Source organism: Salvia splendens, chromosome 3 (assembly GCF_004379255.2).
Source record: "Salvia splendens isolate huo1 chromosome 3, SspV2, whole genome shotgun sequence".
Lineage (NCBI taxonomy): Eukaryota > Viridiplantae > Streptophyta > Magnoliopsida > Lamiales > Lamiaceae > Salvia > Salvia splendens.
The window spans coordinates 40251699-40389363 of NC_056034.1; the positions used below are offsets into that span (position 1 = coordinate 40251699).

At 40.0% G+C, this 137665-nt stretch overlaps 15 protein-coding genes and 1 long non-coding RNA gene across 24 annotated transcripts; 6 read left to right on the forward strand and 10 right to left on the reverse strand.

Annotated features, from left to right (window-relative positions):
- Window positions 1-8486: 8486 nt before the first annotated feature.
- LOC121797458 (pyruvate dehydrogenase (acetyl-transferring) kinase, mitochondrial-like) lies at window positions 8487-11671 on the reverse strand. Its single transcript, XM_042196220.1, has 6 exons — window positions 11243-11671; window positions 9825-10083; window positions 9504-9684; window positions 9187-9334; window positions 8886-9093; window positions 8487-8807 (listed from the first exon to the last, which is right to left on the reverse strand). The coding sequence occupies exons 1-6, from the start codon at window positions 11483-11485 to the stop codon at window positions 8749-8751; spliced, it is 1098 nt and encodes a 365-aa protein (XP_042052154.1). The 5' UTR covers window positions 11486-11671; the 3' UTR covers window positions 8487-8748.
- Window positions 11672-14846: 3175 nt separating this feature from the next.
- Window positions 14847-19660, forward strand: LOC121796040 (novel plant SNARE 13-like). Its single transcript, XM_042194736.1, has 10 exons — window positions 14847-15306; window positions 15781-15873; window positions 16740-16833; window positions 17341-17378; window positions 18035-18129; window positions 18385-18464; window positions 18542-18598; window positions 18679-18771; window positions 18967-19041; window positions 19258-19660. The coding sequence occupies exons 1-10, from the start codon at window positions 15227-15229 to the stop codon at window positions 19363-19365; spliced, it is 813 nt and encodes a 270-aa protein (XP_042050670.1). The 5' UTR covers window positions 14847-15226; the 3' UTR covers window positions 19366-19660.
- A 2013-nt stretch (window positions 19661-21673) lies between these two features.
- On the forward strand, window positions 21674-27110 carry LOC121796039 (squamosa promoter-binding-like protein 1). The gene is made up of 11 exons (XM_042194735.1): window positions 21674-22721; window positions 22800-22981; window positions 23766-23926; window positions 23991-24374; window positions 24706-24780; window positions 24859-24966; window positions 25133-25250; window positions 25343-25484; window positions 25590-25740; window positions 25842-26441; window positions 26539-27110. The coding sequence occupies exons 1-11, from the start codon at window positions 22228-22230 to the stop codon at window positions 26950-26952; spliced, it is 2829 nt and encodes a 942-aa protein (XP_042050669.1). The 5' UTR covers window positions 21674-22227; the 3' UTR covers window positions 26953-27110.
- A 541-nt stretch (window positions 27111-27651) lies between these two features.
- LOC121796422 lies at window positions 27652-28494 on the reverse strand. Its single transcript, XR_006049746.1, has 2 exons — window positions 28379-28494; window positions 27652-28218 (listed from the first exon to the last, which is right to left on the reverse strand). It is a non-coding gene; the product is annotated as an uncharacterized LOC121796422 (long non-coding RNA).
- LOC121793440 (MATH domain and coiled-coil domain-containing protein At2g42460) lies at window positions 27752-29096 on the forward strand. Its single transcript, XM_042191443.1, is given in 6 exon segments — window positions 27752-27789; window positions 27866-27995; window positions 28066-28235; window positions 28313-28607; window positions 28685-28851; window positions 28938-29096. Coding segments are annotated over 6 exon segments (948 nt in total). The 5' UTR covers window positions 27752-27758; the 3' UTR covers window positions 29093-29096.
- Window positions 29097-29104: 8 nt separating this feature from the next.
- Window positions 29105-30347, reverse strand: LOC121793442 (proteasome assembly chaperone 4-like). Its single transcript, XM_042191444.1, has 5 exons — window positions 30154-30347; window positions 29839-29907; window positions 29664-29739; window positions 29525-29589; window positions 29105-29373 (listed from the first exon to the last, which is right to left on the reverse strand). Exons 1-5 carry the CDS (start codon window positions 30274-30276, stop codon window positions 29308-29310), a joined length of 399 nt encoding a protein of 132 aa, XP_042047378.1. The 5' UTR covers window positions 30277-30347; the 3' UTR covers window positions 29105-29307.
- Window positions 30348-35556: 5209 nt separating this feature from the next.
- Window positions 35557-38096, forward strand: LOC121797459 (DNA-directed RNA polymerases II and V subunit 8A-like). Of its 2 annotated transcripts, none has more exons than XM_042196222.1 (5): window positions 35557-35882; window positions 36047-36159; window positions 36820-36977; window positions 37352-37446; window positions 37780-38096. In XM_042196222.1, exons 2-5 carry the CDS (start codon window positions 36087-36089, stop codon window positions 37889-37891), a joined length of 438 nt encoding a protein of 145 aa, XP_042052156.1. In that variant the 5' UTR covers window positions 35557-35882; window positions 36047-36086; the 3' UTR covers window positions 37892-38096. The 2 variants fall into 2 exon arrangements, with proteins under 2 accessions (XP_042052156.1, XP_042052155.1); XM_042196221.1 differs by having other exon boundaries at window positions 35562-35882; window positions 36086-36159.
- A 505-nt stretch (window positions 38097-38601) lies between these two features.
- LOC121796417 (probable serine/threonine-protein kinase PBL3) lies at window positions 38602-39478 on the reverse strand. The gene is made up of 2 exons (XM_042195284.1): window positions 39252-39478; window positions 38602-39161 (listed from the first exon to the last, which is right to left on the reverse strand). The coding sequence occupies exons 1-2, from the start codon at window positions 39400-39402 to the stop codon at window positions 38893-38895; spliced, it is 420 nt and encodes a 139-aa protein (XP_042051218.1). The 5' UTR covers window positions 39403-39478; the 3' UTR covers window positions 38602-38892.
- An 8779-nt stretch (window positions 39479-48257) lies between these two features.
- Window positions 48258-50077, forward strand: LOC121793600 (probable E3 ubiquitin-protein ligase RHA4A). Its single transcript, XM_042191633.1, has 3 exons — window positions 48258-48623; window positions 48699-48775; window positions 49669-50077. The coding sequence occupies exons 1-3, from the start codon at window positions 48402-48404 to the stop codon at window positions 49913-49915; spliced, it is 546 nt and encodes a 181-aa protein (XP_042047567.1). The 5' UTR covers window positions 48258-48401; the 3' UTR covers window positions 49916-50077.
- Window positions 50078-51273: 1196 nt separating this feature from the next.
- On the forward strand, window positions 51274-54182 carry LOC121796042 (EEF1A lysine methyltransferase 4-like). The gene is made up of 9 exons (XM_042194742.1): window positions 51274-51638; window positions 51795-51908; window positions 52102-52170; window positions 52261-52280; window positions 52369-52421; window positions 52526-52556; window positions 52688-52763; window positions 53654-53787; window positions 53934-54182. The coding sequence occupies exons 1-9, from the start codon at window positions 51434-51436 to the stop codon at window positions 53958-53960; spliced, it is 729 nt and encodes a 242-aa protein (XP_042050676.1). The 5' UTR covers window positions 51274-51433; the 3' UTR covers window positions 53961-54182.
- A 332-nt stretch (window positions 54183-54514) lies between these two features.
- LOC121796041 (kinesin-like protein KIN-12E) lies at window positions 54515-66121 on the reverse strand. 4 transcript variants are annotated; one of them, XM_042194741.1, is made up of 32 exons: window positions 65484-66121; window positions 65235-65390; window positions 64933-65016; window positions 64726-64845; window positions 64529-64642; window positions 64317-64409; window positions 64076-64236; window positions 63932-64006; window positions 63243-63330; window positions 63058-63116; window positions 62906-62969; window positions 62774-62839; window positions 62515-62682; window positions 62313-62417; window positions 62002-62237; window positions 61849-61918; window positions 61702-61770; window positions 61555-61613; window positions 60398-60464; window positions 59017-60177; window positions 57583-58875; window positions 57401-57508; window positions 57146-57309; window positions 56977-57064; window positions 56820-56894; window positions 56141-56377; window positions 55829-55927; window positions 55673-55747; window positions 55544-55602; window positions 55277-55388; window positions 54914-55175; window positions 54515-54824 (listed from the first exon to the last, which is right to left on the reverse strand). In XM_042194741.1, the coding sequence occupies exons 1-32, from the start codon at window positions 65970-65972 to the stop codon at window positions 54793-54795; spliced, it is 6108 nt and encodes a 2035-aa protein (XP_042050675.1). In that variant the 5' UTR covers window positions 65973-66121; the 3' UTR covers window positions 54515-54792. The 4 variants fall into 4 exon arrangements, with proteins under 4 accessions (XP_042050675.1, XP_042050674.1, XP_042050673.1 ...); XM_042194740.1 differs by having other exon boundaries at window positions 56977-57085; XM_042194739.1 differs by having other exon boundaries at window positions 60365-60464.
- A 12892-nt stretch (window positions 66122-79013) lies between these two features.
- LOC121794952 (1-Cys peroxiredoxin) lies at window positions 79014-79845 on the reverse strand. Its single transcript, XM_042193367.1, has 2 exons — window positions 79693-79845; window positions 79014-79633 (listed from the first exon to the last, which is right to left on the reverse strand). Exons 1-2 carry the CDS (start codon window positions 79808-79810, stop codon window positions 79089-79091), a joined length of 663 nt encoding a protein of 220 aa, XP_042049301.1. The 5' UTR covers window positions 79811-79845; the 3' UTR covers window positions 79014-79088.
- An 892-nt stretch (window positions 79846-80737) lies between these two features.
- LOC121796043 (probable inactive DNA (cytosine-5)-methyltransferase DRM3) lies at window positions 80738-86477 on the reverse strand. Of its 2 annotated transcripts, none has more exons than XM_042194744.1 (12): window positions 86338-86477; window positions 85949-86011; window positions 85219-85338; window positions 84958-85054; window positions 84700-84746; window positions 84227-84316; window positions 83618-83716; window positions 83162-83261; window positions 82710-82819; window positions 82490-82592; window positions 82293-82363; window positions 80738-82200 (listed from the first exon to the last, which is right to left on the reverse strand). In XM_042194744.1, the coding sequence occupies exons 2-12, from the start codon at window positions 85949-85951 to the stop codon at window positions 80866-80868; spliced, it is 2175 nt and encodes a 724-aa protein (XP_042050678.1). In that variant the 5' UTR covers window positions 85952-86011; window positions 86338-86477; the 3' UTR covers window positions 80738-80865. The 2 variants fall into 2 exon arrangements, with proteins under 2 accessions (XP_042050678.1, XP_042050677.1); XM_042194743.1 differs by having other exon boundaries at window positions 80738-82203.
- A 2179-nt stretch (window positions 86478-88656) lies between these two features.
- LOC121796044 (YTH domain-containing protein ECT4-like) lies at window positions 88657-93309 on the reverse strand. Of its 3 annotated transcripts, XM_042194747.1 has the most exons (8): window positions 93002-93306; window positions 92155-92218; window positions 91854-91992; window positions 91645-91718; window positions 91094-91567; window positions 90455-90985; window positions 90104-90316; window positions 88657-89738 (listed from the first exon to the last, which is right to left on the reverse strand). In XM_042194747.1, exons 2-8 carry the CDS (start codon window positions 92200-92202, stop codon window positions 89112-89114), a joined length of 2106 nt encoding a protein of 701 aa, XP_042050681.1. In that variant the 5' UTR covers window positions 92203-92218; window positions 93002-93306; the 3' UTR covers window positions 88657-89111. The 3 variants fall into 3 exon arrangements, with proteins under 3 accessions (XP_042050681.1, XP_042050679.1, XP_042050680.1); XM_042194745.1 differs by having other exon boundaries at window positions 90104-90985; window positions 93002-93309; XM_042194746.1 differs by lacking the exon at window positions 92155-92218 and having other exon boundaries at window positions 90104-90985; window positions 93002-93308.
- Window positions 93310-95352: 2043 nt separating this feature from the next.
- On the reverse strand, window positions 95353-101520 carry LOC121796046 (DEAD-box ATP-dependent RNA helicase 40-like). Of its 2 annotated transcripts, none has more exons than XM_042194748.1 (8): window positions 101364-101520; window positions 99543-100822; window positions 99123-99350; window positions 98741-98809; window positions 97946-98215; window positions 97508-97858; window positions 96798-97075; window positions 95353-96624 (listed from the first exon to the last, which is right to left on the reverse strand). In XM_042194748.1, exons 2-8 carry the CDS (start codon window positions 100806-100808, stop codon window positions 95589-95591), a joined length of 3498 nt encoding a protein of 1165 aa, XP_042050682.1. In that variant the 5' UTR covers window positions 100809-100822; window positions 101364-101520; the 3' UTR covers window positions 95353-95588. The 2 variants fall into 2 exon arrangements, with proteins under 2 accessions (XP_042050682.1, XP_042050683.1); XM_042194749.1 differs by having other exon boundaries at window positions 99543-100818; window positions 101364-101517.
- Window positions 101521-114958: 13438 nt separating this feature from the next.
- On the reverse strand, window positions 114959-117777 carry LOC121793400 (polygalacturonase At1g48100-like). The gene is made up of 6 exons (XM_042191402.1): window positions 117290-117777; window positions 117047-117214; window positions 116525-116569; window positions 116234-116441; window positions 116073-116154; window positions 114959-115657 (listed from the first exon to the last, which is right to left on the reverse strand). Exons 1-6 carry the CDS (start codon window positions 117689-117691, stop codon window positions 115156-115158), a joined length of 1407 nt encoding a protein of 468 aa, XP_042047336.1. The 5' UTR covers window positions 117692-117777; the 3' UTR covers window positions 114959-115155.
- Between the last annotated feature and the right edge of the window lie 19888 nt (window positions 117778-137665).

Below are 137665 nucleotides of genomic sequence, written 5' to 3' on the forward strand. Positions count from 1 at the left end.
TCGTCATCCGCTTTGGTTTTTCGAACATATCGGAATGTAGTTCGAAAATTTCCGTTCTTGACTTGTTTAATGGTACGAACTGAGCGGGCGGCTTCCCAGGATTGAGCCGTGGCCCCAATCTGCCTTGTACCGGTGCCCTTTGAATTCTTTCAAAAGGAGTTCGGCGAGGAAGCACCTGGCCGCTTTGATCGGGCTTCTTTTTCTCTTCTTGGGATGAGCTGTCTAAAGACCGTTTTCGACGGTCTGCCTCATCCGCACGGGAAAACTGGTCCGCAATGTCCCACATTTCTTGAGCTGTTTGCGGGCCGCACTCCACGAGCTTTCTGTAGAGAGCTCCGGGCAGGATTCCATTTTGGAATGCCGAAATGACAAGTAGATCGTTAAGATCATTTACTTGTAGGCATTCCTTGTGGAATCTCGTCAGGAAGTCGCTGATCTTTTCGTCGCGACCTTGACGTATAGAAAGCAGCTGAGCCGAAGTAATTCGGGCTTCCGCTTTCTGAAAGAACCTCCTGTGGAAAGCATCCATTAGATCTCGGTAGGATCTAATGCTGCCTTGAGGAAGGCTGTCGAACCACCTTCTGGCGTTCCCGATGAGCAGCTCGGGGAACAGCTTGCACATGTGGACCTCATTGAGACCCTGGTTCGCCATATTATACTGATAGCGTCCCAAGAAGTCATGAGGATCCACGAGTCCGTCATAGGTTATCGACGGAGTTCGGTAGTTCCGCGGCAAAGGAGTTCGGATGATATCGTCCGAGAACGGAGTCTTTAACGCTCCGTACATGGCGAACCCGACATCTCTTCGGTACGGAGGAGAAGGGGTTCTCCTGTGATTCCGGTGCCGAGGAGAAACAGGAACATGTCGGGGTTGAGGATTCTCTCTCCTGGAAGACACGTCACTACTGCGGTAGTGACTTTCATGCTTAGACGAGGAGGGAGAATCCGTCGTTGTCTTCTCCGGCTGTTGGCTCTTCTGCAGGAAGGTTAAGAACTCCTCCTGCTTCTCAGCCAAGAACAGCTTGACAGCCTCATTCAAATCAGGCTGCTGGGAAGACTCGGTGTGTGGACCTTTTGAGCGGCTTGTTCCTTCACCGTGAGAACTGGATACAGACTTCTCACGAGGCTGCTTTCCAGGCCTATGGGCTGCTGGGTTAGTTTCCTCATGGTCATCACGGATGGAGGCACGGGAGTTGTGCGGTCTGGCATGCATTTTTTTTTTTTGTTTTTGTAGTGGAAAAAGGGTCAAAAATTCGCTTTATCACAGATTTGGTTCTCTGTTTCCCACAGACGGCGCCAGTGATGATTCCGCGAATTTTTGATGATGATAAATGCTCGTAAAAATAAATTACGACACAGAGAATTTTACGTGGTTCGATTTACTGAGGTAAATCTACGTCCACGGGGAGAAATGGGGGCAGGTTTGTATTGCTTGATCTGCGAATTACAGCTTACAACACAGACTTGCTATATGATTATTTCTCTAGAGAGATTCTCCCCCTTTTCTATCAGATCTAAGTTCTATTTATACATTGAACTAAGATCGTGGCTTACATCATCACTCTAGGTCGTGGAGGTCGTGTAGGTCATGGCCTAAGATCGTGGCCTGAGTTGACGCCACGTGGTAGTGGGTGTGTTGGAAGTTGTGGAAATCCTGCATGGGTCCACTAACTCCTTGTTCGGTCGAATACTGAGACCGAACTGCTTTGGTTGCCGATCTGAGAGTAGAGCTTGATGCCGACCTGAGAGCAGAGCTTGATTGGTTGGCTTTTACCGAGCTGTAGGCTGAGGCCGAACTCTTTGGTAATGCCGAACTCATACTCTTCCTTGGGCTTTGGGCTGATGGGCCGTCACTGCTGTTGGGCTTGTTTAGTTCGTACCCCATCAGTCCCAAAGATTGCTATCCCCTTCCGAACATAGATAAAAAAGTAGAAGCTTTGATAGGCTTTGAAATTTTTTGTTTTCTTGATCTGTACAAAGGATACCATCAAGTTTTAATGGATGAGATTGACGCTTCAAAAACGGCCTTCATTACTGATTTCGGCATTTTCGCTTATAAAAAGATGCCATTCGGTTTAAAGAATGCCGGAGCCACTTATCAAAGGATGGTAGACAAGCTTTTTCGGCACCTGATTGGAAAGGAGGTCGAAGTGTATGTTGACGATATAGTCGTCAAAAGCAAAAGCACTTCGGAGTACGAGCACAACCTCAAGTCCACTCTCAACGTGCTCAAGAAAGCCAACCTCAAACTTAATCCCCAAAAGTGTACCTTTTTGGTAGATTCGGGAAAGTTTCTGGGTTGTTGGGTTTCAAAGGACGGACTCAAGGCAAACCCCTCAAAAGTTCAAGTCGTTCAAAACATGGCAATGCCGAAGTCCATACATGACGTGCAAAGGCTAACCGGATGCCTAGCCGCACTGAATCGATTCCTTTCTCAAGCAGCCGAAAAGCAACTGCCGTTCTTCACGGTGTTGAAAAAGGCACCAAAGTTCGAGTGGGGAGCCGAGCAGAAAAAGGCCTTTGACGAGCTCAAAAGTTATCTAGCCGAGCTTCCTATGCTCTCTGCTCCAACCGAAGCCGAAGTAATATTCTTATACTTAGCGGCATCGGATCAAACCATCAGCGCGGTGCTTGTACGAGAAGAAGGCCTAAAGCAGCTTCCCATCTACTTTACAAGCCGAGCATTAAGAGGTCCAGAAACAAGGTATCAACCACTGGAAAAGATTGCTCTGGCATTAGTAAATGCAGCAAGGAGACTGCGGCCATACTTCTATGCTCACAAGGTATGCGTCTTAACTGATCTGCCACTTCGGCAAGTGTTGACCAAACCGGAAGCATCAGGCAGAATCGCCAAGTGGGCTATAGAGTTGGGAGAGCACACAATTGAATATCTACCTCGGAAAGCCATCAAGGGACAAGCCTTGGCAGATTTTCTTGCAGAAGCAAAGTTCGATCAAGCAAGTCCTGTTATTGCCGAACAGAAGAATTCTGCCAATGCCGAACTAGCACAGCCCTTGGAATCCGAAGTAGAACCGCCGGACTGCTGGAGCGGATTCGTAGATGGAGCTTCAAACAAGATGGGAAGTGGAGCTGGTATTCTACTTGTCGCTCCCGACGGACACGAGGTAACCTACTCACTTCGGTTCCTATTCCCCACTACTAATAATGAAGCCGAGTACGAAGCCCTCCTGGCCGGACTCCAGTTAGCGCAAAGTCTGCTCGTCAAATCTCTCAAAGTCCATTGTGATTCACAAGTCATAGTAAATCACATGTTGGGTACAAGTGAAGCCCGTGACGAGAGAATGAAGAAGTATTTGGACAAAGCGCAAAGCATCAGCCGAAGTTTCTCCTATTTTCGGATAATCCGTATTCCCAGAGCGGAAAATAGCCGAGCAGATATCTTAAGTAAGTTGGCCTCAGATCCGAGCTCAAAGGCGGAAGAATTAATGCATCGAAGCATTGATGAAGCCGAGGTACATTCAGTATCCAGCTCGCCGAACTGGATGACGCCGATCTTGCAGTATCTGGATCAAGGACAATTGCCCGAGGATAAGAGAGAAGCTCGGAAGATCACGTGCCGAGCTCTTCGGTACGAACTTCATGAAGGAGTCCTCTTTAGAAAGTCTTACCTCCAGCCGTTATTGCGGTGCGTAGGACCAGAAGAGACGGACTACATCCTCAGAGAAGTTCATGAAGGATCGTGCGGTAGCCACATCGGAGCCAGAGCTTTAGCTAAAAAAGTTCTGAGATGGGGATATTATTGGCCAACCATGGTACAAGAGGCAGTGCAGCTCGTCAAGAAGTGTACGAAGTGCCAAATTCATGCAAATGTCCCAAGGATGCCGCAGACCGATCTGTACACTATGCAAAGCCCTTGGCCTTTCATGCAATGGGGCATAGACATAGTGGGACCACTTCCTCAAGCTCCTCGGCAAATGAAATTCCTTATCGTTGCCGTGGACTACTTCACGAAGTGGGTGGAGGCTGAACCATTAGCTACGATAACGAGCTCAAAGGCATTGGACTTCGTCTGGAAGAACATAGTGTGCCGATTTGGCATACCCCACATCCTCATCTCGGATAATGGGACTCAGTTCACCGACAAGACGTTCAAGAATTGGTGCCAAGAGCTAAACATTCAACAGCGGTTCACTTCGGTCTCCCATCCCCAAGCAAACGGACAAACGGAAGTAACGAACCGGATTCTGGTGAAAGGGTTAAAAGCTCGGTTAGAACAAGCCAAAGGACAATGGGTAGAAAATCTCCCTCAAGTCCTATGGTCCTACCGAACTACACCCAAAACCTCCAACGGTGAAACTCCGTATAGTCTGGTGTACGGCACTGAAGCCGTAATCCCGGTGGAGATCGGCGTACCCAGTCCCCGAACTCTAAATTTCTCCTCAGAAATGAATGACGACGGACTGAGAGCAGAACTAGATCTCGCCGAAGAAAGAAGAGAATTGGCGTGCATAAAAGCAGCCAAGTATAAGGAGCAAGTAGCCCGGTACTATAACCAAAGGGTGAAAAAGCTTCAATTTCAAGTGGGAGATCTCGTCTTGAGAAACAACGAAGTAAGCCGAGCAGAAAAGCTGGGCAAACTCGAGCCCACATGGGAGGGTCCATATCGGGTGTCAGAAGTCCTCGGCAAAGGGTCTTATAAATTGACTCACATGTCAGGAGAACAAGTACCCCGAACATGGCACGTCTCCAACCTCAAGAAGTTCCACTTGTAAGAGACAAAGTCCGGTCAGTCTGTCTTGTGTCTAGTTCGGTCATAGGGGTACATGTTTTTATTTGTTTGTTTTTTTTACTTGTATCTTTTACTTGTCGTTTTATAAAAGTTTAAAGTTTTTTTTTTTTCTTTCGTCTTTTTCTTTTTTTCTCTATGTGTTTTGTCTCTATGTGCTTGTCGTCTCTTACAAATGGTACCAAGGTATATCGTTCTTTAAAGACTGATCCCCTTTTTAGATCGATTATTAAAGACTATTGTGAGTCCAAGCTTCTAAGGAGGATATAAGACCACAATTCAGCTTAACAAGCAGTCCGTCTGAAACGAACTGCAATAAGCCAACGATTGTGCGTCCAAGCTTCCAAGGAGGATACAAGACCGCAATTCAGCTTAATAAGCACTTCGTCTGAAACGAACTGCAATAAGGGAAAGTCCGATCCACGCGATAAACCTCGCCGAATTAGGACGACTGAGTTCGGTCAAAGAAGTTTACCTCATAAGACCGAGGACGACCATGTCTAGTCAAAGAGGTTTACTGCATAAGACCACTTCGGTTAACTGGGAAAGTCCGATCCACGCGATAAAACTCGCCGAATTAGGACAAGGGAAAGTTCGATCCCGGCGACAAAAATCGCCAAATTAGAACACAAACCAAGTCCGGTCAAAGATGTTTATTTCATCAGACCAAAGACGAGTCCGGTCAAAGATGTTTATTTCATCAGACCAAAGACGAGTCCGGTCAAAGATGTTTATTTCATCAGACCAATGACGAGTCCGGTCAAAGAAGTTTATTTCATAAGACCAAGGACCAAGTCCGATCAAAGAAGTATACTTCATAAGACCGAGGACAAGTACGATGAAATTTTTTCGCTAAGCTGTAAATACAGTGTTAGAGGTGGAAACAAAATTTCATTTTTCAAATCTTGTTCAGCATACAACTCCGCTACCCTACTATTACAAAGGACTATTCTACTGTCCGGGGTTGCTAAAGTTGAGCCACCTATTCACAAAATCCTCTGGAAGCCGAGTTCGGTCGTTCCGAGCAGATGAAGAATAAGCAGGTCGACGAGATGCTATCCTCGACCCAACGCCTCTTCCCCGAGCCCGAGAAGTCCTAACACCTCGGCGATGAAGAGTCTCTGCAATAAGCATCTGCTGATCTTGCTCGCTCATAGTCACAACTCCTCGGCGAATTTCAGTCCGTCCCTGTCTTGACGATTCCGGTTGCTCCTGAGCCCGTTCTCGTCTAGACGTTTCCGGCTGTTCCGGAGTTCGTTGTTGACTTGGAGTAGGATTTTGAACAAGGGAACCAGAGGTTTGATCTGGAGTGCGAGCATCTGTTGGCACGATATGCCGAAGGAATCTTTCTATGGAGGGGCGCCGAGAAAGAACAATGTTGTACCGAGAAGCCCAACGCCGTAGTGATTTCACAACTTGTTGGCAAGCCGAGCTCTCCAGCGCATTGTTCCTCCGGAGTACAAGATATTCCTCCCACAGTTCGTCAACTCGACTCTGAACATCTGATATGGTCAATCCCCCGCGCACACGGATGTAATCCTCGTACGCAGTCCTCTCAGCAATGGTCGTATTCAGCTCGGCCTCCAGATCTTTCTTATCGGACTCTAAGTCCTTGATATCGGCCTCCAGCTTCACTAAACGAGCCAGAAGCTCGTCATTCTTCGTCTGATCGGCTATAGCTCTTCTCTCAGGGGGCTTCTCGCAAAGAAAGAGAGTATAGAAGACGCAACAGCAAAAGTGCTTCAATGATGAAGAAAGAGCGTATTTATCAGATACGGGAAAGATTTCGAAATCGTTGCGCCGTTTCGAATCCCACCTTTTCAGGAATCAACGGCCGGATTTTACTGTCGCATTTAATGCAGGCATGCGCTAGGCACGTCCCCTGACGTCAGCCTCCCCCTTACCGTTATCCAGAATGCCGAAGTGACTCACCTCGCCGAAGTGATCCACTTCGCTTTTCGGGGGGGGTAGTGATGGGGTACGAACTAAACCCTAATGGCAAGCCCAATAACAGTGACGGCCCATCAGCCCAGAGCCCAAGAAAGAGTATCTGTTCGGCACCAAAGAGTTCGGCACGACCAAAGAGTTCGGCACGACCAAAGAGTTCGGACTCAGCCTACAGCTCGGTAAAAGCCGACCAGTCAAGCTCTCCTCTCAGATCGGCAAGAGCTGATCGGTAAAGTCCAGCAGTTCGGTCTCAGCATTCGACCGAACTAGGAGTTGGTGGACTCACGAAAGGCCTCCACGACCTCCACTATACCCACGATCTATTTAGTGGTATGAAGCAGTTATTGAGCAGTTATTGCTCACCCACGATCTTGTTAGTGGGGCTGCAAACCACGATCCTAGTTCAATGTATAAATAGAACTTAGATCTGATAGAAAAGGGTTAAGCTCTCTAGAGATAAAATAGCATATAGCAAGTCTGTGTTGTAAGCTGTATTTTCGCAGATCAAGCAATACAAACCTGCCCTCATTTCTCCCCGTGGACGTAGATTTACCTCAGTAAATCGAACCACGTAAATTCATTGTGTCATAATTCTCTACCAGCATTTACTAACATCAATAATTCGCGGACTCATCAATAGTGGAAGCCATAGTGGTTGCCACGTCATGTCCCTTCTTTATGCAATGGTTTGGCTCTAGTCGGAGCCCTAGTGGGTGCCCTATCAATTAAACTCAATTTGATTTTAATTTTTAATATTATTATTTTTTATTTTTGTTTTTAATTACTAAAATACCAAAATATATTATATGAAACACCACAAATTTTAAAAAAGCAACTACATTACTTAATTAAAAAAACTACATTACTAAATTAAAAAAAACCTAAATTACTAAATGAAAAGCATGCATTACTTAATTTTAAAAAATGAATTTATAAATTTTATATTTAATTTTAATCAAATAAAAAATAGCAAAATATAAATACACTATTATAGAACACAATAAATTTAAATAAAACACTTACATTAATCGAATAAAATGAGAAAAGTATATAATAAAGGTCAAAATAAAAAAAATATGTTGAGTTTGGGGCTTGAAACCACAATCTCTATAATTTTTCAAGATACATTTACCATTAGGCTAAACATAGATTGTGTATTGAACTCAAACAAACTTTTACATAAAGCAACAAAAGACTCTCTTTTGAGTGTAAAACTAATTGTCCCACATCGAAATCACAAAGAAACTTGGAGTTGAAAACCTATTACTTTAGTATGGATCATTGTAAAATTATAGTTTTTAATTTCAAGTTAAAAAATAATTTTTAGATTTAAAAATCAATTTTTTAGAATTAAAAATCGGTTTTATAATTAAAATTTATTTTTTTGTATTATTTTTTTTTTCGAGATCGGGCTTTGGTCGTGTCTCTCGGGCGCCCCATCCGTCGGGTGCTTGCAATGGATGCCCGAGGACGACCGAGCCTGATCCATTGCGGATGCTCTAACCAATGAAAAGTTAGCAAGGTACTGATCCTCAAATACACTTTACAATTAATGATTGAAATGGACATGTATATATCGAAAGGTTAGCAAGGTACTGATCCTCAAATACACTTTACAATTAATTATTGAAATGGACATGTATATATCCTTTATAAATTAACCAATGAAAATTAGCAAGGTAATGATTGAATTGGAATATGTATTCTTTTTAACCAAAGAAAAATTAGCAGCTCTTGACATTCATTTGGAGTACTAATCATTTGCAAACTTATTTACAAGTCATTTGCAAACTTAAGCAAGTAGCAGTAAATTTTATTCTGGTGCAGATATTTACACACATACATATATCTCCATTCTATTTAGAGGAGCCAACCAAAGATTTGGCCATGAATTAGGCTTTTTGTTGAGAGCATAGAGGCTACAGTTTCTTCAAAGCCCCAACCCACATGCGTTTTATTACACTAAAAAATAACAACAAATACCACATACAAGAAGAATACTCAACTTGTGTATCTACATATCATTCTCAAGAATGGTTTTAAGCCACATCAACTCATGGAAGGGGTTCTTGAGAATCTCCCAACCGCGACAGATGGAGGTAAGCATCGGTCCCTGTAAAACCGGAGCATACAATTTCTGATCAAATCCAATACAAATTGACATTGGGACGCATAAGTGGAGAATGTTTACCATATCCTTCCATGGAGATAATTTGCAGATCCCCTCCAAAGTACCTGGCATACAAACGGCTTATAGGAAGACCGTAACCATAACCTGCCATAGTTGCTGTGTCAGGGTCAACGTCTGACTCATCGAGAGGATTTTTGGCAGTACTATATAGATATGTGAAAATCTTTGAGAGACCGCTTCTGGCTATACCACCTCCTTCATCCGATACCTATAGGCATAAGATGATCAAACAGAATATAAGCATAGTGAATGGTATGTATGTCTCAACCCTGTAACAGGAAGGTATCGAGACTGAGCCTGCCTTAATTGTTACGTCCTCCAATCCATCAGCAACTATTATTCTTACAGGAGGTGCAACCTTGTCTGAGTCCATATATTGTTCTTGAACAGCACGCAAGGAATTCTTTACCAACTCAAACACCATCAGATGCAAGTGAGTGGGAACATAACTGCCACAGAAACAGATTTTGAAACAGTAAATAAAGGGTCGAAATCCAAGAGCAGACATCTAAAAGTTCAGGCACTGCACATCCCATAAGAACGAAACACAGATGATGAAAGAATGCAATGCAGCCTTTGGTGTTAAACATACAGACAGTGGAAAAGTAAAATACTGACGGAAATGTGAACTTAGGGTCTCCATAAATGTTAATATCTGGGGCACTGCCATATTCTCGCAAGCAAATGGCACGGGCATCCTCACTAGCATTTCTTGCAACCTCAACCGGAGACATTTTTGTATGTATATATCCAACACAATCAGGAGGTGGATCCGGATCATGCAAGGCGACATGCTGCCCTGATTTACCCATAATATTTTTAATGGAATAAGAAAATGGTTTAGCTCAGTTTTCTTCCAATGCCAAAAATCAGTATCATGATCATAAGGGTGGATGACCAATAAAAACAAAACAAGCCAACAGAGGGAGTGGGGCTAACCAATAAGCATGCGGATTCCAATTCTAGACATATAAAACCGATCCAGAAATTGATGGATTTCATCCAGACCCTCATCACCAATTTTACGATTCAGATCTTTTTTCAACTGTTGCACTCCCAAAGCCATCATAGGGACCACATTGTTGTGTCTGACTTTAACCATCTTAATCATTTGTGTGAAATCCAACTCATAGCTGTTATCCTTTATTTCCGGAATGGATCTAACATCACGGAAGGACTCCAAATACCAATCTCTTACCTAAAATAGGAAGTTGGGATAAATAAACATTCATATATCATAATGGAACTTTTTTAAAAAGTGCAACTAGGAAATCGATATTCTCCAAATGAACTAGGAATTTTCCAACCTTATAACATACACAAATAATGCAATCTCACATAAAACAACAAACTCAGACTCAGGCTTATAGGAAACTTGGACAGAGTCACCAGTGACAAAGATAGACGACCTAGGAACAACACTGCCTGCGTCCGTAGCTAGAAAGGGCACATGTAACATTAATGCTGATAATATACACCAGCAAATGACTAAAAACACAATTATTAACCACACACACCAAGACTAAAAACTATAGGACATATCGCACTCTCAATATCAGTTTTTAGTAACATGAATCATAGTAGTCGCTTTCTCGACATTTTCTATATTAGCCAGATAATTTTTTTCGGATTAACTAGGCCGGCCGGTGGTATGTTGAAGATTAAATGTCGTAGAAGTCTATGGATTAAAGTCAACTTACAATGCGTTGATCTCATTAAACTAACAACCAACATTACTACACCAGGTCAAAACTTTCAAACGGTAGTTGATAAAGAAAGCACTAGCTGAAGGCTGTCTTCTCTAGCAAAAAGAATGGGATATATAGCAAACGTAATACAGATAATAAAGTATTGATGTCGAGAATCGCACTGACACCTTCTGATCAGGGGCGGAGCCAGGATTTTATTGGAGAAGGGGCAAAAATATAATACATAGGAAAATTTTATGTATTTGAGAAGGGGCATTTAGTGTAGTTAAAGTACATAATTAAAAATTTATGTATAAATATATAAGAGTGGCTACGCCCCTGCTTCTGATCGAAGATTGTCGTCTAAGTTTTCCACTAATAGCAATTAAAAAAAAGGTCAGCACCCCTTTTCCTTTTTTCTTTAGAAAGTAAAGAAAAAAACAATTTTTTAGTCAAAGCCGCTGAGGATTGGGGCAATACAGCTATATAATTAGTATTCCTCCATCCACAGATACTAACGCAACAAAACAGCAGACTCCAATTAGCCTCACAATTACTTCAGATTCAAACATACCAAAACAAATTGTGCCATGCCAGGTCAAAATTTATCATTATCAAAAAGGTATGAGAAGAATGATCAAAATTCCGATTGAATTTAGGGAAAGTAACCTTCAAAACGGCGGGTTTGAGGGAGAGGCCGTAGGGGAGGGACTCGAGCTCGACGGCGCGGCGGGAGATGCGAATTGGGAGCTCCTTGTGGAGGAATTGAGCAGAAATGAGGAGATTGCGGGGCGTGGGGCGGGAGCCGAATTCCGTCATGTAACGGAGGCTGACGCCATTCTGTTTCTTGGCAGCCCATCTCCGAGCCTCCTCGATGAGATCCTTCGACGCTTTCTTGATCATCGCCGCCATCAAATCTACCCACTCGCACTCCTCTTTCTTCTTCTTCTTCTGCTGCTGTTTTATCGTTTCTTCTATTTTTTCATTTTTTCTGGAAATAATAATACAACTTGTTTTTCATTCCTTTTGCCTTTTCACGAACATGTGATGCATTTAAAAGCTTCTTTCGGTAGTTGAGATGTGTAATTGTGTATCAAACTCTACTACTAATATTTGATGATTTATATAAATTTGGATGGATAATTATCATAATAGCAGCTAGTATCAATTATTGGTTTCTACTAAAACCACGTTAAACAAATTTCCATTTATTTATTCATATTCTATTACATTATTCAATTTTCTATTTTACTTGATTGTCATCAATAAAGTGTTACTCGATTAATAATGCTAATTGTTGAGACTAGCGGATTATTATATTAATAAAAAATACTCCCTCCGTCGCATGTTACTTGCACTATTGTTTTTCGGCTCGTCACAAACTCCTTACACTATTTATAATTTAAGTTAGAATTAATGCATTTAATTAATATGTTAGTTTAAGTTAAGAGATCATTTATTAAGTGATGTCTCATTACACTTAAAATTCTAATTTAATTACACTAAAAAATCAATCCTAAATTTACGGTTTAAAATGAAAAGGGTTAAATAACATGGGACGGAAGGAGTATAAACATAGAAGAATGATTTAGCCACTACCATATAATTTATTAATAAAAAATGGAAACCATGAGCCAACTCATTACTATATGCAACTCTCATTTTGGCCTTTGAGGCAATATTAAGCTAAATATTGGAGTTTGGACAATGAATTCGGAATGCATAATACAAAGACAAACAAATATTGGCACAACTCATAAGCGATAAACCTAAAACTCCGCTTGGATAAAAAAATGTTAGAATTGGATTAAATGCATTTCATAGTAGTGGAGTAGTGGTATTTAAGATTACATTGGTATAAAATATCTCATACAATCCGAAAATTCAATTTGTTGTGAAAATTCAAATCGAATTTTAAATTTCCATTTGATTTGAATTGAATTTTTTAGATTTCAAAAGTTTGTTAATCAAATAAAATTTTCAGATTTCAAAATTTTAGTTCACTTCTAAAAAAACTCCTAGTATTGTCTAACAACTAAGTGGAGCTTGAATTAGAAAAAATATGGCTACATTCTATTATTAGTATGTTGTTCATTTATAAGTAATTTGTAAGCATGAGACCATCCACAACGGGACTCGCCGGCGTCTCGCGAGACCCCGGCGAGACGCGTTGCAGCCTCCATCTCGTCCCGTCTCGTCCTGCGTCTCGTCGCGCGTCTCGACTCGCCGAGCCAGGAGACGAGCTGTCTCGCCACGCGCCTAGGCGACGTGGCGCAGCCCGGCGTCGTGCGTGACGCCCACTCGCCGGCCCGCGAGTGGGCGTCGTCACGTGCTGACGCAATAAATATTTTTTTTTTTTAATTCGAATTTAAATAATAAAAAAAAATTTGTAACGGTATTATTACCGTTTTTTTGTTTTTTTTTTTATATTTTTTTTGTTTTTTATTAAATTTTTTACTCTATAAATACTCCTAAACCCATCCTCATTTACACACAACTACACATCTATTCTTCATATCATCTAAATTTTCTCTCAAATTTTCGCTGAAATTTTCATAACCCAACTCAAGATGTCCGGCGACGGCGAGGGCAACTATGGCGGCTCCGGCTCCGGCGGGTGGGATCTCAACTCATTCGGCGATTGGGAGAACATGATCAACACATTGGGCGGTGGAGGTTCGTCAACGCCGGGGACCCAGGGTTCGGCGACGCCGGGGGGGTACCAACCACCCAATTTTGACCTTGATGCATATGTTCGTCCCAACGTCCCGCGGTTTTCGCAGGGATTATCCCAGATCCGGGAGGATTTTCCAGTTGATCCCACGCCGGGAGTAGGCCGAGGCGGTGGAGGTGGGCGAGGCGGTGGAGGTGGCCGAGGCAGTGTACAACCCCAGACGGGCGAGGACGAGGAGGAAGAAGAGGAAGAGGAAGAGGATCTTGGGCTTGGCCGACATCCGTACAACAACCTCGAAACGATGGCGGTGTACAACGCCTGGATCACGGTCTCGTACGATCCCATCGTCGGGAATCAACAAACCCGGAAGTGTTTCTGGGAAAAGGTTGTCGAGGTCTACCACCAAATAAAGCCGAACCGCTCCCGCAAGCGCACAGTTAAAATGATCCGCTGTCACTTTGACCGAGTCGACCGACAGGTCAAAAAATTCTGCGGCATCTACTCGGCGGAAGAGGCGCGCTACCAAAGCGGCGCCACGGCCACCGACATTTTGACGTCCGCTTTGCGCGCCTACTACCAGGACGAGAGACATCAATTCAGATTTGTTGATGTTTGGCGCGCCGTCAAGGACGAGGAACGATGGGCCGGCGGTTTCCGCTCCAGCTCGGGCTCAAACTCGAAGCGCACGAAGCATACGGCGAGTGGCCAATACTCGTCTAGTGCTGGTGCGTCTGGTGGTGACACTGCTGAAGGCATCAGCCAACATGATGCTGAATCCCAGGAGTTTGCGGGTACGGTCGGCGATGCAGGAGGATCCGCGAGTAGGCGCCGTCGGCCGCAAGGGACGAAGGCGGCGAAAGCGGCTAGAGCAAGGAAGGGCCGAGGCGAATCAAGCCAGCCGGCCTCAGGATCGGGCTCGCGAGGAGGCTCGGACACACTTATGGTGGCGTACATGACCGCCACAATGGCGGACACTTCCCGCTTCTCGCACTCCCAATACGCGGCCTGGTGGAACGGAATTGTGCATATGGCAGCACAACTTGGCCTTCCGACTCCCCCTCAACCTCGACCGCCTCCGGAGGATGATTAGCCCTTCCGATTAATTTTTTTTTATTTTGTGTGTTTTTTTATTTTGTGTGTTTTTTTTATTTTGTGTGTTTTTTTATTTTGTGTGTTTTTTTATTTTGTGTGTTTTTTTATTTTGTTTTAATTTTAATAAAGTGTGTTTGTTTAAATTGAATTGGGTTTTAAAAAAATTATAAATTAAATTGAATGAATAGTAATTAAGAGACGGTATAGAGACGGTTAAGAGACGGAGCGTTGCAGGTTCCGTCTCTTAGTTAAGAGATGGAGGAAAAAAGGACAGTGGGGCCCTCAAATAGTGCTCAAATAGTAGTTAAGAGACGGTTTAAGAGACGGTATAGAGACAGCGTTGTGGATGGCCTGAGTCCATGCAAGAATCTAGTCGTTAAAGAAAGTATAATATAAATAAAAGTTGTTTGGTGAATTACCTAGATTTTGTAGTTAATTGTTGAATGGGTCAGTTGAAAAGAGAAGAAAAAGAATAATTGTTCATTAAAATAATACAGTAAGTAAGTTTGGTAGAGTTAATCGAGGATTGCGCTAATCTTCTCTCCTTCGGAATTCTCTTCCACTTTCTCTTTCCTCTTTCCCACCGCAACTTTCACCTCAGCCCTAAACCAAAATCTCCATTTCAATTTAGGTTTCCTCTCTGTCCACTTCAATTCAACCCCTCTCTCTCCGAATTCTGAATTCTATTCTCGTCTTCTGCTACTGTAATTCAAATCCTCTCACTCACGCCCCTTTCTTCCTATATTTGTTTCTTTTTTCATGGTGATGGGCTGAATTTTGTGGTAAAGCCTTCAGCTTTATCTGTTTAAGGGAAATTACTACCCGCCCCAGCTCCTCAATTTGTTTAATTTCAACTACGGGATAGTGAAACGGGAACTAGGGCACAAATGGCTAACCCGGAGTTAAGTATGAACCCTCAAATGGAGCAGATCCATGGCGAAATTCGCGACATCTTGCGAGCGCTCGCGTAATATCTCTCTCTCTCTCTCCTATTTACAATATATATCACGACGAGAGCAACGTTTCTTTATTTTCTCTTCTATTTTTATGTTTTATGTAACTTCTGCTGAGTTATTAGAGCCATTTGAAGTAGGATGTCCTATATTCCTTCGCATGATTAAAGATGGATAACAGACTAAATGCAGTTTCCCTAGCAAGACGTTTCCTTTTTGGTTCAAAATGGAGGATTTATGTTTGGTAAAGTAGTCTCATTACGTGATACAGAATGTCTTCTGCCAGTTTGCTTGCACTTTTTCCGCTTCTGCAATCTAATTAATGCTCTTCAACTTCTTTAAAGCTTTTAGCGTTTAGCTTTTGTTTCCCAACATGCAACTAACAGATGAATTGTTGTCAACTTGTCATATGGGGATTTCTTTTGTTTCTACTGTCAGTGATATCAGTTAATAAAGATACTCATAGACACTTCTTGATTACTAACCAGAAATGGCTTCCAAAAGCTGGATAAGATCAAAGACTCAACTAGACAGAGTAAACAGCTGGAGGAGCTTGCTGGGAAGATGAGGGAGTGCAAAAGGTGAATGCACATTCTGTGATGTCATTTCTCTTTATGACTTTCATTGATATGGAGTGAGTTATAAATGATACTCCGTCCATTCCATAGTAGTGGGGAGACATTTCTTTCCGGCACTGAGATTAAGAAAAAGGTGTGTAATGTACTCCCTCCGTTCCGCTGTTGTGGAGACGTTTCTTTTCGGCACGCAATTTAAGAAAAATGAGTTAAGTGAGTTAAGTAAAGGAAGAAAGGTGTGTAATGTACTCCCTCCGTTCCGCTGTTGTGGAGACGTTTCTTTTCGGCACGCAATTTAAGAAAAATGAGTTAAGTGAGTTAAGTAAAGGAAGAATAAAGTAGGAAATGAAAAAGGGAGAGATGAAGAGAGAAAAAACTAAGAGAAAGTAAAGTAAGTGAGAAGAAATGTGTTGACTTTTACTAGAAAGGGAAATGACCCTACTACTATGGAACATACCAAAATGGCAAATGACTCCATTACTATGGAACAGAATGAGTATTAAGAAAAAGACCATAAAGTAGAAGAGAGAAAAAAGTAAGAGTGAGAAAATGTGTTAACTAAAAAAGGAAATGACTTTATTACTATGGAACGCTCAAAATGGAAAAATGACTCCACTACTATGGAACGGAATGAGTACTTAGTATGTTAATAAACATCATGCGAGGTGTGTGTGGGGGGGGGGGTTGCATTCAATAACTATTATGAGCTGTAATTCAGCCTCAGGATGATGACTGTAACTTCTAATATCAGTGATTAAAATATAATTACTCATTTTTCCTTTTTTGGGGTTAGTGCCTTTAATTTATATTCTGACTTCTTAGATATGCTTCTTTTGAACATCCTCCACTTGTTGACCTCATATTTATTCTAGATTGGTTAAAGAATTTGATCGGGAAATCAAAGATGAGGAAAGCAGAAATCCTCCAGAGATTACCAAGCAGCTCAATGACGAGAAGCAATCCATGGTAATTACAGTGCATTTTAGTTGTCCAGTTGCCCTCTTGTCCTTATAGTTTTAACATTGTGTTCTTGAACCATTCATGTTTTATTTCCTCCATATCATTGTGGTTCACTAAGATTGTCTAGAATTACTAGAGGACGTGAATAATAAATATTGACTCAGGGAGCATTTACTTGTTTTCGTGCAAGAATTTAATGTCTTAATATACTTAATATCAAATCTAGTGTTAACTGCTAAGTATAAAGAGGATGTATAGTAACTGGATGGGTGCTACATTGCCAGTGGGTAATGTCATTGAGTATGGTGGTGTTCGTGGTTCGCTATAGTGTTCTTTTATGTTCTGGATGCGGCTGCAGTTCATATTTAAAGTGTGGTTTTGTAGGTTTCTTTGAACACTTAGAAGTTGACGCCCAATGCAATACCTGTGCGGAATGACTTATTTTGTTTAAATAGTATTTGGTTTTGGGTGTAATTAATGATTTATGTATTCTTTTATTTATTTTGCTTGCAGATCAAAGAGTTGAATTCATATGTAGCCTTGAGGAAGACGTAAGTACTCTATCTTGGTTCAATATTTTGAGTTCATATGTAGCCTTGTCTGAACAAGAAGATCTTAAAACATATATTAACATCTTGTCGCACAATATGTGAATGACGCTTTAACCATGGTCACCTTTATGCCATTATTCCATTTTGTTCATTGTATGAACTTATGGGGATCTGGCGGTTATTATGCATTGATAATAGTATATGATAATGATTTCAGATACTCTCCGTCAAACTATATTAGTTCTCCATTTCCATTGTGTTTCGCAGTAGGTATGTAACTCTAGAAATCAGATTCGTGTGCGTACGTAATGATTTCTGCTAAATGGCTTCAGATGCTCTTCATTATATTTTTGGTCCGCTACAACGTTTCAGGATGGGTCCACAGTTTTTGCTTCTGTGTTAAATAATACTGTGAAGCTGGTTCATGTTCATGTCAGATTTAGCTAGGCTGTATTTTGACAGAATCTTATCCATCCTACGGGATTACTCACACGTTTGAAAAACTCTATTTCTGTAAACAATTTAACGTTCCTCTTCTTATGAAAATGGATTGAGTAATGTGATACCCCATCAGCTATTATATTTCTATATCTCTGTAAAATATGTATGTTCTTACTTTTTATTTTTTCTGCTCTATCTTTTTTTTGTCGATGCAGTTACATGAGCACATATGGGAACAAGAGGGTTGAACTTTTTGATATGGGTGGTGCCAGTGATCCCACAGCTGAAGAAAATGTATTAGTTGCATCAGGTGCTATTACAGACTCAGCCTTAACTTTTCTGGTGATAACATGTGATGATACATAGGAGAGAAAGTGAGAAGAAAATGCTATGCTGTCAAATTTATAGGGGAATAGCTACACTTTATCTATTTATGGTTTTAGTTTGCTTCTGAGTATAACTGCAGTATAAGTTTTCGTTCAATTATCTTTGAATCTTCTATTCAATAGTTCTTGTTTTGATCTTTATTGCTGACTTTTCTTTCCATCTTCATTTATTAATGTAGAAATGTCAAATCAGCAGCTTATTGATGCTGGAACGAAGTCAATGGATGAAACTGACCAAGCTATTGAGCGCTCCAAACAGGTGGAATAAAATTTACATCCGTTCTTGAATGCTAGATTTGGTTTATGATGGAATTTAAACTTCTGGCTTATTGTTAGGTTGTTCACAAAACTCTTGAAGTGGGAACACAAACTGCTACTACACTGAAGGGCCAAGTGAGTGAACCACATACTATTGTTATCAGAGCCTTAATTGCTTCACTCTGCATCACTGATGTGTTTTCCAATGCACACAGACTGAACAAATGGGTCGTGTAGTCAATGAACTGGACACAATCAATTTCTCTATAAAAAAGGCTTCACAACTTGTAAAAGAGATTGGAAGACAGGTAGACTTGTCAGAAATTCTAATCTAAACTCTATCTACCATATATTGTGATATTTTGCAAGTTAGTACTATCTGGCATGAGATAGTGGTACTAATTTGTGCAAAAATTACATTTTTCACATCTGGATGAATTAAAACCTTATAGGACTAGATTGAATATCTCTACTTTTAACAAGGCTAAAGTATGTGTTTCCAGGTGGCTACTGACAAATGCATCATGCTGTTCCTTTTTCTGATTGTATGTGGGGTTATTGCCATAATCGTTGTGAAGGTATTTCCCGTACCTCTGTTATTTCTTTCACAATGTCAATTGTACCCTCGTTCTTTAATGGTTAGGTAACTCTTACTCCGTCGTATATTGGGAAAGAATATCTTGATTTCTCTATTCTTTTTTTTGTTTGTATATATATGACATCTTATGTTTAAGATGACGTGTTGTTCGTGACAAGCATGTCAACTGACAATCTGGAGCCGCGTATTTTAACAGATTGTGAATCCAAACAACAAAGACATAATGGACATACCTGGACTAGCGCCTCCTGCTCCTACAACAAGAAGATTGTTGCATGTAAAGCCTACAGAATTTTTTGAGTAAAAAATCGACATCTCAGAGGCAGTACAGATTATTGAGAATCATTGTGATCCTGGTGTGTTTTCATTATGAGGTTGCTTGAGTTGTGCATATTAGTGTGTTAACTTCTCTGTGTAAATTGTGGTACCTTGACATTTCACTTGTACTTGTTCCATTGTGTTGTATTGGTGTGAATCGCATAGCCATTACTCTTGGTGTAAACATTTTGGGAGAGGTTGCATTTGTACCCATTTCATTATCCTAAACTAAGAATTTCACTAATTTTGGTTTTATGAAATCATTACAAATTTTGGTTGCATCATGTTATTAACAGCTCTTCATTAGGTTTCTGTTTAAGTCTACATTATTTGCACTAACCAGCAGCGTTTTTTTTTGGCAAATTGGTGGATATCATAACCTATCTTCCAATATATAGTACTCCTATAATTCATTTATGTATTTATATCACCAAATGGTCCTAATTTAAATTTAATATATGGGCTTAAATTGGTTAGGAATAATGTTAGGTTTGTGCTAACCAAAATCAATGCTGCATGGAAGCCACCGTTTGTGTGTTGGATCCACGTTTTTATTATCAAATTATTGAATGAAGTTACACTGAAGTAAAAAACCACTATCATTGAGGCAATCAAAATATTTAGTAGAGCATGCTTGTATTCCTCCATAATAGTATATCATTATTTATTTGTAAGAAAATTGCTGTCTTGCCGCTTTCTAGAAAAAATTTGACTCGGTCACATACCTAAAAAAGGTAACTAACAAACCTCACACAAAAGTATTTGGACTTTCAAGGTTATTAATATACAATTAAGCTAAGCTACTTACCAAAATTTCCAATTTGCACTTAGAGCATCTGCAGCAGCGGACGTCGGACCGGCGTGCCGGACGTCCGCGCGGGACGTCCGCCATTAGGCAGGCGTGAGGCGGACGCGGACGTCACTTGCGGACACCGGAGTTCCGCGGATTTTCGACGACGTCCGTCGGGATGTCCGCCATTGCGGATTTCCGACGGACGTCCCGATTTTTAATTTTTTTTATAATTATTGTGGATGTCCGCCATTGTGCAGTGGGATGTCCTTATGACGTGGCAGAAGGTGTTTTTGAGAAATCCGTCGCGTCCCACTGTGGATCCTCTTAGTCATCTTTTAGATTTTTAATTGGTATGTACAAATTAGTATGTGCTTCGCATCAATTGGAATTATTATGAACTTAGTCATGCTCCCTAATCCAAATTTGGTGTTTTGGAAAATTAAGAAATTTAAATTGTAGTGGATGAGAGGGATTTCGTTGAGTTGAGCCGACCACCAAGTGCATGGATAGATAAAATAAAAATAATAGAGGCATCTTAAAATCTTAATTATTGAATTATTTTAATTATTATTGTGGATTTTCATTTGACAGGTCGTTTTCTTGAGTCCTAGGACCCTATAACAAACACCATCTATTCAGACTTCTTCAGTCCAACTACAAGGGCTCTGAATTTGGGTTTGAATGATACACTTCATGTCAAAATTAAGAACGAACAAGATATTGTTACATAGGAAAAACACACACAGAAAACATAAATTCATTTAATGTATTTTTTTTTACCTTGTGAAGTTGACTTATAAATTTATATACATACAGTATAATATTTGAATTATTTTTATTTGAGTCCGTGGCAATAAATGAAGTACCAGTAGAGTTGAAAGTGTGGCTCAATTGTTCATCCGCACTATTGCGATATAGACAAATGGGATATATTCCATAAATTCAATTATTTTTCATCTTATCTTATTTTGACCTCAGACAAAATTTAAGGAATCTTATGGTGCATAAGCTTTAAATCTAACTCACTTAAAAATCTACACAAGCTCTACCTCGCCACTATCAACAAAATCTAATTTAATTTGTTAATTTCTAAATTCTAATCAAATATGTAAAACAAAATTAATCATGATTAGATGTGGCCGCGTGCACGCCCTAGAAACCAACTCTAATTCAACTACAACTCGATTTTAGAGGGGAATCTTAGTTTGAATAATACTTCCTCCCTCACTCATTTTATCATTTTTTATATTCCATAATAGTAGATTCATTTATAAAAATCAACTCATTTATTCTCTCTTACTTTATTTTCTTTTCATTTTATTTAATACAATTTTTCTTAAGTCGCTAACCGAAAAGAAAGGCCTCACTATTACGGAACGGAGGGAGTAGTATAAAAATTGTTTAGAAGTAGATTCTCCTCATATAATTCAGTGAAGATGTGGGTCTTAGATTCTGTGTAGTGTGCGTCCTAATTAAGACACCACTTGTTCATCTGTACTATGTTTTGCTTTCGTTTTCACTTTCATTTTCCGACAAGAAAATTAATAATCTTGGGTGAAATGATTTTTAATTTTACAAGAAACGCAACAAACGCAGTGAATTAAGCCCCAATTTCTTTATTTTATTACCGGTCCCCAACAAACCATGTCTAGATTTCCTCTCTCTCTCTAAAATCGCCGGCGATTTTAGAGACCTGACACGTCTGCAGATCAAATCCCACATCAACTAGAGTCACTTGTTACAATCTCGAGTGCAATTTACTTATCCGCGAGAAACCAACAACGTGAGTTGGTCTAATGGAAGTTTTCCCCTTCCCTTTTTTGAGACCAAAGCTGGAGTCTTTACGGTTTAGTTGACCTATCTTGCCTTCTAAATTTGTAGAATAGAGCTGTTATTTGGCATGTGGGTTGCTCTTGTTTGGGTGCAAAGATGTTTGGGTGTGATTTTCTTGGATTTCTGGGGTTGTAGCGAGGCTGATTGAGATTGATTCCTTTCTTAGCGCTTCAAAGTTTCAATCTTTTTTTACTTGTGGGTGTTTCTTGATTTTATCGAAAAATGGAGACTAAGTTTGGTGGAAAGCTGCATAATTTCTATGGGCCGGTGGTGCCAGAGGTGGGGATGAAGAGTAATGAATGGGATTTGAATGATTGGAGATGGGATGGTGATCTGTTTGTGGCATCTCCTGCTCCTACAGATTGTACAACTAGGCAGCAGCCCTTGAACAATGATGAAATGAATGAGAGGGAGATTAGGGATTTGGAGAAAAGGATAAGGGATGTTGAGGTTGAAAAGGAAGATGTTGGTTCACTTAATTTGAAGCTGGGGCAGGAAGAGTATGAGTTGGAAGGGAAGAGTGGGAAGAAGAGTAAAGTCTCCAGTGGTATCCCCCCGGCACCTACCCGTGCTGTTTGTCAAGTAGAGGATTGCAAGGCTGATCTGAGCACTGCAAAGGATTATCACCGTAGGCATAAAGTCTGTGACATGCATTCTAAGGCTACGAGTGCTGTGGTGGCGAATGTTGTGCAAAGATTTTGTCAGCAGTGCAGCAGGTCCAAATGATGCTCACACTCTCATATTTTAGGCTGTGAGCTGTTTATTAGATGGTGTAAATCTGTTTGCCATTGCAGGTTTCATGTTCTTCAAGAATTTGATGAGGGGAAGCGTAGCTGTCGCAGGCGGCTAGCTGGCCACAACAGACGGCGTAGGAAAACACATCCTGAGAATGTGCTAAATGCAGCCAACCAGAATGATGAGAGGGGGAGTAATTACTTACTCATCACTCTGCTGAGGATACTCTCCAATCTACAACGTAAGCAAAATCACAGGTTTAGCATTTAGGGATAGTTTGAGTGTTAGCTTTTGCATTACATCAATGAGGACACACAATGTTCTTGGTGGTTACCCTCGAGGCAGCAAAACCTGACAGCTAATGTATATCGGCTGTGTTTGTGAGCTTACTTCCATAATATATGTTGCAAATTGTACATCATTAATTTGGGGGGAAGCTTGGAGTCTTGAAAGCATAACTATTTTTTGCAAAAATGTGTGTTCTATAAGTATCAAACAAAAAATGGTCTTGACTTCCACACTTAATGACTCAACCTTTCTCTGAAAAGCAAGCTGAGTATGCTAGTTGACTGTTTGTTGGAATAATTCTTGCTCTGGAAACATATGATACATATTCATGTTGGGAGCCATTTTGGTTGTTCGGGTAATGACGTGAGAGTTTCAAAAAATCTAAAATGACCATAAATTAGTTCCATTACCATTACTATGAAGCTGGTCATATGGAACATTGACCATAGATTGACTTGTAGGGCTGATTTTCGTTAACTGGTTAGTCAAAATGTTGACATAGTAAAACTGAAACTAGGTTCATCAGAGATATATCGTCCTCAAAAGCATATCTCATACTATATTAAACACTTACAGATTGATATATTTTGAGGGTACATGATAAGTTTTGAAATTTATATGGTCCAGAATTTAAGTGAAAAGTCATTAGATGTTGTTTCTCCAAATTTTTCTTTCCTTGTTTTCTCAGCTTGAGCTTTTCTGATTAGCAACATGATTAAGTTACTTAACAATTGCAGTCAATAGCTCCGATCATACCAAGGATCAGGATCTACTGTCTCATCTCTTGAAAAACCTTGCAAGTGTTGCCAGTCCAACAAATGAGAGAAATCATACTGAATTGCTACCTATATCTCAGGACACACAGAATGTGGGGACGTCTTCAGGGGCTGCTCAAAAGGTGAAAATCTGATCCACAACGACGTGATTGTGTTTCGTTTCTTCTGACTGTGTTTTACCTCCAGGACCTTCCTACTGGTACTGGCCTAGATGCATCTGATTTGACCAAAACAAGGGCGTTAACTGATAAGACTGCAGGTGAAGTAGTACATAATGCATCCACTTCAGGATCTCCTTTACTTTTCAGAGAGAACACAAGCAACTCTGTTCAAGGGAAGACAGATAATACAAGGACCCAACTGAACAATATTGATTTAAATAATGAATATGATGGCTCTCAAGACTGCTTGGAGGAGGATCCTTTTGCCCATAAAAATCTTGGAGATATGTCTTGTGCTGGCCCTTTATGGTTATGTAAGGATTCTCAGCTGCCTAGCCCACCTCAAAATAGTGGGAATTCAGGTTCCACACCGAGCCAGTCGCCATCTACATCTAGCGGAGAGACACAGGTTTCATCTTAAACCTTCCTGCAGCAGATGCTACCTTTTATGGGAAGGAGGACTGGGGTGGGGGTAACTGAGATCAAAGTCGCGTTTCTGTAATTGGGAATGTTTAGACACATAAATGTTACTGTGTGGTTCGAGTATTATGACAGGCTTCAGTGCATGCATAAGTTTATCATCATGAGATAAACTCTTGACAAAATCTGTTCCTTCTCAATACGGATTTCTGACAAAATTGATTCCTATCATTATAGTATTTCTCGAGATAGAAAGTAGCCAATATATACAGTTCCCTACATGGCAGGATATAGTTGTAATTTTCAAAATTTGTTTGCAGAGTCGCACAGATCGGATTGTCTTCAAGCTGTTCGGGAAAGAACCAAATGATTTCCCTCTTGTTCTGAGGAAACAGGTGCATTTACTGCTTCTACGGTCAATATGTTTTCAAGTTTGCTTTTCATTTCATCTCTAAGGTATTACTTGGTTTCAGATTCTTGATTGGCTTTCAAGTAGCCCGACAGATATGGAAAGCTACATCCGACCTGGTTGTATTATCCTGACAATATATTTACGCATGGAGAAGTCTTGCTGGGACAGGGTAAGTTTGATTAGGTAGAACTTAGAAGTATTGGTTTTGTTTCGTCAGTCGTTAGATCATCATAGTCTTACTTTCATTGGTTGATCAGGATTGACACTAGACCAACATGTCATTCCAAAGTTTTATAAATATTGCGTGTAACTGCTAACACTAATGTTGTTTGCAGCTTTACTGTGATCTCACATCCAGTTTGAGAAGGCTTCTTGATTCATCTACTGATCCATTCTGGAAGACAGGATGGATATATGCTAGATTACAACATCGTGTCACATTTATTTATAATGGTGCATTCTGATTATTGATTCTATGTCTTTATTGCAATTTCTTGTGCAGTCTTTATTGGATGGTAAGGCTGACAAATATTTATATGCTTCAGGCCAGGTTGTGTTAGACACACCCCTCCCTGTGAAAAACAACCAAAGTTGCAGAATATCGAGTATCAAGCCAATTGCTGTTACTGTGTCAGGGAGTGTCCAGTTTGAAGTCAAAGGATACAATTTGACTCGTTCCACAGCAAGGTATTCTAGTTTGACATGTATCGGTTTCTTGGCATTGGATACGGTTTTTGTTTCCCATTTTTGTTTCCCTTTAATTTTTTTGGTAATAAATCTAATTTGCCTCAGGTTACTATGCACTCTAGAAGGGAAGATTCTAATTCAGGAAAATTGTGCTGATATGAGAGAAGGATCAGATGCTTTGATTGAACATGATGAGATTCAGTCGTTCAACTTCTCTTGTGCTGTACCAGACGTTATTGGAAGGGGATTCATTGAGGTGGTGCCACTTTGGCATATTGTACTGTTTATCCCTGCTGAATTGTATCTTGTTGTTCGTCCCACTCTCTAACCACTGACTTTATACAACTATTGGATTAGGTTGAGGACTACGGTCTCAGCAGCAGCTTCTTTCCATTCATCGTCGCAGAGAAGGATGTCTGCTCTGAAATTTGTACTCTGGAAAGTTCTATCGAGCTTCCTGATTCAGCTAATACAGATGATAATGCACTAGAAATCAGGAACAAAGCTCTGGACTTCATACACGAAATGGGTTGGCTGCTCCACAGAAGCCACTTGAAAGTTAGGTTAGGTGATGTGGATCCATTCCCTTTCGAACGTATCAGGTGCCTTCTCGAGTTCTCCATCGATCATGACTGGTGCGCTGTAGTGAAAAAGCTATTAAGCGCTGTATTTGATAGTGTTGTGGACTTGGGACTAGATTATTCCAATATAGAAGCTTTGCTGGATATTGGCCTCGTTCACCGAGCTGTTAAGCGAAATTGTGTGGCCATGGTGGAGTTTTTATTAAGTTATCACGTCGACAAGACAGGAGAGCGAGTACATAAGCTGGTCGACGAGGGTGGCTTCTTGTTCAGGCCAGATGCCATGGGGCCTGGTGGATTGACTCCTCTTCACGTGGCAGCCAGTTTAGAGAGGTGTGAGGATGTTGTGGATGCGTTGACAGAGGATTCTGGATCGGTATGCTCGTTTAATCTCAGAGTAACATTTCTTTAGGTGATGATAGATTAGGTTGACAATACATATATGATTAATTGAGTAATAATGTGTTGTGCAGGTGGGGATTGAAGCATGGAAAAATGCTCGTGACAGCAGCGGGTTGACACCCCACGACTATGCATGCCTCCGTGGTCACTACTCGTACATCCACCTAGTGCAGAGGAAGCTGAACAAGAAACGGGGAAAAGGGCATGTGATGGTTGACATCCCTAGAGTGTTAGAGAAGAGCAAGAAGCAAAAGGTGGTGAAATACGCGCCTTTGGAGAGCGAGAAACGTTGCAGGCAATGTGAGCAGAAACTGGTGTATGCAAGGCATAGAGGGTCGGTGAATATATACAAACCATTAATGGTTTCACTGGTTGCGATAGCTGCAGTGTGCGTCTGCACAGCGCTGCTCTTCAAGAGCTCGCCGGAGGTGTTTTGTTCATTCCATCCCTTCAGGTGGGAGCTGTTGAAGTATGGATCCCAATAGTGAGGGAAGAGAGTTGATGTTTGATGATGATGATGATTGTTCTTGTCTAAAAATGTAAGTTATTTTGTTGATGGTTCTTGTCTAAATGTAAGTTGTTATAGAGATGAATTGATGAAGATTTTAAAATACAATAATACACATGTCTTTACGACTTTAAATCTTTCTGATTTATTCGGTATTAAGGATGTGGTAGTAATACCTTAATCCTCATGTTACTCTTTTATGATAAATCCATTGAAGAAGAGTGATGTGTAGAGATGGGAACATAAAAATGTGTTAGAAAATGTAGTGTTTATTGTTGGCTGTTTACGAATTACACCAAAATCCTTCTTGAACTCAAAGTGGAATCAGCAGCATTTATCAAATTTCCGTTTAAATTAGGATTATTCACACTCCAATTTTAACATTTTCCAAAAACAATAGCCATGAATCAGCTTGCTGAATTATTAGGTGTATTATGGATTAATAATTGAGGTGGATTTTAAAAAACGCTAAAAAATAGAGACTTGAACAAGGTAATGGATTAAATCGTTTTTCTCAAATTCAAATGAAGGAAGCAAATTTATTATAATCAATTGGTAAGAGATTCTTAGTGTGGGTATAGGCATCGACATAATTTAAGAGGGGAGTTGAGGAATAATAGATTGGCATGTCATAGTCTATACCTTGTTTCCTGTTTGGGACATCAAGAGAAGAATAAAACCAAGGCAAAGGATAGCTTTTCTACTGCCTTTTCTCTCATATAAGAACCTCACCATCCTTCCATCACAACCATCTCTCTCTCTCTCTCTCTCTCTACATACCTGATGGGAGAACTATCATTCCCTGGACAACAAGGTCTCTTCCTAAATTCGGCTACTATATCTCTATTCTTGACTTTACTCTTAACACTACTAGTCTTTATTTCCAATAGGGGTGTCGAGATCAATTTCGGAAACGCCTCCGACTCACTACATATTCAAACTGCAACTATTCTCACAGCTTGTTAACAGTAAGCTAGAGAGCTACACCTCCAACGAATTCCAAGCCGGCGGCTGCAAATGGTAGTTTCTCACATAACTATAACTCTGAATCCCATCATCATCTATATACGTTCGTTTCCTCTGCATGCAGGAAGCTCATTCTTCACCCTAATGGCAACAAAAACAAAGGCATTACCGACCACATCTCCCTATACTTGGTCATTGTCGAGCCAAACTCACCCGGCCCAGCTTGGGAGATCCGAGCACTTTTTCGTCTCTTTCTGCTTGATCAGAACAATGACACCTACTATACTCTTCAAGGTAAGATATCCAACTAGATTACTAGAATGAATACCACTATCAATTACCATAATAATAATCTTGTGCTCTTCTATTAGACACAGCAGAAAACGGGAGACGGTTTCACAAGATGAAGCTAGCATGGGGATTTGATAAGTTCATACCTCTTGATGCCTTCAAGGATGCGGCAGCCAACGGGTATCTGGTCGATGATACCTGCGTGTTTGGGGCAGAGGTCTACGTGTGACAAGAAACGATAGCTGGAAAAGGAGAGTGTTTATCAATGATAAAGGATCCAATATCCTATAAGCATACCTGGAGAGTCGACTTATCTTCTAGCTCAACTGAAGAATACGTAGAATCTAAACCATTTGCTGCTGGTGAACATAAATGGTATAATTTCTCATTCCTCCACATCCATCATCAAGTTCTATGTGATGATAAATATGTTCTCTGTCAAACTCTTCCAGGAAGATGCAACTTTATCCTAATGGAAAGGGCAGTGGTATTGGCAGCTATGTATCTCTTTATCTGACTTTAGCCGAACCAGCAAACTTACCCCCGGAATCGAAAATATATGCAGAATTTACACTACGCATACTAGACCAACTTAATAACAAGCACTACTTTGGAACATGTAAGATATTCTTTCTTCACCTAGTGTACACTCTTGACACATGAGAAGAACAAGAGGCCTAAGGCATTAATACTTTTCTCCTGCAGCTAATTATTGGTTCCGTGAATCAAATGCAACAAACGGATGGCCAAGATTTGTCTCACATGGCTATTTGTATCGACCAACAACTGGTTTGCTGGTTAAAAACATATGCCTAGTAGAGGCAGAAGTCAAAGTCCATGGGGTGGCTAAAGCTTTATGAGAACGCAAGTTATACCCAAAGCAATATTTTATATGTATTTTATATGTCAAAGCACATTGTTCGTCTCTAGATATTCATTAAAAAACTGTTCAATATGAATAAAAATCTCTGCAAATAGAAATGTACCCGAAACACAACATTGAATATTCCTTCCAAATACTAGCACATAAGGAGGGCAACCAAGGGGCGAAAGTCCTCTTGATGAATATGTTTCTTCAGATTTGTGGCTTTGTGTATCCTAGACTAATAAGCTTTTGCAGTAGCTTTTTCTCAGCACTTGCCTGAACCCCAAGAAGTCAAGTTAAACACAGAACGAAAGATGAGCACAAACAATTATGATATTGAGATAAAATGAAGGCTGCAATTGCATTTAGTAAAAGACAAGAAATACTTGAAACATAAACACTGATAAAGAAGATAGGGATATCTAACCTCAAGCATGGGGTTATTGTTAGGTAAATTACAAGCAAGAACAACATTAAGGCCAGTCTTGAGAACTGAAATATTAAAAAAATGTGTCAGCTGAGAAGCGGATGATGCAGAAACATATCTATGGTCTAAAAGCAATTACCTAATCGACGTGCAATACCAGAACCTGTATTATCAGAAGACCCTCCAATTAGAGAAGTCACACCAACTGCATTGCTCTGTTCATAAACTCAAACATCAGAGCTAGCAATGTGATGTGGAATCGATCGATTGAGAGGAAAAACTCTCAAGATTCTCAACAAATCAAGTATACTTACTGGTCGTGTGGGAAGAGCTGCATAGAGATGTCCGAAGCTGGCAGAGTTGCAACCAATCCATACATAAATCTAGACAATGAGGCGGCTTTCTTGTAAGGATGAGGTAATGCAAATACATTAAAACATAAGAGAGGGAGAGAGAATTCAACAGAAAAGGGGAATTTTCCAACTCGTGAAAATGAAGGAACAGAATTCACCATTGACAAGAGATAGAGATGAATTCAATTAGACGCAAGAGTGAACTAAAACCCTAATTAAAAGCATAATCAATGGGAAACGCAAGCAAATATCAGAATTGCTGAATTGAAGAAAAACCTGTTTTTGAAGACGAATAATCTGGAAGTGGAGCAAAACGTCGCCGTCTGATTCCTCAGAAAAGCAAGTGAGTTGAACACCATCGCTCTGGCAGCCATTATTCTCAGTCTTAATTTCCTCCATTTCTGTAATTTCAATTGAGTAGCAGAGAAAATATTGGCGTGGGATTTGGTCGATGTGTCTATAGACTCTACAAAATGCATTTTTAAAAAAAAAAAACTACAACTTTTAAAATTCCTATTTTTACTAAAAAAATAAATTATAAAATAAAAGAAAAATAGAAAAAAAGTTGCTATAAATGGATATGAACTATTTGTATGGAACGGACGAAAAAAAATATCTATTTGTGTGGGACGATGGAGTACATCATATTAGTACTAATAAAAGTTTCAACGAAAATTGCCACGGCAGTTTGTGTCGCTGTACTCTCACTCTTGAATTAGCACCGGCCGGCTTTCTCTGCAATTTTATTACGATATTAAACTAGAGCTAGAAAGTGGGAGGAAGTGTTATCACGCGTTTATAAGTTAGCAAGGGGAGTCCACGTCAGCTAATGGTTATGTCATATGATAACAAATAGGAGAGAGAGTGTTGGCTGCAACTATTGGAGTATAAACAGAGTATGCATAGCTAGGATTAAGGAGTCATGAAAATTGTGTGCGCGCGCGCGCGCACTTGGGCTGGGATCTGAGATCCGTAGCATTTAACGTACGTAGCTATTTCGTATCATTCTTATTTTTAGTTACTATTCCATTGTTCATCAATTTGATCAATAGTTTAATTGCTGGTTTATCTTCTATAATTGATTGATGGGAGTTATCTCTGTTTTGTGTGCATTTGTGGTCTTGAGCTTGCATATGAGATGAATTGTTTCTTCAAATCCGTGTTGAGAGGCGAGTTGCATCTGTTATGGAGGTGGAGGTATATTGGAGTTCCTCACCCCCTTGTTAATTCGTTGATACCGGAAAAAGGATGCAACAAATTTATAGGGCAAAAGCTTCGGGAGTTCAGGTATATTATCAAGCTTTCGGTATGTTGGGGAATTAAGCTAGGTTTTCTACATGGGGTTTGATGAATCGGCGAATTTTTGATGGTGAAGAATGCTGGAAAACACAGATCACGACACAAAGAATTTACGTGGTTCGATTTACTGAAGTAAATCTACGTCCACGGGAAGAAAAGAGGGCAGAGTTGTATTGCTTGATCTGTTTTCTACAGCTTACAAATACAAACTTGCTATTTGATATTTTATCTCTAGAGAGCGAGAGAGAGAGTCCCCTTAATCTATCTGATCTAAGTTCTATTTATACATTGAACTAAGATCGTGGCTTGCATCACCACTAATGATGGTTGTGGATGTCGTGGAGGTCATGCGATCCTGCATGGGCCCACTATCCTGCATGAGTTAATGACTGCTTGACACCACTAAATAGATCGTGGGTGTAGTGGAGATCGTGGAGGTTCTGACATGAGTTGACTATCTCCCAGTTCGGTCAAATACTGAGACCGAACTGCTGAACTATTGCCGAGCAGCTTTTGCCGGTCTGAGAGTAGAGCTTGATTGGTCGGCTTTTACCGAGCTGTAGGCTGGGGCCGAACTCTTTGGTAATGCCGAACTGATACTCTTCCTTGGGCTTTGGGCTGATGGGCCGTCACTGCTGTTGGGCTTGTTTAGTCCGTACTCCATCACTACCCCCCCCGAAAAGCGAAGTGAATTACTTCGGCGAAGCGAGTCACTTCGGCATTCTGGATAAAGGTACGGGGTAAGTTGATGTTTGTCTTTGGTCTGATGAAATAAACATCTTTGACCGGACTCGTCTTTGGTCTGATGAAATAAACATCTTTGACCGGACTCGTCTTTGGTCTGATGAAATAAACATCTTTGACCGGACTCGTCTTTGGTCTGATGAAATAAACATCTTTGACCGGACTCGTCTTTGGTCTGATGAAATAAACATCTTTGACCGGACTCGTCTTTGGTCGGATGAAATAAACATCTTTGACCGGACCCGTCTTTGGTCGGATGAAATAAACATCTTTGACCGGACTCGTCTTTGGTCGGATGAAATAAACATCTTTGACCGGACTCGTCTTTGGTCTGATGAAATAAACATCTTTGACCGGACTCGTCTTTGGTCTGATGAAATAAACATCTTTGACCGGACTCGTCTTTGGTCTGATGAAATAAACATCTTTGACCGGACTCGTCTTTGGTCTGATGAAATAAACATCTTTGACCGGACTCGTCTTTGGTCTGATGAAATAAACATCTTTGACCGGACTCGTCTTTGGTCTGATGAAATAAACATCTTTGACCGGACTCGTCTTTGGTCTGATGAAATAAACATCTTTGACCGGACTCGTCTTTGGTCTGATGAAATAAACATCTTTGACCGGACTAAGCTTGTGTCCTAATTTGGCGAGTTTTATCGCTTGGATCGGACTTTCCCTTGTCCTAATTCGGGGATCGGACTTTCCCTTGTCCTAATTCGGCGAGTTTTATCGCGTGGATCGGACTTTCCCTTGTCCTAATTCAGGCAAGTTTTATCGCGTGAATCGGACTTTTGTTGCAGTTCGTTTCAGACGACGTGCTTGATTCTTAAGCTGAATTGTGGTCTTGTATCCTCTTTAGAAGCTTGGACTTCACAATCGTTGGCTTATTGCAGTTCGTTTTAGACGAACTGCTTGTTTAAGCTGAATTGTGGTCTTGTATCCTCTTTAGAAGCTTGGACTTCACAATCGTTGGCTTATTGCAGTTCGTTTCAGACGAACTGACATCTCTTCGGTACGGAGGAGATGGAGTTCTCCTGTGGTTCCGGTACCGAGGAGGAACAGGAACATGTCGGGGTTGAGGATTCTTCTTTCCGGAAGACACGGCACTACTGCGGTAGTGACTTTCATGTCTGGAGGAGGAAGGAGAATCCACCCTTTTCGTCTTCGGCTCTTGGCTCTTTTGCAGGAAGGCTAAGAACTCATCCTGCTTCTCAGCCAAGAACAGCTTGACAGCCTCATTCAAATCAGGCTGCTGGGAAGACTCGGTGTGTGGACCTTTTGAGCGGCTTGTTCCTTCTCCGTGAGAACTGGAAGTAGATTTTTCACGAGGCTGCTTTCCAGGCCTATGGGCTGCTGGATTAGCTTCCTCATGGTTATCACGGACGGAGGCACGGGTGTTATGTGATCTGGTATGCATTTTTTTGGTAGAAGAGGATCAAAAACTCGCTTTATCACAAATTTGGTTCTCTGTTTCCCACAGACGGCGCCAGTGATGAATCGGCGAATTTTTGATGGTGAAGAATGCTGGAAAACACAGATCACGACACAAAGAATTTACGTGGTTCGATTTACTGAAGTAAATCTACGTCCACGGGAAGAAAAGAGGGCAGAGTTGTATTGCTTGATCTGTTTTCTACAGCTTACAAATACAAACTTGCTATTTGATATTTTATCTCTAGAGAGCGAGAGAGAGAGTCCCCTTAATCTATCTGATCTAAGTTCTATTTATACATTGAACTAAGATCGTGGCTTGCATCACTACTAATGATGGTTGTGGATGTCGTGGAGGTCATGCGATCCTGCATGGGCCCACTATCCTGCATGAGTTAATGACTGCTTGACACCACTAAATAGATCGTGGGTGTAGTGGAGATCGTGGAGGTTCTGACATGAGTTGACTATCTCCCAGTTCGGTCAAATACTGAGACCGAACTGCTGAACTATTGCCGAGCAGCTTTTGCCGGTCTGAGAGTAGAGCTTGATTGGTCGGCTTTTACCGAGCTGTAGGCTGGGGCCGAACTCTTTGGTAATGCCGAACTGATACTCTTCCTTGGGCTTTGGGCTGATGGGCCGTCACTGCTGTTGGGCTTGTTTAGTCCGTACTCCATCAGGGTTAATCTAGGGGTTTGGTTGAGGTTTCTGTATTTCTTTCAATGTTTATCTATTTCGTTTAAATTTTCTATTTCTTTTCTCAACTTTTCTTAATTTTGTGATCGTTTGATCAATCGGAGGATAGTACTAGCTTTGGACTCAATGCGATGCCGCTAAATCCACGTGAATTCTTGTGAAACAGAGTGAAGTTGGAAGCTAGTTTGGATTATCCAATTAATTTTTGCTTGCTTGCACTTGTAGTTGTTGGAATTATTCTTGTACCTTTTCGAACATTTCAGGTGTTTTAAATCCACGTTAATTCTACGTGTGTATTCTTTTTTCCATTGTTTAAGTTTCAGAAATTTTGGAGATGTGAAGGAACTTGCTTCTTTTTGGACTACTCATTTTAGGGATAAAATTGCTAAAAATATGATTTTTTTTTCAATTGTTTCATTTTATTATTTGATTATTTAGATTAAAATGTATTTGCTGTAGGTTCTATTTCTCGAGGCTGACATTAGTTTTTCTTGTAAGGATGGTGGAGACACTTTTCGAAGATATATTTCGAATTGATGCGATTGATCCAGATGGAAAAAAGTTTGATCGGGGTATGAGTTTTTTTTAGAACTCATCTATTTTTCTGTTTCTAGTTTCTTGTGTTGTAGTATATGCCTTGTTAACGATTAAAATGATCACTTTAGGGTGAAAGGATACTCTAAGATATAATGGGAAAAATTGAATTTGGTTTATTGATTGGAAAAGCATTGTATGTAGAGTTAGTTTATTGATTAGATGTTACTTGGGATTTCCATCCCCGTGTTAACTCTCCTGGTGCGAGGACGACGTCCCTTTAGAAAAAAAATAATACTCCCTTCATCCCTCATTAATTGTTCACTTTGGTTTCGGTACGAGTTTTAAGAAATGTAAAGAAAAATGGATTGAAAGAATTAGTGGAATGTGAGTCTCACTTTTGTATATTAGTTTTATAATAAAATGTGAGTGGAATGAGTTGGTGTAATGTGAGACCTACTTACCATTTATGGTAAAAAGTGAAAATTGACAATTAATAGGGGGCAGACGAAAATGACAAAATTGGACAATTAATAGGGGACAGAGGAAGTACTTAATTAGACTTTAAGAAGTTAAATAAATTTAAACGTAAGTGCGTAATCATTTTATTCTTTCTCTCTTTTTTTCTAAAAGTTCTATGATCCTCGAATGAAGATTTAATTTATTGTGAAGGTTCAAGAAATTATTCGTTTAACTTTGGGAGTATTATTTTTCCATGTATCTTGTTCGGGCACTAAAATAAATCCGAAATTTATTTATCATCTCGGGATTTAATTAGCGAACCATTACTTAACATCAAATATTCGATCGAGCAACTTAGGAGAGCCCATGATCTCATTAGGCAATCAGGTCCAACTTAAAAATTAAGAACAGCCCAAGATTTAGTTAAATCCTTAGTCCACACTTTTAAATGAAGAGACCCAAAACTAAAAAAATAACTAGAGTGGCCCAAGTTTTAAAAAAAATAACCCAACACATCTACTCCTCCCATTTCCATCGGAATTGAGGAAAATGCCCTAGCACATCTCTCTTTCCTCTCTGGCGAAAACGGCGGCGTCTCCTCCCTCCTCACCGCCTCCTTTCCACCACAAGTTCATCCCCTAATTCTCTTCAACCCAATTCCTCAAAGTCAAATTCCTAATTGGAAAAAAAGGGAGAAAACAGCACCTCCAACTTTTTCACGCCTCACTCTCGCTCGACAGCTCCGTCGTCTTCCCCGGTGAGCGCCGAATTTCCGACGGTATCCTCCGTCCATTGGCTCGCCGTTGCCTCGCAGTCAGCGCCGACCATTTCAAGTGTGTGCAGTCTTTTTTTCCGTTGTTTAAGTTTCAGAAACTTTGGAGATGTGAAGGAACTTGCTTCTTTTGGAACTACTCATTTTAGAGATGAAATTGCTAAAAATATGATATTTTTTTCAATTTCTTATTTGATTATTTGGATTGTTATGTATTTTCTGTAGGTTCTATTTCTCGAGGCTGACGTTTGTTTTTCTTGTAAGGATGGTGGAGACACTTTTTGAAGATATATTCCGAATTGATGCAATTGATCCAGACGGAAAAAAGTTTGATCGGGGTATGAGTTTTTTTTTAAAACTCATCTATTTTTCTTTTTCAAGTTTCTTGTGTTGTAGTATATATGTTAGGAGTAAAGGCTGTCACTCGTTTAAATCAAGCACGAGAGGTGCAATGCACCAAAGGATTACTTGGAATGAAACTCTCGAATAATTATGAAGAAGGATTACAGAACAAGAATGGAAAGAAAAGAAAATAAAATATAAATCCTCCGCAGAGGCCTACGGCTACTGCCGTCCTAAGCTGATCTTACTTCCAAGATGATTTATATCTCCTAAGAATCTCCATATTTATAGACGATTAATGCAGCTAACAGGCTTAACAAGATTGCCTATTTCTTCTCCCATATCTTCTCCATCAGTTAGCTTGAACAAACTAACTAATCAGCTAGATTTGTGGAGCTATCCTGTTGGCACTCACTTGGCTAGACTATCCATATCAATATACCTTGTTAATACTTAAACTGATCCGTTTCGGGTGAATGGATACTCTGAGATAGAACGAGAAAATTTGAATTTGGTTTATTGATTGGAAAAGCATTGTATGTAGAGTTGGTTTATTGATTGGATGTTACTTGGGATTTCCATCTCATCGTGTCCTTGTTTTAATTCTTGGCCGTGGACATGTTATCACTCTTAAATGTTGGTGGTTTTTTCTTTAGTCTCTCGTATTTCCGCTAGGAGTGAGCAGTTTGACATGCTGATGCACCTTGATATCAACACTGAGATTTATCCTATGCGTGCTGGGGAGAAGTTCATGATGGTATTAGCATCCACTCTGAACTTGGACGGAACGCCCGACTCTGGCTATTACACTCCGGTAAAAAAAAATCATGATATGGTCTGCTTTGATTTCACGAGTTTCTGCAATTCATGATGACTTAAATTGTTACTAATAGTTAATTGGCCATATGTAAGAATCGACTAGTTCAAGAAATAAAGGTTGAGATACACACTGATGCGTTTATTTATGCTCCTGGTCTGATCTCAGTGTATCAAATTATCAATAATGGCTATTTAAGTTGAACACCACAAAAAGCTTGATTTGGTTTGAAATAGGAAGATATGCTTAGTTAACTGCTATTTCATGTACAGCTTTTATATCATGTACAGCTGTATAAGATTGTGGACAATTCATCCATTGCTCCAAATCATTGTGGTATTGAATGATTGCCTTATTTGCTCTGATATCAGGGTAACAAGAAGTCGCTTGCAGATAAGTTCGACTATGTCATGCAAGGTAAACTGTACAGAATCTCTGAGGAATCTAGCGAGAAGCAAGTCAAAGCGTATGTTTCCATACCTTGTCATGCATTCATCTTAACATATTTCTCCTCTTATCCATTCTCCTTAATACACAGTAGTCAGTATACCATTATATATTTGTATGTGTGCGAACTTCACCTTAATGATGTTGGGGTGCATTGTGTACTATGAAATTTGACTTGTGTTGAACGGCCATCTGTTGTTTTAGTAGTCAGTATACCATTATATTTGTATGTGTGCGAACTTCACCTTAATGAGAAATTCGACTTGTGTTGAAGGTCCATCTGTTGTTTTATGTTTTAAGCGTTGTTGTCGCGTTCCCTCTGCCTATCGTGTTTGTTTCCTATTCGATCCAGGGATATATATGTCTCGTTCGGTGGACTTCTGATGATGCTGAAGGGGGATCCTTCCATTGCCGCTAGATTTGAGCTTGACCAGAGGTTGTTTATTCTAATTAGGAAGGTTTAAGTTAGAGATGCTACTGGGCAAATAAATTTCAAAGGGAAAGCTTGTTTAATATATGTTCCTAGCTAACTTATTCTCTGCATTTGAATTGATGATAATAGATTGACATAATTGTCGACTACTAAGTGAGCATTTTCAACCATTTTCTAAGCATGTCTTGTGCAACAGATTCCCTTTGAAGGTTTAACATTGATGTTTGTTTCATATATTTGGTGGAGCATATATTCTCTCTCTCTAAACATCATGCATAATGACAACTTAGGATTTCGTATATATGAATAAATCCTAGGTTGTATATTAGCAAAGGCAAATGCAGTATATTAATCACAATTACGACATGATAATTTTATGCCAAGTATTGGTGACAGTATGTATATGACGAAATTGTGGGAGTTGCTAATTTACTGAGATTGGTTATGGTGTCAAATTCTTAGTGATAGTAATGTTATCACTTAATCATTCACGTGTATTGAATTGAAACAATAACAATATTTGTACATGTATAGGGGAGTACTATGGTGGCAATATGGTTAAAATGATAACCTAGACAAGCAATTTGCGATACATACATAGGCAAGCAACTCGGCATATTGTTCTAAGCAATCTGCGATACGAAATCGGAGATAATCAAGCAATTTGCGATACATATGCAAGCAAGCTTGCCATGTGGCTGACTAAGGTTGAATTTATTGCTAAATCTAAGGGATCTCATTTGTGGTAAATTGTTATTTTAGTATAATCCTATGGAAACCATGTCTAAACACTATAATCAACAACATAATTTCAGAGCCTCAACAAGAGACTTTCATCTAGTCTTCAAAAAGATCGGTCATAATTCTTCTACTCTCTATCTTCAAGCCCAAACTTTTGTATATCTTGGCAACATAGTTTACGCGATCCATCAAGGGTTGTTCATTTTGGTCCTATGCTCATGGAATGGCGAGCTAGCTCTGCAACCGTGTACTAAGCCATAAACCGTCTGGGCTCCTGGTCATTACATAGGTTCATGGCCTTGCAAGTTGCAACTGCTCTAGTGCAACCACAACATCACTCATTCTTGGTCTCGATTTTGGGTCCAGGTTTTGGCACTTCAATGCAAGCTTCACGACACGAGAGTACTGACCCTCTAATCGGATGTCCATAATCTGCAGTAATTTCGACTTATTATTAAAGTAGGATTGTTCCAAGTTCAAGTTTGATACGACAGTGCCAGATAGCAATTCCAGTAAAACAACTCCAAAGGTGTATGCATTCGATTTAGTAGTCAGGCGACCTGTGCATCAGAAAAGGAGGTTAGAACAACGAGTACAACAGGAAGTAACACAGCTACGAGTATCAAAAGGTGGAGGAGTGATTCAAGAACCTTTCGATATATATTCAGGTGGAGTATAGCCAGGTGAAACGAATATTTGACGAGTTGGTATGGAAGTCATTTCACCGGTAGGATCATCTGTACCGTAACAGTAGTTAGATAGCTTAGCATTCAATTCCTGCACACCAAATATATGAAACATCAAATATTCATTTGTACAACTAACGCGATCTTGATTCTCCTCGCCCAAGGTAATGATTGGTATCGAGCTATGAAGGTTACCACATAATAAGATCATAGGTGAATTGCAACGAAAGAACATGCTACTAATGTTCATCCAAAACGAAAAATTACTAGTGAATAAGTGATCCGACAAGCGTCCATGGGGCATGAACTCGTACACCAACATCATGTTGTATTCTTCCGCACAGCACCCAACGAGGCTGACCAAGCTTGGATGACGAAGTTGCACCAAATTATCAATTTCCTTCTGCATACGTAGTTCATAATTAGTACTCCAAAACATAAGATCAAAATTAATTTACTTCAGAAAAAATCATCTTTGGAAAGCCAAACCTGCCAACCAATCCTGAGGTCTTTCCATGAAAGTCGACCATTTTTTAACTGTAACAGCCATTCCAGAGCCAGGCTTCGAAGCGATGAGGGTATGCTCATCGATCCATGCTCTAAAAGCTTTACACATGACTCCTACCCCTATGAACGTGTCTAATTGAAAGTTTTGCGTCGCTTTTATAATCTCTTTCAGCTCTATAGGCCGTGCAATGGGGTATGCTGCGGTATCATCAGTAAGTAATATGGATTTCACTTAAAAACGGTGCACAATGTAAGTATGTAAGACTTAATTAATTCAACTGATGCAAATGTATTGATGAATGGATGATGCAGATGATATAGTTGAGAAGCCAACTTCAAGTTTAAGATTAGTACAAATCTAATCGCACCCTTTTGTGTAAAAGCAAACTTAGTTCAACTTTAAATTGTTGTAATAATGCATCAGTCTTTCAATTTTTAGTACATTTGTCTTGTCCTAAAAGCATCTCCAACCATTTAGACAAACTCAAACTCATTTTATTGTAAATATCACACCAAATATAATTTTACACCAACCATTTACGCTAAACTCAAACTTAAAAGATATTATGTCATTTTTACTCACAAAATTTGAAAAAGTTTTTGGTTTTGATTTAGCGTAAACCTTAAGATAGGTATTTTTTCACTCAAAAATCCAAAAGGAGATTGGTTTTGGAGTACTATTGGAGCTAATTACCTATCACATTTTAGGTTTTAGTGTACCATTTGAGATGTTTTAAGTATTTGCAAAATTTGAAGTTGTGATTTGGGCAGCATCTCCAACTATATACATTAAACTCAAACTCATTTTAGTATAAATGTCTCATCAAATATGATATTACATTTATATTAAACTAAAACTTAAAATAATATTATCCATATTATGCCTTTTTTTTACTCAAAATTTTAAAAAAATTGGTTTTGTTTTAATGTAAACTTAAAAACAAGAGTATTTTTTACTAAAAAACCAAAAATGAAATTGGTTATGGAATAACATTAGAATTAATTGTTTATCCTATTTTAGATTTTAGTGTATTATACGAGGACATCTTGAAAGTTTGAGTTTAATTCACAAAAATGCTAAAAGGTTAAGATTTAATCTGCGATGAAACCCCACCAAACTTTTTCCCAAATCAAAAAATAAAATGAAAAGTGAAAGACAGAACAATTCGGAACATGCCAGAAAATTAACACCAAAATTGAATCTAATTTATAACTCAAGATTTGATGGTTGAATGTTGAGAGATTAGAAAAAAGTATACCAATGGAGGAGTCTGAAGTGAAGCGCGAGCTGTAATCGGAAAAAGCGGAGGAGCTGAAGCTGTTGCGAAGCGCAAGTCGCCGGAGCTCTGATAGGATTTTGTATCCTATCGATCAGCAATAGAGCACTCGAACGATTTCCGCCAGAACCGAGGAATGAGAACAAGTAATTAACTTTATTTCTCAATGAACGAAAATAACATATGTCTTGCTAATCAAGAAACATAATTAAAATAAAATATTACAAAAGATATGGAGAATAAATAAAGATAACTAACTAAAATCAAAGATACGCTATAATATTGGAGATGATCTTCGGCGAGATTTGCTAGATCGAGGACCCTATCAACTCTCCCGCCGTTGAAAACCACCTTGCCCTCTAGGTGGGTCATGAATTAAGAACATGAACGTGAGCACCTCAGCAGTCCCAAATTTCTCACCAAAATTGGCAAAGTCAAACACTCTTATCTTGACAAATGATTGATTCGCAACCATGGAGTACAATAATATCTGGAACATAGCAACCACCTCAGTCGCATCAACCACCGTGGCATCGCAATGGGAAGCATCCACCCCAGATTCAACAACACTATATGTAACTTGGATGGTTTCAACCCCCTCGAAAACTCTCGGGTCAAATGTGTAAACTCCCCCGACTGCACCTAATCGAAGATCTTCACACCTTTGTTTGCGATCTCCAAAAAATGTCACCAAGGAACGATTGTGTTGGGAAGCAGTCGTGCCGTTCAGCACAGCCATGGCCAAGCTGTCCGTAAATGAGGCGTGATTGTTCAGCGCCAAAGCAGCGGCCTTGCTGCCATAAAAGGTGGCACGTGGTTCGAGTTGGACCTCCGTGAAGGAACTGGCGGTCAGTGATGATGCCGCTGGCGGAGCAGCCACTGGCAGCAGAAGGGCAGGAACACATTCAAACTTCTCTAAGATATGACTAGCTACATCATCATGATCTATTAGATCAACATCAACAAGCATTGAAAGCAATGAAAACTCTTTTGCCGGAGCTGCAGATTCTTTGGAAACCATAGAAGCATCTAGTCCATTAGCCGCACATACCTCCGAAGAACTCTCAGGACTCTCTAAGTTTGCAACCGGAGTGACGTCACTAGGAAGCTTATTGCACATCGGAAGCACATGTGCATCCTCTAATATGCCCTCTGCACCGACACGAAGTATGTCATTGGCGTCAACACAAGAATGACCTGTAGCATCCAATATCAATTCTCCGATGTCAGCGGGTTCCATGGTGTTAACATCGCCGGAAATTCCTTGAATATGTCGAGCAGCATGCTGCCAATTATCCTCGTCCATGTTCCAACTTGAGATTTGCAACTCATCTTCCACACTCAAACATCCCAATTTAGAGTATGAATTAGAGCAGGCAACACGGTTAACAGGATCAAAATCATTTAGTTTATCTATCACCACAGAAACCTCAGGCTACCCAAAGTTATATGCAATATCAGCAACGATATCCCCATCAACTACATCCTGACTAATTGCTTCCCAATTCTCAGAATATTGTGAAACCTCATCCTTGATTAATTATGGAGCAAAGTGCTTACGAACTGCAAACAAGAAATCCTCCCACGAGCCATTACCATTATTTTTCTGATAATAACGAAACCAATTTAACGCCGGTTGTTCAATAATTTTTTCAACCACGGCCAAGCGAACTGATTCTTCAGTTAGAAAATAATTTACATAGTCTTGAATACCAAAAATCCTACCTAACGGGTCATCTCCGTTGAAGAGAGGTGCTTCAATTCGAACACGGGTGGGGACAAATTCTCCAGTGGTGCGTGACGGCGGAGGTCTCCAAGTCCGAGTTGATGAAAAGACCTTTGGCTGCGGCGGTTGGACTGACGAGTTGCTGCTGCCGGAGGGAAGTGCGCGAAGTTGACGGTTCACATCGGGTGGCCGAGTCGAGGCTGATCGGCGCTTCCTCGGTCAGAGAGTGCCGCCCAAACTTTGCTAAAAATTTGCCGTGAGCATTATGTTGCTGTTGTAATTCCACGAGCAAATCTTTGACATCCTGGAGTGCATGTTGTTGTGATTCCTCGAGAAGTGGCATGGTATGTAGAGAAAAATCTGGGTGCAACGAGTTTGTGACATATTGGAGAAAGATTTGTGTGAACTGGCGTGAGAAAGATTGAGGGATTTTGAGAGATCAATTTTGATGGAGGAAGAGTAATCAATGAGAGCACCAATTGATAGGATTTTGTATCCTATCGATCAGCAATAGAGCACTCGAACAGAAGAACAAGATAAACCTAGTTGAGGTGCTAGGCGACGATTTCCACCAGAACCGGGGAATGAGAACAAGTAATTAACTTTATTTGTCAATTAATGAAAATACGATTAAATTCTATTATATAGAATTCTAAACCCTAACATATGTCTTGCTAATCAAGAAACATAATTAAAATAAAAGATTATAAAATATATGAAGAATAAATAAAGATAACTAACTAAAATCAAAGATACGCTAAAATATTGGAGATGATCTTAGGCGAGATTTGCTAGATCGAGGATCTATCAAGCTCCTTCCTGTCGAGAACAGCGCCGACCAATTTCTCCCTTAAATCATAAACCCTTCGACATTTTTGCTTCGATCTTTCTAAAATGAGGCAGAAAATATGAAGTAGGAGTATATCTTGTGTCGACACTTCTACTGACAACAATTGATCACACACGTTTCTTCAAGATAAGTCTACCTCCCTGACTATTTCTTCAAAAGGCCTTCATGGTCTAGTCAAGAATTGAACACGTTACAAGAATTGGTTGAAAATTTGAGCACGTTTGAAAAATTATCATGAACAAGGCATCAACAACACAACACGTCTCTAGCATGGCTCAGTCTCGTCTTACTACGAGCCACGCAAGCAGGTGCGTGGCTCGCTCCATGTGCCTCGGCTTCTTTGTGATTTCGAAGTGGGACATATTGGTTCTTTCATAAATAGGTTGTCAATTCCACCCTCCTATGTGATTTCGATGTGAGACAATTGACTTTACACTTACAAGAAAGTTTTTTTCTCCCTCCGTCCCAAAAAAATATGCACTTTGGATTCTGTTGGGGATACTGGAATTACAAGAGATAAACAATACCGGCCGTAATACAACCCAAGAAGGAAGAACTAAAACTAAAAATTACAATGAAATCGAAACTGTAAACTGGAAATAAACTTAAACTTAGCCAAGTCGAGGAGACCTCTTTTCGCAAGACAAGATACACCCCGACAGTGCTCTCGGTTTGGCGTGTCGTCCCCAAAGATAAAACGACTACGTCTCTGATGAAGCAGCACCGCAATCAACAGAGCTCCGGCGAACTGGATGGAGGAGAGGGCAGAGCTTTCGGGAAGAAAAGACTATGCAGAGCTCAGGCCGAGTTGATCAGCCTCCTGATCAAGGCGCAACATGTCAAGTTGATCAGGCTGCTGCCCAAAACTGAGGTGGTCCAAAACATTAAGTCTGGATCCAGGGACAAGCCCAAGAACCAAGCCCAAAGACCAATTGCCAAGTCCAAGGGCAAGGGCAAGGGCACGGCTTGGCTCGGCGCGCGTGTGGGCTCTTTCACCCATCTTTGTCCACGATAATTACTAAGTGTAATTAGTCACTTAATAAATACACATTTAAAGATGTGTCTCATCTCCTATGTGGGATAATTAACACTAGTTAATTACTCCCTACACTTTCAACTCATAGTTTTATCGAAAGCTACAATGTGACCAACTTTTATTCACTATTTCTCACTCACCGGGAATCGGATTTGAAAAAGTGAATATACTACGGTCATCTACGCGGAACTTTGATCGACGCTATGTCATTTAATTTTCCAAAATTAAATGTCTCGTCACATTTATTATTGGTCAAACTTCATTGACCGGACATCTTAAATTCAAAATTCCAACAGATTCAACACGAGTTTATGCAAAATTGGTAAAGTAAGAGAGCGGTAGAGAGAAAAAGTAATTAAAGTATTGTTAGTGCGGAATGAGTCCCACCTCATTAGAGATAAAATAGTTTCCAAAGTTGGAAAGTGCATATTCTTGTGGGACGAATTAAAAAGGAAAAAGCACATATTCTTGTGGGACGGAGGAGTATTACTTTATTTAACAATTTGTGTATTTGCAACACAAAATTAGTGCTTAGTCCAGTGGTATTTATGCTTTCAAAAAATTCAAGAGGTCGTGGGTTCAATTCTCATACCAATGAATTTTTTTAAAATTTCAATTTTTATTCATTTTATTATATTTTTTCCTCTTTATAGCATGCTTGTACTTTTGTTATAATATGATTTTAATTTGAATATTGAATTCAAATCTTAACTAAAATTAATTGTACTATATGAATATTTAATTTTAATGAATTACATTTTTTAATTAAAATAAAAAATAAATTAATTAAATTTTATAATATACAAATTAAAATAGAAAATGAAAAGAAATGAAATTGTAGAACCCATTAATAGTTAAGAGAAGAAATAATAAATGCTTAGAGTAAAAAGTAGTGTGTGCCATGAATAATGAAACATAAAAAGAGATTAGAAAGAAGATTGAATAATTTTTTTTATTAAAAATCCGTTCCTCTCTCTTTGAGATTGGACGATTTTTCTCGGTTCTTACGGAACTGAAAATTCAGTCTTCTTCTCTAATTAAGTCCTTTCCATTCTGACAAGCTTTGCCTATCCAAATGTCATTATCTGAGTTCGGGATATAGATTAGAAGGTTACGTAGAACATCACGTGGAGAAGGAGCAAGCATTCGTCGATTCTTCGGAGAATCTGTTCAGTAATCCTAAACCGTAGAATATCATGAATTAGGGTTTAATTCCTTAAGCATGATTTATGTGTGTTCTTGTATGCAATTAATTCTTTAACATGTGAGCAATTGATTCCATAATCAGTTAAATAGATCTGTATGCATGATTTATTTGTTTATGCATTACTTCCGATGTGCAAGTGACATCAAACCCCAATACTAGTACGTTCAATACTCGTAATGTTTGTCTTTTACTTGGGGTGGGAAATTGATAAATTAATCGATTATTATATGGAGAAAGTCGACCCAATTAGTGTGTTTCGAAAATACATCAAAGATTTGATGTGCTCTAGGGGTGGCAAATCGTGCTTGTTGTGTCGTTATCGTGTCGATACGATAACGATACGACACGATAACAACAAACACGAACACCACCCGTTAAGAAAACTTCAAACACGAACACGAACACGACCCGCTACCTCAGACATGAACACGACACGAACATGACATGAACCACTTCGGGTCAACACGACACGATAACAATACATATATGACGCGACACGATAACAATACTATAATAATAATATTATAATATATTAATATTATTTCTAATATTAAATTTTAAAATTTTAAAATAAATAAAAATAATAATAATATTATAATATATTAATATTATTTCTTAACGTGTAACACGAACACGACACGAAGTTTTCGTGTCGTTATCGTGTCGACACGATAAGGACACGAACCCAATAAGCCTTGACACATACCCATTAATTTCGTGCAGGTTCGTGTCGTGCCAAAAATTGTCAGTCCCAATGTGCTCCCACAAAAGTAATTTTGCGACAAGAATCCGCTACTAAACGATTCAAACGAAGTGATTATGTGCGATTAATTTGAATTTTGAAACAGCCACAAAATCAATTAAATTATTAAAAAGTTACGAATAATTAAGATAGTGCTAACTTAGATATGAAGTGTGACACATTAATAATGCATGCATCTTTCATCTTCATGAAAGGTTATTTTGCTAAATGTTGTGTGGTTAGATAAATCTTAAAGACATAAAGGCAAAAGTTAAAATCACTTATTTTTTTGTGAGTGTAACTAATCAATAAGATAAAAGGGCAAATCTACAAATATCTCTAGCAGTGGATTCTCATGGCCTAATGATCTATTTATTTGAATAACAAGATTTTGCCTTCGTCACACCACACTGAAAAATGTATACACATCACAATATTTACTACTAGTAATATATATACAAATATATAATGAAGCATTTAAGGTTAGTCTAAAGGGCTAGCTGCATATGTTTGAGATGAAATGATGAATTTAAAAAAAAATGATTTCAAAACTGATTAAATTATTTAATATTAGGGTAGGATTAAATTGCTAGGGTCCATGCATGCATTCCTGCCTGTGGGTCAGAAGAAGCATGTAATGTTTGGTCTAGGTATTAATAAGTGCTTTTGCAGTGGACCAACTACTAATATAGTTGTAGTACATATCTATAGCAGTGAATTATCTTAACATATAGTACTCCCTATATTAGTAAATTACCAAGACCATATATTTTTCATGAAAATATCACCAAATACATAAATTAAATTATTGCACTAGAATTACAATTAATAGCACTCGAATAAAAATGAAAGTATATCTCATACGAGATTTGAAGTCATGAGAAAATGAAAAATGCATCCAATATTTTATTGAAGTAATTTGTGGTATTAAATAGATCCATAAAATGCAATATTTTATTTTATTTTATACATTGATAAAAATAAATAAATGTAACATAGTTGTGATAGATTGATGGAGTGGAAGAATTTATGTGTGCACCCACCATTATCTCTCTCAACATCCACGAGCGACAAGAGGGAGGCCTATAACCCATTAACATGCTCGACCATACATTATAGTATATATAATTATATTGTATACATATAATTAACATTATCCGTAATTCCTAGTGGAAAAGCTAGGTCTAGTCTTTATTTTTCTACCATCTCATGAAAATATGCACTTTACTTTGACTACCTATATATATCAACTTTGAAATATGCTACTATATATTAATTATTTTCATTAAATTATTGATTGTTGAAATAATTATGTTGGGACAATATTATAGAGTTCATTACTATTGTCCATCTCCAACGTTAAGAATATATACTCAATTAATTAATTTATTAATTTATCACAGACACTATATCAATATGTCCGTCGCTACTAAAATTTGATACATCATGATAATCATTATAAAAATTATTATTAAGCTTTTCCTGACAAGAAAAAATGAAAAAAATTTATGATATAACTAAGATGAATGATTAATGGGGCCGAGCATGCCATGATATACTAAAGTGGGGGTGTCCCATTTCTCACTTAAAAATAAAAAAGAAGAAACAAGGAATATTTAGTTTGATCTTCTAAAGTTCTTTCCAGGCGTATTATAGCCACTACCCTTTTAATTCTTAATCATCAAATTCATTAAAACCCTCTCTTTCTCTCTCTTCATTCCATAAGTACATGCAAAATGAATAAGGAAATTTATTGCAATTAATCAGTAATGAAGTCTCCTCCCCAATCTCAGAGCCCTCCTCACCAATATCCTCAAGAAATCCAGCTTAAGCTATATCAAGCTTTTATATTTTCAATTCCAATCCTTTTCTCAATCATTTTATTTCTCTTATTCTACCTTTTTTACCTCAAGAGAAGAGCCAACTCCTCTTCTTCCGCCGCCGCGCCTCCTCTTCTCCCCACCGCCGCCGCCGCCGATGCTACTACGCCGGTACTCATACTATATCCATCTCTCTCTCTAACAATATTAATTAGTAGTTAATGAGCTTTTAATTGATTTTGTTAGTTGGATTTGAAAGTTGAAGTGAAGAACATGCTATGCCAAATCCTCTACGATGACTCTATGAAATCAAGGGATTCATTGTAAGTGCACATACACTAACACAACTATAGTAGTAGCTAATTAATTTTAAGATATTTATTTAATTATTACTTTATTAATACATATGCATGATCATGATATACATGATTAAACAAGATATAGGAGATTGGAAATGGACGATGGAGGTTTAAGGGTTGGGGGAATTTTTCACTTTTTGGGCTGCCAACATAGGTAAAGTGGCTTTAATTAGATGGGAACATACCACTATATATGCTTCAACACTACTATATGTGTGTGTATATGTCTCCTTTTCCTTCAATCATTATTTAGTGCTACATGTCCACAAATTTATTGCTCGTTTCATTTTTGTGTTACAACACTGTGTTATGTTACCATGTTCCCTTATTGGGCTGTATATGAGTCAAGCCCAGCTAAATTCTAGGAGTTTCGAGTTGACTCGAGCAAGAGGTTGACATGAACATTCTCTTATTTAAGCTCGAGCTCATCGATATTCATATAAATAGTGTTCGAGTTAGAGCTTGTTAAAAGCTCGCGAAAGACTCCAAAATTCAAAATATGGTCTTGATCAAACTAGTACTCGAGTTCAAGGGTAGTGAACTTGAAGGTTCACAAATAGGCTTGACTAACGAATTCGCGAACATGTTCATATACAGACGAATCCAAATATGTTTTCTAGCCCACCGAACCAAGCATACACCGTTGAGCTCGGCTAATTTACTATGAAATTGACATCCAGACGAGTTTTTTCTAGCCGAATCTCGGATAGCTTGAGAGTGGCTTTGTTCATTTAAATCCCTAATGCATCATCAAAATTTCTAACTAGCTACTATTGATATACTCATGTACACGAAAAAATTGGTACTACTACTACTATACATAATGTTGCAAATTGATCATATATGAATATATATAGGTGTTGTGTTTGCTTGGGAGAGTTCGAGTTGAAAGAGGAGCTGCTTCAAGTGCCGGTATGCAAGCACATTTTCCACGTGGACTGCATCCGCCACTGGCTCCATAACCACTCTACTTGTCCACTATGTAGAGCCCCCGTTGCGCCCGCCTCTGTTGATAACTCGAAGCCGCGACTCCCCGACGCCGCTCCCACGCACCAACACCATATAACCATAACATCTGAGGGATCAACAAGTATTGTTGCTTAGTTGGTGAGGCTGATGATAAGCATACATTAAACAGTAGATAGTTAATTATGTTGTAATTGCAAAAATCGAATGCATGCACGACTCCTACAAAGGTAGTAGTCGTTCAATTTTGAGATACAAAATAAAACTAATATACTAGTTTTTAATTAAAATTAAAAGTAACATAGCTAGCGGTCCATATATGAGTATAGTTTCTAGCTTTTTTACAATTAATAAATTTGATGACTAAACTAAATACATAAAGTTTGATATATTCTTGAATTATCAATGCATTCAAATTTCGATCAAATAAATCAACATTGATATGACATTGGATATTGACGATCTTGCATCATAAATAGACAATATAGAGAGAAATGGCATGGAAAATTACTTTCGAGGGGAAAAGAGATAAGAGATGAATTAACGTGGTGTATTTGTTTTAAATTTTTAATAATCAAAACAATGTTTTTAAATATTGAAGTCTGTCATGTCGTATATTTTGAGAAATTTCAAAATGCATCTAATTTATGTAGACTCTAATTTTATAGAAGGAAAATTATAATTTAAATCATAATTTTTGATTGACTTCTGATAGTCTCATAACGTTTAAAATCAATGAATATATTGATTGCTCAACAAAAGTTCTAATCGAAGCTACCTTTCTATAATGACATATTGAGTAGTAGTACTTAATTTCGTAGAGACCCTGGAAATGAGAGAAATTTTTTAATGAAATCTCACACCGTAGTTTTCTAAGTTGGAAAGTGGGGATAAAAACGTTCGTTTACTATTTAGCTAATGAGTCGGATGTTGTTATATTGGCAAAAATTAATGTCATCTAAAATTTGATGATGAAATGTTATTAAATTGAAACATATCAAAATATTTTTAAAAATCTTGTATCAACATTAAACAATAATAAAATTTATATAAATACTTAGTATAATCACACACCCCTCCTCACTTACGAGTTACTACAGCTCCATGTTTTACACTATTAAAAAATTTATCTTTTAGGACACAAAAATTGAGACATGATAGAAAAGTTTTAAAAAATAACAATAATTTAATATTAGAAAAAACGTTTCTAAATAAGGACGCATTTGAAAGCATTTGTGACATATTTAAAAACACAAATTAGTGGGTATATGATATTTTCCTATATCTACAATCATTTCACTTTGATTATTTTTGACAAATATCCTTAATTGAATTAAAAAATATTGATATTTATGTCTATGATTATTTTACATTTATTACTTTTAACAAATGAATAATATGGCCCACTATGTGAATCTACTCATAATTTATAAAACTAATTATAAAATATGTATTTTCAATAAATTTATAGCTTATTTATTTATGAATCTCATGCCTAAGTGACGACATTTAATCCGGAAGTGAGGGAGTTGTATTTATGCGAAAATTGGTGGGAGTGAAAGAGAATAATAATTGTAAAAATTTGTGTGACACGGAAAAGTTGATCTCTTGTGATCTGGATATCAATTGATTTAAATTAGTTAGCTGCTTACGGAAATGACGGCGGGCAAATCTCCGGCAGCCGGCGGCAGCACCACCACCACGCAGGCCTACGGAGAAGCATGGTATTGGGACAACCGCTACTCTCAGGATCCCTCCACCTTCGATTGGTACCAAAAATACCCCTCCCTCGCCCCCCTCATCCGTCTCTATGTCCCCACCCACCACCACCCAATTCTCGTCGTCGGCTGCGGCAATTCCGGTCATTTCCTTGCTCCCTATCTCTCTTATTTTCAGCGATTTTGAAATTGATCTTTTTTTTTAACATTGATTGATCATCAACGAAAACGATGTTTTTGTCGTGATTGATTCAACGGAATTGGCGCCTTACAGGCTCTGATTTTAGCTCTCTCTGCAGGTTTGAGTGAGGAAATGGCTGATGATGGATACAATGAAGTGATCAATGTTGATATCTCCAGAGTGGTGATCGAAGCAATGCAAACCAAGTACTCGGATAATCCAATGATGAAATGTATCTTTCACTTATAGTAGTAATTATTCTTAATGAGGTTGATTTTGAATGCATTTAATGTTGTATGGCTGTTCATATGATTACAAGATGGAACTCTTATGATTTGGAGAACAAACCAAAGATTCTAATAGATTTGTTTTCTGGATTGCAAAGTTAGGGCAGGAATGGTTTTCCTTAATGAATGTTTCAACAGATATGGTTATGGATGTACGAGATATGAGTGCCTTTGACACGAGATCTTTTGCTGCTGTTATAGATAAAGGTAGTTTTTTGGCCATAATTTGTGTATCTCAAATTAAAACAATGTGTTTACTTTGTAGTATTTTCTGATGCTTGTTGGTGCATTTTCCAGGGACACTGGACTCTCTTTTGGTGAGATATCTATATTGCTTTAGATGTTCATTCCTCATACTTGTTAATACTATTAGTTATGAAGAATTGTTTTTCTTTTTCCATTCAGTGTGGCCACAATGCGCAACAAAATGCTGCTAAAGTGCTTGTGGAGGTCTGGAGGTACAATTAATTGACTTCAAAATCTTTGCCCATTTTCTAATTCTTATGTTGCTTTATCAAATTCACTCTTTCAATAAGTTGAAGCAGTTGATGACAAACTATAGGGTACTCAAGGATAAAGGAGTATATATTCTGGTAATCTACCTCATTTGATTGTTTTCTTCTCTTTTTAGTTGTTTTATTTTAAGCTTTTTTCAGCATGTTTCTTTCCCACCCGTTGTATTGGAAAGTTGCCTGAGGTTTTATTTAGGTTGTTCATTTTGCAGATTACGTATGGGTCGCCAGTTTATCGACTACCAGTATTGAAAGATTTATCTTGGACTATTAAGCTTCATGTGATAGGTTTGTTAAAACATTATAATAGTCATAGGTTAGTTAAAACATTATAATAGTCATACTTTCTATCTCTGTTAAGGTTTGATTCCTTTAAATTCAACCACCATGGTTGCTAAACTTTGGTTATTGAACCGTTTCCTTGCTTGGAGGCACTCTACTTTATAGCTTTAGCTTTGGCTACTTTGTCGCTTGGATAGGTTCCATTCTTACGATTACTTTAGAAAAAGTAGATGCTTTCGCTTAGAAGTTTACCTCACAATCCCTCATCAAAAAACAATTGTATTTAGTGATTCTTGATGTTGAAAGTAAGGTTCCTTTTATGTTTGGGATGGGTGGTAAATGGAAGAATTCTACTATCTTTTAGCAAACACTTGGCTTTATGTGAATATCTTTATAAATTTTGGAAGCATTCTTCATTTAGCAAAAAAAAAGATGGTCTCAATTCTAAGAAATGCTTTGAGCTCATCATAATATTTTGGCCTAATTCTAACATAAAGCTTTTATGATCTAAAGTTGTCAACCTAGCCACTAACTTTATCCTGAATTGGAATTTCCAATACTTGCACCATCATTTCTTTCCTAGGAGTGCAACATAGCTCTATGCGTTGGTTGAATAAATAAATACATAACTTAAATATTATTTGAAAGAAATATTTTAAGGATTGAAATTGAAAACAAATAGGAAAATTTGAAGAAAATAAATATTTGTATTATCTTAAAAGGTTTGGGGTGAGGGCAATCAAATGAGGTATCTTTTCCTTTACTTTTCATATCAATACTCGTTCAACTAACTATTTCAATGGTTAATTCGCTTACCTCATATGAACTTAAGATTATGAAATATTAGTTCGAGCGCTAAAGCTCTATTTAATATGTATATACATTATCACATGCAGGGAAGCTTCAATCTGGGAATACTTCAAATTTGACCAGGGATCTGACAACTCCGATTCCTTTAGATGCAAATGGAGGCTCAACAGAAAGTGTAGGAATGAATGCTGATGTTCACTATATCTATGTGTGTATTAAGGTATGTATTGGAAAAAAAGTCCATCTTATAGCATTTAACTTTCTTGAATGTCGCTAAGCATAAATGTGCAAATTCCTTAGCACTACTTTGATACTGTCCATAAAATAGTAGCTGCTATTGAAATATAGTTTCGACATGTTCTTCAGGATGAGTCTGGGAAGAACAAAGCATGAGCCAGCCGTTTGGGGGAATTGCTTCAGATGTAACTGTATTCCATAGTAGGATTATCGCTAAGCCCCCTAGTTTTATACCTGATTGTGATTAATAAATTAAGCTGAGATTGTTGCCTTCTATTTTGAAGAGTAAAGTCCTTTAGTTGGGTCAACCACTAATTATACGGATGCGTCGCGTGGTGATTATAATATTTTATTATGGTTGTGTATTTGGAGATGAAATGCTGTCTTTTTTTCCTTCTCTTGTTTTGCCTTTTTAATGTTAAATTTGAATATAGGGAGTATTATTTATGTCATGAGTCATGAACTACAAAATGATTTTCCAGCTATTTGACGAAGCTTTGATAGCTTTTGGTTTTTTTTTTTGAGACTTTGCTGATTAAAACACCAGATATATAGTTGGATGACAAAGCCCACTTATTGGTAAGACAATTTTTCTTCAACAAATGTGTTAGGAGTTTGAGTCACCTTCTTGGCCTGAGTTTGAGTTTGTAACTGTAACTCCAAAAAAAGATCGTCGAACTTTCTTTCTTGTTCCTAAAATACAAGTAGAATGAAAATCCAAACCTCATACAATACTTTCTTTTGCAATGATAATACAATATATAGTGTTTTCAATAAACCCTGTCTAATTACAACAAAACTTGCTGCCATCAGATGAACAAAATGATTTCAATTGCCAGAAGAATTGGAGGGAATAAGAGGAATGGCGCAGCTAAATTATAAGCTCCAGCAATTTACACTATAAATACACCCCCACACAATAAATAACTCTATACATACTACAGATAGGCTGTTTGAAGGCAGCCCCGTCCATCTGTTCATATGATTATCAGGAATGATTCTGATAACGGTTTTTGTAACCTGTAAACAATTGTATAAACTAGTAACTAACAAGAAGCAGGTAATAAATCACTTTAAATAAATGCTCTCCAACAGTCTGAAGAACTCACCTTTCAACTGAGCATTTGCCTGAACTTTGGCATCCGGGCAAGTGCCATCAGGCCTCGGGTACTGAGCAAGTTGATCATTGACTCTTGAGAGCACTTTCTGTGAGTGGGCCAACCTCTCAGAAAGATCGGATCCAAATGACCTTGAGAAACTTGAGTTTCTGGGTTGGTTCCGACTTGGGGATTGGGACTCTTGCATGCTGAATAGCTTCCTAACCATGTCGTCTAGTTCAGCTACCCTCTTTTGTAGATTCCTCTTGTCCATCTGTTTGCATATTAACAGTAAATGCACATAAATTAATGCTTCTTTTATATGACATGTGGAGATAATGTGATATACAAGATCAAATAAAGAGTGCCTCGTACCTTAAGCATATCATTTTGTGCGATCAACATCTGACCTCGTTCCTGTAATTGTTCCAAAGCAATTTGAATGGTAAGCCGGTCCGTGTTTGTTTTATGGATTTCTGAGATGCATCTGCAGAGAAAGGAAAGATGGTGTGAGATTTGAAGTGACTTCATGGAAAATCACTAGCCAGAGAATGCATAGCATATTTGTACCAAACGTTTCTAAACAAGCATTTAAACTTTCAATGATGTGATTTATGTTTAGTATGACTAACTGAAAATCACCTTTCTCGTTCTTCTTCTAACTCATGAATTTCACTCCTCAGGTTGACAATTTCGCGCTCCTAGTCATAGAAAATTTAATGTAATCCAAGATATAAATCAAGGAAATCACCACAAAGTTGTCAGATATACCATAGCAACAAAATCCTGTCTATGTTGATGAGCTTCCTCAATCAACTTTTGCAGTTGATGCTGCTCAATGATAGTCTGCAGGAACCGAAAAATTAGAACATTAGATCCAAGGAGAACTTTTTTTCCAATATCTTGAATATCTAAGCCTACACTTACAGCATAATTCGAGATGTCCAATTTGACACTGAGTAAATCACGAATGACATCGTGTGTCATGCTTTCAGCACTTGCCAGTTTAGTATTCAGTGTACACACCTGACATATAAAGTATAGAAATTAACTATTTAAAGGGATTCACGACAAGAAAAAAAAAATTGTATCAAAAGGAGATACCAAGACAAACACGAGCAGGCAAATATAATTATGAGGGAACCACAATGAATTAGTCTTTACAAAAACAATGTAATATATGTATGTTAGCAGGTTGACAATTTTTGAAATGGCTGACAGCTGAGATAGTCTATTTACCTCTTTATACCTACTGGCTGCCAATGCCTCCAGCTCTTCTATACGAAGATTAGCACTTGATAACTCCTGATTCTTCTCTTGGTTCATCTGCTGAACCAGAGTACTGATGCATCTGAATGGTGAACTTGAACCTCTAGTTCTTGCTGCAATTTTATCAGCTCGTTCTGAGATGCACCCAGCAGATACATTTGCTGCATCTGTTTTAACTTCATCAACCATTGCTTCCAAGGTCTTATACTGTTCACAAGACATAACACACAATTGTAAATGAAAAGATTCTGGTAGGACGAACACAGAATACCAACCAAGACACATCTAGGTTCAGAACTTGCTCGATGATATTTATAGAGAGGTCACAACATTTCACTCCTTTGGAAGTTCAAGTCGATGATTCTAGACTGTCTGCCTACTATTTTATTTTCTTATTGTGCAAAATTCCAGACTTACCAGGGGTTATTTCTCATTCTCCACTAACAATACTCCAATCACTTTTTCTTTCTATCTCTCTCTTACTTTACCATTTGTGCATTAAAACTCGTGTCATTTCAAATGTTATCTATTTTTTAGGGACAGAGGGAGTATTTAGAAAATATACTATTGGCCAAAAATAGGTTTCACTTGGTATGCAGTCCCAAAAACAATCTGAACTACAAGCAGAGGATCCCTCTAAGGACTTTACCCTTTGTTGATACTGAGATGCTTGTGCTTCAGCGTGCAGAATGAGTTCAGAAATATAATCTTTGAACCGTCTGATCTGCAGATATGTCAAACCATATTCATTAGCATACAGAATACAACACTAGTCTAAATCTAGGTATTATTAGAAGTAACCAAACCTCTTTAGCTTGTTTTGAGTTCTCCTCTTCAAGAAATCTTATGCGGCTACGGTTCTCACTACTTTCCTGAGACCAGTGATGCAACTTCCTGAAAGTAACAATTTGAAGTCTGCAAACAATTTTCAGCGTATAAATATTACTATGAAGAGTAAAATAAATATTCCTCTACCTTGAACGGTGTTCATCGAATGCTGCAGAACAAGAGCTCTCAGAAGTCATACTTTCAGCGATGTCTTCAACAGTTAATAATCTCTCTCTAAGTTCTTGTATTTCCAACTCCAATGAATCTCTTATCAGCTTCTGTTGTTCAACTTCTTCTTCCATTTCAAGCACCTTGAACATGACAGCACAGAGGTAAATCTCGTTTACAATAAGCAGGTATAAAATATTAACTCATATTTCCCAACTACAAAATTGGACTTACTTTCTTCTCCAGTACATTTATGGTGCTCTCAAGTTCCTCCACAGATCGTTCTAAAATCTTAACCTCCTCTTCCTTTTGCTGAGCATTCAATTTGCTGGTCTCTGACTCCTGAGAATTCAACCTGATATCAGAAGCAGGTCGTACAAACTCAGACAATATCTGAAATACTTCGAAAATGATACCTGTCGGGCTTCCACAGCGATAGCTTGGTTTTCATCAGCTAAAGCAGATGCAATATCCAACTTTTCTAGCAAAGTGGTTAACTTTTCAAGGAGAAGATCTCTCTCAGTAGTCACCTCTGTTAAAGCACCTTCATAATCTTCCTGTGACCAAACAGGTTGTATCTCTTGTAATGAAGATAACCGTACTAATTCTTTCTCCAAACTTTGGATAGCTTTTCTCTGATCTTCAAGTAGCTGCTCAGCTTCAGAGTTTTTCAAATATAGATCTTGTGAAAGATCCTTTAATGCAATATTCTGCTCTGACAATACACTAATTGTCCCTTTTGCCCGACTTAATTCAGAGTTTGAGTTGAGTAAGGCTTGCTCAGCTTCAGACAAGTGATCTTCAAGTTTAATCTTCTGAACAAGCATGTCATCAAGTTCAGTAATTTTGACCTGCAGCTCTAGCTGAACATTGCCCATGGCAACAATTAACTTTTCCAATTCATCCTTGATGTCCATCCTGTCGGAAGCAAATTCTTGGAGCAAGCTGAAATCAAATAGTAACCCTTTCAATAAAACATCTTTGCGCTGGAGCTCTCTCTGGAGTACACAGTGCTCATCCGAATTATTACCATCAACCAGTTCAAACCCTTTGATTTCCTCACTTGATACACTTGCAACCTGTGATCCTTCACATGTATATTTTACAGGTTGAAGAACTGGGTTAGGAACAAGACTCGCATGATTTTGTTCTAAGTTATCATAAGCAATGGACTGTTCTTGGACTATGGATCCAAGAGAATTTGAAGCTGAGCTTTGGATTTTTTTGGAGTACTCTCTGATCTGTAACTGTAGCACGTGAATGGTAATATCATTCTGCAATGCTTTGCACATTAAGTCCTCCAAGGATAATCTGAAGCTACTAAAGCAACCTAGAGTCTCTTCAACAACTCTTTTAGCATCACTGCAGGTTGTCTCAAACAAATTTTCAACTTCTATTTGCATTGCAGGAAAACTTTCTTCGAGAAAAGTCAGCTTACAATCCTTTTCATTCAAGCTAAGCTGGGATTTTTTCTCCCCATCTCTCATAAGAACACATGATTTTAACTGTTTTGTCCCATCGCTCAAGCTTGCACTATCAAATATTAATTCCTCTGCTGCCTCTTTCCACATTGTTTTCAATGTATTTGCATTTTCATTGGCCTTAAGCATTGCCTTTAACGTGTCATCAGCCTCTTTCATGGCAGCAAAAGCCTCCTCACATTTTGCAAAAAAGCTACTTGGCAAGCTATGTGTGTCCTCAACAGCCAACTGCATGTGGCACAATATGTCAGGTTTACAATCAAGGAGGAAAATCAACTGTTCTCTAAACATGTGATATGGCATTAAATGAAGGGAACAAACTACATCAGATATTGCTTACATATATAGTCAATTAATTTGATTACTTACCTCTCCGAAAGAGTTTATGCATGCTTCAGTTCTTCCACTTTCTGGTAGATCAAGTCCTTCTCCGCCTGGAAGGGTTGCCAAATGAATTTGTTTGTCAACATCTGTTGCAAGAGCATCTGAAAGTGCTAATGGTTCATTACGAACAACTTCAGAAGTGCTTGTAGAACAATATATAGCCTGGCTCTTTCTAGACTGGGATCTATTTTCAGGAAACTCATCAACTTGAGTCGATTCAATTGGCATTCTAGACATCTGGCTTTCCTCTGTCTCTGAAGTGCTATCAAGCCGCTGAAGCTCAGTTAGAGCAATTGCTGCTCCCCTTAAGGCATATAAATTATTTTCAACATGCCTCACAGTGTTCTGTGCGTCTTCCAAACTTTTTTGAAGTAGCAAAATGGTTTCCTCCTTTTCAACAGACACTTGAGCAGCTCTCTCAACGTGTTCATTAATCAAATCATTAACATTTGGAAATGATGATGAGATACTCTTTATCTGATGAGATGCATTTCGCAGGGATCTAGAACCATCAATGAGGAATGCAGTTAGCTCCAAGGTTGCCCTTTCCCACTCTGCACAGAATAGTCTTAGTTCCTCTTCCTTAGCTGCTACACTGTTTCTGAGACTTAAGTTCTCCTCAGTCATAGAGCACAAGCATACATCAAATTCTGATTGTAGTCTATCTATCTCCTCCTGCAAATGTATGATAGTTCTTGTAGTTTCCATTTCAACTTCACTACGCACCATTTCTGTGTGGTGATGTACGGAAGATTGCATTGCATGATCTTCAATATGTTGTTCATTAAGTATCTTTGCTTCCTTCAGCTCCTTAGTCAATTTTTCCAACTTAGCTTGCAGCGCCAAGAGGCTAGTGCCTTCAGATTTTTCAATGCTGTCATGAAGGCATTGATTCCTCTCGAGCATTTTCATCAAGCTCTGATTTTCTGTCTGGATAGATTCTAGTTCTGTGAGTAGCTGGAACTGCTCCGATTTCATGGTTTGAATTAAAGCCTGTGCATCCATCAGTTGTTTCTCTAAGTCCTCGCACTGAATTTTAAATCTGTATACTTTCTCATCATTTTTTTCATCAATTACTTCATTCTCTTGGAGTCGGTTGGATGTAACTTCATCAGCACAATCATTACCTAGTAACAGGTTATCCATCTGCAAGATATTGTTCAGAAAAACTTCAATATGAACTGATTTTTCCATAACACTTCATTCTTACTCAGCCATGCAAATTAAAACAGTAATAATATGTTTCAGTTCTTTAAGTTCTTCAAGTTTAAATTATAGCTTTGACCAGTTGCACCACCGTAGAATCCTCCCAAATAGTACATAGTATCCTTACAGAGTTGAAAGTATCTTGGCTAGTGTTCCTTACAGAGTTGAAAGTATCTTGGCTAGAGTCCCCTCTGTTTAACAGTCGCTGTTGTAACTCATCAACATCCCTGAAAACATCAATGTGTATAAAATGTTCTGCTCTGACTCGAAAGCAGTTCTGTTTATAAGGAAGTAAACAAGAACAAAGTCATTTGTATGTCATGAAAAGGGAATGCTTAAAAATAATAGGACAGCTGAACACAAGCCAAGAAAAATAGCAAATTCATTTCAAATACAGTCGAATGTAGAATTTATTCCAACCATTCACGAATCAAAATATTAACATTAAATTAATAGGTATCGATAATACTACTTCCGTCTATAACCAATAGTCTCTTTTTTCCATTTTGGTTCGTCAACGAAAATTAGTCCTTTTTCATTTTTGGTAATATGTCCCACCACTTCCCCCCCCCCCCCTCCTTTTTATCCATCTTCAACGAACAATATCCAATTATTTTTTCCCACTCCTATTTTACCAATTTTACATTAAAACATGTGATGTCCAGTACCAAGACTATTGGTAGTGGACAAAGGTAGTAATATTTTGATAAACCGATTAATAAGAATGGAGTGTTGAAATCTCTTGTCCTACATCGACTTGGTGAATACCCCATCTAATCTATATAAGTATGGATAACCTTCCTCTTTACAAGCCTTTTAAGGGGTTAAGTGGCCAATTTCTAATATAATATCAGAGCAGGGTCAAGTCGACGATGATTTTTTCTCTTTTATCTCTTGTCTAGCCTACCAACGTGATGGAAGTCCGATGTCATTCCAGCCCACACGTGCGGGGGTGTGTTAAAATCTCGTAAATTTTGTCTTACATCTACTTGGTGAAGATCTTATGTTATCTACATAAGTTGGATAACCCTCCCTCCTTACGAGGACTTTTAAGGGGTGAGTGGCTCATATTTAATATGGTATCACGTGGGTAGACAAGACGAGAGAAAAAGAGAGAAACTCTATCATCGACTCATGCCCGCTCTGATACCATATTAGAATTGGCCACCCTTTCCCCTTATGAGGCCTTTTAAGGGGGTGAATGGCACATTTCTAATATGGATAAAGCATATCAAAACAGTCAAGATACATGTAAGAGTTTTGCCATTGCCTAGATGAGTTCATTGAAAGCCATCAAATCTGAAAATATAAATTCACCTGAGTAATTGCGTATTCATGTTCTTGCATAGTTCTAACTCTTTTGTGGCTTCTGGTTCCTGCATTTTTAGTAAGATACAATTGGAACGAGATTACACCACATTTTAGTAAATTGAATGTAGAATACGCATGTACGATGTTGTTAACCTGGTCTCTTTTCATTGGAGAGAAGAGGTGGTGAATGTGGCCTTTTCCAGCTTCAAGTGATTCCAAAAGCTGCAGACATGAGACATTGCAATAAGAATGTCGTCATGGGGTAAATAACCTGACATTATTTATTACACTGCACAGTACCTGATTGCGCAATTCAGATATTTCAGCTAGCAATGTTTCTCTTTCTCCCTGTTCATAGAACTCCTGAAACCTGTGATGAGTGGAGGGAGGGAGTTAGATACAACCAGCTCATAGCATAAGCGTTAGAGAAGTACTAATATTTATCATGATTACAGTCTGATTTGCTCGAGCAATCTGATATTCTCCATTGCAAATCTTATGACTTCTGGATTTTTCTCGATTTTTGCTTGTAGCAGCTGGGTTTCCTCTCTTAAAGTGCTGTTTTCCTCTAAGTAGTACTCATCAGCAGATTTCAACCCATCAGACAGCAATTCCATTCGTTTTATCTTGTCTTCTCGGAATTTGAGCATCATCTTAGTACGCTGAGTTTCTTCCTGTTGCTGGTGAGACTGGACCAGATTCATAAATAAGTAAAACTGTAGAAACACAACTATAACAAAACCTATGAAGAGTACAATTTGTACCAAACGATTTAAATGTTCAATATCCACTTTCAGGTTTCTGATTTCTGCCTCAGCCAATTTCTCTCGTCGTAGAGCACTGTGAAGGTTAGCTTTTAAGTATTTGTTCTGCAATACATAATATAGCAAACAAGCCCATAGAGCATTTGTCAATGAATGGAAGATACATACTTTTCAGGTGATTAATTGTACATTATAATGCTACCTTCGAATTTTCTTCATTCTGAGTCTCACACACATCATGAACTTTAATTTCCTCAGAAGGCTTACAAACGTCAGAAATATAACCCAAGCATCCATGTTCAGTTCCAGGAACAATGTCTCTGAGTTCCATTGGATTGTTCTGGTTCTTCATCAAGAAAGACAGCTGACCCTGTTTAAAATTATAATAAATCACTAAATGTCAAGTTCACATGTGTTATGTGTCACAATTTACGCTTTTGAACTAGCCGCATGGTTTCAACCTTTAACTGTTGGATTTGGTGCTGCAATGCAATGACACCCGCAGAAGCATCTTCATTTATTTTTGCCTGAAGAAAATCAAGCATTAATAACTGAAACAAATTTTCTGTAAAACAAGTGTATTAAGACTATACATTGTTTTGGATTAGCTTAGCACGTTGTGCAAACTTCAAAGTGCTCAAAGTCTCATTTGCAGAGCTGCAAAACAAAATAAAAAAAAAATATTTTAGTCAACTTTCATCAATAAATTAGTTGCATGCTAAATTCCAGTTTATTATCACCCTACCAAATTGATGGGCTGACATTTGCTATGATTGTTGTTTTTGAATTTCCACCTAGAGAATCCTGTATGCAGAGCAGTCAATGTAATTACAAACCCATTTTATACAAGCTTGATGAAAATAAATCTTACAGCACCTACTACTTCAGAATATTTGATTAATATAGTGCCAAAATGTATATTTATCTGACCTGAAGAAGGAATGTCAGCCTGGAGTCTCTATAAGGCACATGTCTATGTTTCCCTTGTGCTAAATCCACCAAAGACATTATGACCAGTCTAAATGTACAAATGAGAGAGATTTAGAGTGAAATCCCTAAGTAAGAAAAGAACAAGTGATAAAGAATAAGAATTGACAGAGTTTCTACAGAATGAAATGACCAGTAGATACACAGAGAATGGTACAGCAGAGTGAACAGATAGACAGACAGATCGATAAACTTAAGTAAAACTGAGCACGGAAGACTTGTACGTATCCGAATTGGAGCTTAGTTTGTTTTTAATATAGCAGCATCATTTTCCATTATACTATTAATGCTGGCTCAATCAAAATTTCTAATCTACAGTATATATTAGAAATACTCCTATATTGAATTCTGAGTCCAAATAACTTTTGAACAATGTGCTATTTCAGTTGAGGATGATTGCCAAAATTAGAAGCCGAGAATATAACTAGCTAATCTAAGACTACTGAGCATGTGGGCATTGATATGATAATAAACCAAAGCGATTCAGAAAATATTCAACATGCCATATATATAATCTAAAAACAAAGACAAGTTATCTTGATGGTAAACAACGTATTAGCGCATGAAAAGGACTAGGAAGTAGTTGTATCGACAGAAAAACTTTTTAGCAGTACAAGTTAAGAAACTAATACCCTAGAGTTGATAGTGACTTATTAATATTTGCAGCTTCTTTCAATCGATCTCCTTCTGCCCCTGAGCTCTTCTGCCTATCAAACATGAAATATTATTCAAATGAAATAGTCCCCAAATTGACATTATTGCTCTTTAAGACATACCTCTCAGAACCAGCAAGGTCTACCAAATTCAATCTTCCAAATCTAAAATGGGCCATTGAATCCTTCTCCCAACGGCTTTCAATAACGCAGGTGAAAACACTATGAGATCGACTACTCTCGCTATTCATATAAGTTGCAGCTATCTTCCTGTTTGCAGCTCCCTGCCCGTGATATAGTCAGATCAGCAATTTTTTGAGGAAAAAATAAAGAAGTTACAGTAATAAATAACCTAGTGTATCACCTGTTGTAAAATGTGCAGCACATCATTAACTGTTCTAACACGGTGCTCGCTAAGATTTTCAACATATACCCCTTTCTTCAAGTCTTCTCTAAGCTATCCTTATCGCAACGAAAAAAAGTTATTTGCATCATAAGAAGATATGCAATTTTCTGGTTATTTGCATGGTAAGCATTTACCATATAAACATTAATGACAACCATAACTTTTGCTACCTGTAGATTTGTAGATGAAGGTTCAAGAAGGTCAGTTATATGCTCGTTGTATATCTCTAGGAAAGAACATTTGCAGCTGTATGTTAATCTCTCTTGCAGCCTACTCTCTTCTTCCTTAAATATATAAATATGGGTCAGGATCTGATATATAAAAAAGCACATAAGATCCACCTGACAGGAGTAACACGGTTACCAACCTTTCTGATCCTTGAGAATAGATACTCAAAAATGCGTGGTGTTATCCCACAGTCCTCACCAAGCCTCCCGTCCATCTTATCAATGTCGCCCATCATTGTATATGTCTTTCCACTACCAGTCTGCAACAATTATCCGAGACTCAATATTCTGTCAAACAACCACATCATTCATATGGTCCAATAACAAACTTCCAAGGTGATACCTACCTGCCCATATGCAAACATGCAGCTGTTATACCCAGACATGCAATTATCCACCATGGGTAGTCCAGCAACTCTGAATAGTTTTTCCTACACAAAAGTCAAGATTATCCAAGTCAGTACGAAGAGCCATTGTTTGAGCTATACTAGACATGAATGTCATGGTTCAAGAAAAACCATTTTAGATGCACACTTTATCAATACCAGGAATTATTGGTATCTAACTCTAAGTTCACAAATGCAAGTCCCTGCATTTCACTTCCATTTCAAGACTACTGAATAAAAATCATTTGCAAACAAAGAGGCACCTGTGATATACTTTCACAAGCTATATGATCAAATGTAAATCTGGTTTCAGGGTGGCATTGCCAAACCACTGTCTGCGCACTTTCTTGCCTCAAGCATCTCCCATATCCTTGTGAAACCATCTCAGAGCTATTCAACGGTCTCATTCGAATCAAAACCTACATTACAACAAAACAAGAACACGAAAATAAGAAAACAAAAACCATATACCCTAAATCACAACGAAAAACCTGAACCAACTAGTGATTGACCTGCACATTATGGTCATTCCAGAAGGAGGGATCGTCATCGAGCTCAAAATGCGGAATCTCAGCCAACAATTGCTGAGGCGTCGCAATGGAATACCTCCGAGAATCGGAATCCCGGTGCAGTCTTCCTCCACCATTACCAAATTGAGGCGGCAACCTTGTGAGCGTAGAGGCACCAATAGAAACCCTATGCACACTTCTCGCGGGAGTGCTCTGAGCTGAATTAGGCTCTGAATGAGAAGGCTTTGCTCTTCCATTCACCTTTGGAGTTCTCATAAGAGACGAAATGAGCTGCCTTTCTCCCATTCCTTCATGCTTTCTCCTCCGAGACAACTCTGGCTTCTCTTCAGATTGGAGCTGAGATTGCTGCGATTGGGATGGGTCGGGAATCGAATTGAACGGAGGTCTAGAAGGACCGGGAATCGTCTGACTCCAGAGGCTCTCAAATTCATTCTCGTCGCCCTGCGCCGGTCTCCGGCGAATCGGCGACATAGGCGTAGCTGTGATATGAGGCGGAAAATGTATGAAAAATAGGGAATTAATGAAGCGTTAAAGTTGATGCATTGATTGATGATAGTTTTGGGAATTGGGAGGGCTTTGAATTTGATTGTAGGTGCAGGTGAAGGTGAATGAAGGGAGGAGGAAACGATAATAGACAAGAGCCCGCTTCAGATTCAAATTTCAAATTTCAACGGATGAGTATGCTGGGCCACCCCTCAGCTTTCTGTAATTACATTCTTACCTCATTTCTCTCATCAGTATTACTGCATTAGGCATATTTAACTAAATTTAATTTTGTTCCGACTTAATTAAGGCAACTTTGGGTTACGAGCCTCATATGTTGATATGAATCTTAGCAAATAGACCAAAGATTATACTCTATCTGTCCCATGTTATTTGCACTGTTGCTTTTCGGCTCGTCACAAACTTCTTACACTATTTATAGTTTAAGTTAGAATTAATGCATTTAATTAATATGTTAGTTTAAGTTAAGAGCACAAGTGATGTCTCATTACACTTAAAATTCTAATTTAAAACGGCCTAAAATGAAAAGTGCGAGTAACATGGGACGGAGGGAGTAATAATTACGAACTGGTTCAATTAAAAATTATCTTAAATTGAGAATTTTGATAACTTATGATAAGTGATGGGGTACGAACTAAACCCTAATGGCAAGCCCAATAACAGTGACGGCCCATCAGCCCAGAGCCCAAGAAAGAGTATCTGTTCGGCACCAAAGAGTTCGGCACGACCAAAGAGTTCGGACTCAGCCTACAGCTCGGTAAAAGCCGACCAGTCAAGCTCTCCTCTCAGATCGGCAAGAGCTGATCGGTAAAGTCCAGCAGTTCGGTCTCAGCATTCGACCGAACTAGGAGTTAGTGGACTCATGAAAGGCCTCCACGACCTCCGCTATACCCACGATCTATTTAGTGGTACGAAACAGTTATTGAGCAGTTATTGCTCACCCACGATCTTGTTAGTGGGGCTGCAAACCACGATCCTAGTTCAATGTATAAATAGAACTTAGATCAGATAGAAAAAGGTTAAGCTCTCTAGAGATAAAAACTCATATAGCAAGTCTGTTGTAAGCTGTAATCCCAGATCAAGCAATACAATCTTGCCCCCCCCTTTTTCCCGTGGACGTAGATTTACTTCAGTAAATCGAACCACGTAAATTCTTTGTGTCATAGTCTTTATTCTCTACCAGCATTTACTAACATCAGAAATTCGCGGATCCATCACTGGCGCCGTCTGTGGGAACCAGAGAACAAAATTTGTGATAAAGCGAATTTTTGATCCATTTTTTCCACCCAAAAAATGCATACCAGATCGCAGAGTACCCGTATTCCTGCCCGTGAGAACCAGGAGGAAGCCAATCCATCCCATAGGTCTGGAAAACAGCCTAGGGATAAATCCACCACCAGTTCTCATGGCGAAGGAACAAGCCGCTCCAAAAATCGTCCCACTGAGTCTTCCCAGCAGCCCGATTTGAATGAGGCTGTCAAGCAGTTTTTGGCGGCGAAGCAGGAGGAATTCTTAACCTTCCTGCGAAAAAGCCAAAAGCAGCCGGAGACGAAAACGACGGATTCTCCTTCTCCCTCCGCACAAGAAAGTCACTACCGCAGTAGTGTCGCATCTCCCAGGAGAAAGAATCCCCGTCCCCAACATGTTCCAGTTCCTCCTCGGTACCGGAATCACAGGAGAACTCAATCTCCTCCATACCGACGAGATATCGGATTCGCCGTGTACGGAGCACTGAAGACTCCGTTCTCGGACGACATCACCCGAACTCCCCTACCACAGAACTACCGAACTCCGTCGATGACTTACGACGGGCTCGTGGACCCTCACGATTTCTTGGGGCGCTATCAATATAACATGGCGAACCAGGGTCTCAACGAGGTCCACATGTGCAAGCTGTTTCCCGAGCTGCTCATCGGGAACGCGAGAAGGTGGTTCGATAGCCTCCCCCAGGGCAGCATCAGATCTTACCGAGATCTAATGGATGCCTTCCACAGGAGGTTCTTTCAGAAAGCGGAAGCCCGAATCACTTCGGCTCAGCTGCTTTCCATTCGTCAAGGTCGCGACGAAAAAATCAGCGACTTTATGACAAGATTCCACAAGGAATGCCTGCAAGTAGACAATCTCAACGATCTGCTTGTCATCTCGGCATTCCAAAATGGAATCCTGCCCGGAGCTCTCTACAGGAAGCTCGTTGAGTGCGGTCCGCAGACAGCTCAGGAAATGTGGGACATTGCGGACCAGTACTCCCGGGCCGATGAGGCAGACCGTCGCAAACGGTCGTTAGACAGCTCATCGTCCCGAGGAGACAGAAGGAAGCCCGATCATAGCGATCAGGGGCATCCTCGCCGGACTCCATTTGAAAGAATTCAAAGGGCTCCGGTGCAAGACAGATTGGGACCCCGTCTCAATCCCGAGAAGCCGCCCGCTCAGTTCGTACCGCTGAACAAGCCGAGAGCGGAAATTTTCGAACTGCACTCTGACCTATTCGAAAAGCCAAAGCGGATGACGAAATCAGCCGCGCGCCGACCACAGGATAGCTACTGCTCCTACCATCAAGACCACGGTCACGATACTGAGGAGTGCAGAAACTTGGCTGCAGGTATCGATGTTCTTGTGAAGGCAGGGACATTGAAAAAATACCGAAGCAAGCAGCCAAAGAAGAATAAAAAGCAGAGTGGTGCGAACTGCGCTCCTCAGGATCCGAAAAGGCAGCCGGATCCCGAAGACGATGACGAGCCGCAATATGATGGAGTAATCCAGACTATTGACGCGCTCCCTGCCGGGAAGACCAAGTCGTCCCTAAAGTCAGAACGCAGAGGCTCCAATCGAGAGGAGCCAACGCATAAAAGGCTGAAGCAGGACGAAGTGATTACGTTCTCGGCTGCTGATCCCGTCCCGGCCATCTCTCCTCACCAAGACGCCATTGTCATCCAAGCCGGAGTGGCAAACAAACTGATCCACAGGGTGTTTGTGGATACGGGAGCGTCGGTTAGCATTCTTTTTAAAGAGTGCTTTGACAAACTAGAAGTGGACCCAGCTCGGCTCAGTCCGGCTCCGCTTCCCCTAAAGAGCTTCGCCCAGGAGGACACCCGCCCTGAAGGTATTATCAGCCTTCCGATTACGGTGGGGAAAGCGCCTACTAGCTCCAGTACGATGATTGAGTTTTTCGTGGTGAAAGCTCGGTCCCCGTACAACATCATCCTGGGAAGAGACTGGCTCAACACAGTTCGGGCCGTTTGCTCCACTTATCACCTCACCATCAAGATCCCTACTAAAGGAGGGATAGCGGTCATCCGAGGTGACCAAAAGAGAGCAAAGGAATGTCTGCAAATTGCGCTTAGAAGTGCCGAGCAGTCAGATCGGCACCACCAAGCATAGCAATCACAGCAGCCGGAGTCAGAGGCGATGACCGAAGTCATACCGGAGCCGAACTCGATGACAGTTCAGCTGTACGAAGACGATCCATCCAGAACGGTTAAGATCGGCTTCGCGGGAACGCCCCTACTTCGGGAAAAAACCATCCAGCTCCTCAAGGAGTATAAAGACGTCTTTGCATGGTCTCCGTTGGACATGACCGGAGTGCCCCCCGAGGTAATCACTCATCGGTTAAATATTGATCCTTCAGTCCGGCCGATAAAACAGAAGCAAAGACTCTTTGCGGCAGAACGAAGTCAAGTCATCCATGACGAAGTCCGTCAATTATTGAAGGCGGATGTGTTATTCGAAGTGAAGTATCCTTCGTGGGTGGCCAATCCTGTCATGATCAAGAAAAAGGAAGGAGGATGGCGGATGTGCATAGATTTCACCGATCTAAATAAGCACTGTCCCAAAGATTGCTATCCCCTTCCGAACATAGATAAAAAAGTAGAAGCTTTGATAGGCTTTGAAATTTTTTGTTTTCTTGATCTGTACAAAGGATACCATCAAGTTTTAATGGATGAGATTGACGCTTCAAAAACGGCCTTCATTACTGATTTCGGCATTTTCGCTTATAAAAAGATGCCATTCGGTTTAAAGAATGCCGGAGCCACTTATCAAAGGATGGTAGACAAGCTTTTTCGGCACCTGATTGGAAAGGAGGTCGAAGTGTATGTTGACGATATAGTCGTCAAAAGCAAAAGCACTTCGGAGTACGAGCACAACCTCAAGTCCACTCTCAACGTGCTCAAGAAAGCCAACCTCAAACTTAATCCCCAAAAGTGTACCTTTTTGGTAGATTCGGGAAAGTTTCTGGGTTGTTGGGTTTCAAAGGACGGACTCAAGGCAAACCCCTCAAAAGTTCAAGTCGTTCAGAACATGGCAATGCCGAAGTCCATACATGACGTGCAAAGGCTAACCGGATGTCTAGCCGCACTGAATCGATTCCTTTCTCAAGCAGCCGAAAAGCAACTGCCGTTCTTCACGGTGTTGAAAAAGGCACCAAAGTTCGAGTGGGGAGCCGAGCAGAAAAAGGCCTTTGACGAGCTCAAAAGTTATCTAGCCGAGCTTCCTACTCTCTCTGCTCCAACCGAAGCCGAAGTAATATTCTTATACTTAGCGGCATCGGATCAAACCATCAGCGCGGTGCTTGTACGAGAAGAAGGCCTAAAGCAGCTTCCCATCTACTTTACAAGCCGAGCATTAAGAGGTCCAGAAACCAGGTATCAACCTCTGGAAAAGATTGCTCTGGCATTAGTAAATGCAGCAAGGAGACTGCGGCCATACTTCTATGCTCACAAGGTATGCGTCTTAACTGATCTGCCACTTCGGCAAGTGTTGACCAAACCAGAAGCATCAGGCAGAATCGCCAAGTGGGCTATAGAGTTGGGAGAGCACACAATTGAATATCTACCTCGGAAAGCCATCAAGGGACAAGCCTTGGCAGATTTCCTTGCAGAAGCGAAGTTCGATCAAGCAATTCCTGTTATTGCCGAACAGAAGAATTCTGCCAGTGCCGAACTAGCACAGCCCTTGGAATCCGAAGTAGAGCCGCCGGACTGCTGGAGCGGGTTCGTAGATGGAGCTTCGAACAAGATGGGAAGTGGAGCTGGTATTTTACTTGTCGCTCCCGACGGACACGAGGTAGCCTACTCACTTCGGTTCCTATTCCCCACTACTAATAATGAAGCCGAGTACGAAGCCCTCCTGGCCGGACTCCAGTTAGCGCAAAGTCTGCTCGTCAAATCTCTCAAAGTCCATTGTGATTCACAAGTCATAGTAAATCACATGTTGGGTACAAGTGAAGCCCGTGACGAGAGAATGAAGAAGTATTTGGACAAAGCGCAAAGCATCAGCCGAAGTTTCTCCTATTTTCGGATAATCCGTATTCCCAGAGCGGAAAATAGCCGAGCAGATACCTTAAGTAAGTTGGCCTCAGATCCGAGCTCAAAGGCGGAAGAATTAATGCATCGAAGCATTGATGAAGCCGAGGTACATTCAGTATCCAGCTCGCCGAACTGGATGACGCCGATCTTGCAGTATCTGGATCAAGGACAATTGCCCGAGGATAAGAGAGAAGCTCGGAAGATCACGTGCCGAGCACTTCGGTACGAACTTCATGAAGGAGTCCTCTTTAGAAAGTCTTACCTCCAGCCGTTATTGCGGTGCGTAGGACCAGAAGAGACGGACTACATCCTCAGAGAAGTTCATGAAGGATCGTGCGGTAGCCACATCGGAGCCAGAGCTTTAGCTAAAAAAGTTCTGAGGTGGGGATATTATTGGCCAACCATGGTACAAGAGGCAGTGCAGCTCGTCAAGAAGTGTACGAAGTGCCAAATTCATGCAAATGTCCCAAGGATGCCGCAGACCGATCTATACACTATGCAAAGCCCTTGGCCTTTCATGCAATGGGGCATAGACATAGTGGGACCACTTCCTCAAGCTCCTCGGCAAATGAAATTCCTTATCGTTGCCGTGGACTACTTCACGAAGTGGGTGGAGGCTGAACCATTAGCTACGATAACGAGCTCAAAGGCATTGGACTTCGTCTGGAAGAACATAGTGTGCCGATTTGGCATACCCCACATCCTCATCTCGGATAATGGGACTCAGTTCACCGACAAGACGTTCAAGAATTGGTGCCAAGAGCTGAACATTCAACAGCGGTTCACTTCGGTCTCCCACCCCCAAGCAAACGGACAAACGGAAGTAACGAACCGGATTCTGGTGAAAGGGTTAAAAGCTCGGTTAGAACAAGCCAAAGGACAATGGGTAGAAAATCTCCCTCAAGTCCTATGGTCCTACCGAACTACACCCAAAACCTCCAACGGTGAAACTCCGTATAGTCTGGTGTACGGCACTGAAGCCGTAATTCCGGTGGAGATCGGCGTACCCAGTCCCCGAACTCTAAATTTCTCCTCAGAAATGAATGACGACGGACTGAGAGCAGAACTAGATCTCGCCGAAGAAAGAAGAGAATTGGCGTGTATAAAAGCAGCCAAGTATAAGGAGCAAGTAGCCCGGTATTATAACCAAAGGGTGAAAAAGCTTCAATTTCAAGTGGGAGATCTCGTCTTGAGAAACAACGAAGTAAGCCGAGCAGAAAAGCTGGGCAAACTCGAACCCACATGGGAGGGTCCATATCGGGTGTCAGAAGTCCTCGGCAAAGGGTCTTATAAATTGACTCACATGTCAGGAGAACAAGTACCCCGAACATGGCATGTCTCCAACCTCAAGAAGTTCCACTTGTAAGAGACAAAAGTCCGGTCAGTCCGTCTCGTGTCTAGTTCGGTCATAGGGGTATATGTTTTTATTTGTTTGTTTCTTACTTGTACCTTTTACTTGTCGTTTTTTAAAAAAATGTTTAAAGTTTTTTTCCTTCATCTTTTTCTTTTTTTTCTCTATGTGTTTTGTCTCTATGTGCTTGTCGTCTCTTACAAATGGTACCAAGGTATATCGTTCTTTAAAGACTGATCCCCTTTTTAGATCGATTATTAAAGACTATTGTGAGTCCAAGCTTCTAAGGAGGATATAAGACCACAATTCAGCTTAACAAGCAGTCCGTCTGAAACGAACTGCAATAAGCCAACGATTGTGAGTCCAAGCTTCCAAGGAGGATACAAGACCGCAATTCAGCTTAACAAGCACTTCGTCTGAAACGAACTGCAATAAGCCAACGATTGTGAGTCCAAGCTTCTCAGGAAGATACAAGACCACAATTCGGCTTAAGAAATAAGCACTTCGTCTGAAACGAACTGCAATAAGGGAAAGTCCGATCCACGCGATAAACCTCGCCGAATTAGGACGACCAAGTTCGGTCAAAGAAGTTTACCTCATAAGACCGGGGACGACCACGTCTAGTCAAAGAGGTTTACTGCATAAGACCACTTCGGTTAACTGGGAAAGTCCGATCCACGCGATAAAACTCGCCGAATTAGGACAAGGGAAAGTTCGATCCCGGCGACAAAAATCGCCAAATTAGAACACAAACCAAGTTCGGTCAAAGATGTTTATTTCATCAGACCAAAGACGAGTCCGGTCAAAGATGTTTATTTCATCAGACCAAAGACGAGTCCGGTCAAAGATGTTTATTTCATCAGACCAAAGACGAGTCCGGTCAAAGATGTTTATTTCATCAGACCAAGGACCAAGTCCGGTCAAAGAAGTTTACTTCATAAGACCGAGGACAAGTACGATGAAATTTTTTCGCTAAGCTGTAAATACAGTGTTAGAAGCGAAAACAAAATTTCATTTTTCAAATCTTGTTCGGCATACAACTCCGCTACCCTACAAAATGGCGTTACGCTATTACAAAGGACTATTCTACTGTCCAGGGTTGCTGAAGTTAAGCCACCTATCTGCAAAATCCTCTGGAAGCCGAGTTCGGTTGTTCCGAGCAGATGAAGAATAAGCAGGTCGACGAGATGCTATCCTCGACCCAACGCCTCTTCCCCGAGCCCGAGAAGTCCTAACACCTCGGCGATGAAGAGTCTCTGCAATAAGCATCTGCTGATCTTGCTCGCTCATAGTCACAACTCCTCGGCGAATTTCAGTCCGTCCCTGTCTTGACGATTCCGGTTGCTCCTGAGCCCGTTCTCGTCTTGACGTTTCCGGCTGTTCCGGAGTTCGTTGTTGACTGGGAGTAGGATTTTGAACAAGGGAACCAGAGGCTTGATCTGGAGTGCGAGCATCTGTTGGCGGGAAATGCCTAAGGAATCTCCCGATTGAGGGACGCCGGGAAAGAATGATGTCGTACCGAGAAGCCCAGCGCCGCAATGATTTCACAACTTGTTGGCAAGCCGAGCTCTCCAGCGCATTGTTCCTCCGGAGTACATGATATTCCTCCCACAGTTCGTCAACTCGACTCTGAACATCGGATATGGTCACTCCCCCGCGCACACGGATGTAATCCTCGTACGCAGTCCTCTCAGCAATGGTCGTATTCAGCTCGGCCTCCAGATCCTTCTTATCGGACTCTAAGTCCTTATTATCGGCCTCCAGCTTCACTAAACGAGCCAGAAGCTCGTCATTCTTCGTCTGATCGGCTATAGCTCTTTTCTCAGCTTCGTCTAAAGCCGAAGAGTACAGCCGTTTCCAGTGAAGTATCTCCATCTCCTTCGAGTACAAAGCAGCTATATTAGTTCGGCAGCTGTACCGAGCAGATAGTAAAATACAACAGGAATAAAGGCGAGTACGAAAAGCTATACGAAGACAAGTGTAGAGAATTTTTCATTCACAAGGAAAATTTTTTACACTAGGAGGGCTTCAAGGCCATTTTACAAGGAAGAAACTAGACTAAGAGAAGGGAGACGAAATCATACTCCACCAGCTTCGTCTCCGGCTCCTTGGTCTGGTTCAGCTTCTTTCTCCTGAGCTACCTCAGCCTCGGCCTCGCATCCTGCCGGCCTCGCCTCCGCCTCCTGATCGGCTTCCTTCTCCGGATGCCCGGCCCGCTCGACTTCGGCCTCCAGCTCCAGCGGCTCGGCCTCACCCTCTCCGTTGTAAGTCGAAGCGGGTGAAACGGGTCCCACGGAGGCAAAGATAGCCTCCAGGTTCTCGTCCCGATCAGCTCGACAACTCCGGACTCGGTCTGCAGAAAGCAGGACCGAGGATGAAGCGAGCTCCTCAAGGAGCGGCAGATTCTGAAGCCGAGCTGCTATCTCTCGGCTGTACAGAGGCAGCACGACGTCGGCCCCCTGCTCGCCCTTATCGGTAATTAGCCTTACCAGACTACCGACAAAGGCCGAGAACTGGCTGCTCAAAAAGAGTTTCTCCGTGTAAACACGGAGAGCCTCCCCCTGGGCAGCCACGGCGGCAGCCTCCTTCTGAGCCTCCCGGTGCTTCGTCTGCTCTTGCAGGATGATGAGCTGGTTTTTGGCTGACCGGGCTTCATCCTGAGCCGAGATCCTAGCAGCTCGGGCCCTCTCAAATTTGGCCTCAGCCTGTTCGGCCAGACTACGAGCAAGATGCATCTTCTTCTGCATCTCCTCGTAGTCGTGGGATGCTTTGGAGAGCTCCACGGAGACGAGCTTGGCTCTCTGAAGATGAACAAGGAAAAAACTCAACAGAATGGCCATCAAAAAATGTAGAAAAGAAGCCAAGTCAGAAAGCTTACCTCCACAAAATTCGTCGGCCATTGAAAAGGCTCAGGGACGTGTTCCGGGATGTCGGCAACCACCTCGGAGATGACCAGGTCTTTCCCCGGCACTCTTGGGGACTCATGAAATTTCCCCTTCCCTTTAGCCGAACACGACTCCGGCTCTTTCGGATCCGAAGAAGAGGTTTTTTGCCTCTTCGGATTCTTCTCGGCTTCAGACGCCGAGCTAGGGGCCCTCTGCCTCTCCGGCTCCACAAGCTCGGGGGACTTTCGGATAGCCTTATTCAGCATGTACACTGCCAAAAAGTAAGAAAGCAAAGTCAGATTTTCTTCGTTAAAGCAGTAGAGCATAAAGATAAAGAGAAATCCTCACCCTCGGCCTCTTCGTCCGAAGACGAGATGTCGAACACGACGTCGCCCTTGACGAGCTCAGACTCCGTGTATTGTTTCCTAACTATGGGAATCTTGTTGAGCTCGCCATCGAGCTCGTCCAACGGTTCAGGCCGAGGATGACGGATAACGGACTTCGGCCCTCTCCAAGGAAAACTAGGAGCCGCGGTCCTATCATAATAGAAGAAGCGGTTTTGCCACTTCGGCCACTTCGTTTTACAAAAGGCCCTAAAGGGCTGTACAGGGATCAAGTAAAACCAAGACCCCTTCCTCTTAAATTGAAAGAATTTAAGGATCGCCTTCAAAGACAAATCCCTTCCTAACCTACGGAGTTCGGCAGCGAAGGCCGACAAGTGCCTCCAAGAGTTCGGAGTCACCTGGCCTAAAGGAAGCTGAAAAAAATCTAGTAGATCTATAAAGGCAGAAGGGAGGGGGAAACGAAGCCCGCATTCTAAGCAGGCCTCGTACACGGTGGCGTAACCCTCCGGCGGGGAGTCAGCCCTATGATCACCGTCAGGTACCACCGCCCTCCCCCCAGGAAAAAAGTATTTTTCGGGTAGGGATACCACAGTATCCTTACTCAAAATACTATGGAAATACTCTACGGTCTTCTCCCCGGACTCTTTCCGGCCAGAAGACCCCTTACCGCCTCTCCTACCGCTACCCGACTCCGAAGAAGAAGAAGAAGACATTTTTCTTACTTTTTGAAGGTGAAGAAAGTCTGAAGAAGCTCTTGAAAGCGGAAGAAAATTTCTCGAGAAAGAGAGAGTATAGAAGACGCAACAGCAAAGGTGTTCAAATGAGGAAGAAAGAGCATATTTATCAGATTCGGGAAAGATTTCGAGATCGTTGCGCTGTTTCGAATCCCACCTTTTCAGGATTCAACGGCCGGATTTTACTGTCGCATTTAATGCAGGCACGCGCAAGGCACGTCCCCTGACGTCAGCCTCCCCCTTACCATTATCCAGAATGCCGAAGTGACTCACCTCGCCGAAGTGATTCACTTCGCTTTTCGGGGGGGGTAGTGATGGGGTACGAACTAAACCCTAATGGCAAGCCCAATAACAGTGACGGCTCATCAGCCCAGAGCCCAAGAAAGAGTATCTGTTCGGCACCAAAGAGTTCGGCACGACCAAAGAGTTCGGACTCAGCCTACAGCTCGGTAAAAGCCGACCAGTCAAGCTCTCCTCTCAGATCGGCAAGAGCTGATCGGTAAAGTCCAGTAGTTCGGTCTCAGCATTCGACCGAACTAGGAGTTAGTGGACTCATGAAAGGCCTCCACGACCTCCGCTATACCCACGATCTATTTAGTGGTACGAAGCAGTTATTGAGCAGTTATTGCTCACCCACGATCTTGTTAGTGGGGCTGCAAACCACGATCCTAGTTCAATGTATAAATAGAACTTAGATCAGATAGAAAAAGGTTAAGCTCTCTAGAGATAAAAACTCATATAGCAAGTCTGTTGTAAGCTGTAATCCCAGATCAAGCAATACAATCTTGCCCCCCCCTTTTTCCCGTGGACGTAGATTTACTTCAGTAAATCGAACCACGTAAATTCTTTGTGTCATAGTCTTTATTCTCTACCAGCATTTACTAACATCAGAAATTCGCGGATCCATCAATAAGCATAAGGAGTATTTATTGGTGGCCCAAACTAATTAGCTGTGAATTGATATCATTTGGCAACACAAAATATATTAGTTGGGGCAACTTATATGTTTTGTGATATATTAGTTGGGGCAAGCACAAAATATATTAGTTGCCAATTGGCTGCTTCTACTGAAATTAAGTGATAATGTGACGGGTATTTTGCTCAGCTCATAAATGAAATAAAAAAATGAAATCGAAAGCATTGTGAACACAACTCAGTTCTTTGTCACTGAACGCCACATTTGAAATCCAATTATGTGGGCCCATTGCTGTCAAATCTAACCAAGAATTATTGCTACTTAATCTACCTCTAATAAACTGAACAGGTCTTAATAGTATAATCCTACTATTTAATGCCTCACCCGTCCACGAAATATAGTCTAATTTATAAATGACACGAGTTTAAAGATAAATTAGTAAAGTACTATGAGAGAGATGTGATCCACGAAATATAGTCTAATTTATAAATGACACGAGTTTAAAGATAAATTAGTAAAGTACTATGAGAGAGATGTGAAAAAAATGAGTAAAGTATGAAAAAAATGAGTAAAGTATGAAAGATGGTTTCATTTTTGAAATGAGGACTACTTTTTATGAAAAAAATGGCAAAATAGAAGTATTACATGGATGAGAATACTACTACTATTTTTGTCTCATTAAACATGGTCCCATTTTTTATTGCCATGAAATTTTAGTTTAAGCTATTAAGTGTGTAAAGGTGGAAAGTAAAAAAAATGTGTATTAATAGTGAAAAGCTAGTCTTTATTTTAAATATGAAAAATGGCATCTTAATTTGGCCAAATTATGAAAGAAAGATGGATGTTTTTAAATGGGTACTATGGAACATGATGCGGAAAATCTGATATTGTCAATTTCCTTCGATGTAAGTGGTATAGTAGTATTGCTTTTCAAACCATCTAATTAGGAAGTGAAATAGTGAATTAACATAATCAATAAAATTATGTCCATTACTACACAATAGCACTTCCATCGATATCATCAATCAAGAAAATACAACCAGCAATGATAGTACAAATAAAGAAATGTATTCATTGACACAAATAAAAGAGAAGGGTAATGCGATATCGCCGTTGGCAAATTAAATTAATGAAACTTTACCATCCACGGAGAAAATTGGTGGGATTTAAATTTCAAACTGAATCAAAAATATTTAATCTTAGTGGGACCCCAAATTGATCATTCACCCAATACAACATAAATTGAGAAAAAAAAAGTATATACTGTATATAGATGAGGTCGAACAAGTTCTAATTACGTAAGTATAAAATGTCTACAAAGTGAAACTTCAATCCAAAATATCTAAATTTGGATAGTCTATGTGGTAGACAATGGAAGATCTATTGTCTTTGATGCTTGGATAAGTTGGTTGTTAAAGTAGATTGATAATATGGATGTATATTAAGGATAAAAAATTACAAAAAACACACCCACATTGATTGAGAAACATACATTCAAGAAAAGGAGAAAATACTAGTAGTAGTACAACATAAAAGGAACTGGGCATATATCAGTCGACATTGGTGAACCTCAAGTAGCCCTTGTTAGAAGGGAGATCGGCGGTCTTGTAGCCCTGCGGGAACATCCTATTGGCCTCCTCATTCGACACGCTCGGCGATATCACCACCGCCTCCCCCTTCTTCCAGTTCGCCGGCGTCGCTATCTTGTGCTTGGCCGCCCTCTGCAGCGACTCCACCACCCTCACCACCTCCTCCATGTTCCTCCCCGTGCTCGCCGGGTACAGGAAGCTCAGCTTTATCCTCTTGTCCGGTCCCACGATGTGGAGCGCCCGCGACGGGACTTGCTTCCCGGCCGAGTCCTTCTCGTCCGGGTCCACCATGTTCAGCTCCTTGATGATCCTCCTCTCCGGGTCGGCCGCGATGGGGTACGTCACCTTGCACCCGTTGCAGTAGGCCTCGATGTCCTTGATCCACGCGTTGTGGGACTCCATGTCGTCGGCCGACAGCCCTAGAAGCTTCACACCGAGCTCGGAGAATTTGTCCGCATACGCCGCCATGGCTCCGAGCTCCGTCGTGCAAACCGGAGTGAAGTCACCTAGAAATTCAATTCAATTCAATTAAATAGAATTATCAATCGATCATGTATAAATTTACCTGGATGAGAGAAGATGATGGTGAAGGAGTTGGAGACATAGTCATGGAGTTTGATGGGGCCATGGGTGGTTTCCACTTGAAGATTTGGGAGAGTGTCTCCGATGGTAAGCCCAGGCATGTTTTTATAGTATATGTATGTAGTTTTTTTTTGTTTATTTTGTGAAGAGATATTGGTTAGTAATAATAGTGTCTGGTGAAATTAGACTTATATATAGTGAGAAGTAATTGCATGAAGGGAACGTGGCAGTTGAGGTGGAAGGTTTGCATGCATTATCTCCCTATTTTGCCTCCACGTTCTATTTCCACTTACGTAACCATAATTATAAGTATTGCAACCTTCTTTTATATATCCACAAAATAAAAAGGTCAAACAATTTGAATTCGCTTTTCAAATCCACTCTTCTTGATTGCACGGCTCCTATTATATAATTTTCACTATTTCAGTATTAAAATAATACTCCCTCTATTTGCGATTAATGATCTTATTAACGTAGTTGAGGTATTAAAATATAAAAGTAAATCAGTGGAAAAAATTAAGGTAATGTGAATAATTTAGTAAAATGTAAGGTTTGTGTACCAAAAATAGTAACATGATGATTATTGGCAGATGAACGAAAAATAAAATATGAGATAATTATTTATGGATCGATGCTTAGAAAATAAAATGTCAGACAATTATTTGTGGACAAAGAAGTACTAAAGCCAGAGTAAGGCTAAAAGAATACAATTAGGGCCCAATTATACTCTATTCATACATAAACAGTTGAAATGATATTTTGCACTTTCAAGAGCTTTATAGCTATATTATTATTCTTTTATATTTAGAGACCCAAAAGATTTTTCAAGAGACTTATAGCTATATTGTTTTAGATTCAGAGACCTAAGAGATGTACATTACATTTATAGATGGACCATATTTGAAGTTCACTTAAAATTTATATAAAGTGAAATGTTAGGTTGTGTCTTAAGAAGAAAAATGTCATAGACATTTTTTGTAGACATCAAATATAATCATTTGCATACCATTCATGTTACAGAGGATAAATAATAATGATAATAATAATCCTTAATTATGTTTCTGAAACTACCATTCATTTGCTCTTCTGAGTCGAATGAATTTCAAATTGAGAAAGGATCTGTCTGAAAGATACACTTTCATCAGCATAAACAACTTCACCTATATCTATCCATTGTAGACCTCACACGCTGCAAAATCCTTACAAACTCCGCGAACATTGAGAAATCTATACCACTCAAGCTGTCACTATCTGCACCCGAATATGGATTCTGGCACACAACCAAATCAAACCCCTTCATTTTCTTCATCACTTCTTCAAACTTGCTGCTTGACAACTTGCTGATGCTCTCCAGCTGAATAAGCTCCCCACTCTGAGCTGAATTCTCCCACCATTTCTTCACCATCCTCCGCTTCGTCTCGCACGCTTCCACCGAGACGACGCCCTTCAGACGAATCCCCAGCCGGTGCAGTGCCACCTCGGCTCCACCGATGCCACTGAAGAATGACAGCACTGTTACCCCACCTGGATACATCCGCTTCAAAACCGAGAGATGGTACCCCAACGTGTCTGTCTGGAACGAGAGCTTGAGCGACTGCAGCCTCTCCGCCGGGGTATATCCAGCGATTCGGGTGTGATGCTGTGGATACCCCATAATCTGCTCAAGATGTTCCGGTTCGAGTGGAGATAGCCTGTTCTTGCCTACCCAAATAAGATTCTTGGCCTGGCATTGTTGGAGAATCTTCGTTTGCGAGTCTGCAGAAGGAGGGCCGTTGCAATCAAACAGCGTTCTTCCCAGTTTCTCACATAGATAGGGTAATCCAGTCGATTCACAGCTGATTTCGCTTAGTTGCTTCCGAGTATCCCACGATGGCCACCATTTTTTCGCATACGGGATGGCTTCTGCGAGAGTAGTCGGTCCCCTTGGCATAATGTGGAATCGATCTTCAGTCGGGAGGTTATGAACATAGCCTTCCTTTCTGTTCAATGCTGAGAAGAGCTGAGAATCCACAAACTCCGGCTGAACTGAGTATAAGAACTGCGTTATCTTGCCCCAAGAGTCGCGAGACAGGCTCGTGACGTTCCCATAAAGGAAATACGGGGGCTTAGCCATCACTCTAGTAAGACTCCTGCAAGGGTTGAGTGAGGATATGGGGGGCTTCCTATCTTCAACAAAACTAGTGAAACGGCCAGCTCGTCTCGGTGGGACAGGTGCAGGATTATTGACTGAAGCGTGTTTTCCAATTCCAGCTTCTAGCAACATCCGGTCAACAGCACTGCCCGAGTCTTCCATGAATTCTTCTTTTGGTTTCTTGAAATAGTTTAGCTCATCGTCTATCTCTACTTCCGGCATCTTGCCTTTCAATTTCTCGAGCAATTCAGAAGTCCCGACTCGAGACGCTGTGTCTGAACTGCATTCTTCAGTTTTAATGCAGATTGAGTCGCACTCTTCCATCTTTCTTTTCAAAGACCTTTGGACACTTGGGTTATACTGCTAACGAATATCAATAAATAGACATTATGATCCTTCCATAACAAGGGGATCTATAAATGAAGAATGATAGTATTAGTAACGATATAGACCTTATCGGGTAATGGGCAAGTACCACCTGTAACTATCGATTCAGCAAGTAGTGTCACGGGTGCTTCCGAACCTGAAATATGATTAACATGGCCTCAGATATTAAATCACTTTCAGGAAAGCTATCATGCTTTCGCGACGACTCTTTCTAGCAAAATCAAGTGAATGAATATTTTGCCAATTTGCATAAGCATCTCACCACATCTCTCAAAAGCTGCAGAAATTTCGTTTTCAGTAAAGCCCATTTCGAGGAGTTGGAGTGACTTCTCCATGATACCAAATAACAGCTCATTGTTGCAATCCTGCAAATTTGCAGCTGAGTTTAAGACACGAGGTTCTACAAAATAGCAAACAATATCCATGACAGCCATCCGAAGTCATCAGATCTAGCAGATAATAAAAAATACATAAGCTAAGACCTCAGTTTCCTCATCTCCAGGAATTGGATTATTTGCATCTTTTTCATACTTTCTAGCCATCCGAGCAGCAAAGATGAAGTCCATTAGTTTACCAATAGCAGCATTTTTACCTGCAATCCAACACCATAGTAACCAATTACACGACACTGTGAGGTTCTCTTTTATTAGCTAACTGTGAGGTAAACTTACAGCTAACTTCTTATGAAGAAGACTTGGCTGTAAACTGAATTTGTATAATTTTAAACCACAGGAATGAGACCAAGGAAAACTTACATCAACAAAAATGCTGATTAAAAGCAACTACTAGTATATTCAACATTCTAAGAGTAGCACGCACAGCACATTCTCATGTTACAAATTCCTAATCCTGGGGAAACACTGACAGCACGAATAGGTTTACAAAATGACACATGGTTCACACAGAATGCTTGAATGGGGAAAGTTCTACGAACCAAGTCTTTGCATGGCAAACCCAACTTCATCCAAAGAGAAATTCATTTTTAGCAACGATGTCGTTTTCTCTTCAATGACACTATCGCCAACATCAAATTCCTGAAAGAACAGTTATTGCACCAAAATCAGAATTATCAGAGTATAACAAAGAGGAAATCTGAGTTATTCAATGAAAGAAAAAAGAGTAAATTTAATTCTTTGGAAGTAATTGTAAATAGGGAGTATATAATTAATTAGCAATGGGGGCATAGAGCCAAAAAGCTAGGAAAACATTTTCAACAAATATAACATGCACACATCACACAGAATGCTGTTAAAAGCAACTATCCAACACCAAGACAACAATGCCTACTACATCAGTTGGTAAAAAGGAAAATTCACTTTATGTTACAACTTACAATTATGACATCTAAATGAAACAAGTGTCAAGTAATAGAAAAAATATCGATATTTACCACTTTTACAGGAATATCATTCCCAACATAGGCATTCTCCTTCGTGTCTTCACCAAACAATCTAACAAGAGAATCTGATGAACCCAATTTGCGAAGATCCTGGTATATTTCAAACTACTTCAGAAAACAGCAACTATACCTTTCAAAAGAAAGTTAAAGGCTAAGGAAGAGAACACTTACATGTGCATTTTGCAACTACACTGAGGTAACAGATAATACTAGACATAATCTGAGGGTGGGAACTAAAAGTAGCTAAAAACAAGAAAACTATGGTGCACTAATTTAACTGCAGAAGTTCTTCATAAACTCAACGGCTTAGTTATTCACTTCATACACATCCATATTATGAATGTTACAGGGTGAGAAAATGTAAGCTACTGTAGCTACAGGCTATATATAACAAACAATTGATAAAAAAAAGTAGGAAAGACTGAGGTAAGAACAAAGATCTAGTATGATTCCAGGTATAAACAATCAAAAATCAGAAAAAGCTGCATATCAGTACAAAAAACCCATCCTTTGCAAGTTGAAATGTCTTGGAATTGTCAACTATTTAAATGTAGATATGATTGAAAGGATTCATATAGAGACAAATGAGAACAAGCATACCTCTCCAGGATGAACGTTTGCAGCTAAACTATCATTCTGTCCCCCGGAAAAGCTATCATCAAAAACTTCATTCTTTGGTTTCGGAAGGGCCTGTTCAATTAGGGACGGACAGTATAACTTCATATGCAGAGAAAACATAATAGGATAAATTCTGTTGATATGCATGACGCAATTCAGCATCATAGTCAACTGAAAAAAAAAACTGTCTAATTCAAGCATTATAAGCTGCAAAAAGAATGATGTCACTCATTGAAATACAGCAGCCAGCCATAACTTATTAACATCCTAGAATGCAAAGGTGAGAAGTCAAAAGATTGAGTTTTAAATGGGCTAAAGTGTAAATTCCAAGGAAAATTACATTATCATACAAGGTGAAAAACAAACTTGTGAGTCATATTAACCCAGAATCCAAATGTATGAAAAGATGGTAGGTTATTAGTTATTACATTTATCTTGCAAGGATTAATGCTTACCGAATATGCAAAAAGAGCTTCCAGTATCAGTTCAGAATTTCCTTCACCTATAGAGTAAGGGAGACATTAGCTGCCTACTATGTCACCATTGAAAAGTAACAGTACTGTAAATTACATAAGAGATAACTACTTCAAAATCTCGATCTCGTTGAAATTTCCAGTACAATAGTTTGGAGACGTTCTTGAAGACAAAAATTATGGTAAACAGCAAAGCTTAGATTAACATCAAATCAAACTGTCTAGGAGCAAGCTACAAACCCTTTTCCTTTATTGCTTTGTCGACAAGAGCTGGTGCAAACCCCATTCCAATGAAGGATGATCTTAAATTAGTCCCAGACGAGCTTGCCACATCGTCCTACAGTGCAGCCAGAGAAGACAATGAATTATACAATAATTAAAGAAGTAAAGCTACAAAAGAAGTGGCCTCAAAGCTCATTCTTTTGGCATTAAACTTAACCAATACTTGATTTTCATCCAATACTTAACGAAGTCACTATGTTTCATTAACAAGAACCCTACCTCCCTGGGCATTGAAGGTAAATCATAATCCAAATTCTCATCCTTGGGTATAACTCCAGCATCATTTCCCAGTAAAAAGGAATCCTCATCATCTGAAATGTCCACTAGGTCTACATCACACTGCAATCAGAAGAATTTAATCAAAATTTTGGATTTTTTATTTTAATTTTAAAGGCAGACAATTCATAGAACTATCAAATGTTCATTAGTTTGATATTGTCCGCTTTGGGCCAAGCCCCCACGTATTTGTTTTTATGTTACTCTCAAAAGGCTTCAAACTAATTAGGGTTGGACAACATTTATATATTACTTCTAAAATTGTCCATTCGCCGATATGGGATGATCTTTCAATCCAACAAACCTCCCCTCAAACCAAACATCGAGTCGTTCCGGGTCTGACTCTAAGTCGACACATCGAGTCGTTCTGGATCTGACTCTAAGCCTAACTCGAACATGAGTCATTTAGGGCCTGGGCTAACCCGAGTCTTTCAGAGCCCGACTCAAACCACCTCTACTCTGATGCCACTTGTTAGCACCGTCGATGGCACATTAGTTTGATATTGTCTGCACGGATTTCTTTTGGGGTCACTCCCAAAAGGCCTCAAATTAATTGAAATTGGACAACCCTAATATATAACTTCCCTCATTCTCCAATTTGAGATGGGTTTGCAACCCAACAATACAGAACACCAAAGAAACAAAATAAAGCTCAAATAATTTACACTCTCACCATCTTAAAAATAAGTCTCGCGCCCAATCAATTGAAAGGACGAGCTTGTTTGTCGCACTAAACCTGCAATTCAGAATGGCATTACACGGTAAGCATGGAAACAGAAAACAATCAACAAAATCCAAATTGAGAATCACATTTTACCAGCTGCAAATTTTAAGAAAAAAAATAATAAATTGAGCAGCATTTTGAGTGCATGCAAATTAACTCATTAAAAAGTAGTACATCTATGACGAAAAATCATTGCTTTTTTCGACTTGATTTGCTCAGCAAAAAAAAAAGGTAGATATAGAAATAAAATCAGAGATATAAATGAAAATGAAAATGAAAGTGAAAATGAAAATAAATGGAAGAACCACAATTAACGGGGAGAAGCATAAAGTACTAACGGCGGCAGAGAGATCGGCGCGTGGGGAATCGCCGCGGTGGGGAAATATAATTTCGTAGTTGTAATGAGTTCTGGGCTGAGTACTGAATAAAAGTGAAAAGCTGGGAATTATAGAATTTATTGACCCTCTTTTAGGAATGAGAGGACACGCAAACGACGCCTAAACTTTAAAAATGTCAGGATGGTCCCTTAATTAAGTCGTAATAATATTTATAATACTTTTTTATAATCCATCAGAAATTTTGTACTAAAAATACCCCTGATGCATAAAGAGCATTTTTGGATATGCATATAATATTTTTTTATAGTATGAATACCTAAAATGATACTTCTGTTTTTTACTTCACTTTTTCAATCACTTTACGCCAAATACTCTTTCTCTCTGTCACTTAAATTATTATAAATTAAAAAACTAAAATAAAAAATAATAGTATGAAATTCTTAAATGTATTAATAATAAAAAATTTATAAATTTAATCATCAAAATAATTTATAACTAAATTTAATTTTGATTTTGATTTAAATATTTTTTTAATATTAAAAATTAAATTTTCTAAAGTCCAAATTTTTTTAATTTTATATTAAAAAATAATTAGATCACAATCAAAATTAAATTTAGCTATAGGTTATTTTAAAATTATATTTATAATATTATTTTTATAATTAATTTATATAAAAATTTCATAGTATTTTTTATTTTAATTTTTTTATTTTCTAAAAGTTTTAGAAATAGAAAGAGAAAAAAGATCTGATATAAAGTGAAATGAAAAAATATCATTTCAGATACTCAAACTATAAGAAAATATCATATTCAATACTCAAGAGAGAGATAAAAAATATCATATCCAATACCTAGATATGAAAGTCTAAAAATGCCCTTTATGCCTTTAGGGCATTTTTTATGCAAAATTGTGATGAATAGTGAAAAAGTACCATAGATGCGATTATACCTTAGTTCACGGACTACCCATAATATTTTTAAAGTTCATGTACGTTTTCATGCGAAACGCATAGTTTATGGACCACTTGCGAAGTTCACTCTTTAGAAAAAATCGTCCTAATAAAAAAATGAATAGTAGTAATAATTATTTAAATTAATCTAAGTTTGGAATTGTAATATTAAATGTGAATCTCAGCTTTTCTCAATTTCTCATTTATGCATAAATGGGCATCGATTAATACTAAAAATGACAATATAATAGCAGAAAAAAAGAAGAAAATAAAAGAATAAATATAACCAATTTTAATAAAATGCTTTATTTTGATTTTTGAACTTTAACTTTGACTAAATTTGGTAATTAAATGGTTATTATTCCTAAAAATGAACAAGACAAATTCGTTGACAGATCCCTTGAGTTAATTAATATCTCAAATTATCCCATTATTGTATGATTACTACTCATTTTCCATAGTCGGACCGGGCCGATATATTTTCTCTTGATTTGACCAATAGTACTACCTCATGTCCCCTCATGGCCGAGAGTTCAAAATGTTTCTTTTGGACACGAAATTTTTAAAAAATTATACTTATAAAGTAGATGGGAAAATAAAGTATGAGAGAAAAAAAGTTGATGAGTGAAGATACAATAAAATAGGAGAGAGAATAAAATAAAAGAGCAAAAATGTATAATACTCAAATTTTAACTAAAAAAGTAAATAACTCATTTCTGTTAGTAAATAACTCATTTTTAGAGCAATTATGTTAGTATTAATTTTACGAAATACATACTACTTTTATACTAATACCACTTTATTTATGTATATAACCGTGCCCAAAAACTTAATCCATGCTGGACTGAAAGTCTGAAACCATTTTTCTTTTTTGTTTTTGTAGTTGTTTTTCTTTTCCTTTGGATGAAATTTTAGTAATCCAAATAGTGTAAAAATAAATGAGAAATCAAATTTCTGTAAATAATTATTGGACATTTATGGACAGTGTCAGTGACAGGGCGGCTTAAACAATGTTTTTGTTATAGGTTGACTGAACTGTTTTGTACGGTTACGAAGCGATTCCAATTCGTGGAAGGTGCAAGTTTTGACACCTTTTTTAGCGCCACCAATTTCTCGAATATTATTCATTCGCACAACTGCGAATTAAAGAACCATGAAACTCGAGTCAAAATATTAAATAGACACGTACATAACCAGACCGTTTACATATGTATTTACCTTAGGGTAACCATTTCTTCTCTACCTAAAATATTTCATACTACCTGACCAGATTCATCAGAAACATAAAATTGAAGGAATAATAACAATACAATTTAAAGAAACAAATCTTACAACACAACATGAACTATGAAGTTATTCAGAGAGAGAGTGCATGAACGTAAATTTTTTATTTTCTTTTTCTCTTGGATATAACTTCTGTAAAGATGGAAACCAAAAGGCAAAAAACAAGGAGTTAAACGGGAAATAGAAAAGCAGCATCACCCTCAGCCAAAAGACCAAGGCCACCCCACTCCCGCTAAAGAAAATGGAAAAAAATAACATCAGTATTTAACGTTTCAATTTAGTTAAATGGAATCTCTTCATTCTTCTCACCCAGACGAAAGAGAGATGAAGAAAACTGTGCGCCATCCACCCCCGGAGGTTCTGATGCTGAAATTCCAAAACAGAAGCCATGACCGAGTATGATACACTCAATTATACAATAGAAACGCAGAGCTCCCCGGGGACTTTGTAAACAACATTTCAAACAATTAGGTAAACCATCCAAATCCACCTTCATGCAGCATAACCCCCCCCCCCCACAAATGCACCGTCCCCCTTCACCTACTCATGTAGGAGATTTCTTGGATCCAGAGGAATTGTTCCGACTGTCAAAAAACCAGAAGACTCCGTATCAACAACTTTGACCGGCATTGACCCTATAGTGACAACATTTACCATCTCACTGTTTGTTTTGTTAGATACTGCCCCAGTAGGCCCTGAACCCGGCTCATCTGAATGTATGTTCAATCCGCTAATTTTAAGTTCATCAACTGCATTCGGCACTTTATCCACTAAGCCTTCACAGCTCCCAGGGACACTTGCTACATTGTATGGATTAGTACCCGAGGAATTTTTCCCTTTGGGCTCAACATGGTCGTTCGTGGAGCAAGTTGACACAGCACTTGAAGGAACTTCCTTTTTGTTCGCCATACTTGAATTATTGGTATTTTGTTTGGCAGCATTTACATCGCTAATAGGGGGAAAATCGTGAACCGTCTGAAGCTTGCGAGGAGGATCCAATAATGGACCAAGATATGGATTTTCATAGCTCTTAATGAAAAGCCTAGCTCTCTCTCCCTGCAAAATCCGCTGTCGATTTTCATAGTACATGAAGTCATCAAGTAGGGATGTCTTTGACGTATGACCTTTGAATATTTTAAGCATTTCCAAGCCCTTCTTGAAGCTTATCTGAAAATCATCATAAACATAATTCACGGTAAATTATTTATACCAGAAATCTGACAGAAACTTATTTAACATACAATACAACTGCATAAGCAATATTTTTTCATTCCAACACCCTAACCTTGCACAGTTCAGCACAACCGACTAGCACGCCATATGTTTAAAAATAGTATGGCTTCTTTTCTACTGAGTAACTATCATATGAAAACTAGGAGTGCATAATCTAACTACTAAGGTTGCACCTAATAGGGCTTTTGATGAAATGGGAGCTTTAAAAAAAGCAAAATAAAACACTTCTTCACACAATATATGGTTTAGCACTTGGCTTTTAACAATATATAGGACAAAGAAGTGACAGCTATAAATACCTCTTGTGTGTCTCTGCTGTTAGTCACTGGCTTGTTCTCATTGTTCTCCAATATGATGTGCCTAAAATTTGGGTTTGGCAAATCTTTTATGATGTGCCACTTCACAGGAAAGCTTCCGCTCCATTTATCTTGCTGCCAGAAATCCATATCTCTATGGAAATCCACTGGGCCAGTCATTTCTGCAATACCACAGAACTGGCCACTAGCATTAACCTTAATTTCACAGAGAGAGAATGTATCAGTCAATACCATCACATGAATTAAGGTTAATAAAATACTCAATCTCATAAAAACATCAAACAAATCATTAGGAAGTAGCTTTAAGTATAGTGTGCAAAAACAATTACTGACAGAAAAGAAGAGGAAGATGGGGCAGCCTCTAGAGTCTCCAACAGATATTCTCTTGGCATCTTCATATGCAGCATTAAGCTTCTTGTTTCCATTGGGAGTGGACGACCACACATTATACTTGATACTCTTATGCACATCATCCTCGCTATATGACTTGATTACGAAAAACTTTGCATTTGCATATTCCACTGGAAAATCAATTCTGTTATAATGATCTCTAGAGATAATGATGTTTCCTTGTGCATCAGGATTTCCAGCCCTTGTAGTATAGGCTTTAACAACCAATTGATTCTTTGATTTGCTCATCCTGGACTCACTATTCTGGTTGCTCAATATATCAGGACCAGCTCTTTCATCAAGAGCCCTCCCACTGAATATGTTGGGCTTCACTTTATTTACAGATGCATGAGAATAATTGCTCGATTCGAAAGTAGATGATCCATTTCCAGAGGTAAAAGCAGTCTTCAACTGACTACTGACAGCTGATGCTTTACCACGTAAACCATTCTCTGTGCCTTGAGGGCCTCTAATCTAAAAATAAAATTTTGCAGGAAAGGTATAAGCAATGGGTGCAATAACAATAGCAACTATCCACAAAGACACAGCTAGTTCTATAAAAGATAAAAAATGAACTCTGACCTGGGAAATCTGCTGTGCAGCTTGACTTGTAATACTACCAGAAGTATTACTTGATGGATGCTGCTTGCCAGTCCCCACATTCACCCTACCTTCAGACGTCTTCACGAAGGAGTTTTTTCGACCAGAGGCATCACCCATTGCGCTTAATGAGGAATTAGGAGTATTCTGAGCCGAATTACGTTTAGAACCTAGACCATCAGCCTTGTTAAAAGATCCACCAGTATCAATGAATGAATCTACAGTCCCATTAGCAACAACATCAGGCCTTGGCTGGAAAACTACAGGCAGGTATGACGCCGATGTTACAGGATTTTCATATGAGGGAAGGGCATAGTATTGTTGTGCTGGTATAATTGATCCATCAGCTCCTATTACAGCACCAGGAATATAAGGATTGTATGGGTTAAAAGGAGTTTGCCCATATCCATAATTGGGAGAATAATATGCATATGGCATGTTCTCATTTGCCGCAACCTGTGAGAAAAGAACTAGATTTAATATCTTTAAACCCCATGGAGTATAAAAATGTGTATTACAAGTAAGATACTCACTGTATAATGAATGTCTTGATTGTCTACACCGAAAAACCTATGCTGATCTTCCCACTCCATGGTTGGTTCATAGCCTAAAAAACATAGGAATTGTCATTACATTCAAGGTACCTAACACCACTTCTTATACTGCCAACTCATTCTATCAGTGAGTATTAAAGTATTATATGCAACTCAACTTTGATACGGGAAGTAAAATCAAATTATACCTGTACAGATGTACCCATAGTTGGTTCCAGTAGGATAATACAAGCCCTGGTCGATAATATAGTCAGGTGCTCCCTCGTTATACATGGATCCGTATAGTCCAAACTGATCAGGCTGTGGGTTTGACTCAGCACCTTGAATCTATGAAAATAAAAAATGGTTATAGTTAGAAGAAAGAAAAATGATATCTAAAATGTATGAAAAGAACGAAGCAAGAGAAGCACGCACACAAGGTTGCCCCCCTTTAAATGGAGAATTGAACATATGACCAGACATAATGGAAGACTAAGCTATAAAAATTACCAGGTAAGTATCAGCAAGTCCTTGATCAGGAACTTTGTACACTTCCATCCCAGGACTTGCCACCCTAAAAAGACAAACTGCTATTTTTAAGACATGGTAGCTACAGGAAGGACTGTAGCCTTGGTTCTAAAACATCAATTATAGCAAATAAGTGTGATGACAAAAAGAAAATCAGATATCAAACTTCAACTAGAAGACCTAAATTAAAGAAAATTACATTTAAAGCCACCAGAGGAATTGAAAATAAAGCACCAATTATTGCAACATGTGAATGTTACATGAGTAGCAAATTTAGGAGCGCGCAGTCATAATATTGCGACCGGCCTTAATGTGGCTTCGATTTCTTATACTTAGGATTATAACTATAACATCCCTATGAAGCAAAAAATAATTTCCTGTCAACCAACTACTACATAGCAGTGACTAACAGCCTTATTAAAGGTCAAGCGCAATGGAAAGAAAGACAATGAGTTCAGCTAGTGAGAGCTCAACACCACTACAATCCCAACATTGCAATCACCCAAAACAAAATCTTACTGCGTAACCCCCTCCGCAAGAAACCCTAAAATTCATGAGCACATTCTCTTTACTGAACAAAATTTATAAAAAAAAAAGTTCGCAATCCGATCAATCTACAGCAAAGGAAACACGGTCAACGCTCACAACTCCCCCTAACTAAATAGAGCTATCGACAAAAACACGATCCGCGCAGAAACATTCAGGCATAAAAATAAACAGGAATTAAAATTAAATTCAGAACACGTGAATAAACCTAAAAATCATAAGAACGTGGAATCTTCAAACAAAGAACAAAAGAAAATAGGGATAGGACGGAAGAGAAACGCACCGAAGGAAGGAGGGGATTTAATCCATGATAGACGAAGAAAGCAGTTGAAGGATCAAAGTAGAGAGCGGCGGAATTAAATTCCTAATTTCTGGTAACATGGGTATGAATTTCCCCAAAATCAATCTGCGTGAATTAATTGCAGTAGTCACTAATTTTCCCCCTTTGCCCACTCGTTAAAACCCTAGAGAGAGGAAATAAAAGGCGGTCGAGTGCGGAGAAATGAAAGCTTGATAGAGAGAGATAATTGGGTGGCAGAAGAGGAACGACGTCTACACGCAGAGGAATCTTGTAGAATATATACACGCGTTTCAATTTCAATTTAGCTTCCCACCTTAGTAGCGAAGTAACATTCAATATTTATTTAATATACGTGGTGCTATAAGTCTAGGTCTATATGGCTAATTTAGAACATTCCATGCCAAAATCCAAACAATTATCATGCAAAAATAAAATTCATCAATTCGACAGCTCAGCATATATAATTGATGGAGCGATGACTCTAGAGTTCAAATCAATGTTTTAAAAATCGGACCACTAAGTGAATCGGTGAAGCTATTGGTTGATGATTCAATTGGTCGGACCGATTCAACCACTGGTGGGACCGTTTTACTGTAGCATATGTAATTAAATATATATTATATAATTATATAATTTTATAACAATATATGTTGAATTTTGATCAAAATCTATAATTATAAAATTAAATTTTAGTGAATAATGAAATGCTATTAAACTTAGTTAATGATAAGTGCAATGGAATTTTAATATTTACTTAAAATATTAAAACTTATATACATAATTTATGTTAATATTAAAATTTAGTGAATGATAAAATATTAGTGTTAAAGTTTAGTAAATAACTTATACACATAATAATAGAATAATAGAATTAATTAGTTGGTTTTAAAAAATAATAAATAATATTATTAATGAGTTTACTGAAATAAGCGAAATTTTACTTGTAAGTATAATTAAAGTTATGGTTATATCATAATAATTCGAGTGGTACAGTGTGGCATGGGAGTTGGGCTTCGGTCCAACAGGTATGGGGTTTGAATCCCTTTGGGGACAATTTTTTCAAAAAAGCCTTACAATTGAAAAAACCGGACCAACCAGCAGTCTCACCCGGTTCAAAACGGCTGAACATGCTGACGGTTTTATAAGGTGACCAGACCGGACTAGGTACCGGTTTTATAAGGCGAACCAGTCCGGTGCGATTTTTAAAACACTGGTTCAAATTCAAATTATATTTGCACAATGATTAGTTGCCTAGATGCACGAATTATATATCAAATTAATTGATTGTAATAATTTTTGGTTGATTACTATTAGTAGGCAAAAATTCATTATAAAACTATCATTAAACATTTTAGCAGTACCTATAGATCGTTCTCCAGATTCACAAAATTTGAGTTATTGGTCAATGAGATTTGGAATCATGCCACGTTTTCAAATTATAAATTACTCATTTAACCAAAATTATAGTGTTAAAAATATAAATTTAAGTATAATTTGAGTATATTCATAGGCAATTAACACTTTAAATAATAATAATATGTATTTAAGAATAAAACTACAAATTTTGGCTGAAATCTTGTTTTTTCCATTAACTTAAAAAGTAGTCATAATGTATTAATTTCTCATCTCAATGGTTTTCTCACAAATTAAAGTGGCATGACTTGTCGATTATCCTATGTGGATACACTAGATGGTGAACAAAACCTCAACGATATTTAAGACTATAAACAAAGTAAAATTAAAATGTTAATCTATCCCCAAAAATCAATACGCTAGGGCTCGTGTTTCACTTTGAATCATTTGATTTCTCCGCCAACGTTAAGGACCTCCACCACCTCGTTTACGTCAAAAAATCTCACCGTCGGTACCTCTTTCCCACCAAGGTCCTCGACAATCTCATCTTCCGCAAGTTCAGCGATGACTCTCCATCGTCAACGGCTACGTGGTTGTGTGCTGTCAATTTCCATGGCCTCGTTGTTAGATGTAAAAATCCCTAATTTGAATTTTGTCCTTTCCAATGGTAATATAATAATGTGTTCGATTGACGGTTATGTCCAGTTTGATTTTTTAAGGGAGAAACAAAACAAATTGGTTGGTTAGTTTAATGGGAGCATTATAGAATTTCAATTAAAATATATCAAGATAGAATATTCCGAATATTACACCCGTACAATACAAATAATAAAAATAAAATGGCATATATTACATTAAAAATTTCCTAAAAACAACACAAGTAAAACGAAGAAACAAAAATGAGCATTACCATCGTCAGCGTCTGTAAATTTTTGGAAAACCTCGACAATTCTTGCAAATAAATGCATGAAGTAAATAGATAGGCTGAAAATTCTAGGGGAGGTATATATAAAATATATTATACCATAGAATATATCACCAGAATTAAAATATTAAAAAATAAAATGCTACAACGCGTTAATTCTCATATCATATCTCCCGCGTAAATAGTAAGCACGAAATTGAGTCAAACCCCAAAATTTCTTCCAACTACTTCTTCTTGGGAACAACTTCAAAGATATAGACTGCTGAACTCACAATCGGCATATACCCACCCCTACAGCTCCGAATGCGGGTTGCTCGGCACGGTTGCCCCAGCGGGGAGGCCGAGATCACCAGCTGCAACGGCTGGAACTTGCTGCGATGCAACAGGAGCAATTGGCAGCATTCCAATTCCAGCATCTGGGTCCATCTGATCAAACTTGGATTTCCTTGGCTTTCTCTCGTATCTCTCATAACTTCGACTCCGGCTTCGGTTGTATCTTGGGCTGCGACTGCGGCTGCTCCTTGGACTACGGCTACGTGACCAGCTTCTGCTCCGGCTACGACTTCTGCTATAACTCCGGCTCCTGCCCCGGCTTCTGCTTCTGCTTCTACTTCTACTTGAGCTCCGACTAACATCCCACGTTCGAACTCTATCAGGACTGCGGCTAAAACTCCTACCTCTACTTCTGTCTGAGTTGCCATCTCTTCTGTTGCTATCAAATCTTCCTCGCCCCCTCCCTCTAGCACCCCGTCCTCGTCCATCAAAGTTATTGAGACGATCGTGTCCACCACGGCCACCTCTGTCCCAACCACCACGAGGACCTGAAGCACCGCCAAAGCTGTCGTCCCTCCCACCACCACGACCACCAAAATTTCCATCCCTCATACTAATCCCTCCACGCCCTCCAAGGCCACTCTCTCTCATCCCTCCACGTCCTCCAAACCCACCATCTCTCATCCCACCCCATCCACCAAAACCACCTTCCCTCATCCCTCCGCGTCCACCAAACCCACCATCTCTCATCCCGCCACGGCCACCACGACCACCAGAATCCCAACGCCCACCACCACCATCAGAAGGCTCAAAACGATTCATCATGCCACGATCCTTGCCAAATCCGGGCCCACCTCGTAATGCTATGTCCCTTATTTCCGGAGGCACCGCTTGGTTGGCCCCCTCCAAAACTTTGACAAGATCAGGAGCATGTTTCCAGTCCTGCTCTGAGAAGAATGTAAAGGAGATTCCTGAAGCACCAGCTCTCCCCGTTCGTCCAATGCGATGAACATAGTCTTCAACACCAGTAGGGAAGTCATAATTGATCACTACCCTGTAGATATGAGAAAACCAACAATGCAGCTAAAAACACACAGCTGGTGATAAAAAGCAAGAGGGCAGGTATTTAAATGTTTCAACTAAGAAATATGATTTAACCCAATGAAGTAAACCAAATGCTGCACTTCCAGGCATGAAAACCAATGCAGCACAAGTGTAGTTCCTGACCTTATATCTCTTATATCAAGCCCTCGCGCTGCAACATCAGTAGCAACAAGAATTGGAGACCGCCCATTCCGGAACTGATTCAAAACCCAATCTCTCTCTCCTTGAGATTTGTCTCCATGAATTGCAGCAGCACCAAAATTACGCCCAAGACTACGCGCAAGATGGTCACACAACTTTTTAGTGGAACAGAATATAATGATTTTGGAGCCAGGTTCTTGGGATCTAAGAATTTGCTCCAAGCGTCTCTGTTTGTCCATATCAGGAACTAGTTCAACATGCTGCAAAGAAGCACATCTTTCATCAATGGAAAGAAAAATACTAGGAAGAAAGGGAAAACCATTTTCAGTCATAAATTACAAGTTATAAGACCCAGAGATAAGTAACATGGAGACACCATAAAATGAGCTTTAAGATCTGAAGAAACAATTTAGGTCCATGATTATAGCAAAAGTAACAGACTGGCAATGGATAGAACCAACACAGCCAATGTTGTGTTTCGCAACTAATTTGCCCTCAATTTTATAAGAAAGGATGCATAATGGTTTAAAACACATGAGAATTTGACCATACAAATATATCAGTCAAAATCATGCATAGAACAAACAGCAAAATATAAATCCTAATAGTATGAACATCCCCAAAGACGTGGAATTTATCACTCAAAATTCAGATCCAATTACGATGGCCAATAAAAAAAAGTCACAAAATACCTGTGTAATGGACTTATTTGCAGCAAGTTCGTCAACCCTGCCAATATTAACCTGAACAGGATTCACAAGAAGGTCACTTGCTATTTTTCGAACTTCTTTTGGCCATGTTGCAGTGTACATAAGAGTTTGCCTTCTTGGTGGAATCTCATTGACAATCTTGCGAATTTGCGGCTCAAATCCCATGTCCAACATTCTATCAGCCTCATCCAGAACAAGGAGGGAGACCTGCCTAAAGTCAATCCTCTTCATTTCAAGGATGTCATTGAGTCTTCCAGGAGTTGCCACAACAATATCTGCTCCCCGGTCTAGCTCTTTCAATTGTGCGCCTTTTGAAGCACCACCATACAAACACTGAAATGGAACAAGTCAGCCATCCTCCAACCATTTGAAATTGTGATTGAACTATTATAGACAAGAATAAAAAGACAGACTATCTACCGTGCAAGAGACTCTAGATGATCGGCCAAATTTAATTGCTTCATCCTGGATTTGAGTGGCAAGCTCCCGTGTTGGAGCCAAGACCAACACAGTTGGGCCATTCTGAGGGTTGTTACGTAGTTTCCTAAGGTGAAAGAATGCAGGGACCAAATATCCCAGTGTTTTCCCAGAACCTGTCTTTGCAATAGCAACTATGTCTCTGCTCTGTTCAGCAATAGGCCATGATTGTGCCTGAATTGGTGTAGGAGCAGCAAAACCAGCAGCATGCATCTGCAATGATACAAGTAGAAGACAAAGCTCAATACGATTGATAGCTAAGACGTATGCAACTCGATACGATATGGGCAGTTCAGCCTACACTAGTCATAAGATGTTGAAGAACAAGAAAAACAAATTGAGCACAACAAGGAAACAAAGTGAATGCTCAACAAAACTCAAAGGTGTGCAGTTGCTTACTGAAGCAACTTGAGGCAAAAAATGGATCAAATAAAAGAGAAGCTGAGCGAATAAGCTACAAATCCCAGTCACATATAGTGTGAATTGGATGAAGCAGTAGTGCTATAGAAAGGCTCCTACAACCCATTTTGCAGCCTCAAAAAGTCAGAATAGTTGCTGCATAGATATGAGCATAGCACTGCAGCGTACGACATGTGCTCCTCCTCTGGAGCAGATATCGCACCTGCGATAAGTTAAAAATGATAAGCTAAAAGTATGATTTTTGTGAATGAAACAAGAAAGGGAGAATTCTTTCATGGATATCATTAGAGTTAAACAAATGTAGATTCAACTACTTACTTCCTGCAGTAGCTCCGGTGGAAAACCAGCAGCCTCAAATGTCATAAATGGAGGAGGAACATTTTCGCCCTGAATATTTTAAATCAAGTATTGTCAGCACACAAGTTCCGAGTAGAAAGTGTATATGAACATTCTAAAGATTGAAATATATATATGTAATTATGTATATATATTTAATATAAAAAAGAACATGAGGAACAACAAGAGAGAAAGTAAGGGGGGAGATGCAAGAATGCACTAAGCACAATTATTTAAACAAAAATGAAGAATTTTTTTGACAAGATTGCAATTAGTCACTCATACTGTTTCATGCATCATTTGACACAATTGAATTCGCTTTGTTAAAAAAAAGTAGAGTTAAATAATTTATAAGAATACAAACCGAGGCTGTCACTTCATGCTTTTGTCGGTAAATATCTGCAGCTGATAAATGAATAGAATCTGAAGGTCCCATCATAGCTACAGGAGGCCTCACAATAGCAGTGTTTGGAAATTGATGGCCACTTGGGGAATGACCAAAGCCACCAGGCAAAGGTGGGCCCCGGACATTCAATCTCCCTGGAAGATTTGGTGCAACATTTGGAGAAGGGAAATCTCCAATTCTAGGGTCCTGATAAAAGTAAGAATCATTGAATCAGTCACCCAGCATCATCAAACTGCTTCTGACTTGGTGCTTTTGCAATTATATACGTATAAAGCATGCTTCCCATGCATATTCATGTCAAACTATGATGATTATTCATTGAAAATATCATCATGCTGCTTCTGACAAGTACACGTTCTTGTATCTAAAGTAATTTACCTGCTGGTTTCTTGACAGGGGAAATGGCGGTTGATTAGGTACAACATTGAGATCTTTGGGGGTGTTGTAAAGATACGGATTCTTAGGCCTTCCAAATTGGTTTTCTTCATAGGGCATATTTGACCCAACAGGCGGCTGGTTCTGCTGCTGGCCATGCATCGTACCTGAGCCAATATGATTTTGAAACCCAGAAACATGTTGTGGGTGTGCCAACTCTGGCACTGTCTGCTGCAAATGCACTGATGGGTTGTTTGGTTGCACGTTAACAAGTGATCCACCATACTGTGTATTTTGGTTTGCTTGCATGCTCATCTTCTGAGGCAAGTTCTGAGCTGGTGAAAACCCAGCCTGATTTACTTGCTGATTCTCAACATCATCTCTAGGAGGAATTCCAGCTTTCTGCTCTCGGAGATGAGGAAATTGTTGCCCCTGCATAAATTGCTGGTGTGCTGGAGAAAACCCAGGCTGTCTTCCCTGCTGAGAATCAGTATCATCTCTCTGGCCAGGTTCAATCTTTTGGTCTTGTTTCTGTGGCAACTGTTGCCCCTGAATTAGATGCTGAGAATGTTCAGAGGAACTTGGTGGCCCTTGTGAGGGAATCTTCTGTTGATGCATTGTATATTGTGGATGCTGATGTGTGAACTGGAAACCATGTGGAGGTCCCATCGGTGCACCAGGGTACATTTGTCCCTGCTGAGCATGCGTCATTGGCTGCATATAAGGATAAGGAGCTTGATGCCCCTGTTGCATTGGCATTGGGTGCATTGACTGCGGATGCCCATGTTGCCCTGACTGCATAGGCATTTGCCCCATCTGAGACGGCAGTTGGTGACCAGGTTGTTGCGGCATTTGAGGTCTGACTTGTTCTGGAGCTAAATGGCCATGTTGCATTCCAGGCCCCAAATGAGACCCCTGCAGCTGCCCAGGGGGTGTCTGTGATGCTACCTGTGGCTGCAAAGACGAGCTCGAGATATGCCCATGTGAAGGTTGTGCCTGTATACTCTGCTGACTTTGAGGGGTTTGAACATTCACCGGCTGCAATGCTCTAGCACCTGGGATAGGATTCATCTTAGGAGGTGGCCCAAGTGGTAAAGGAGGTGGCAGAGCCGTGGGTTTTTCGTACTGAGTTACATTTGTCTCAGGATTCCAGTAATATAAAAGACCTGTACTTCCATCAATTAATCCTTTCCAAGGTTCAGGTAAAGTTGGATCATCCGGAGCATATCTGGGCCCAAGTGTACTAGGCGATGCCTCGGCAGTGGCCATTCTAGTTCAACTAACTACAGCATATAAGGATCCCAACATCAAAACTAACACCATGACCACAATTATAACAAATAACAATTCATTGTCAATAACATAGTTCCAGAAATGATACGTGAAAATTGAGCATTCGTTTAGAGCAAAGATTAGATGCCTCATAATAAAAAAAATTGTAAAACAAACTTCTAGTCCAGAGCAAAAGTATAATGATTACAAAACAGAAACTCTCCTCCTACCAGCTGATATATATAACAAAGAATCTTCATCCTACTCACATAATTAGACAACAAAGAATCGCAATAAATTCCAAACTCATGCCAATAAACCAATCTCCAACAGCAGCAACCAATTAAAAGAATAATTTTAGTAAATCGCTAATTAACCCATTTATAACCCAAGAACTTCAACAGCTAGCTGATAAAAGGAATATAACTAATTATATACAGCCTATTCTCATCGAATATTTACCCATCTCGTCAACCGTCTAATCCCTAAACAAAATGTAATCGGGCACAAGACAACAACCATCAATGAATTTTATTGGGAAAAAACACTCACCTCTAGGGAGAGAGCCCCGAGCTGGTAGAACAATCTGTTGGATTCCGCCCCCTCGAAATCGAACAGAAACTGTTGAGTCCCGTTGCTGCGGAGAGAGGAGAGCTATTGTTGTATGAAGATCAATAAGGCTTATTTTTGATGCAGATGGTTGGGTTAGGGTTCAGAGCGGGAATTAATCACCTACGACGCTCTCCTTGTGAAACCGCCTCCCCTCCTTTGTTAGCCAATGAATATTAAGATAATGTCAAATATTTTTTTCATTCCTTTTAGTACTGTTTCACTTTTACGATTTAAATAATTACCCATTTTATAGTTTACCCTTAGGATGCGTTTGGTACACGGAATTAGAGGTGTGGAATTGGAATTGGAATTGGAATTGGAATTGGAATTGGAATTGGAATTGGAATTGAAATTCGAATTGGAATTGAAATTAGAATTGGAATTGAAGCCTTCAATTTCAAATCTTGTGTTTGGTATTATAAAAGTTCTTGGATTTGGAATTGAATTCCAATTCCAAATCCTCCAATTCCACAATTTGAATTCCATATCTAAAGTAGTGGAATTCCAAATATTCTCTCACACACACACACACTACACACTATACATATTTCATATATTGCATACACTACACAAGTTTCACATATTTCACACACTACACACAATACACATATTTCACACATTTCCCACACTACACACATTTCACACACTACACACACTTCATACACTACACACACTTCACATATTTCACACACTACACACATTTCACACACTACACGCATTTCACATACTTCACATACTACACAATTTCACATATTTCACACACAACACACACTACACAATTTCACACACACTACGCACATTTCACATGTTCCACACACAACCACATTTCACACGTTTTACACACTTCACACACTACACATATTTCACACATTTAACACACTGCACACACTGCACACACTACATACACTTCACACACACACACCACACATTTGAACTGTGCGTAGTGTGTGAAATGTGTGTAGTGAGTGAAGTGTGTATAGTGTATGAAGTGTGTGAAATGTGTGTAGTGTGTGTAGTGAGTGGAGTGTGTGAAGTGTATGTAGTGTGTGAAATGTGTGTAGAGTGTGAAATATGTGTAGTGTGTGTAGTGTGCGTAGTGTGTGAAATGTGTGTAGTGCGTGAAATGTGTGAAATATGTGATGAAATGTGTGAAGTGTGTGTAGTGTGTGAAGTGTGTGAAATGTGTGTAGTGTGTGAAATATATGAAATGTGTGTAGTGTGTGCACTAGGTGTATATTTTATCAAACATGTCAATTCAATTTCATATCAATTCTCATTTTACTAAACACAGGATTTGGAATTGAATTATAATTCAATTCCTTCCAATTCAATTCCATATAATTCCAATTCCGTGTACCAAACGGGCCTTAGGAAATAGGACCAATTTACATTGTTGGACAGGTTTTCATCTAAGGATACATATATTGGGTTTTTGTAAAGATTAAAATGCTTTAATTTATATGGTTTGATGATTTATTATCATGTATCACACTCCTTTGTTTGGTTATTGTATCAGACGGAGTAGTATAGAATAACCAAAACACTATTACCTAATTTCATAATTCCAAAATTAACTTTGTGGAATCATATAATAATACTTTTTTTCAATTTACCTACATCTCTTTGCAGATTATGCAGCCATAGTCTTAAATACTCTCCGATATAATATTATTTTTAAATTTGTGATCATATCATATGTCATTCCTAGCGCGTTCGTTTCTATGCAAATATCCATGCATGTTCCATAAATTACTAATTTTTGTAGCAAGTCAAAAAGATTTCAAATTCCATAAGGGGTATGTTTGATAGTTATGTTTTGCGAGGATAGAGAGAATGATCTCATCTCTATTTGTTGTTTGTTTGCTAATTAATTTAACAATATGACCTGTGTTAGCACCTCAATTTATTTTCTTAATTATGTTATGTTATTTTAACCATCAAATTGTAAATTAATTTTATCCATCTTGAAATTTCAACCATGTCAATGATATGAAATTATTGTTATTATACCCCTAACCTTGGGTGCACTAGAGCTCTGCCATCCTTTCTTCCCTTCGTCATCTCTAGCTGAAAATAGTCTGCTGAGTTTCGCCCCGTAAAAAACAACACTCACCTCCAGGGACGAATCTAGTATATGTTCACAAGGGCCAATTGCCCCATCTCAACTTTCCATTTATACAAAAATATATATGTAATTTTGTTTAATATGTTTCTTTTGTATTAAATTGCCCCCCTAGTATTTTACTAAAAAATCGTATTACCCTTTTGAAAAAAAAAACGAGAAGTCCATACATATGTAAAATCATGGATTAAATATGCCCCGTCAATGGATTTTGACCAAACAATAAATGTGACGAGACATTTAATTTTGTGAAATTAAATGATATAGCATTGATCTACATTTTACGTAGATAAATGTAGTATATTCACTTTCTCTAATCCGATTTCCGGTGAGTGAGAAATAGTGTATTAAAGTTTGGCATAATTAGCTTTTAATTAAAGCTTGAAGTTTGAGCTTAGTAAATAATTAACTAGTGTTAATTATCCCACATTGGAGAAGTGACACATCTTTTAATGTGTTTAAATTAAGTGACTTTATGTTACTTAATAATTATAGTGGATCAAGATGGGTGAAAGAGCCCACACGCGCGCCGCCGCCGCCCGAGCCTGAGCCCGTGCTCGTGCTCGTGCTCGCGGGCCGCGGGCCCGATCCCGATCTTGGCAATTGGTCTTTGGGTGGTCTTTGAGCTTGGGTCTGGACCATTACTAATCTTTTTAGACCATCGTCGAGTCAGCAATCCAAACATTCACAAGCATAATAGCATAAGCTCTCTCCCCCTCTCTGCATTGTTTTAATGTCGAAAGCTCTGCACTCTTCCTCTTCCAGTTCGCCGGAGCTTGTTCCAACTGCGGTGTTGCAACGAACGAGACGTGGCCGTTTTATCTTTGGGGACGACACGCCAAAACTGAGAACACTATCGGGGCGTATCTCGTCTTGCGGAAAGAGGCCTTCCTCGACTCGGCTAAGTTCATCTTTACAGTTTCGAATTTCCACTATAATTTCCGTTTCTGTTTTATTTGTCTTCTCTCGGGTTGTATTACGCCCGGTTAGTGTTTTTTTATATAGCTATATCTCCAACAATTGCAAGACGGGATATACACTACAGAAGACCTTAGACTTTCAGAAAAAGAATTAAAAACTTTAGAAACTTAAACCTTTGCTGGAAATGTCGACCAACGTCAACACCACCTCTGCCACCACTCCGACCACTGCCGCATCCACCGTTCCGGCCACCAACGCCGCTGTCACTCTTCCCACTCCATCCACCGGTGCATCTGCCAATGCATCCACCATCTTGATGATGCCGACCCCTGGCTTCCCAGCCGCTTCATCAACTGTCCTATGGGTTTGGGACAACCCTTTTAGGGCGTCCACTGGTTCTACCTTTGGTGGTTCGGTTGGTTCCACTTTTAGTGGTTCATTCGGATTCTTTAATGGATCGAGTGTTGGTGCCTTCGGGCTCAATACTAGTATTGGATCTTTCGGGATCAACACGAATGTGGGGGGCACTATGCCCAACACGAACTTGGGGGGTTCTATGCCCAACCCAACTGTTGGCTCCTACGGGGGCAACGTGATAGGCTCCTTCCATGGGGTCAATCCGGCACCAAGAATGATGCCACCCACCGAGAAGCCGCCAAAGTTTGGAGGTTCGGACTTCAAGAGGTGGCACCAAAAGATGTTGTTCTACTTGACAACATTGGGCGTCGTGAACTTCCTCACAGAAGATGAGCCGCCCGCGCCAAGTGACCAAGAGACGAACATCGAGGTCATGGCCCACTATGATTCATGGCGCAGAGGAGATTACCTTTGTAAAAACTATATTCTAAATGCTTTAGATGATAGTTTGTACAATGTATACTCAGTTGTAAACACCTCTAGGCAAGTGTGGGAAAACCTAGAGAGAAAGTACCGCAGTGATAATGCGGGAAATAAGAAGTTTGTAATAGCTAAGTTCCTTGACTACAAAATGGTCGATACAAGACCAGTCATGGAACAAGTCCATGAGTTCCAAATAATCATCCCTGAACTTGCTGCCGAAGGAATGGCGTTGCCCGACAACTTTACAACGGGCACGACCATTGAGAAGCTTCCACCTAACTGGAGGAACTTCAAAAGCTACCTCAAGCACAAGCGAAAGGAGATGACTTTTGAAAACTTGATCGTGAAGCTGCGCATTGAGGCAGACGTGCGAAAAAACGATCAAAAGGCTAAGGGCTCTTTTGATGCAAAAGCCAACCTGTTGGAACGGGGCGGTTCCTCCAACAAACGCCCTCGCCCAAATCGTCCAAATGACAAAGGAAAGGGAAAGCAGCCTACAAAGAAGTTTGAAGGCGACTGCTAAAATGTGGCAAAGCGGCCACATTGCCAAAGACTGCCGCAGCAAGAAGAAGAAGCCGGCAGCCCACGTTGTTGAGAAGGAGTTCAAAGACTGGGATGAAAACGACCTCATTGTTGTGGTCACTGAAGAAGTTAACCTTGTTGATGACAATGGTGGCTGGTACATCGACACCGGCGCTACTGCTCATGTCTGCTAGGATAGGAGCAAGTTTGCCTCATACACTGCTGTTGAAGGAAGGAAGATCAACATGGGGAATCAAGCATATTCCGAAGTCCTCGGCATTGGCAACGTGATTCTCATGATGACGTCTGGCGTCACTATCACTTTGAAGGATGTGCTGCATGTCCCGGACATCCGCAAGAACCTAGTGTCAGGATCAATACTAGTTAATAAGGGGTTTAAACTTGTATTTGAGTCTGATAGGTTTGTACTGTACAAGTTTGGAAAGTCACTCGGAAAAAGGTTATGTAACCGATGGACTTTTCAAGCTTAGTGTGACAACTCGCAGTGTTGCAAAGCCGTTGGCTAATAATAATAAAGCATCTACTTCCTCGTACTTGACTGAGTGCTCAAATTTGTGGCATTGTAGATTGGGACATATAAATTCAAAAGCCATTAAAAGATTAGTGAATTTAGATTTACTATAGGCTAATGAAGTGGATACCCAAGATAAATGTGAAATTTGTCTTGAAGCAAAAATGACTAAGTTGACGTTTCACTCGGTTGAACGAAGCACAAAACCCCTTGAATTAATTCATACGAATATATGTGATTTAAAGATGGTGCAACCTAGAGGTGGTAAAAAATACTTTATCACATTCATAGATGATTGCACAAGGTATTGCTACATTTATCTTTTAAGAAGTAAAGATGAAGCAATAGAAGCGTTCAAAAATTATAAGAACGAAGTTGAGAATCAACTTGGTTGTAAAATCAAAACGATTCGAAGCGATAGAGGAGGCGAATATGTAGCCCCGTTTAAGGAGTTATGCAACGCAAGTGGTATAATTCATCAAACAACTGCTCCATATTCACCTCAATCTAATGGTGTTGCAGAACGCAAAAATCGAACTCTAAAAGAGATGATGAATGCACTGCTACTCAGTTCAGGATTACCACATAACATGTGGGGGGAAGCTGTTTTGACAGCTAACTATATCTTGAATAAAATTCCACTAAAAGGGAAGGATGTCACTCCCTACGAGTTGTGGAAAGGAAGGAAGTCATCCTACAAATACCTCAAAGTGTGGGGGTGCTTGGCAAAGGTAATGGTTCCTCCGCCCAAAGAAGTTACAATCGGACCTAAAACAGTTGATTGTATCTTCATTGGATATGCACTTAATAGTAGTGCATAAAGATTTTTGTTCATAAGTCTGAAATATCGACTGTGACTGTTGGAACAACAATTGAATCAAGAAATGCTGTATTTCTTGAAAATACATTTCCTTGTAAAAATCAAGAAAATGTAGCATCTAATTCTGAAGCAAGAATTGAGGATGAAATAACAAGCTCTAAGTCATTAGATAAAGAGCCAGAATCTCGCAAGCGTGCTAGGCCTGATCCCAATGAGGCAGTAGCGAGACGAGGCAATAGGGTTAGAACACCAAAATCCTTTGGTCCCGACTATATTGCCTTCATGTTGGATGAAGAACCAACGTCTTTGAAAGTAGCCTATGCATGCCCAGACGGACTGCATTGGAGAGAAGCTGTTCAAAGCGAAATTGAGTCAATTTTGCCAAACCACACTTGGGTATTGGTTGATCTTCCTGAAGGTGCTAAACCTCTAGGATGTAAATGGGTCCTTAAAAGAAAATTTAAGGCCGATGGAACAGTTGATAAATATAAAGCCCGACTAGTAGTCAAGGGTTTTAAACAAAAAGAAGGATATGACTTCTTTGATACATACTCACCTGTAACGAGAATCACTTCTATAAGAGTGCTTCTCGCGATTGTTGCATTGCACAATCTTGAGATTCACCAAATGGACGTAAAAACTGCATTTCTAAAGGGTGAACTCGATGATGAGATCTATATGGAACAACCTGAAGGTTTTGTAGTACCTGGACAAGAAAATAAGGTCTGCAAACTGGTTAAGTCCTTATATGGATTAAAACAAGCGTCGCTCCAATGACACTTAAAATTTGATAATGTAATGTTATCAAATGGATTTAAAATCAACGAGTGTGACAAGTGTGTCTATATTAAGAATACTAATAACGGATATGTTATAGTATGTCTCTACGTTGATGACATGTTAATCATGGGCAGTAGTACCCGAATGATTAACGAAACTAAAGCCATGTTGAAAAGAAATTTTGACATGAAGGACATAGGTCTAGCCGAAGTAATTCTTGGAATGAAGATTCTATGAACATCCGAGGGAATCACCTTAACACAATCTCACTATGTGGAGAAAGTGCTAAAAAGATTCAATGCTTATGACAGCACGCCGGCTAAGACGCATATAGAGCTAAATGTTCACCTTAGCAAGAACAAAGGCGAACCTGTCGTACAAGAAGATTATGCGAAGGTTATCGGGTGCATTATGTGCTTGACTAATTGTACGAGACCCGATATTGCTTGCACCGTGAATAAGCTAGCACGCTACACGAGTAATCCAAGCAAAGAGCATTGGAAAGCTCTTGTAAGGATTTTTGAGATACTTAAAACATACTCAAAATCACGGGCTGCATTTTGCAAGATACCCTCCGATACTTGAAGGGTACTGTGATGCAAACTGGATATCCGATAATAAAGACTCACTTTCCACTAGTGGATATGTCTTTACCATCGGGGGCGATGCTGTCTCGTGGAAATCCACGAAACAGACTTGTATAGCCCGATCAACCATGAAATCCGAATTCATAGCTTTAGACAAAGCTGGTGAGGAAGCCGAGTGGCTTAATAATTTCCTCGAGGACATTCCATGTTGGTCTAAACCTGTACCTCCGGTGATGATACACTGCGATAGCCAAGCCGCTATTGGAAGGGCGAATAATGGCTTGTACAACGGGAGGTCTCGACACATTCGTCGATGACATAACACCGTGAGACTTTTGATCACAACAGGGGTGATTACACTTGACTATGGTTAAACCGTGATCAAATGAATAAGTTGCTAGAGGGAATGGGTTTAAAATCCACAAATTAAAGAATTGTCATAGTGGTAACCCAACCATGATGACTGGAGATCCCTAGAACTTGGTTCAATGGGAAAACTAAGCTATGAGAGTTCATGAGAAACACTCAACTATATCTATTCCCTAAAGAGCAATAGAGTGTTGGAGAACTTGCCCAGTGGTAAAGGATAAGTCTATGACTTTTAATGGTTCTTAAGGATCTCAAAGAGATGGAGTTCTCAAAGAGACCAAGTATGGCAAGGTACTTCACTAAGAATCACCTATATATGTGCGAAGTGTGGCCGCTTCATAAAACGCACTTATGAATCCAAAGTGGTGTCCAAGACAGCAATGGACACAAAACGTAAGAACGGATGAGGTTGAAGTGTTTAAGCGTTAACACCATTGTCTCGGTGCACGCCGTGGGGGATTAGTTCAAAGCATCGCGCTACTAAGCCGCCTGTGTATCCGATGGTGTCGACTATGGAGGGTTCAAAGCCAACAACTACCTATCCTTATGCTCATATACCTCTCGAGGGTTGAGCTTGTGTCTGCATGCATATGCATTTGGCTATTTCCACTCATGTGGGGGATTGTAAAATCATGGATTAAATATGCCCGGTCAATGGATTTTGACCAAACAATAAATGTGACGAGATATTTAATTGTATGAAATTAAATGATATAGCATCGAACTACATTTTACGTAGATAAATGTAGTGTATTCACTTTCTCTAATCTGATTTCCGGTGAGTGAGAAATAGTGGATTAAAGTTGGGCATAATTAGCTTTTAATTAAAGCTTGAAGTTTGAGCTTAGAGAATAATTAACTAGTGTTAATTATCCCACATTGGAGAAGTGACACATCTTTTAATGTGTTTAAATTAAGTGACTTTATGTTACTTAATAATTATAGTGGATCAAGATGGGTGAAAGATCCCACATGCGCGCCGCCGCCGCCGCCCGCTCGCCCGAGCCCGTGGTCGCGGTCGCGGGCCGCAGGCCGCGGGCCCGGGCATGGTCCCGATCTCGATCTCTATCTCTATCTCGATCTTGATCTTGATGACTTGAACTTGGACTTGGATCTTGGCGATTGGTCTTTGGGCTTGGGTCTGGACCATTACTAATCTTTTTAGACCACCGTCGAGTCAGCAATCCAAGTGGCTTGACACATCGTCAAGCGTGGCACAGTCACGGCTGCCACGTGAGAAATCCACACGCTCCACACGCGAAAGACACACTCCTGCCACATGCCTGTAACCGCCGACGGTTACGAATCTGCCATGATGAGCCTTCATGGCTTGGTTGACCCTGCATGGTGGCTTGGCCTATAAATAGGCTAGTCATTCCTCTGCATTAGACACAACATTCACAAGCATAATAGCATACGCTCTCTCCCCATCTCTGCATTGTTTTTCTGTCGACAGCTCTGCCCTCTTCCTCTTCCAGTTCGCCGGAGCTCGTTCCAACTGCGGTGTTGCAACGAACGAGACGTAGCCGTTTTATCTTTGGGGACGACACGCCAAAACCGAGAACACTACCGGGGTGTATCTCATCTTGCGGAAAGAGGCCTTCCTCGACTCGGCTAAGTTCATCTTTACAGTTTCGAATTTCCACTGTAATTTTCGTTTCTGTTTTATTTGTCTTCTCTCTGGTTGTATTACGCCCGGTTAGTGTTTTTTTTATATAGCTATATCTCCAACAACATATAGTTAATCATAAAAAACTTAATTGGCTTCTGTAAAAAAATACAAAAATTCAGAACAGTTGGAGTGTCTAAGACGCGAGACTCTACAACCGATAGAGAAAAGTGTTTTAGAAGAGAAGAAAAGTTACAAATTTAAAAATATTTATATATATTCATACTTTTGCCCCCTCTTATATAATTTTCTGGCTCCGCCCCTGCTCTCCTCTAGGGAGAGAGCTCCGAGCTGGCAGAACAGTTTGTTGAATTCCGCCCCCTCGAAATCGAACGAAAAACTGTTGAGTCTCGTTGTTGCAGAGAGAGGAGAGTTATAGTTGTATGAAGATCGAGGAGCTAGATGAATAAAGCTTATTTTTTATGCAGTTGGTTAGGTTAGGGTTCAAGAGCGAGAAGTAATCACGGTAACGCTCTTGTAAAAAACCGCCATGTCCTCCTTTGTTAGCCGAATGAGTTTTAAGATAATGTGAAATATTTTCTTCTCTTTTTTATAGCTTTAACCAAGTATACATCATTTTGTGGATGTCACTCTTACTTTATTCCTTTTAGTGTTTTACTTTTACTTAGAGCAAAGCTCACCAAACATCTACTGATCTACTCCGAGTAGCATGCTTTTGGGTCCAGTTAATTCAATAAATTTTCAAAGAAAATAGATCATTGAATATCTTTCTTCACCGTGTGTTGCTTAAGATTTGTAATATGTCATATGTTATTGTCAAAGCTTGGATTTATAAGTTTTGTTTAGATTCGTTTAGGAGGAATGGCTTATTGGATATCGTCTTGACATAATGCTCGAAAATATATGGAGTATAAATCATTAATAGAGCTCATGCTTTAAAAGCGATACCTCGATACCTAACCAAATAATCGAATGACGAAAACTACGCCCAAAATGTGTAGTGCAACCTTTGACAGGGTCCTACAAACTACAATAGAAAATCGAGGACAATAACTTTTATAGACAGGACAATAACTTTTATAGAATTAACAACAACTCAAAAAAAAAAGGTTTTGCTTATTTTACAAAAACGGTGAATTGTTTGCATTTTACTCCCCGTGTATATAAGGTTTTAAACATACAATTGGTGTTTCACAAGGTTAATTTTGACCAAATATATTTAAACATAAATATATTCTATTCGAGAAATGTTCAGCTGGGCGACACTATGTGGGCGTGAGGTGAGCGACCGCTGACGTGTTTAATGAACTTTTATTTGTTTAATGAATTTTCCTTAAATATTCTCTCTCTTTAATAGTATATTTTATTGTAGTGGGCCTTCAATTCTCTCTCTCATACATTCTTCTTCTCCATACGAGTGACTAGTGAGTGTTTTTTCACCATGGAATCAATGCTTTGCTTCCAGGATTTAATGAATGTCAAATATTCCTAATCAATTAGAAATCAAATACTTTTATGCAGTTAATTTTCACAAGTTTCTACTTAAGTAATCATAAAATTTCTTGAAAACCAGATAACTTTTGCAGTTTTATTTTATAAAAATTACAAAGAGACATCCATGGTCATCTCATTTGAACTCGTTTCTTTCCCTTCGACAACCAAAATCAAATTTTTGCAATCATGTCGATGATAATAATAGCTCATTGTTCAATCTTAAGATTGAGGATATTATTTTCAATAATTCAAAAAAAGTAGAATTTGCATATAAGAAGGTGGGTAGGAAGGGGATAGTGAAGATGACTACCAAACTTTTGCAGGAGTCTATCAAAAGACAAAAATTACATAGTCCTACCTACTGTAAGTCAGTAATTGCCTATAAAATCGTATAATAACAAGTAAAATATACTTTTTTAGTATTGCTTCATTTGACTATTTGTGGAGCATTATCACTCGTATGGTTGAAGAGGAAGAAGAAGAAGAGCGTGTGAGAGGAAAAATTGAAGGCCCCACTACAATAAAATATAACTATTAAAGAGAGAGAATATTTAAGGAAAATTCATTAAACAAATGAAGGTTCATTAAACACGTCAGCAGTCACTCACCTCATGCCCACACAGTGTCGCCCAGCTGAACATTTCTCTATTCTAATATACCAAACAGGTGGTTAAGTTATTTACTTTACTTATTCAACGTACAAAACATCCAACGATGTTAATTTACAAAAAAGTATTTTCATTTATTTTCTAAAACACCTTTTTTACCATGATTATATTATGAATTTGTAAGTGTGCTAAATACGAATCTAATTGAAATTTATTCTATTTTGAAGGTTTAAATGGAAAAAAAATCCAAAATAAAATGAATATCATATTGTATAAAAAGAAAGAGCAAGATTTTCGTTTAATTCTCTTATGTAGTGTATTACGTTTTGACCACAACACCTTATCCTATCAAATATTATGTGTATGTTTAATTTTTAAGTTAATATTTTTATTTTTATTTGCATTAATTTCTTTTTTTTCTATTTAATACTATCACTCTATTTTCTATAACATTTTTTGTTATATAAAAAATTGAATTTAATCATTTTATTTTAAGAGTGATTTCTAGTAGCATCTATAAATTAAAAACGATGTATTTGGAATGATTTATGATATCATACTAAAAATGTGTCATCTTGACCGGGAGTCCGGGACGGAAGGAATACTAATATTTCTAGAATGAGTCCCGAGGGCTCCCACAGGCCACACCCCTTGTTGGTTGAATCCCCAACCCCCAGATATACTAATATTTATAAAATGATTGTTTGGTCACGATGTAGTCAGTCTCTTTGATAAATGACGACTTATTGAAAAAAAAAATAGATACTATGTTTTATTTATTTATTTTAAATTGTAGTATTACATTAAAAATATGCTACTTTTAATAATAAATTTTATTGTTTTGCCGTGTTATGTAATTATCTATCACACGACGCACACACCATGAATCCACCTTTGTTTCTTGTTAATCTTTTCAGTATAAATTTTTTCTAGATGTGATATACCGAGGATTGATCTGTTGGGCGACAAATATACGCGCTTCGTGAGCGACCAGTGATGTGGCAACGTCATTATCAATTTTCTCTTTTCATTTTTAATTCCCTGTCTCATATATCTCCTCCTCTCTCCTACTCTCTCTCCTCCTCGCCCCTTTTCTCCTCCTATGTCCATCTTCATTTTCTGATCTGTGATCTGCCATCAATTTTGTTGTGCAATTTTAGAGTCATATGAATATTCCTTCATTTGATATGCTTTATCGTCCCGGGAAAATCTCGCCGTCATCTTCCTTATTCCCCTATTCCTTCTTGTAACTTACTTTTTCTATCTGCAACCTTTTTTTATCTTGAAAACAATTTCTCAGTCTTTAGCTTAGACTGGCAAGGAATTACTATTGTAGTGGATGTAATTGTAAAATCTAATCTTCGTGTTTTAGTGAAAGAAAATATATCAATACGAGTTTAAATTCATAGCAAGAATTTTTTTTCCTTATAGATATCTAAAGAGATCTATTAAATGAAAACATATGTAAAAGCTTGTATACTTGATTTCATAAAATCTGAGGAAAAATTGGAAGAAACCTATTTTGTTGAAAACATTAAGTGCATAAATTCTTTGACAGATGCAAAAATAAGTCCATGGGAATTGTAGGAACGATTTGTATACATTAAAAAGTATTGATTCTATGGTGAAAAAGCTCCTTGATCTAGGAGAATTTGGTGAGAAAGAAAAATTACAGACGAGAGAGAATGAAGCCATGATTCAAAAATTTTACTCTTTAAAAACTATATATAGGAATGAGATGATTTCGAAGTCATTTGAATAAAAAAAATAGAGATTGCTATAATTGAGTATACATGAAATTCGAAAAATAGATTTAAAGAATAATCTTGATTTTGCTGAATCGTAGTGAGAGAGGGGGATAGAGAATGAGCAGAAACGATGAAGGAGGGGAGGGGAGAGGAGAGGAGAGATGAAATTAGAGAAAAAGAGAGGAAATTACTGATGACGATTGCCACATCATTCGTCGCTTGCCAAGCGCCTACGTAGGGGCGCCTAGCAGAACAATCATCGTGATATACCAACATATATGATATCAATATACATTAATTTGAAACTTGATATGAGTAGTGTAAGGGTACATAGAGTATTAGTCAAGATGAAACTTAAATCAATGACAGATGTTCGGGTTGCAAGATAAAATATTACCAAGATACAATTTAGGATTGAGTTGTGAGATTATTATGGTCATAGGAGTTTAGCTATGACTAATTATCTCATGATTATCCATTTAAGATTGAGTTGTGGGGGTTGAATCTCATGAACCAAACACACAACAAATTTAATCCCTGATACAATCTTGCAAACCGAACATCCCCAAACGTAACATTCAACTAGTTATAAAGAGGAGCTTCATGTTATTACATAGTAACACAAGAAATCCATACGATCCCATCACACTATATGGGAGACTATTAATTCCCAAGGGATGAATCAAAACATCTTATCTCTCTCGATATATAACTATACATATATTTGTATCACATGCTTTAGCTAAGTTGATATAAATATTAGCAACCATACAAAGAATTCTCAGCTAGTGTTTGAGGCATCCCATCAAGCAAACAATCGATTGGAGGTATGGTGAGTGTTTCTTGTACACCATACGCATTCCAACAAAAGGGATCGTCCACCAAAACGCCCTCATAGGGAAGGAGCTCGACCTCGGACATTGTGATGTTCGTGCACGCAATGCTGTCGCTGCATGCAAAGTGTATCGGCGGGCTCCTAACGTCGTAGGTTCCCTTTATGTTCCTGTATGTCACGTCTGTCAAGTATACGGCCGATGTCTCGTTCCTGCACTCCTTGGTTAGACAATAGTACTGATCGATGAGCACACAGTTTCTCACGTTCTCCATTTGGATGTTCTCAAAGAAAATGTTGGAGACGGACCCCGTCCCGCCCTGCCATGTCTTGATCCTCAACCCATTGTCGGAGTCCCTTATGAATGCGTTTCGAACTGTTATGTTCGATACGCATGCACGAGAATTGTGCACACCCAAGCTCCCTATGCTGCATTTTTCAGATCAATTTTTATTAGTAGAACTCATTTACTTTCAATTAGACGGATTTTTAAATTGACAAGCAAAACTATAATTTAGTCAAATTTTAGTAGAATTACCCTATAAAGACCTCTATATTACATGGTACGCAACTTATTATAATATATTTATACCGATCACATCCTTACATTACATATGCATTTAAAAGGAAGTAGATTCTAGAGGTTTATGTCGCCTTTGGGAGCGTGACAGTATGTGAGAATCAAACAACACACATAAAATGACAAAAGGAAACATAGGTGCTAGTAAAGTCAGCAAATTTGTGTCCAAAAACTAAGGATTCATACTCATGTAAATGAATAAAAAAATAAAATTACACTATATTATTATCATACTCCTACATAACATATGAAAACAGCACAAACCTGATTCCGTGACTGGGCCCACATGTGACGGCTTCGATATCGACGTCCGAACAACCCGGCCCGATTGAGATGCAATCATCCCCTGCACATAGAATTATAAAAAAAATTAAAACAAAAATGAAAAATGCACCCATTTCAGATCAAGTTCTAGTTTTATTTACCGTTAGCGATCACGGAGTTGTATATGCCGACGGCTTTCGTGTTCTCGATATGAATTCCGTCAGTGTTGGGGCTCAACTTGGGCGAAGATATCGACAATTTATCGATCAACACGCCCTCGCACCCGTCAAACTTCATGTGGAATTTAGGACTATTTTGGATGCGCAAACCGGTCACTACCAAGTTGGAGCTCATGAAGAAACGAATTAGCTGCAAAATAATTATAATTAAAAGTTTATTAGAAAACTAAATTTAGAAAGTATTAAACAGAAAAGATGGAAATGTACACCCACCGCAGGGCTGTCACATGGTCCAGGCAATGTCGATCCATTAGGACCCTGATAATAGCAAAGAAACAAAATTTCAACTTTTTTATAATTAAGTTATACTACTAATACAAGTAAAAACAAATTAATTAGAGAAAAAAGTTTAAGAAAGCTACGGACTTTTATAAGTTAGTGAAAATAGGGATTGGACAAGTAGAACGTGCAATGTCGATAACGTCAGTTACGAGATGAAATCTAGTGTCCCATAATTTATTTTTGCCATCATATTTTACTATTGTATTTATCGTTTTACTATAATATACGTATTTTCTAAATGAGATTCATTGCAATATTAGGAATCATGCTTAACTTCAATTTCAAAATTTTGAAGTTTAAATCAATAATAGTGAATCATCAACTAATAGAAGTAAAATTTATTAAGAGAAAATAATCAGATAACCTAATTGGATTTGAATAAATCTTAGTAAATATTTAAATTAAACAAGTAAAAATTGTAAATTGAATTAAAAAAAACTAGACACTCTTTACCTTATGAGGCTTGCAGGGAAGATCCCACCATTTCTGGCCATTGCCTTCTATGGTTCCAGTTCCGGTCAGTGTCATATCGTCGAGACGATAGAACACCAACCACTGCTGGTGGCTGTCCTTTTCCGGCCAGCACTCCGGCCCATCAGGAGGCATCACCACTCCATCAATCTTCATTAAAAAAAAATTAAGGCATCAGGTTTGAGTCCACCTAATTATTTATCCACAAAAAAAAGCCAGTCTTACTTGGAAAACAAGTCCGGGCTGGCAAGGCCCGGAAAAGATGGTGGAAATGATCATGAACTCGAGGCCCGAGGGCGCGAGAACGACAGCGTTCTCCACCTGGCAGGCCGCCTTCCAGGCGGCCCTGAAGGCCTCCGTGTCATCGGTGGAGCCATCCCCGCAAGCCCCAAACTCAGTCACGTCGAAAATGCAGGTCGTGTTAGTGTCTGTGTCGGGTTGGGTCGGGCCGTAGCTCGGGTCGGACGGGATGGAGGGTGGGTAGGTAGGGGCAGGGGCAGGGGCATGGGAGAGTTTTCTTGAATGCTTATGCTTCTTGGGTGAGTGGTGATGCATCTTAGCATTTGTAAAATTAGCAACATTTTGAATTGCAATGATCAATAGAAACAATATATGCAGAGGCTTCATTGGAGCAAGAATTGGAATAGGGAATTTTTAAGACAGATGGCGAAAGTGAGGAATTAGATGTGTTGGAATTTAGAGAGGGAGGGAGAAAAGTTGACAGTTGAGAGTGAAAATGTGAGGAGGTGAGTGGAATTTATATTACAAAGTTTTCACATGACAAAAGGTTCTAATGCAAGAAACGGACACGTGGCGATAATGTGTTGATTCTCACATCATTTTCCTGCAGCCATTCAAACTTTTTAATGGAGGAAAATTGTTTTGTTGCTTTTTGGAAATTAAATCTCAATATATCTATAGTGATTTTGCATTTGACGGTTTCTTCATGTTTGTACTCTCTCTCTCTCAATATGCACTTTTGTTCATGTGAGAATAGCTTATGGTTTCTTGATAATTGTGTAGTAACCAAGATCTGTTTGTGAACTTTTTTTATTTTATCAAATTCATGTAGTTATTGCCCCTTTTCTGCGTTGGCACCATATTATTGGCCATGATCCTTTTGATACTATCTACTACAATTCATCGCTTTACTTTGATTATGATATCATTCACATAATCACAGTGAATGTGTTTGGGCTGGACTCATAAAGTGTTGCTCATCAATTTTGTAGAAGGCGACACGTGTGCATGCGAAAACATAGGGAATAAAATGGCAAACAAGGAAAAGAGAAGCAAATGTAATGCGAGGGTGTAAAAGCGAAAACAATATGTGTACTCTCGTGACTCTTTATTGTTGTGTAGCTATTTGTGGTGGCCATGAATTTCACACACTATGTTCACGGGCTATCAATTTGTGACCCCAAATTAAATCTCATTTAATTACCAGCTACAACTGACTACAACTTATTCTATTCTATTTAATATTCTCATTACCAACTACTACCTCCTTTCGCAATACTTAATATCGTTTTAATTCGGTGGGAATTTAAAAAATTGTAGGAAAGTTGATAAAAAAAATTGAGTGAAATGTTGTTATCTTTTATATTATAGTATATTATATGTTAAAATTATTAGTGTAATAATTTAGTAAAATGTGTGGTTTATTTGTCCGAATTAAAATAGTTAATGGACCTTTTATTATGGTCGTAACGAATTAATAAAATGAAAACTTGTGCCTTTCCTAAATTTTCTAATGCTTAGGAAAAGAGGGAATAATACCAATTACTAAAATAAGTATATAATATAGGTATACCTACATAATTAGATTATAGACTACTACTATGAAATTAAGCGTACCTACCGAGCTCGAGTTTATTAGTAGTATTTGGAAACATGGATTAAACTATACAAGTTGTGATATTAAAAGAGCCACACATTTTATACCGACTAGTCTTTGACATGTGATGGGGTGCGTACTAAACAAGCCCAACAGCAATGACGGCCCATCAGCCCAAAGCCCAAGGAAGAGTATGAGTTCGGCATTACCAAAGAGTTCGGCCTCAGCCTACAGCTCGGTAAAAGCCAACCTATCAAGCTCTACTCTCAGATCGGCAACCAAAGCAGGAGTATGAGTTCGGCATTACCAAAGAGTTCGGCCTCAGCCTACAGCTCGGTAAAAGCCAACCAATCAAGCTCTGCTCTCAGGTCGGCATCAAGCTCTACTCAAAGATCGGCAACCAAAGCAGTTCGGTCTCAGTATTCGACCGAACAAGGAGTTAGTGGACCCATACAGGATGTCCAACGCACCTACTACCACGTGGTGTCAACTCAGGCCACGATCGTAGGCCATGACCTACGCTACATCCACGATCTTAGGCCATGACCTACACGACATCCACGACTTAGGGTGGAGATGCAAGCCACGATCTTAGTTCCATATATAAATAGAACTTAGATCTGATATGAGGAGGTTAGAATCTCTCTAGAGAAAAAGTCATATAGCAAGTCTGTGTTGTAAGCTGTAATTCGCAGATCAAGCAATACAAACCTGCCCCCATTTCTCCCCGTGGACGTAGATTTACCTCAGTAAATCGAACCACGTAAAATTTCCGTGTCGTAATTTATTTTTACGAGCATTCATCATCATCAACAATTCGCGGATTCATCACTGGCGCCGTCTGTGGGAAGCAGAGAACCAAATTTGTGATAAAGCGAATTTTTGACCATTTTTTTCCACCCAAAAAATGCATACCAGATCGCAGAGTACCCGTATTCCTGCCCGTGAGAACCAGGAGGAAGCCAATCCATCCCATAGGTCTGGAAAACAGCCTAGGGATAAATCCACCACCAGTTCTCATGGCGGAGGAACAAGCCGCTCCAAAAATCGTCCCACTGAGTCTTCCCAGCAGCCCGATTTGAACGAGGCTGTCAAGCTATTTTTGGCTGAAAAGCAGGAGGAATTCTTAACCTTCCTGCAAAAAAGCCAAAAGCAGCCGGAGACGAAAACGGCGGATTCTCCCTCTCCCTCCATACGAGACAGTCACTACCGCAGTAGTGTCATGTCTTCCAGGAGAAAGAATCCTCGGTACCGGAATCACAGGAGAACTCCATCTCCTCCATACCGAAGAAATGTCGGGTTCGCCGTGTACGGAGCATTGAGGACTCCGTTCTCGGACGATATTACCCGAACTCCCCTACCACAGAACTACCGAACTCCGTCGATAACCTATGACGGACTCGTGGATCCTCATGATTTCTTGGGACGCTATCAATATAACATGGCGAACCAGGGTCTCAACGAGGTCCACATGTGCAAGCTGTTTCCCGAGCTGCTCATCGGGAACGCAAGAAGGTGGTTCGATAGCCTCCCCCAAGGCAGCATTAGATCTTACCGAGATCTAATGGATGCATTCCATAGGAGGTTCTTTCAGAAAGCGGAAGTCCGAATCACTTCGGCTCAGCTGCTTTCCATTCGTCAAGGTCGCGACGAAAAAATCAGCGACTTTATGACAAGATTCCACAAGGAATGCCTGCAAGTAGACGATCTCAACGATCTGCTTGTCATCTCGGCATTCCAAAATGGAATCCTGCCCGGAGCTCTCTACAGGAAGCTCGTTGAGTGCGGTCCGCAGACAGCTCAGGAAATGTGGGACATTGCGGACCAGTACTCCCGGGCCGATGAGGCAGACCGTCGCAAACGGTCGTTAGACAGCTCATCGTCCCGAGGAGACAGAAGGAAGCCCGATCATAGCGATCAGGGGCATCCTCGCCGGACTCCATTTGAAAGAATTCAAAAGGCTCCGGTACAAGACAGATTGGGACCCCGTCTCAATCCCGAGAAGCCGCCCGCTCAGTTCGTACCGCTGAACAAGCCGAGAGCGGAAATTTTCGAACTGCACTCTGACCTGTTCGAAAAGCCAAAGCGGATGACGAAATCAGCCGCGCGCCGACCCCGGGATAACTACTGCTCCTACCATCAAGACCACGGTCACGATACCGAGGAGTGCAGAAACTTGGCTGCAGGTATCGATGTTCTTGTGAAGGCAGGGACATTGAAAAAATACCAAAACAAGCAGTCAAAGAAGAATAAAAAGCAGAGAGGTGCGAACTGCGCTCCTCAAGATCCGAAAAGGCAGCCGGATCCCGAAGACGATGACGAGCCGCAATATGATGGAGTAATCCAGACTATCGACGCTCTCCCTGCCGGGAAGACCAAGTCGTCCCTGAAGTCAGAGCGCAGAGGCTCCAATCGAGAGGAGCCAACGCATAAAAGGCTGAAGCAGGACGAAGTGATTACGTTCTCGGATGCTGATCCCGTCCCGGCCATCTCTCCTCACCAAGACGCCATTGTCATTCAAGCCGGAGTGGCAAACAAACTAATCCACAGGGTGTTCGTGGATACAGGAGCGTCGGTTAGCATTCTTTTTAAAGAGTGCTTCGACAAACTAGAAGTGGACCCAGCTCGGCTCAGTCCGGCTCCGCTTCCCCTGAAGAGCTTCGCCCAGGAGGACACCCGCCCTGAAGGTATTATCAGCCTTCCGATCACGGTGGGGAAAGCGCCTACTAGCTCCAGTACGATGATTGAGTTCTTTGTGGTAAAAGCTCGGTCTCCGTACAACATCATCCTGGGAAGAGACTGGCTCAACGCAGTTCGGGCCGTTTGCTCTACTTATCATCTCACCATCAAGCTCCCCACTAAAGGGGGGATAGCGGTCATCCGAGGTGATCAAAAGAGAGCAAAAGAGTGTCTGCAGATTGCGCTTAAAAGTGCCGAGCAATCAGATCGGCATCATCAAGCATAGCAATCACAGCAGCCGGAGTCAGAGGCAAGCGAAATTACCGAAGTCACACCAGAGCCGAACTCAATGACCGTTCAGTTATACGAAGATGATCCATCCAGAACGGTCAAGATCGGTTTCGCGGGAACGCCTCTACTTCGGGAAAAAACCATCCAGCTCCTCAAGGAGTACAAAGACGTCTTTGCATGGTCTCCGTTGGACATGACCGGAGTGCCCCCCGAGGTAATCACTCATCGTTTAAATATTGATCCTTCGGTCCGGCCGATAAAACAGAAGCAAAGACTCTTTGCGGCAGAACGAAGTCAAGTCATCCATGACGAAGTCCGTCAATTATTGAAGGCGGATGTGTTATTCGAAGTGAAGTATCCTTCGTGGGTAGCCAATCCTGTCATGATCAAGAAAAAGGAAGGAGGATGGCGGATGTGCATAGATTTCACCGATCTAAATAAGCACTGTCCCAAAGATTGCTATCCCCTTCCGAACATAGATAAAAAAGTAGAAGCTTTGATAGGCTTTGAAATTTTTTGTTTTCTTGATCTATACAAGGGATACCATCAAGTTTTAATGGATGAGATTGACGCTTCAAAAACGGCCTTCATTACTGATTTCGGCATTTTCGCTTATAAAAAGATGCCATTCGGTTTAAAGAATGCCGGAGCCACTTATCAAAGGATGGTAGACAAGCTTTTTCGGCACCTGATTGGAAAGGAGGTCGAAGTGTATGTTGACGATATAGTCGTCAAAAGCAAAAGCACTTCGGAGTACGAGCACAACCTCAAGTCCGCTCTCAACGTGCTCAAGAAAGCCAACCTCAAACTTAATCCCCAAAAGTGTACCTTTTTGGTAGATTCGGGAAAGTTTCTGGGTTGTTGGGTTTCAAAGGAAGGACTCAAGGCAAACCCCTCAAAAGTTCAAGTCGTTCAGAACATGGCAATGCCGAAGTCCATACATGACGTGCAAAGGCTAACCGGATGTCTAGCCGCACTGAATCGATTCCTTTCCCAAGCAGCCGAAAAGCAACTGCCGTTCTTCAAGGTGTTGAAAAAGGCACCAAAGTTCGAGTGGGGAGCCGAGCAGAAAAAGGCCTTTGACGAGCTCAAAAGTTATCTAGCCGAGCTTCCTATTCTCTCTGCTCCAACCGAAGCCGAAGTAATATTCTTATACTTAGCGGCATCGGATCAAACCATCAGCGCGGTGCTTGTACGAGAAGAAGGCCTAAAGCAGCTTCCCATCTATTTTACAAGCCGAGCATTAAGAGGTCCAGAAACCAGGTATCAACCTCTGGAAAAGATTGCTCTAGCATTAGTAAATGCAGCAAGGAGACTGCGGCCATACTTCTATGCTCACAAGGTATGCGTCTTAACTGATCTGCCACTTCGGCAAGTGTTGACCAAACCAGAAGCATCAGGCAGAATCGCCAAGTGGGCTATAGAGTTGGGAGAGCACACAATTGAATATCTACCTCGGAAAGCCATCAAGGGACAAGCCTTGGCAGATTTTCTTGCAGAAGCAAAGTTCGATCAAGCAATTCCTGTTATTGCCGAACAGAAGAATTCTGCCAATGCCGAACTAGCACAGCCCTTGGAATCCGAAGTAGAGCCGCCGGACTGCTGGAGCGGATTCGTAGATGGAGCTTCAAACAAGATGGGAAGTGGAGCTGGTATTCTACTTGTCGCTCCCGACGGACACGAGGTAACCTACTCACTTCGGTTCCTATTCCCCACTACTAATAATGAAGCCGAGTACGAAGCCCTCCTGGCCGGACTCCAGTTAGCGCAAAGTCTGCTCGTCAAATCTCTCAAAGTCCATTGTGATTCACAAGTCATAGTAAATCACATGTTGGGTACAAGTGAAGCTCGTGACGAGAGAATGAAGAAGTATTTGGACAAAGCGCAAAACATCAGCCGAAGTTTCTCCTATTTTCGGATAATCCGCATTCCCAGAGCGGAAAATAGCCGAGCAGATACCTTAAGTAAGTTGGCCTCAGATCCGAGCTCAAAGGTGGAAGAATTAATGCATCGAAGCATTGATGAAGCCGAGGTACATTCAGTATCCAGCTCGCCGAACTGGATGACGCCGATCTTGCGGTATCTGGATCAAGGACAATTGCCCGAGGATAAGAGAGAAGCTCGGAAGATCACGTGCCGAGCACTTCGGTACGAACTTCATGAAGGAGTCCTCTTTAGAAAGTCTTACCTCCAGCCGTTGTTGCGGTGCGTAGGACCAGAAGAGACGGACTACATCCTCAGAGAAGTTCATGAAGGATCGTGCGGTAGCCACATCGGAGCCAGAGCTTTAGCTACAAAAGTTCTGAGATGGGGATATTATTGGCCAACCATGGTACAAGAGGCAGTGCAGCTCGTCAAGAAGTGTACGAAGTGCCAAATTCATGCAAATGTCCCAAGGATGCCGCAGACCGATCTATACACTATGCAAAGCCCTTGGCCTTTCATGCAATGGGGCATAGACATAGTGGGACCACTTCCTCAAGCTCCTCGGCAAATGAAATTCCTTATCGTTGCCGTGGACTACTTCACGAAGTGGGTGGAGGCTGAACCATTAGCTACGATAACGAGCTCAAAGGCATTGGACTTCGTCTGGAAGAACATAGTGTGCCGATTTGGCATACCCCACATCCTCATCTCGGATAATGGGACTCAGTTCACCGACAAGACGTTCAAGAATTGGTGCCAAGAGCTGAACATTCAACAGCGGTTCACTTCGGTCTCCCATCCCCAAGCAAACGGACAAACGGAAGTAACGAACCGGATTCTGGTGAAAGGGTTAAAAGCTCGGTTAGAACAAGCCAAAGGACAATGGGTAGAAAATCTCCCTCAAGTCCTATGGTCCTACCGAACTACACCCAAAACCTCCAACGGTGAAACTCCGTATAGTCTGGTGTACGGCACTGAAGCCGTAATTCCGGTGGAGATCGGCGTACCCAGTCCCCGAACTCTAAATTTCTCCTCAGAAATGAATGACGACGGACTGAGAGCAGAACTAGATCTCGCCGAAGAAAGAAGAGAATTGGCGTGCATAAAAGCAGCCAAGTATAAGGAGCAAGTAGCCCGGTATTATAACCAAAGGGTGAAAAAGCTTCAATTTCAAGTGGGAGATCTCGTCTTGAGAAACAACGAAGTAAGCCGAGCAGAAAAGCTGGGCAAACTCGAACCCACATGGGAGGGTCCATATCGGGTGTCAGAAGTCCTCGGCAAAGGGTCTTATAAATTGACTCACATGTCAGGAGAACAAGTACCCCGAACATGGCACATCTCCAACCTCAAGAAGTTCCACTTGTAAGAGACAGTCCGGTCAGTCCGTCTCGTGTCTAGTTCGGTCATAGGGGTATATGTTTTTATTTGTTTGTTTCTTACTTGCACCTTTTACTTGTCGTTTTTTAAAAAAAAAAGTTTAAAGTTTTTTTCTTTCATCTTTTTCATTTTTTCTCTATGTGTTTTGTCTCGATGTGCTTGTCGTCTCTTACAAATGGTACCAAGGTATATCGTTCTTTAAAGACTGATCCCCTTTTTAGATCGATTATTAAAGACTATTGTGAGTCCAAGCTTCTAAGGAGGATATAAGACCACAATTCAGCTTAACAAGCACTTCGTCTGAAACGAACTGCAATAAGCCAACGATTATGAGTCCAAGCTTCTCAGGAAGATACAAGACCACAATTCGGCTTAAGAAAAAAGCACTTCGTCTGAAACGAACTGCAATAAGGGAAAGTCCGATCCACGCGATAAACCTCGCCGAATTAGGACGACCAAGTTCGGTCAAAGAAGTTTACCTCATAAGACCGGGGACGACCATGTCTAGTCAAAGAGGTTTACTGCATAAGACCACTTCGGTTAACTGGGAAAGTCCGATCCACGCGATAAAACTCGCCGAATTAGGACAAGGGAAAGTTCGATCCCGGCGACAAAAATCGCCAAATTAGAACACAAACCAAGTCCGGTCAAAGATGTTTATTTCATCAGACCAAAGACGAGTCCGGTCAAAGATGTTTATTTCATCAGACCAAAGACGAGTCCGGTCAAAGATGTTTATTTCATCAGACCAAGGACCAAGTCCGGTCAAAGAAGTTTACTTCATAAGACCGAGGACAAGTACGATGAAATTTTTTCGCTAAGCTGTAAATACAGTGTTAGAAGCGAAAACAAAATTTCATTTTTCAAATCTTGTTCGGCATACAACTCCGCTACCCTACAAAATGGCGTTACGCTATTACAAAGGACTATTCTACTGTCCAGGGTTGCTGAAGTTAAGCCACCTATCTGCAAAATCCTCTGGAAGCCGAGTTCGGTTGTTCCGAGCAGATGAAGAATAAGCAGGTCGACGAGATGCTATCCTCGACCCAACGCCTCTTCCCCGAGCCCGAGAAGTCCTAACACCTCGGCGATGAAGAGTCTCTGCAATAAGCATCTGCTGATCTTGCTCGCTCATAGTCACAACTCCTCGGCGAATTTCAGTCCGTCCCTGTCTTGACGATTCCGGTTGCTCCTGAGCCCGTTCTCGTCTTGACGTTTCCGGCTGTTCCGGAGTTCGTTGTTGACTGGGAGTAGGATTTTGAACAAGGGAACCAGAGGTTTGATCTGGAGTGCGAGCATCTGTTGGCACGATATGCCGAAGGAATCTTTCTATGGAGGGGCGCCGAGAAAGAACAATGTTGTACCGAGAAGCCCAGCGCCGCAATGATTTCACAACTTGTTGGCAAGCCGAGCTCTCCAGCGCATTGTTCCTCCGGAGTACATGATATTCCTCCCACAGTTCGTCAACTCGACTCTGAACATCTGATATGGTCACTCCCCCGCGCACACGGATGTAATCCTCGTACGCAGTCCTCTCAGCAATGGTCGTATTCAGCTCGGCCTCCAGATCCTTCTTATCGGACTCTAAGTCCTTATTATCGGCCTCCAGCTTCACTAAACGAGCCAGAAGCTCGTCATTCTTCGTCTGATCGGCTATAGCTCTTTTCTCAGCTTCGTCTAAAGCCGAAGAGTACAGCCGTTTCCAGTGAAGTATCTCCATCTCCTTGAGTACAAAGCAGCTATATTAGTTCGGCAGCTGTACCGAGCAGATAGTAAAATACAACAGGAGTAAAGGCGAGTACGAAAAGCTATACGAAGACAAGTGTAGAGAATTTTTCATTCACAAGGAAAATTTTTTACACTAGGAGGGCTTCAAGGCCATTTTACAAGGAAGAAACCAGAGTAAGAGAAGGGAGACGAAATCATACTCCGCCAGCTTCGTCTCCGGCTCCTCGCTCTGGTTCAGCTTCTTTCTCCTGAGCTACCTCAGCCTCGGCCTCGCATCCTGCCGGCCTCGCCTCCGCCTCCTGATCGGCTTCCTTCTCCGGATGCCCGACCCGCTCGACTTCGGCCTCCGGCTCCAGCGGCTCGGCCTCACCCTCTCCGTTGTAAGTCGAAGCGGGTGAAACGGGTCCTACGGAGGCAAAGATAGCCTCCAGGTTCTCGTCCCGATCAGCTCGACAACTCCGGACTCGGTCTGCAGAAAGCAGGACCGAGGATGAAGCGAGCTCCTCAAGGAGCGGCAGATTCTGAAGCCGAGCTGCTATCTCTCGGCTGTACAGAGGCAGCACGACGTCGGCCCCCTGCTCGCCCTTATCGGTAATTAGCCTTACCAGACTACCGACAAAGGCCGAGAACTGGCTGCTCAAAAAGAGTTTCTCCGTGTAAACACGGAGAGCCTCCCCCTGGGCAGCCACGGCGGCAGCCTCCTTCTGAGCCTCCCGGTGCTTCGTCTGCTCTTGCAGGATGATGAGCTGGTTTTTGGCTGACCGGGCTTCATCCTGAGCCGAGATCCTAGCAGCTCGGGCCCTCTCAAATTTGGCCTCAGCCTGTTCGGCCAGACTACGAGCAAGATGCAACTCCTTCTGCATCTCCTCGTAGTCGTGGGATGCTTTGGAGAGCTCCACGGAGACGAGCTTGGCTCTCTGAAGATGAACAAGGAAAAAACTCAACAGAATGGCCATCAAAAAATGTGGAAAAGAAGCCAAGTCAGAAAGCTTACCTCCACAAAATTCGTCGGCCATTGAAAAGGCTCAGGGACGTGTTCCGGGATGTCTGCAACCACCTCGGAGATGACCAGGTCTTTCCCCGGCACTCTTGGGGACTCATGAAATTTCCCCTTCCCTTTAGCCGAATACGACTCCGGCTCTTTCGGATCCGAAGAAGAGGTTTTTTGCCTCTTCGGATCCTTCTCGGCTTCAGACGCCGAGCGAGGGGCTCTCTGCCTCTCCGGCTCCACAAGCTCGGAGGACTTTCGGATAGCCTTATTCAGCATGAACACTGCCAAAAAGCAAGAAAGCAAGGTTAGTTTTCTTCGCTAAAGCAGTAGAGCATAAAGATAAAGAGAAATCCTCACCCTCGGCCTCTTCGTCCGAAGACGAGATGTCGAACACGACGTCGCCCTTGACGAGCTCAGACTCCGCGTATTGTTTCCTAACTATGGGAATCTTGTTGAGCTCGCCATCGAGCTCGTCCAACGGTTCAGGCCGAGGATGACGGATAACGGACTTCGGCCCTCTCCAGGGAAAACTAGGAGCCGCGGTCCTATCATAGTAGAAGAAGCGGTTTTGCCACTTCGGCCACTTCGTTTTACAAAAGGCCCTAAAGGGCTGTACAGGGATCAAGTAAAACCAAGACCCCTTCCTCTTAAATTGAAAGAATTTAAGGATCGCCTTCAAAGACAAATCCCTTCCTAACCTACGGAGTTCGGCAGCAAAGGCCGACAAGTGCCTCCAAGAGTTCGGAGTCACCTGGCCTAAAGGAAGCTGAAAAAAATCTAGTAAATCTATAAAGGCAGAAGGGAGGGGGAAACGAAGCCCGCATTCTAAGCAGGCCTCGTACACGGTGGCGTAACCCTCCGGCGGGGAGTCAACCCTATGATCACCGTCAGGTACCACCGCCTTCCCCCCAGGAAAAAAGTATTTTTCGGGTAGGGACATCACAGTATCCTTACTCAAAATACTATGGAAATACTCTACGGTCTTCTCCCCGGACTCTTTCCGGCCAGAAGACCCCTTACCGCCTCTCCTAACGCTACCCGACTCCGAAGAAGAAGAAGAAGACATTTTTCTTACTTTTTGAAGGTGAAGAAAGTCTGAAGAAATTCTTGAAAGCGGAGAGAGAATCTTCGCAAAAAAGAGAGAGTGCAGAAGAAGCAGTCGCAAAAGTGCTTCAATGATGAAGAAAGGAGGTATTTATCAAGTTCGGCGAAGATTTCAAAATCGTCGCACCGTTTCGAATCCCACCTTTTCAGGATTCAACGGCCGGATTTTACTGTCGCATTTAATGCAGTCACGCGCAAGGCACGTCCCCTGACATCAGCCTCCCCCTTGCCTTTATCCAGAATGCCGAAGTGACTCACTTCTCCGAAGTGATTCACTTCGCCCTTCGGGGGGGGTAGTGATGGGGTGCGTACTAAACAAGCCCAACAGCAATGACGGCCCATCAGCCCAAAGCCCAAGGAAGAGTATGAGTTCGGCATTACCAAAGAGTTCGGCCTCAGCCTACAGCTCGGTAAAAGCCAACCTATCAAGCTCTACTCTCAGATCGGCAACCAAAGCAGGAGTATGAGTTCGGCATTACCAAAGAGTTCGGCCTCAGCCTACAGCTCGGTAAAAGCCAACCAATCAAGCTCTGCTCTCAGGTCGGCATCAAGCTCTACTCAAAGATCGGCAACCAAAGCAGTTCGGTCTCAGTATTCGACCGAACAAGGAGTTAGTGGACCCATACAGGATGTCCAACGCACCTACTACCACGTGGTGTCAACTCAGGCCACGATCGTAGGCCATGACCTACGCTACATCCACGATCTTAGGCCATGACCTACACGACATCCACGACTTAGGGTGGAGATGCAAGCCACGATCTTAGTTCCATATATAAATAGAACTTAGATCTGATATGAGGAGGTTAGAATCTCTCTAGAGAAAAAGTCATATAGCAAGTCTGTGTTGTAAGCTGTAATTCGCAGATCAAGCAATACAAACCTGCCCCCATTTCTCCCCGTGGACGTAGATTTACCTCAGTAAATCGAACCACGTAAAATTTCCGTGTCGTAATTTATTTTTACGAGCATTCATCATCATCAACAATTCGCGGATTCATCAACATGGGACACCTTGTCACTGTTATAATCAGTATATGTTTCCTGGATCTTATGAGATAGTCAATAATAAATCATTACAAAGTATATACTTAAATTTGATTTAAATTTCATACTCCTACGTTAGTGAAATGAATTATTTTGATTGGGGATTTTTGGTGTGATAGATAAGCATAGATGTCACGTGTGTGAGCATTCACTAGAATATGATTGCAGAAGCACAAACTCATCTACAGCACTGCATCTATGTTTTTTTTGCAGCTTTGTATATTTCCATTGTTCACGAGTATATATACCATCACCAATATATAATGATAAGTAGATGCTGAAAAATAGTTTGGGAGAAATGCTAAAATAAAGGGGAAAAAAACCACACTAATTAAATAAAAATAAATTTTGTTGTGAGTTTGGTGTACAATATAAATAAGGCACAATAAGCTTGAGGCAACAAAAAATACTATTATTAAGAGCTCTGCTAATTTATATTTAATTTCTTATAGACAATTATATAGCTACATAATAGTATATCAAGCTACTAATGTAGTGGAGTAGTAATTTTTTTTGTTTATGCAGTGTTCTTTTATTCAATCCAACTTATTTTAGCCAAATTTTTTTTTCCTGTTATCAGCAACTTCAGCCCCTTCTCATCCTCAAATTCCAGCATTTCGGCAGTGGATCGGATTGATAATGATTCAAGATAATTTTCGACAATTTTCAACAATATTAGAATAAGAAAACAAAAAAATTTAAGTTTTGACAGAGACTGTTATGTTAAGCCATCCCTTTTCCTTAGAGTGTCTTGCCATGGCTGGGATCTGAACATCGATATTATATTTGATAGGATGTGGTGTAACACATTATTTTTTGTTTGATAGGTGTATTAATATTTACAATTATGATTTTCAAGTGGTATATAGAATCACACAAATATATTATGATATTTTCAGAGTTTTATTTTATAAAGACCTACTACGTCATAAATGTTATACACTTTATCATTTACTATATCAATCGAGATATGTGAGTCATGTGACCATAAAGTGAGAATTAATTGTGAAAATGCGAAAGGATTAAAGCGTCTGGAAATTGGGATATAATTGGAACTGCCTACTATTAATTAGCTAATCCGTATTTAATTAGTGGAGTTGGTATCACTTGTCAGTTACAGATTTGCTTAAAGCGGGAATATTCTGTTAACTGAGTTAGAAAATAATTTTTCGGATTTGATTTTCAGCCTTTAACTTTTCAAAAAGTATTTATTTCCAGCAAACACTCCGGCTATATTTCGAATACTACCTGCTTTTGATTCTGATTGCCTTTTTATAATCTACAAATTTAGTTTTTCGAACACAAACTATGTGCTACTTGTGTGTGTACATGGTTGGGATTGATGACGTTTACTTTAGTATTTTGTGTTGTGCTAACTACTGTGCTAAACTGCTAAATACTTATGTTTACTTATTTAGTAGTAGTACCATACTATTCTTTTTGTTCCATTATATTTGAGGTATTTTATTAGACACAAATTTTTTTAAAATTATATATTTAACTTAAATAAAGAGAATAAATTATGAAATATAGTAAAATATATAGATTAAAAAAATAAAGTAGGATAGATATAAAAGGAGAGAAATATTAATGTAGTATTATTTTTTCTAAAAAATGACTTAATGATAGTGGGGCGATATAAAAGAAATACGACTCAAGTATTTGTATGACGGGGGGAGTATTCTTTATTGCACACTACCAATAAAAACCAATTATTGGTAGTAATAGTAGTGGATGACACAAATTTTTATCTAAATTGATAAAATTTGAGAGAGGTATAGAGAGAACAAAAATTGATTGGTAATATTGTTAGTGAAAAATAATTCAAATTATTATAGATAAAAATTTATCATAAAATCATTACTAATTTTATGGAATATCAAAAATGAAAAACAATACTATTGGTAGTGGATGTAAATAGCTGGGTTTATGTTTTCTTTTTTTTGTACCATCATACTACTTGCCTGTGTAAATAGTTGGGTTTATGTTTACTTGTTTAGCAAGGGCTCGTTTGATATATTGGTGATGGCAAGATATGGCCCACATACAGAAATATATCTGATCATTTCAGCATTTGATAACAAATTGTATAACTGTAGTGGCCCTTGATAACAAATTGTATAACTGAGGTGAATAAATACACCAATTTTAATTTGTTAGTCAATTTATCGCAAGTTAAATTTCGCCCAAAATTTAATCCTATGTGATGCATCAAGGAGTCTATGTCATTCTACTGCCGATTCTCTCAAATGACGTAGTTTATAGGAAGAACTTATAGTAACATTGTAAAAAAACATAAATGGTGAAATGTACACAAATTTTAATTTGTCCAAAATTTAATAATGATAAATTTACTATATGTTACAAGTTTGTGTATTTTTTCACCATATTTAAAGTTAGTGATTAAAATCTGAAATGACCAAATATTGATAGTTTTTTTTACTATTTGCCCAAATCTAGACTAATTATATGCCCTTATCTTATAAACGAGGCAATTAATAATCATTTCATAGGAGGGCGACACAACTAGTTTGGCATGATCGGACCACCATTTTCACACCACGTGTGATTTTGGGCTCCACTATCACCGAATGTACTCATATCACATGCATTCTATTAATTTTAATAAATATTAAATGGGGTAATAAAGGAACAAAGAAGATACTATAGTGAAGAAATCGGTAATATCTTTCAATCTTATTTATCTTCCAATGTACAAAGTCATACACTTTATATAGGCTACATTCTATCAATATAAGGTAAACCTAATTTACATTTAATTGGTACACCCATTTATGGAAAGCTTATCATACCATATCAATTGTGTATTATTCTCTTGATTTGTTTTCCTACACTCCCCCTCAAGTTAAGTAACGGGATTTCCGATACTCAACTTGCCTAGTACTTCTCGGAATGACTTTGAGTTCACCGCCTTTGTCAGAATATCAGCTAATTGGTCTTCAGACTTCACATAAGGCATCTCCACCACTTTAGCTTCAATGTTCTCTTTGATGAAGTGTCTATCTACTTCCACATGTTTGGTTCGATCATGCTGAACTGGATTTTCGGATATGCTAATCGCTGCCTTGTTATCACAGAACAGCCTGCATGGTTGAATTGGGCGAAGATCCAACTCTGTCATAAGCTTCCTTAGCCATAATATTTCTGTCAACCCGCTTTTGATTCCTCGGAATTCTGCCTCGGCACTAGACAGTGCTACCACTTTCTGTTTCTTACTTCTCCATGTCACAAGGTTACCTCCTACGAAGGTAAAGTAGCCGGCGGTTGACTTTCTATCATTTGGGTTGCCTGCCCAATCAGCATCAGTAAAACCATAGACCTCCATGTGACCATGTTTTTCAAACATAAGTCCGTGTTCAGCTGTCCCTTTTAAGTATCGAACTATTCGCAAAGCTGCCTCCCAATGCTCTTCTTGAGGTGCATGCATGAACTGACTTACTACTCCCACGGCATAGGCAATGTCCGGCCTGGTGTGTGATAGATAAATCAGTTTCCCGACTAACCTCTGATATCTCCCCCTGTCGGCCTGTCTTCCTCCTTCCTTCAATTGTAGTCCATGATTCTGGACTATAGGGGTATCTGCTGGCTTGCAATCTATCATTCCAACTTCGGCCAATAGGTCTAGTATGTATTTCCTTTGACTTATAAAGATCCCTTTCTTTGATCGAAGTACCTCTATTCCGAGAAAGTATTTGAGGAGTCCTAAGTCTTTCATCTCAAATTCTTTGAACAAGTTCTTTCTCAACTCGCTGATTTCCTCTTCATCATCTCCTGTAATGATCATGTCGTCTACATATATGATAAGACACGTGATCTTGCCATCTTTCTTCTTGAGAAACAGAGTATGATCTGAATTACTTTGTGTATACTCATACTTCTTCATTACCTCAGTAAACCTTCCAAACCACGCTCGTGGAGATTGCTTTAATCCGTAAAGTGTCTTCTTCAATTTACACACTTCACCATCTTGAAACTCTGCGGTAAACCCAGGAGGAGGTTCCATAAAGACAGGTTTTGGTAACTCTCCATGGAGGAAGGCATTGGTCACGTCAAATTGATGGAGAGGCCAATCCTTGTTAGCGGCAATCGAAAAGAGTACTCTCACGGTGTTGATTTTGGCCACTGGGGAGAATGTTTCTGCATAATCCACTCCATATGTTTGAGTATATCCTTTTGCGACAAGTCGAGCCTTGTATCTTTCTATTATGCCATCCGGCTTTCTTTTGATCGTGAATACCCATCGGCATCCAACAGTTTTTGCTCCTTCAGGGAGCTTACCTTTCACCCACGTGTGATTCTTCATCAAAGCTTTCATCTCCGTGAACATTGCTTCTCTCCAGTGCTTGTGCTTCATTGCCTCGTCGGCTGATTGTGGAGTTTCTTCTTCTTCATATAATGCGGCTGCAAAAGCTCTTGCCATTTTTGACAAATTTCCTTGCACGAAATTCGCCACCCCATATCGGCTCTTCTTCCCTATCTTTTCTGGAGAGTATCTTTTTGGTGGGACTCCCCTTGTACTCCGAGGAGGGAGAATATACCGTCCAGTATCTCCATCAACGCCATTTTCCTCCTCTACTGGTTCTGTTTCAACTTGGTCATTGGAAATGGAAATAGAAGTAGAGTCTGGGTCGGAGATTACCTCGGATATCGTCGGAGGGGTATTCTGGGTTGGTGGCTGAGATGACTCTTGTGGTGAGACTTGCTCGGCGGTAGTGACACCTGGTTCTGTTGGATCCTCAATCGAAGAGCTTGACGATGGCACAACCCAACTTAGATAGTCCATAGTACTACCTGGATCACTCTCCCCCTGACTATCAAGGTGGGTTTGGTAAAAGAATTCGGTTTCCAGGAAATTACAATTCATGGTGGTGATGACCTTTTTGGTGTGGGGATCAAAACATCGGTAGCCTTTCTGGTTTAGCCCATACCCTACAAAGACGCATTTGGTTGCACACGGGGAGAATTTGGTTCGTTCATGTTTAGGGATATGGACGTAAACAGTACAGCCGAAGATTTTTGGGGAAAGGTTTAGGTACTCGGGAATTTTGGCAATCTTGGTCAAGGTGTCGAGGGGAGTTTTCATGCGAAGGATCTTTGTGGGAAGGCGGTTCATAAGGAAGACTGAGGTGGAAATAGCTTCAGGCCAAAAAGATTTTGGGACTTTAGATTCAATCATCAAGGCTCGGGTCATTTCTAGGATTGTTCTATTTTTCCTTTCTGCTACCCCATTTTGTTCGGGTGTGTAAGGGCAAGAAGTCTGGTGGATGACACCCTTTTCCTTGCAGAATTGGGTCATGGCTTGGTTTACAAATTCCCTCCCATTATCTGATCGAAGAATTTTAATATTTGTATGGTACTGTGTTTGGATAAGTTTGTGGAAGGAGGCAAATCTATCAAATACGTCAGACTTGTGTTTTAAGAAATAAACCCATGTCATCCTAGTGCAATCATCAATAAATATCACAAAATATCGAAACCCATTTCCACCCGTAATTGGGGCCGGACCCCACACATCAGAATGTACTAAAGAAAATATGGAATTCATTCTTGTGTTTGTAGGTTTAAAAGATTGTCTATGGCTTTTGGCCAAAACACAAGTTTCACACGAAAAATCAGCAGGAATAGAAAAGTTCGGATAAAGAAGTTTAAAATAACCAGGGGAGGGGTGCCCTAGTCTTCGGTGCCAAAGCCAAGTTTCTTGTCTCGTGGACCCGTGAGCCAGCATCGCACTACCATGTTGAGCTATCTCGTCCACATAATAGAGTCCTTGTTTCTTAGTGCCACGCCCAAGAATCCTCCTCGTCTGAATATCCTGCAAGATGCAAAAATCAGGGTGCATTAGGAGAGTGCAATTCAATTCCTTGGTGACATGACTAATAGACATCAGCCTTTGTGACAGGGTAGGAACATGTAAGCAGTTAGTAAGGCGCAGAGTAGGAGATATTTCAATAGTTCCAGATCCCACAACTGTAATCAGTTCCCCATTGGCAGTCCGAATATATGATTTATCGACTTCACAACTTAGATCAATAAAATCACATTTTTCCGGGGTCATTGTGTCTGTTGCCCCACAATAAAAAATCCACCCTTTCTTATGTGTATCAGCCATATTTTCAACGTGAAATGCAGCGGAAATATTTTGTAAAGGTGCAAAGGGGTTTGTTGACACATAATCACATATACTGGGGTCAGGTCGAGATTTCTGGAGGTTTCTGGGGTCAATGTTATATTTCTGCAAATCTGGGGGGCGATGTTTAATGTAGTGGGGTCGGTTTTCAAATTTCACAAACTTATGGGGATGAAAAACAGATTTATGCAAGTCATTAGGGTTTGGTTTAACACCAAACCCTTTACCTCCTCCATACGCCGTCGAATCTGCTCCCGCTGAGTTCGCTCCAATCCCTGTTCGCTCGGCGAGATTACCGGCTCCCCGTACGCCGCCGCCACCGTGGTGACCCTCCTGGCGGTTCCCACCGCCTATTGTCTCTCTTTGATGTCCGATTTCCGTCTGTCTGTTCGGTCCTTCATTGTTCACACCGACGGCGAATTTCGCCTGTGCCGGCGCCGCCCTCGCCTTCTGCCGCTCTTCCCACCACTCCGGATACCCCAATCGTTTGAAACAGGTATCCCACGTGTGTTTTTGTTTCCCACAGTGGGAGCACCATAGTTTGGAGGTGTCGGGGCGGTTGCGATGGTCCGTTCCTGGTCGGCCGGTGGCTGTGGTGGCTGCGGGGCGTTGCGGTGGTCCGTTCCAATCCGTGCGGTGAGGTGGTCCGTTCCGGCGTGGTGGTCGATTGCTCTGTGCAGCCAATCCATGGCCAATTTCTCCATATGATGAGTCGGTCTTGTCACCGTCGGCATCTACGGTGGGTGTAACGGATGTTGGTGGCATGATCCGGCGTCGAGCCGCCTCCGTCTTCACCCACCCGTAGGCTGCCTCTACTGATGGGTATGGATCTTCCTTTAAGATCTCTCGCCTGATTGAATCATACTCTGGATTCAATCCAGTCAGAAACTTGACCAGCCGTTTCTCGTTTGAGTGCACTCTGTATTGGTCGATTCCCTTATCGCAGCAGGTTACGGGTTGCTTTTGGCAACGATCAATGTTAATCCACAATCCGTGGATCCTCCGGTAATAGGTCTCCAAATCTAAGTCTCCTTGTCTGATTGAAATCACTTTTTCTTCCAAATCATAAATGAGATACTTATCTGCCTTGTTTTCGTATGTCACGGCGAGGCTATCCCACAACGCCTTTGACGTTTGATGATGCGCGAAGTCAGAGATAATGTCGTTTTCGATGTTATCCACGATCCAAGAGAATACTATGAGATCGTTCTCTTCCCATTCCTCAAAGCCCTTGCTCCCTGGGCTCGGCGGTTCGTTTCGGATATAAGAGTAGGCTCCCCGGCCTCCTATCTTCACTTTGATCAATCTGGACCATAATGGGTAGTTTTTCCCATTTAGTTTGAAGGCTACTGTAATGCCTTTGCTGTTCCTCAAGCTTTTTGTTTCATCTGTGTTCGGTTTGGTTTCATCCTCCTTATCTGACATGTTTGTTGCTGTAGGGATTGATTTCTGGGTTTGGTTTTAGTCGAAAAA

Coding starts and splice junctions, on each gene's coding strand:
- LOC121794952 (XM_042193367.1), bottom strand. CDS start 79,810: ATGCCTGGGCTTACCATCGGAGACACTCTCCCAAATCTTCAAGTGGAA. Junction 79,634..79,692: donor CATCATCTTCTCTCATCCAG/GTAAATTTATAC, acceptor TTGAATTTCTAG/GTGACTTCACTCCGGTTTGC.
- LOC121793400 (XM_042191402.1), bottom strand. CDS start 117,691: ATGAAGCCTCTGCATATATTGTTTCTATTGATCATTGCAATTCAAAAT. Junction 117,215..117,289: donor AGCCCGGACTTGTTTTCCAA/GTAAGACTGGCT, acceptor TTTTTAATGAAG/ATTGATGGAGTGGTGATGCC. Junction 115,658..116,072: donor GGGCCCAGTCACGGAATCAG/GTTTGTGCTGTT, acceptor TGAAAAATGCAG/CATAGGGAGCTTGGGTGTGC.
- LOC121793600 (XM_042191633.1), top strand. CDS start 48,402: ATGAAGTCTCCTCCCCAATCTCAGAGCCCTCCTCACCAATATCCTCAA. Junction 48,624..48,698: donor CCGCCGATGCTACTACGCCG/GTACTCATACTA, acceptor TGATTTTGTTAG/TTGGATTTGAAAGTTGAAGT. Junction 48,776..49,668: donor ATGAAATCAAGGGATTCATT/GTAAGTGCACAT, acceptor GAATATATATAG/GTGTTGTGTTTGCTTGGGAG.
- LOC121796043 (XM_042194743.1), bottom strand. Junction 83,262..83,617: donor ATGATATTCCTGTAAAAGTG/GTAAATATCGAT, acceptor CTGTTCTTTCAG/GAATTTGATGTTGGCGATAG. Junction 82,364..82,489: donor TGCAGCTTTTGAGAGATGTG/GTGAGATGCTTA, acceptor ATCATATTTCAG/GTTCGGAAGCACCCGTGACA.
- LOC121796041 (XM_042194738.1), bottom strand. CDS start 65,972: ATGTCGCCGATTCGCCGGAGACCGGCGCAGGGCGACGAGAATGAATTT. Junction 65,017..65,234: donor CTTGTGAAAGTATATCACAG/GTGCCTCTTTGT, acceptor ACTTTTGTGTAG/GAAAAACTATTCAGAGTTGC. Junction 55,748..55,828: donor TGGACATCTCGAATTATGCT/GTAAGTGTAGGC, acceptor CGGTTCCTGCAG/ACTATCATTGAGCAGCATCA.
- LOC121796039 (XM_042194735.1), top strand. CDS start 22,228: ATGGAGACTAAGTTTGGTGGAAAGCTGCATAATTTCTATGGGCCGGTG. Junction 25,741..25,841: donor TTGGAAGGGGATTCATTGAG/GTGGTGCCACTT, acceptor CTATTGGATTAG/GTTGAGGACTACGGTCTCAG. Junction 26,442..26,538: donor TGACAGAGGATTCTGGATCG/GTATGCTCGTTT, acceptor TGTGTTGTGCAG/GTGGGGATTGAAGCATGGAA.
- LOC121796046 (XM_042194748.1), bottom strand. CDS start 100,808: ATGGCCACTGCCGAGGCATCGCCTAGTACACTTGGGCCCAGATATGCT. Junction 99,351..99,542: donor CCCTGTCAAGAAACCAGCAG/GTAAATTACTTT, acceptor TACTTTTATCAG/GACCCTAGAATTGGAGATTT. Junction 98,810..99,122: donor AGCATGAAGTGACAGCCTCG/GTTTGTATTCTT, acceptor TAAAATATTCAG/GGCGAAAATGTTCCTCCTCC.
- LOC121796040 (XM_042194736.1), top strand. CDS start 15,227: ATGGCTAACCCGGAGTTAAGTATGAACCCTCAAATGGAGCAGATCCAT. Junction 16,834..17,340: donor ATGACGAGAAGCAATCCATG/GTAATTACAGTG, acceptor TTTTGCTTGCAG/ATCAAAGAGTTGAATTCATA. Junction 18,465..18,541: donor CTATTGAGCGCTCCAAACAG/GTGGAATAAAAT, acceptor GCTTATTGTTAG/GTTGTTCACAAAACTCTTGA.
- LOC121796042 (XM_042194742.1), top strand. CDS start 51,434: ATGACGGCGGGCAAATCTCCGGCAGCCGGCGGCAGCACCACCACCACG. Junction 51,909..52,101: donor GGATAATCCAATGATGAAAT/GTATCTTTCACT, acceptor ATGTTTCAACAG/ATATGGTTATGGATGTACGA. Junction 52,281..52,368: donor GGACACTGGACTCTCTTTTG/GTGAGATATCTA, acceptor TTTTCCATTCAG/TGTGGCCACAATGCGCAACA.
- LOC121796044 (XM_042194745.1), bottom strand. CDS start 92,202: ATGGAAGTGTACAAAGTTCCTGATCAAGGACTTGCTGATACTTACCTG. Junction 91,719..91,853: donor CTATGGGTACATCTGTACAG/GTATAATTTGAT, acceptor TATGTTTTTTAG/GCTATGAACCAACCATGGAG. Junction 89,739..90,103: donor ACAGCAGAGACACACAAGAG/GTATTTATAGCT, acceptor GATGATTTTCAG/ATAAGCTTCAAGAAGGGCTT.
- LOC121796417 (XM_042195284.1), bottom strand. CDS start 39,402: ATGTTTCATATATTTGGTGTGCAGGAATTGAATGCTAAGCTATCTAAC. Junction 39,162..39,251: donor ACCTGAATATATATCGAAAG/GTTCTTGAATCA, acceptor TCTGATGCACAG/GTCGCCTGACTACTAAATCG.
- LOC121793442 (XM_042191444.1), bottom strand. CDS start 30,276: ATGGAGGAAATTAAGACTGAGAATAATGGCTGCCAGAGCGATGGTGTT. Junction 29,590..29,663: donor TGGTATTGCACGTCGATTAG/GTAATTGCTTTT, acceptor TTAATATTTCAG/TTCTCAAGACTGGCCTTAAT. Junction 29,374..29,524: donor ACAATAACCCCATGCTTGAG/GTTAGATATCCC, acceptor CTTGGGGTTCAG/GCAAGTGCTGAGAAAAAGCT.
- LOC121797458 (XM_042196220.1), bottom strand. CDS start 11,485: ATGGCGGCGATGATCAAGAAAGCGTCGAAGGATCTCATCGAGGAGGCT. Junction 9,685..9,824: donor TGGAATCCGCATGCTTATTG/GTTAGCCCCACT, acceptor TGGGTAAATCAG/GGCAGCATGTCGCCTTGCAT. Junction 9,094..9,186: donor TGGAGGACGTAACAATTAAG/GCAGGCTCAGTC, acceptor TTATGCCTATAG/GTATCGGATGAAGGAGGTGG.
- LOC121797459 (XM_042196222.1), top strand. CDS start 36,087: ATGGTGGAGACACTTTTTGAAGATATATTCCGAATTGATGCAATTGAT. Junction 36,160..36,819: donor CGGAAAAAAGTTTGATCGGG/GTATGAGTTTTT, acceptor TTTTTTCTTTAG/TCTCTCGTATTTCCGCTAGG. Junction 36,978..37,351: donor ACTCTGGCTATTACACTCCG/GTAAAAAAAAAT, acceptor CTCTGATATCAG/GGTAACAAGAAGTCGCTTGC.